General features: G+C 38.7%; 1 protein-coding gene across 1 annotated transcript; it reads left to right on the top strand.

Annotated features, from left to right (window-relative positions):
• Positions 1-39192: 39192 nt before the first annotated feature.
• Positions 39193-92748, top strand: BTC (betacellulin). Its single transcript, XM_036274737.1, has 6 exons — positions 39193-39417; positions 69028-69126; positions 79885-80002; positions 87533-87679; positions 89140-89235; positions 90948-92748. The coding sequence occupies exons 1-5, from the start codon at positions 39360-39362 to the stop codon at positions 89231-89233; spliced, it is 516 nt and encodes a 171-aa protein (XP_036130630.1). The 5' UTR covers positions 39193-39359; the 3' UTR covers positions 89234-89235; positions 90948-92748.
• The last annotated feature ends 23003 nt before the right edge of the window (positions 92749-115751 follow it).

A 115751-nucleotide genomic window follows, 5' to 3' on the forward strand; every position in this document is an offset into this window, starting at 1 on the left:
ATTGGCAATTATACATCAGATAAGGAACTAATTTCCAAAATATAGAGAGTGCTCATACAACTCAACAAAAGGAAGACAAAGAACCCAATTAAAAAATGAACAGAGGACCTAAATAGACACCTCTCTTAACAGGACATACAAATGGCTAAGAGACATATGAAGAAATGCTCAACTAATCATCAGAGAGATGCAAATTAAAACAACAATGAGGTATAACCTCACACCTGTCAGAATGGCAACCATCAACAAATTATCAAACAACAAGTGCTGGGGAGGTTGTGGAGAAAAGGGGACTCTAGTACACTGCTGGTGGGAATGCAGACTGGTACAGCCACTATGGAAAACAATACGGTGTTACCTCAAAAATTAAAAATTGAATTGCCATTTGACCCAGTGATCCCACTTCTAAGAATATACCCTAAGAAACCTGAAACACCAATCAGAAAGAATATATGTACCCTCATGTTCATAGCAGCACTATTTACAATAGCTAAGATCTGGAAACAGCCCAAGTGTCCATCAGTAGACGAGTGGATAAAAAAGCTGTGGTACATATACACAATGGAGTATAATGCAGCTTATCCTTTGAGACGACATGGAGAGACCTGGAGAGTATTATCCTAAACGAAACAAGCCAAGCAGATACCAGACAATTATCACATGATCCCACTTATTTGTGGAATATAATGAACATAACAGTCTGAGGAACAGGGCAGACCCAGAGATGTGGAAGTAGGGTACAAATTGACAACCCTCAGAAGAGGGGATGGGGGGAAGGGAAGAGATAAACTACAGAACTTATATGCATTGACACATAACTGATGGGCATGGATAACAAAGCTGGGGACAGGGTGGGGGGATGGGGAGGAGGGTGTCAATGGGGATCAAAGGACAAATATCTGTAACAAACATAAATAAATAAAAATAAATAAATAAATGGGTTCAGATGGTGAATTCTATGTTATATAAATTTATCTCAAAAAAGATGAATTATGTTATATGAAATTGTTGATAATATTAATTATAGCAATATCAATAAATGCAAAAAAAGAAAGAAAAAAAAAGAAGCAAAGACAAACTAATATAAGACACTTTTATTCTAAAAGAGAAGAAATAGAACAACACAGCAGCCAGTTTTGCCCAGGAGTTCTGAGATCCAGCTGGGTATACGTTGTCAGATTTTCCTTTATGGGCAACAGAAATGACCCCTGATTGGAATGTGATTCTGCTCCCAGGAGTGGTTCCCTTGCTTGGGGATCATTACATCTCTTGGTCCCATTCCCTATACTCTTGCATCTATCATCTAAGATGTCCTTCATTTTTCATAGAAAATCACATGTTTTCAACTAAGTAGTTTTTTCAGACTGCTTCCTTTCTACTTATAAAAATATGCAGACCCAGAAAAATTTTTATTTTAAACTTTTTTTGTCCATTGTAAACCAAATTTGCATAGTACATATAGGGTTTCAGAGAAGAAGCAACCATTAAAATGAGACTTAAAAAATAATGAGAATTTATCCAAGAAAGGATAAAGTGAGTAAGTGAAAGAAGAATAATGTAAGCAAAGGGGATATTTTCTATCTATGAACTATAGGGTCTTGGGCAAGTTCCTTGAGCTCAGATTCTGAACTTACGTCCTTCTCCGCACAATAGGGTCAGTAATCGTACATATACTATAAAGTTCTTATGAGAAAAAAATAGATTTTTTTTTCTTTTTTTGTAAAGTGCTTAATACAGAATCTAGGACTTTAGCAAGTCCTGGAAAATAATTATTATTGTCTAGTGATGGTAACAGCCTGGAGCCAGATTTACTGAATGTGGGTCCTGGATTGACCACTTAACTAGCTGTGTGATCTTGGGCAAGACAGTCACCTCCTGTCCTTTTGCTTACTCTTTGGGATGACACTAAGTACTTGAGTAGAGAGTTGTTGGGAGGAGTCCATGAGTTCCTCTGTGAAGCACTAGAACAATTCTTTGTACATAATATGACTTACAGGAATGTTAGCTTATATTGGGAATAAAGAAATCTCACAATATTATAGTTAGGTATTTATAAGTTATTCAATGGTTTTTAGAAAATTAAGACTAAAAAGTGTAAGTAGTAACAAAAACAAAAATCTCAATTTTAAAATAAGAAAAAAAAAAAGTGTGAGTAGTTACCCAAGTTCACTTAGCTAACAAATACCACAATCTGAAACTCAACACACAATTTTAGATTCTAACCTCACTGCATGAGGCCTCCCTACGCTCCAGTAAAAATCACTTTCTTGGAAACTCAAGGAACAACTCTTGGCTAATTGACATAATGATATTACCATTGCTAATAATGTCCCTTGGTCCTTTCCAATTCCGTGAAGATGAATTTCTTGAGAAGTTTCTGACCTGTGGGAAATAGGTGGGAATTCTTGTCACTCTGAATTACTTGTGTCAGAATATTTTAATGATAGCACTGAGCAATGTATGTTTATTAACAGGAAGGGAGTCTCAGATTTGAATATGAGCTGTACAAAGTACAGAGAAAAATTCACTGGTCCTTGAAGCACTCCATCATTTCATCTTTTAAGAACAAAATGAGAGCTTTCGACATACAAAATAAATTGTCAGGATACCTTTATGTAACAAGACTCTCTCATGTCAAAATGCTGATGGGAAAATAGCACCGCAGAGCTGAGCTGCACACCTCGTGCTGTCTGACTCCAAATCCCGTGTCCTGTCCACCACTCCCACCAGCACGTGCTGCCACCAGAGACCATTTGCGATTGCTCTTTTAGGAGCTTCTGGCAGAGAGATTTCCAGGAGGGGCTGGTGAAGAAGCACTAAAATGCACAGAAGCTAGGGTGAGGCGTGGCTTTAGTTCTCACCTGGAGGACCTCAGAAAGCGAACTGTGGTTCACCTGGTCATAGGCCAAAGAATTTCAGCTCTGAACAAATAGTTACTAAGGCCAAATTCTTAATAATTACCTGTATCTTTCTATTTTCTTTTGGTTTGGTTTCCATGGTAACATACTGGGTAATTTTGTGTGTATTTGTTGAAGGCAGATCATTGTTTTTGCTTAGCCTATGGGGGGCAGGGGAGAAAGTAATCTGAGAGAGTTCCCTTAGAAGAAGAAATCTTGTTTTATTTTGTGGGAACTCTTAAGCTGTGGTCTTTAAAAATAACTGAGTTAATTTCTCAAACTTTATTACAGACATTAGCTGAAACTTAAATTAAATTAAAATAATTCGAAGAAGAAGAAGAGGAATAGGAAGGAAAGGGGAGAGAGAGAAAGAACATGAGATTAGAGGGAAGGTAGTGGGGACGGGAATAGACACAACTTTGCTTTGTGGATATTCTCAGAGCGTGCCAGGGGAATTCTAACCATTTTCACTGCTTGCCTTCATACTCCCAGGGCATTCATCTCCTTGCCCTCCCCTCTCCTCCTTTCTCATCCTTCTGCACTCTGTCCCTGCTCTGTCACTGCAGGGAAGCAGAAGAGACAGGCTGGCAGACTGGCAGGGAAGCCAGCTTCCCACACCACCACCTCCCCCTGGTGTCACTTCCATGGATCTAGAAACTCCGCCTTCCCCCTCAGGTGCCTCCATCTGTCAGCTTCTCTGCCTCAGGGCTTTCTCCCCATAGGGAGGATGGCTCTATCTGTGAGCAGGACGTCCCAGGCGATTTAATGTCTCCCCCAGAGATACCCCTCAATCAGTGAAGGGCTGGTGTCTGTAGATAAAAATTGCTTTTGACAGAAGCCTTGGTGGAATAATTCTAAGGGCAACTCTACATGGTTCCTCAAATATACCCCAATGAGAATAAGCTCAGTTGTCCAAAGCCATAATTTTCTCACTAACCTACCTTTCTGGAGTCCCTCCCCTCTCCGTGTCGTTTTTCTTACTTCCTCACTTGTGTATCATGAATCTAGTTCTCAACTAAACAGTTGCTCACAAGTACTCATCACAAAGTCTGCTTTTAAGTGCATGGAACTTAAGATACTGGGCATTCTCTTCATGGCTTCAACATATCTGGAAAATAGTATTACTAATTAAGTTAATTAATATTAATAATTATTGATAATTAAAGCAAGAAGAAGTAATGTGTTTTTAGGTTTGCCACTGCCCTAGTCTTCATTCTAGGATCCAACAAGAAATCAGAACCTCCCTGGGTTTCCATTGTAGAGGAGTTTTACTGATGAATCAAAGATCAGGATGATCATTGCTCCCTGAAATCATGCCTGGACCAGAAGACAAGACCATGAGGTCACCTGCCTCAGAACTCAGTATCCAAGGCCAGCAGAACACAGAGCAAGTGGGCCAGGAATCATTACCCCAGATAACAGTAGATGCCTGCCAGAATAATCCAACGGTCCACATGAGGCCTAGGCCTCTCTCCTTATCCCCTTCACACCACCTTAGTGACAGAAACAGGAGGAGCTGGAGACTCAGTCTGGGCTTTGTATTCCAAGGGAGCCAGGGAATTTCTGGAAGGGACTCTTTACCTTACTTAGTTGGGCTAAGTTTAAATCAGATTGGGCCTTTAATTGGTGTATTTTCCCACTTACTAATATATGAGCATTCAGAAGAGAACAACTAATTAGTAGTAGACAACATTAACTTGCTATTTTTTTTCTGCACAACCAATTTGGAGTGTGAGTAGCATTTTTTCACTGAAACACACAGATTTGCATTTCTTTTCAAGGAGTTCACAGCATCTCTGAGGATGAAGACATCTACTCTGTATTCATGCCCTCAGAAATACCCTTCATTGGTGAGATTCCACCACTGTTCATATGTATATTCAACCTTTGTGTATAATTTACATATTGCAGGCACCAGTTAACTTAGATGTTCCATGAGTAGCTTGAAACTCAGTGAATGCTCAGTGGAACCTGTCTTGTCTCCCAAAAGTCAGCTCCCATCTCACCTTGCTCTTGCTGTCATGACCACAACATTTCTGTGTCCCAGTCTCTTATTCACAGAATCAAAGGTACCTCGATCTCCTCCCTTCCTCATTTACTCACAACTGTACTTAATGTCAAATACTGCTACATTTTTTTTGAAGTGCAACTATGTTTTACCCTTATCTCTCCATTCCACCCTTAACATTATTATTGCACATTAAAATACTACAAATCAAGATACAAGCTTCTCCTCATGACCTCAGCCTCTGGTCCCTTTAATTCATTGCCAGGAATCTTGACAATCTTTAAATGAGTGATTTCATTATGTATTTCTCCTGCTCAAGGCTTGTCTTTTTCTTGACCTGGACTTTTCTCAAATTCCAGGTCTACATTCACAGTTGCTTCTGGACCCTCTACAATAAATGCTCCCTAGGTTCAAACATTATTTTTTTAAACCAAAGTCATTATCTCTACTACCTCACCCAATTCTCCACCACCTGCCTATTCTTCTGTCTCCAATCCATATCTCAATTCATCACACCAAGCACTGCCTGGTCGTCAGTTTGGAGCTATCAGTCCTCTCTAACTCTTTCCTCTCTCAAATCCCCAAATTCAACAAATCATGAAATTATGCTGATTCTTTAACCAAAATGTCCTGAGTGTTTCAGTCTTTACATTTTTACCTTCCATTGCAGCTCCTATCATTTCTCCTGCCTTTCATCTCTCTCAGTTTTTCCATTTATCCTTCATGTCTGCAGAATTATCTTCTTAAATGAAATATGGCACTTGCCTGCTCAAAACATTTTTTTTTCTTTCCCATTGAGTGAAGTCCAACAATTCTTAGCATGATATCAGTTACACTGTTACCTTGTCCTACTCCCACCTGATAGCCTCATCTTCATATACATTCCCCTTGACTGCCATGCTCCACTCTTTCAACTAGGGTTGTCAGAGTTAGCAAACAAAAATACAGAATGCCTACTTAAACAGCAATATTTGGGACATATTTATACAAAAATGTTATTCTTCTGGCCAGTGTGGCTCAGTGATTGAGCATTGACAAATGCATCAAGAGGTTGCCGGTTCGATTCCCGGTCAGGACACATGCCCAGGTTGTGGGCCTGATCCCCAGTGGGGGGGCATGCAGGAGGCAGCCAATCAGTGTTCTCACTCATCAATGTTTCTATCTCTCTCCCCTTCTCACTTCCTCTCTCTAAAATCAATAAGAAAAAAAAAATTTTTTTTAATGTTAATCTTTGACTAGGTGTCTTTTTCTTGTTGGGTAATATTGTTCCATACAGCCTTCTCCAAATGTGCCCCACCCTTACAAATACATGTGATGATTGTTTTTGTCAAGTGGAATTCTTCACCCTACTTCACATTTTTGGATCTTTGAATACATACTATAGAAGTCTTACAAATAGTAAATATCTAGCTCTTCCCTCCTGGGACATGGATATTATCTACAGCCCTGTAGCGGGGTAAACTTACTTTCCCCTCTTTTTTCCTAAGATGCTCTCTATTAAGAGAGAACTCTTTGTGATGTAACTTAGGGAGATGAGGGTGAGAGGCAGAAATGCTTGCTCAGCATAATAATGCCAAGGTATTCGTTTTCAAGAAGTAGAGTGAAAATTCACTTATAAGGACACAGGTTTCTTTTGGAGAAGCATGAAGGAGAATGGATCCTTGTAGTGGCGAGGTTGGCTTCTTTAGATACATAATAAGAAAATAGCAGAAACCACCCATTTTTCTCCACCTTGCCTAGGGGCAGGATGGAAAAGAAGCCAGCAGACCACAGACAAAGCACAACCCCTTTTGTGAAAAGACATGTGCATTTGATGACTACGGTCGCTAAACTTGTAAGACACCAGAATGACCTGAGGAGACTCAGATTTGATTAGGAAAGTGGACTTGGATCCCAGGAAAGAAGGAGGAGAGAGCAAGCCTGAAGGGGAATGACTGGAGAGGGGAGGTAGAAAAGAAGAGAGTTAGGGCCTGGGAGTTCCTCTGAAGGACTGGGATGACCTTAGTGTGATCTAAGTTATTCCCTTCCTATTCTTAACTTGAATCACTGAAATCTCTTTGGATATTAAATGAGTACCCCTAGTGGTTCTCAACCTTCCTAATGCCACGACCCTTTAATACATTTCCTCATGTTGTGGTAACCCCCACCATAAAATTATCTTTATTGCTACTTCATAACTGTAATTTTGCTACTGTTATGTCTTAGGTGACCCCTGTGAAAGGGTTGTTTGACCCCTAAGGGGTCACCACCCACAGGTTGAGAACCACTGCTATAGAGTGTCTAGTAAATATTTACTTTTAGGGGAGGTAGTGTCCGGACAAGAAAGAGATGACTATCTTCTATCTAGGTCACAGGTTTACTGGCTACCTCTTTAAGATGGGTTACTGAGGCCTAGCCAGTGTGGCTCAGTGGTTGAGCATTGACCCATGCACCAAGAGGTTGCCGGTTCAATTCCTGGTTAGGGCCCATGCCCAGGTTGTGGGCCAAATCCCCAGTTGTAGGCATGCAGGTGGCAGCCAATCAATGTTCTCTCTCATGACTGTTTCTATCTCTCTCTCCCTCTCCCTTCCTCTCTCTCTAAAAATCAATAAAGAAAAAACTTTTAAGATATACTACTGTGGTTATCTTGAGCATCTTGACACAGACAATGACCCACCAAGAAAAGAGTTAGTTTGAGCTCAGCTTAAACCTTGGAATGTCTTCTCACAAACACTTGCTTATTACATCCCACTCATTCTACCAGGCCTAGATAAATGCCACCTCTTCTGAGAAGTCCTCCTTAATCCTTTCAATCTCTAGTCTATACCTGCACTATATTATTTGTACATGTAAGACACTATCTTCTCTACCAAAGAACAAAACTCTTGGTGCACAGACTAAGTCTAGTTTACTCTTTATCCTGAGTTCTTGGCACTATTTGTGTATTTTTTTCTCTTACATGAAAAAAACTCACTATCTCTTGTTCTCTCTACCTTCCCTTCACTTTGAAGACTTCTGTGTGGGTGCTCTTTGTCAACATTCAATAATATTTAATAAGTTGAATTAGAATCTGATGATAGTTTTAAAAAATAATGAGTTTGATTTCAAACATGTAACTGATGTCACATGAGGTGAAGATACTACCATGAAAAAAGATTCTGTCACTGAAGTGTAATTTTCAATGGATTAGAAAGATTTAACATTGTTATCTCCACTATAATTTTTTAAAAATACTATTTCTTAATTATTGTGAAGGTAAACATCTGCCTAGTGCATTTCTAATTGGCAACAAATTCCAGCTTGGTGGGTTTTAAGTTAATGAAGCGCCAACAAATGCAAAAGACTTGAGCAATGTGGAGTTAATTTTGGTTGTCAGAAAAATATTTTTTAAATTATGTCAATTTGGCCCTGGCTGGTTTTGCTCAATGATTAGAACATCAGCCTGCAATTCAGAGAGACCCAGGTTCGGTTCCCGCTAAGGGTAGGTACCGCGGTTGCAGTTTGTCCCCGCTCTGGTTGGGGTCGTGTGGCTGGCAGTCAGTCAATGTGTTTCTCTCACATTGATATTTCTCTCTCTCTTTTTCTCTCTCTCTCCCTCTCGCTCTATGCAAAAATATCCTCGGGTGAGGATAAAAAATTTTTTAAAAATTATGTCAATTTGTGTAAAACATCACCATTTGTAAAAGCTCCAGGAATAGACAAACTTTTTCCAGGCTGTTTACCTCATTATATCCTTCGTGGTTTGAAAAATTATTTTGATCCCACCTAGTTAAATACTCCCCAATAAGAGCATGATATTAAGCAAGTGTGCCTGTCATATTGCTTACTCAATATGTGTTTTTCTCAATGTCGTTTTCTCCTATTTTCAGATATTTACATTTAAGAAAAAGTAGCTAAGCCTGTTAAACTTGGCTGAAAGGATTGAATTTTAAAAGCAAACAAAACACTAATCAGTTGGTTGCTACACAATCCTTTTATTCCTGTTCAGTATTTTACTTTTTAAAATATTTCAAAGCTTTGTCAATTACATAGTTTTAGCAATCATTTACTTAGCCAATGGGCAGGATCCAGAACAACAAATTTCTGTTTTTTCCATTTGGAAAGTATGTAATTTCAGCGCATTTTATTTCAAAGTCTGAGATACATACCAAAGTTAAGAGGCGGATGACGATGATTTACTAGTAATATGATATGGTAGGTACTTAAGTTTCCTGAACCTTAGGTTTATCATCGAGTAAATGGGTATAATAAAGTTTACTGTGCAAACACAGTGTGAATAAAAAATACGAGAGGTTATTCTTAGTTTCTGGCCTAAGCTATTTCTAATACAACCAATGATATTGAGTCTGCAAGTAGTGAAGTCCAACTCTACCTCCAAAAATAGCTAACTTATCTCAGCATAACTTAAAAATGACTAGGACTTCAATTATTTTCAATATCCATTCTCCCTTAATTTTTTCATTTATACTTTCAAGGGGGGCAGTTGGGAAGGCAGAGAGGAAGAATATAGGGAGAGAAATGAGACAATTTTACAGGGCCTGTCACTGAGTTGGGATTCTTTACCTAAACAGTGCTTGTTCAGACAAGAGTAGGAAGACATTCTTTCCACAGGGATCATGAATCCCTAAAAGTACCGAAAACTTTCACTCTATGAGTGCAGTGACTTAACTTAGAAATGAATTCCTTGTTTCCCATAAGGCTAATTAGAAAACATTATGATCGTCATCATCACCATCATCATCACTCTTATTATTGATCTTACTAATAATAACTAACGTTAATTGCAATTTTATCTTGAGAGTTCTTATAATATTTCAGGTGCTGGTTTAACATTTTCTCTGGCATTATCTCATCTAAGTCACTAAGCTCACACTATTTACTATTTATTTTCACCTTGTTGATGAGGATAGTAGAGGAGTTAACTAACTTGCCCAGGGCTTCATAATCTGGAATTGAACCCCAGATCTGTCTGAATAAAGGTTCCCTCATCCCTATGCCATTTTATAGAATAATCAGGAGCACTGGTTTGGTTAAGAGTTCAGATACTTTGATGTGCAGTTGGAGTTAGGAAGGAGAAGGGTGGTTGTACAGTACCCAAGACTAGATTTATGTTAGGAATAAAACCAACCAACAAACAAAACACACTGTGTAACTGATTTTGTTTAGTTTTGCTAGTTCCAGTTCATTGAGTAAAGAAATTATCCTAGGTTAAAACAAAAGGAATATGCTAGAAACAAAGTTTTATTAAAATTGGTTGACACATTACAATATTTCATAAATGATTTTACAGAGCAAGTCAGATAAAGGTTCTCTCTCACTTCTTACTAAAATCCAATACATGACAAATTGTTATCCAGCTTGGATCACAAAGTTTCAAAATATTGTTTATCCTGCAAATGTCTTATAAGAATAATTGTACTTGTCAAGCAAGTAACATTTACTTCTGTGTTTGTGAAAAATTTTTGTTTCACTTCTTTTAAATAAACTGAAGAAGACAAAAAATAAAATACATCTTGAAGTACTTCTGTTGCACAGTCTTGTTGTTGTTTTTTATAACTTAAATGAGTAAGAATAATAAAACTTGAAGGAAAAAGTCTTTCAAAGTATGTTTGGTTAACATTTATTTATAATACATGTACTGACTTTAATTGTAAATTACACATACCTACATAGCCACATTCTGAAATTTTCAGTAGCAGAAATAGTCCTAACAATTTATCTCTTGAATGTAATTGCTAAAGTCGTTTTTAAAGTTATATAGTTCATTTAGCTTCCTAATATAGAATTTCAGACTGCTTCAAACACCAATGGCTGACAGGTCCTGGGGAAGAATGAGTTTACAGAAGTGCCAACTAGATATTATTATAAGATACACATTCCCAGGAACAGTAACATTAGCAAACAGGCAAGAATAGACCATTGCACATTATGTTCCAGCATCACCACTCAGCTGCCAACGCTGATCACATGGAACGGGTTCCTTTGCAGAAAAGTGTTTTGAAGCATGAAGGATTCTATGAAGAAGAACAGATGCTGAAACGCAGCACCCATATTCATCAACCAGAGCAAAAAGAAAAATATGTATAAACCAAGATTTTTACCTCAAAGAAACATAGCTAGACTTTTTTTTTTGCTCTTAACAGTTATTATTAAAATATGTAAATTATTTTGGGTCAAGGGCAATCTGCTGATCTGCCATGTACTGAGTTCTGTGAGTGCCCATCGTGAGCTCCATTCTCCAAGAGAGGGGGACAGGTTAAAAGTCTGATGACAAAGTCTTCTGAGTAACTACTTGTATAAGTTTTGTTTAAATTGTATGCTGTGAAAGATCATATATACTAGAATATAAACTGCATGAGATCACAGATTTTTTAAACCATTTTGTTCATTGATGTAGCCCCAGCACCTAAGGTATTTGGCACTTAGTAAGTACTCAATAAATATTTTTTAATGAATCCATAACAAAGTATAAGCAGAATATATTAAAATGAAGTTCTCCTTAAGGTAATAGCTTGATCACAAAGCCATGGGCACTGAAATATGTCCTGGACTTTCTTAACATAGTTTTGCGTTAACCAGGGCCCTATCCAGGTAGCAAGTTATGTGACACAGGCCAAGTCACTTTACAAAATAGACTGACAAGCGTTATTTAGTATGTACATAAGAAGTAGTACAATATGGGGACACACCTAAGAAAACCACATGGGCCTTTGGATATGTTGATTGAGCTGCCAGATTCATTAAGAAATGTGTTAGATATCTGGACTACAGTTCAATTTCATAAAGTTTAATGCAAAATTAATTAATAAAATAGGCCATTTCCCAGGCCTGCCTAACTGAAGCTTTGTCCCAAACCTGCATTATAAAAACCTCCTTTTTTTGCCATAAGAAGGTAAAATTTAAAAAAATAATAATAATCTTTCAAGTTATAGCTAGAAGGAATTCTATAGATTATCTGGCTTAATCCTCTAATTTTACAGAAAATTAAATTGAAAGTTTAAGATGTTAAGACATTTCTTCAAGGTCTCAAAGATACTCAAAGGCAGATCTGGGACCAAATTCAAAGCCTCCCAGGAGCTCTGTGTCTCTCATCCCTGAAGGTTGTGAAGAAGGAAAGGGTGAGCTGCCCTCTTCTGGTCTATACCACAAACCAGAGCACTGAGAACAGTGCAGGAGGCTGCGCTGGCTCCTCCACACAACGAGGCAGCACCTGAGCAAATTGCCTTTTTATCATACTCCCTGACAGTTGTGGCCTGATAACAAATTCAATGAGTTTCCAAAAATGGCACCTTACGTTTTGTACCAAGTCACTCTGTTTCAGAGAAAAAGCAAGGCGTTTCTTGAATCCCAAAGTTGTAGTATATAATTAAAAGTGAAAGACAAGCACAAGTCTGTGATCATCTTTTGTGAGTTAAATTTATTATTTTAAAATTTTCAAGATTTTTTTCTACCTTTAAAGTCATTGTGACATGGTATTGCTTGAGAAAATAAAAGTCTTATTTAGCCTAGAAATTCTCATAAAATATGACTAACTTTAGGACTAAATAATTGTTTTTTTAAATTAGGAGAGTTATACAAATTTGATTTTTAAATTATAATAATTGTGCTCAGTAAAATGACAACTATAATGTATCATGTGTTTTATTATCAATAAATGCTTCAGTATAAATGATGGCAAATCTGGAAAAGTGATTTATTTAAATCAAAGCAAAAAGTTATGATGGAGGGAAGGAAGAAAAAAGAGTCAGCAAGATACAGTTTCTCAGATTTACTTAAAATTAAATTAAAAACACTTACTGACAGTATGTGCAGACACTAACCACCAGAATGATCAATGTCACCATAACTGCTGTCAAACAAATCACCAAAACCTGTCCCGTGTCTCCTCTTAGGTGAAAAAAGTCAACTGGCTCACATCTTGCCCCAGCATAGCTTTAATCACAGCTATAAAAATGAAACAAGAACACAAGGTGAAGAATGAGAGCGTTTTAGGAATCTCTACTATTTCTTTTATGAAGAAAGTGATAACTGTTTTCATTCCTTGGAAGTAATAAGGACACAGTTCCTTTAAAAATAGCTGTACACCACTGTGTTGGTGAGTAGTTTCTTCTTCTCTGCTTTGCTGAAAATCTGTCATCACTTGGACAATATTAATAATGTGTATAATATAAATAAATAAGGGTGTTGACAATTTACTAAATTTTAGTTTGAAGTTTTAGATTCTGAGCTTTAAAGAAGATAATAAAATTCCCTCCACAACATTCCCAAGCACTTAAATAGCTACACGACAAGCAATTCAACCCCCCGGCGCCTCAGGATCTCTCATGTCATCATAGAGCAATATGAACATTTTCAGTGTGCCCAAGTTCTCTTTATATAATTTATTTAGTATTGTACTGTATCATACAATCAAACATGGTAATTAATGTGCATGATAGTTCGTAGACATATACATACACATAGAAGTCCCATAAATATTATTCAACAGAATTCCTCTCTCTCTCTCTAACTTCCACCCAGCTTGCAGGTGTCACCGATGAGGTAATGCTCTCATGTTGCTCTTCGAGTCACCATCTCCCCAACTACATCCCTCCAAACACAACAGGTCTTATCCTCTTTGGTTCCTTTATCTGATCCTTGAAGTCTAAGGCCACCTTTTCAGATCTGGACACCATTCCCTCTACAGTCGTCCCTCATTTATCACGGTTAATCTATTCCAGACTCTAGCAGTTGCACCTAGCATTGAAGGATTCCTGGGGTGCTCAAATACATGTGCCTACAGTTCATACGTACAGTAACTTTAATTTTAATTGTAATACAGGGGTGTATAATTGACTCAGACAACCGAGTGTGTGCTGTATCATTTTCACTATCTTGATCAACTTCTTAATGAATATATTTGAAAATAACGCAATAAAGTGAAGCCAAGAAAGTCAAAGCGCGAAGTAATGAGGGATGACTGTACTCTCTTTTCAATAGCCCCCCTTCTCCATGGCCTGATAAAATGCAGTGAACAAAAAAAAATCAATATTTTCCAGGGAGCTATCACTCCCCTCATTCTCTCAACTCTCTATCAACACAGTCTCAAGATTCACTTCAGTTCAACAGATGCCCCACGTCTGAGGTTACAGTTAAGGGTCCATTTGACCAAGCCAAGATGTGTCTGAGCAACACTCAAGAATTTCAAGGCTCAGTGATTTGGGGACTATCCATAGTATTCTCTGAAGTGTGTCATATGCTAAAAGGTATGTGAGAAGTTTGAGGACATTTAAAACCAAAATTACATATAATAATACCAATGCCTTCAAATTAAGAAATATTTTCTCAAACTCATTCAAAACACAGAGTATTGGTCATACAGATAAATATTTAAATCTCAAAAGAATAAATTCTGCTTCTTGAAAAGAATTCTGTGCAACCTCTTTTGTTTTATTTTATTTTGTTTCGCTTTGTTTTTGTTTTTAGTTTCTTTTTTAAAAAGATTAATTGCTAATTGCCAGGTTGTTCTATAGTTTATGTTTGACAAGAGCCAAGGCAGTTAATTCTCACAAAGCCTGTATTAAGGAGATCTCTTCATGCCAATATGGTAGCTTATACATTGCTACAAAAATAAACAACAACAACAAAATCTAAGCTTAGTTTTAACTCCGAGTGAAACGGTGAGGCTCAATGCAGGCACTGGTGATAGACACCCAATGCCATCTACTGCAAAAGGACCCCAGAAGGGAGGAGAGAAAACTGCTTCTCGCAAGAGAGCTAGTTATATTCATTGAAAAATTAAAAGTATAGGAAGAGAGCTTAGAAATACCTTAAAACATCAAAAAAATCTCTTGCACATAAGACTTGAGCTGAGGGAAAATCACTTTTAATTGCATATGTGGGATTAAAATTTTTAACAAGTCTTTTTATAAGGTCATAATTAAAATCTTACAAATATAGTCTCTTCCAATTAGCTTAAAAGTTTCTCTAACAAATTTACTAAATATGGAATTTTATTGATTTTTTAAGATAGAGAAGAAGAGAGAGAGAGAGAAACATCAATGTGAGAGAGAAACATGGATTGGTCACCTCCTGCATGCCCCCTCTTGGGTATCAAGCCCACAACCAGGGCCTGTGCCCTGACTGGAAATTGAACCAGGACCTCTCAGTCCATGGGATGACGCTCAAACCACTGAGCACACTGGCTGGGCTAAATATGGAATTTTTAAACAATAACTTAGCCCATAATGTACACTGCAATTACTTCTGCTCTTTTAGAATGCTTTTGTAATTATAACGTCTGGGTTCAGTGAGTTAACCATACTTTAGTTGAATTTCTCAGTTAGCAGTACTCCCTGCAAGTTATAACCCAATGAGCCATGCTAGAAGGTGAAACCTTAAACACTTATAGTAGTTCTCATGTTATTTCACCTCTCATCAAATCAGTGATAACCTACATGTTGATGGTTATTTCAATAGGAAAGAATGAAGTAAAGAATACAAGTTCCTGGTGGATGTTTATTAAATGGTAAATAAATGAGTTTTTGTTGAATAAACATTTTATCAAATGAAATTTAAAATAAATTTTAAAGATGCTCATGTCCCTTGGTGACTGCAAAATCAGACTTGGGATCGCTATTCTGATATTGACAGTTTTCTAAGATATTTATAAGTATTAATGCAATTGCTTCTTAAAACAACCTTTGAAGCAGGTCCGATTATTAACTCATTTTACAGATAGAGAAACTGAGCTATAGAGATTTTGAGTGAGTGGGGCTGAGATTCAAAGGCAGAAAGTTGGCTCCCAAGTTAATGTCCCAAACCACACGTAATACTGCTTAAATGAAGTGTGCTGCATAAATAAATAGAAACTATGTATCTGGAAATAAATCATTCACATTCCAAGAACATACAGAAGACACTACCACGGGACTGGAGTTAATTGAAACACACTCTGAACTAAAAACAGGAATCCATGAACTCCTGTGATCCCAAACAAAAGGAGACATTTCTGGTTCCCAGAATAGCATAGGCACCACAGTTTTGCTTGAATTCATGCTACCAAGTCACCTAAAAGGTCAGGTCTAGATTCAATGTCTCCCACTCATTTTATGGTATAATTTATGGAACATTTACTGTGTGCTCAGTATCATAATAAGTATTTATAATTAACTGTCAACCCTTCAGAGGAAGATATTTTAATCTCGTTTTACAGATGATAAAACTGAGGCTCAGGAAAGGTAACTAACCCATTGTTAAAACTGTTTATTATTGGTGGAAACAAAATCCCATTGATTCTGTATCATTCCACCACTAAGAAGGTGTTCTTGGTTCAGAATAAGGCCTTGGTTTTGACACTTAGCATAGCATTAGGTGGGCCATGGTAGAGGGGCTCCGTCATTTATTCATCAGTCATTCTTTGAGCACCAAGTAAATTCTAGACATGGTGCTTAGCACTGGAACACAAAAAGGAAAACGCTCTAAGCCCTGCCCTCTAGGTACTCACAGTCACAGAAGTGACATTTAAAGAAACCAACATTTATGCTCCAGGAGAAATAAGTTTTCATAGATACATGCCAGAAAAAGGACATCTAGCTCATACCTGAATGTACCTGAGAAGAGGGAATTAATGCAGGGGTCCAGGAAGAGCTGATGCTTGAGATGCATATAAAACATCAGTGAGAATGAGCTTGGCAGATTATGAGAAGAGCTTGTGTGATGTACCATGCAAAGAAATGCAGACTCTTAGAGGAACATTGACTCCATAATGGCGATGTGGTTAGAGAGTTAAACCAGGGTCAGAGGAGCTGTGGAGGCCAAGGAAATGAGTTTTCATCTCGGACGGAAGGGGACAGCTGTGTATCGAACTTAGGGAGGTAGATCAAATGAAATTTGAAGTAAAACACTATGCTTTTCATTTTAGAAGGCAGTAGCATGAAAGAGCAATTAATGCACTTACACAGGGACCAGTTAGAAAAATGTACTTGGGTTAAGGGCATTTATATTTTTAAATCTCAATATATTCTCCAGTGAACAATTAAATAATTTTTTTTAAAAATTAGCTCTGACTTTCCACACACACAGGAACATTTTTCTTAATTTTTTTTTACATTAGCAATGCTTATTCCCCTCTAAGAAATATCCATGCATATTAATTTTTTAAATTAAATTTAAATATAATTAAAACTGGAAGAAGTCCATGACTCTTAAATCTTCCACTAAGCTAGAGTTTGGAATCATTATTTTGAGATAAGTATGAAAGAAATGTACACAGAATATAAACCATCTGTGAATTTTAGGTCAAAATTATACTTTAAAAAATCACCTTGTTTCTCTATGAGATAAAGTATCAGAGCACTTAAGAAGGACATCTATTTAGAAGAAAATGAATCTTTAAATTATGCAAAAATGTTACTTGTGCCCCAGTAAAATTAAACTTGGATACTTAATCTACTAACAATTGGAAAGAGAACTTTTTCTCCAATTCTCTGCCCTACAAAACATGCTTTGCAAATCTCTTTATTAATAGGACTGATTTCTTTGTACTTAATTGACATCTGCAAAAGTAACTTTTAATTTGACAGAAACTTCTTCACATTTAAATTAATGACAAACCATATAACTAATACAAGAAGAATTTATTTCCATTCTAAATATATGGAAGATGAATTGAGCTATTTAAAGCATTTTTAACACTGGACAGAAACAGTCTTGCTTGTCTAAGGCAGGAGAGGACACAGCCTGCCTGCAAGCATCTGGATAATTCCAGGGTGCGTCAGTTTCTCCCTCAGCGGCTAAACAAGTGCTGGGGTAGGACCAGGGCACTGTGTCCTGACAGATGGCTTGATTAGCTCAGACTTCCCAGTCTTGCGGAGCCCAGGCAGCACCATCCTGCACCCCTTTGCTTGCAGTCTCAGGGTGCTCCACTTATAGGCAGGAGGGTGTCTGCAGGGCCCCCACGAAGTGGCATCTCCCATTGATGCAGTAATGTTTGTATTTCTTGGGGCATAAAGTGTAATGGTCACTCCACATTGATTGTGTGATGCTTATGGAACTTAAAAGTGAGGGGGAAAAAATCAATAAGTCATCTCACTTCAAATACACATTTGTAAGTAGAATCGTATTCCTATCTTTGCTGCCAGTTTTGCTGTAGAATATACCCCCATCTCTCCTTTTCCTTCTCTCTACATGGGAATAAAAGTCACACATTTGTGGCTTTAGGTAATGGGAATTGCGGTGGGAATATTTCATATTTTAATTGGATTTACGTCGTGTTAGAGAAAGGGTAGAGCATAAGTAAAAGAACAGAGAAGACTGTTCTTTACGTGAAGATAATCAGAGCCATGGGATAAAGGCATTAAAAAATAGCAATGTTTTAATTGCTTTTATTTTTTAAACTTAAACACATACATATCACTTTCTGAGTGCCAGATCCTGGTCTGTATACTTTGTTTACATTAACTCATTTATTGCTCATACAGCCTTGAGACGTACTCGCCATTCTAATCTCCTAAGTTGTACAGCTAGTACGTGGCAGGCCTGAGACTCACACCAGGAGGTCTTGCCCCACGGTCCACGCTCTGGACCCTCCACTCTGGCACTCTGCCAAGCCAGCTGTTCCCAGGTGGCTGTCATCTGCTCTCCGCCTGAGGCCCCCGGAAGAGGTGCTTCCCTATATGAAAGATTCTCCCTCTTATTCGACCCCTGGAAAGATTCCCATGCGCTGAAGAAGAAGGAAAATTCTGAAAGCTTCACATCTATGATTTCAATCCTGCATTGCCTGACTTTCTTGTCTTAACTTTTAGGGTTGTGATTGCCTACTTTTTCAGCTGGGCACAGTAATATGTAACAACTTCCTTATTATAGAAAGTTATAATAAATAAGTTTTGTCAAGAGGAACAGTACAGAAACACTAACTCGTGTTGATTCACAACAGACCTGGCTCACACCCAGAGAAAACAGCTAACTAGCCAGCAGTGGCCCAGGGTCAGGCTTTCAATATTCCTGGTATGACCACAGCTTGCAGGACTCAGACACCCGTGGAGCCAGAAAGACCACAGTGATCACTTTGGGAGGGCATTTCACACTAGGTTTGGTGTGGCACCTGGCACCCCAATGACATCAAACAATCATTTTATTAATAGCAATGACTACTCAACTTCTTCCTTCATATTATGTAATGAGTACATGTAATTGCTCAGGGCCACCAGAGAGAGAGGAGTCGCAAAGAACTCTGGATAATCTACACACAGCAAATGCCTACGATGCCAGGTCACAGTTTTAGGGGTGGCAGAATGTTGCTGAGGAACTGGCTGACCTGGTTTTGGTTGATGACTTAATTACCAGCCATGCTGACTGCTGTTCCATGCCAGATATTTCTGCCAGGCATGCCAATCAATGGGACTCTTATTGAAATTTCTGCCAGAAATAAGTGCAAATTGCCTCAAAGGCAAAGATCTGTTTATTTTGGCAAATAAGTTGATCAGTCAACTTGCATTCATCAAGTACTTTCTATCTCCAGAGCCCTGTAGTAGACACTGGAAAACAACAAAGAAATAAAGGATATTCTATCTCTCTCTCTCTAAATTGGTACAATAAAACAAACTCAAGATATTAATGAGCAACCAACGAGCAAAAAACATCCATAGCAACTGCATAAACAGTTGTAGTTCACTGGAAACAGTGGAAAGAACACTGGATTGGGAAGAAGAAAATTCGTATTTTATTTTCAGCTCTACCTTTCATTAGCCACATGGGTCGAAGAAAGCAAATTAAGCTGCCTGAGCCTCAGTTGCCTCATCAGCAAACTGAGGATGATAGCATTTTTGTTGTTCAGAGGCACAAAGAAAAAAATACATGTGGAATTCCTGGCACAGTACCTAGACAATAAAGCCCTCGGTAAATTACTTCTACAATCTTGGAAAGCTTGGCAACTCTAAGAGAAATCTCCTGTCAGAGATTTCACACACCTGTGCCAGGGAAAAGGTGCATATTTAATTAAGAAAAAAATTTTGAAAATGTGGATTTTCAATTTTCCTTTTTCTTCTTATTTAGGAGTTGGTGAGTAAGCAACTGAGGTGTGGAGAATGTCAAGCTCAAAAGCTCAGGGTCAGGGACATGCAAGCCTTATGCAGGGGGCAGAGTTAACGCCAGCAATGGGAGGAACATGAGGGGAGACCCAAGGATGCTATAGCAGAAGTCAGAGACCTCAACTCTCTGTAGTGTTTACACTGAAATTTAGGGAAGGAGAGAGCTGAAGAAGGTTCTTATGAATAAGTTAATGGTACATGTAAAATCTAAACTGGGAAGCATTTCATAAACATATTAGATTAGAGACTGGATCAGAGAAGCAAGATACCAGGGCAAGGAGAAACCAAGACACCCCTGAGCCATGCAGACACATGTGATGTGGGTCTGGAGCAGGGGAATGGAGGGCAACGGTAAGAACTTAAGAAGCAATAACACTTAGTGATAAATCTGCTGTGCTCCAGTAAGGTCTTTTCTACTTGACAAAACACACCTGACTTTCAACATAATCTGTATGGCTCTGAATCCCGACCTTGACTGATTCTGTAGTTGTTGTGCCCCTTTAAACAGAGCCTGCGTTCTCATAAACACCACACAGAGCATGATCCCCAAACTGCCTTAACAGCAGCTGCTGGACTCAGTGATTTGATCAGCCTTGGTTTATTCAACACGCACCTGTGCCAGGGAAATGGTTGCCAGGCCCTGTTTTGATACCTCACAGAGCTTTCTTCTTTGCTAAATAAGCATACCCTTAAATATTCACAGCATTATTTGGATTTGAAAACACTTCCATGCCATCAAGCAGAAAATGTCCAGTGATTTCTCTACGGAACTTTAAAACCTGGAAGAAAAATAAATCACACATAATGGCCCCCAAAATCAGGAAAAAGTAAAGGCTTATCAGAGTTGCACGTTTGGAAAAGCACCTAATACTCAGTTGCTTTCATCTGAAGTTCATGAAGGTCACGTTATTTGAAAGTTGAACAACTGTGACATCTAACATTTTCTGCCTATCATGAGACCTGATGACTTAGGGTGGAGGATGGCAAAAATCTGCATTCCTTTCCAAGGCCATGTCCCAAGGAGAAGGAAAACGTAATCCTATGACAAAAGTAAGATTAGTCCCATGTCTTGGGTTTCTCTGTTGAGAACTGACTGGCATGGCTTTGAAAATGTCACAGGCCTGAAAGACTACCTTGATTCTGGGGGTGGTGGAATTAATTGAACTTTTGTCCTCCCACCTTCCTCTTTTCCAACCAACATGCCCCCAAACAACGCTTTCCTCTGGGAGTGAGTCTGTCCCACAAAATTGCACTGGAAAACTACATCCACTGGGGGGCCAGGTCGCAACAGTCCCTGAACTGGATGGGCACCACAGGTGATACACTCGATCTCTTCACCAGACAGCAAACCCCTAAGGTTCTAATGCCAATTAAGTAAGAAACCTCGAGGGTTACCGCAGGTCAGTGTATGTCAAAATCTGATCCCAACAGTTAGCAAAAGGGCTCAGAAGTAAGAGCATCTTTCTTTGATCATATGGGCAGATAGACAAGAAGTGAATCTTCCTTGGGTGAGGTGGATAGTTCGATGAGAGGTGATGGATTCTCTTGAGCCAAACTCAATTGGAGGAATATAGTAGACACCCAAATCACTGTGTTTAAATATGGATTTTCCCTCAGTTTGATAGATGCTTTGATTCAGCAGCATTGCTCCCTGTTCTTTCTGTACATGATTCTTATTCTCAAACCAAAACAGGATTTGAGATGTCTTTGTGAGAAAAACTCTTCAGAGTTGAAACATTAGGTCTGTTTTTCATAAAACTTTTACTTATTTTTATCCAGTAGTGCTTAGTACAAATCTATATAATGGTTTTTTAATGATATTAATATCAGCAGCTCTTCTGAAAAAAACTCTATGGGTGACGAACAATTATTATTACAATGCCTTTTTGGAATTGTCATTACAGTGCCATAACCTCATAGTCTATCTGACCCCTAGTTAGATGCACAGTTAAATCTCTGTGTAAGGGATTAATAGGGGGTCCCTGCTGACTGTGGAGGTAGATGTCCCACATGTGTTTGCAAGGAGAGAGAGGAAGGGAAACAAATACCTAGAAATTCATCTTCCTACACAGATACCTAGGAAACACCTCATGCACAGAAGAGTTTAAGTGGCCCCAGCAGAGTGTGGAGAACAGTTTCTTCTCAGTCTATGAAGTGAGCCTAAAGCCTCAATCCTCTGTCCTTGGCTTCCAGGCATCTTCCCAGTAGGGGTTTCTTTATATGACAACATTCCTTAAACAAAAGGTGAGAAAGTTTTATATTTTTAAAACTTTCCCTTTTTTTTCTTTTTAAAAGTTTTTATTTTATTTATTTATTTATTTTTAATTCATTTTTGTCACAGACGTTTCTCCTTTGTTACCCACTTGACACCCTACTCCCCATCCCCCCCGCCCCGTCCCCGGCTTTATTGTCCGTGTCCATTGGTTATGCATACATGCATATAAGTTCTGAGGCTTATCTCTTCCCACCTCCCACCACCCCCTCTTCTGAGGGTTTTCAGTCTGTATCCTACTTTCGTGTTTCTGGGTCTACCCTATTCCTCACACTGTTATATTCAGTATATTTCATATATAAGTGAGATCATGTGGTATTTGTCTTTTTCTGCTTGGCTTGTTTCACTTAGGATAATACTTTCCAGGTCTCTCCATGTCATCTCAAATGATAAGAGATCTTTCTTTCTTACAGCTTCATAGTACTCCATTGTGTATATGTACCACCACTTTATCCATTCGTCTACTGATGGACAGTTGGGCTGTTTCCAGATCTTAGTTATTGTAAATAGAGCTGCAACGAACATGGGGGTACAGATATTCTTTCTGATTGGTGTTTCAGGCTTCTTAGGGTATATTCCTAGAAGCTGGATCACTGGGTCAAATGGCAATTCAATTTTTAATTTTTTGAGGTAACACCATATTGTTTTCCATAGTGGCTGCACAGGTCTGCATTCCCACCAGCAGTGTACTAGAGTCCCCTTTTCTCCACACCCTCGCCAACACTTGTTGTTTGATGATTTGTTGATGGTGGCCATTGTGACAGATGTGAGGTAATACCTCATTGTGGTTTTAATTTGCATCTCTCTGATGATTAGTGATGTTTCTCCTTTTCTACCCCATTGACACTATCCCTCCCCATCACCCCTACCCGGTCCTGGGCTTTGTAGTCCATGTCCATTTGTTATGCATACATGCATATAAGTTCTGTGGTTTATCTCTTCTCACCCCCCATGAACCCCTCTTCTGAGAGTTGTCTGTCTTGTACCCTATTTCCGTATTTCTAGGTCAACCCTATTCCTCAGACTGTTATATTCATTATATTACATATATAAGTGAGGTCATGTGGTATTTGTCTTTTTCTGCTTGGCTTCTTTCACTTAGGATAATACTTTCCAGGTCCCTCCATGTCATCTCAAAGGATAAGAGATCTTTCTTTCTTACATCTGCATAGTACTCCATTGTGTACATGTACCAATGCTTTTTTATCCATTAGTCTACTGATGGATACTTGGGCTGTTTCTAGATCTTAGCTATTGAAAATAGTGCTGCTATGAACATGGGGGTGCATATATTCTTTCTGATTGGTGTTTCAGGCTTCTTAGGGTATATTCCTAGAAGTGGAATCACTGGGTCAAATGGAAGTTCAATTTGTAATTTTTTGAGGTAACACCATATTGTTTTCCATAGTGGCTGCACCACTCTGCATTCCTACCAGCAGTGTACTAGAGTCCCCTTTTCTCCACACCCTCACCAACACTTGTTGTTTGATGATTTGTTGATGGCGGCCATTCTGACAGGTGTGAGGTGATACCTCATTGTGGTTTTAATTTGCATCTCTCTGATGATTAGTGATGTTGAGCATTTCTTCATATGTCTTTTGACCATTTGTATGTCCTGTTTAGAGAGGTCACTATTCAGCTCCTCTGCCCATTTTTAAATTGGGTTCTTTGTCTTCCTTTTGTTGAGTTGCAGGAGTACTCTATGTATTTTGGAAATTAATCCCTTATCTGATGAATCATTGGCAGTGATGTTCTCCCATACAGTGGGTTGCCTTTCCATTATGGTGGTTGTTTCTTTTGCTGTACAGAAGATTTTGAGTTTCATGTAGTCCCATGTGTTCATTTTTTCCTTTGTTTCTGTCACCCTAGGTGATGTATCAATGAAAATTCTGCTACGTATAATGTCTGAAATTTTGTTGCCTACATTTTCTTCTAGAATTTTTATGAATTCATGACTCACATTTAAGTCTTTTATCCATTTTGAGTTAATTCTTGTGTATGGTGTAAGTTGATGGTCTAGTTTCATTTTTTTGCATGTAGCTGTCCAATTTTTCCAACACCATTTATTAAAGAGGCTGTCTTTACTCCGCTATATGCTCTTGCCATCTTTGTCAAATATTAGTTGAGCATATTGCCTTGGGTCCATTTCTGGGTTCTCTATTCTGTTCCACTGGTCTATATGCCTGTTCTTGTGCCAGTACCAGGCTGGTTTGACTACAGTCACTTCATAGTATAACCTGATATCTGGTATTGTGATTCCACCTACTTTGTCCTTCTTTTTCTAAATTGCTGTGGCTATTCGGGGTCTTTTTTGGCTCCATATGAACTTTTGAAGTATTTGTTCTAGTTCTGTGAAATATGTAGTTGGAATTTTGATAGGGATTGCATTGAATCTATAGATTGCTTTGGGTAATATAGACATTTCAATGATGTTAATTCTTCCAATCCATGAACAACGTATGTGCTTCCACTTTGTTTATATCTTCCTCTATTTCCTTTGTCAATGTCTTGTAGTTTTCTGCAAATAGGTCCTTTATTTCTTAGGTTAAGTTTATTCCTAGGAATCTTAATTTTTTTGCTGTGATGGTAAATAGGATTGATTTTTCAGTTTCTCTTTCTGTGAGTTCATCATTGGTGTATAAGAATGCCGTCGATTTCTTAATGTTAATTTTGTATCATGCTACTTTGCCAAATTCATTTATTAAGTCCAGTAGATTTTTGATGGAATCCTTAGGGTTTTCTATGTATAATATCATGTCATCTGCAAATAATGACACTTTCAGTTCCCCCTTTCCAATTTGGATCCCTTTTATTTTTTCTTCATGTCTGATTGCTGTGGCTAAGACTTTCAGTACAATGTTAAATAAGAGTGGTGAAACTGGGCATTCCTGTCTTGTTTCTGTTCTTAAGGAAAATGTTTTTAGTTTCTGCCCATTGAGTATGATGTTGGCTGTAGGTCTTTCATATTTGGCCTTTATTACATTGATATATGATCCCTCTATTCCCACATCGCTGAGCATTTTTATCAGAAATGGATGCTGGATTTTGTCAAATGCTTTTTCAGCGTCTATTGCTATGATCATGTGATTTTTAGTCTTCATTTTGTTTATGTAGTGTTATCACATTTATTGATTTGCAAATATTGTACCAGCCTTGCATCCCTGGGATGAATTGCACTTGGTCATGGTGAATAATTTTTTTGATGTATTGCTGGATCCGATTTGCTAGTATGTTGTTCAGGATTTTGGCGTCTATGTTCATCAGGGATATTGGCCTGTAGTTTTCTTTCTTTGTAGTGTCTTTTTCTATATTGGGAATTAGAATTATGCTGGCCTCATAAAATGAGTTTGGAAGACTTCCATCTTTTTGAATTTTTTTAAATAGTTTGAGGAGAATGGGTGTTAGTTCTTTTTTGAATGTTTGGTAAAAGTCCCCCATGAAGCCATGTGGGCCTGGGCTTTTGTTTGCTGGGAGAGTCTTGATTTCATCTTCAATTTTTTTAGTTGTTATTGGTCTGTTCAAGTTTTCTATGTCTTCCCGGTCTAGTGTTGGGAGACTGTGTTTCTAAAAATTTTTCCATTTCGCTTAGATTGTCGAATTAGTTGCCATATAATTGTTCATAGTAGCTGTTAACGATCTTTTGTATTTCTGTGGTGTCAGTTGTTACTTCTCTTTCATTTCTGAGTTTGTGCATTTGGGTTCTCTCTTTGTTTCTTGGTGAGTCTAGCTAAGGGTCTATCAATCTTGTTTATCTTTTCGAACAACCAGCTCTTTGTTTCATTGATCCTTTGAATAGTCTTTTTCGTCTCTCTGTCATTTATTTCTGTTCTGATCTTTACTATTTCCCCCTTGCTCAGGGGGGAGTCTTTTTGTTTGCTCTCTAGTTCTTAAGTTTTAAAGTTAGATAGTCAATTAGAAATTTTTCTTGTTCTTGAGGTAGACCTGTGGTGCTATAAACTTTCCTCTCAGAACTGCTTTTGTTGCATCTCATAGATTTTGTGTTGTTGTGTGTTCATTTTCATTGGTTTCCAGAAAGTTTTTAATTTCGTCCTTGGTCTCCTCGGTAACCCATTCATTGTTTAATAAGATGGTATTTAGCCTCCATGTGTTCAAATGTCTTTGCATGTTTTTGTTGTAATTGATTTCTAGTTTCATGCCATTGTGATCTGAGAAGATGCTTGATATGATTTCAATCTTCTTGAACTTGTAGAGACTTAGTTTGTGTCCTATCATGTGGTCTATCTTTGAGAATGTACCATGTGCACTTGAGAAGAATATGAATTCTGTACTTTGGGGGTTTAATTCTCTGTAGATATCTATTAAATCCATTTGGTCTAGTGCTTCATTTAGAGTCTCTGTTTCCTTGCTAATTTTTTGTCTAGAGGATCTATCCAGTGCTGTCAACGGGGTGTTGAAGTCCCCTGCTATGATTGTATTGCTGTCGATTTCTCCTTTGAAGTTCTCCAGAAGATTGTTAATATGTTTTGGTGCTCCTATATTGGGTGCATATATGTTTATCAAGGTTTTATCTTCCTGTTGGATAGATCCTTTCAATATTATGTAGTGGCTTTCTTTGTCTCTAGTTATGGTATTCATTTTGAAATCTATTTTATCAGATATGAGTATTGCTACCCCAGGTCTTTTTGCTTATTGTTTGCTTGGAAATATTTTTTCCATCCCTTCACTTTCAACCTATGTGAGTCTTTGGTTGTGAGGTGGGTCTCTTGTAAACAACATCTAGATATGTCATGCTTTCTTATCCAATCAGCTACTCTGTGTCTTTTTATCAGAGCATTCAGTCCATTTACATTTAAGGTGATTATTGATATGTACTTATTTATTGCTATTTTTGTTTAGTGTGGTTATATTTTTCTTTCTATTTTTTTCTGCTAATTACAGCAGTCCTTTAAATATTTCTTGCAGTGTTGGTTTGGTGCTAATGTATTCCCTTAGCCTTTCTTGTCTGGGACGCTCTTCATTTGACCTTCTATTTTGAATGATAGCATTGCTGGATGAAGTAGTCTTGGATTCAGATCCTTGTTTTTCGTGACCTTGATTACTTCATGCCATTCCCTTCTGGCCTGTAGTGTTTCTTGTGAGAAGTCAACTGAGAGCCTTATGTGGTTTCCTTTGTAGGTACCCTGTTGCTTATCTCTTGCCACCCTTAGGATTCTCTGTTTGTCTTTAATTTTTGGCATTTTAATTACTGTGTGTCTTGGTGTGGGCCTTTTTGAGCTCTTCTTACTTGGGGCTCTCTGTGCTTCTTGAACTTGAATGCCTTCTTCCTTCACCAAATTAATGAAGTTTTCTGTCACTATTTCTTTGAATATATTCTCTATCCCTTGCTCATTTTCTTCTTTTTTGGGGACTCCAATGTTGTGAATGTTATTATGTTTCCAGTTGTCCTACAGTTCTCTTAAGCTGTCTTCCTGTTTTTTAATTGTTTTTCCCTTCTGGTTTTCTGATTTGTTGATTTTTTTTACCCTGTCTTCTAATTCGCTGATCCGGTCCTCAGCTTCCTCTACTTTGGTCTTTAAATCTTCCAATGTGTTCCTTGTTTCTAATATGTCACTCTTGATCTCTTATTGGTGGTTTTTAATTTCCAATTGGTTTATTTTCAGAATCTCTATGTCCTTACCCATGCTGTTGAGCTTCCTCAAGATCATGGCTCTGAATTCTAGCTCTGTTAACTTGTCTAACTGCTCCACATTGATAACATTTTTGGTGGAGGTCTCTTGTTCTTTCATTTGGCTTTTGTTTCTGTGTTTCACCATTTTGGCTATCACTGTGGGCTTTGGAGCCTGCCAAGTTTTCTTTGTGGGTATTGGTGTTCTGCTGTTTGTGGCTCCCTCTCCTGGGTGTAGATGAGCGATGGAGGACCCACGTTAAACACCACTGTCAAGTCTTACTTTCCTGGTTAGAGTTGCTAGCCCAGGAATGGTACTGTTATCCTCTAGCTTTTTGCCTGAAGGCTCACAGTCCAGGTTACTTGAAGAGTTTTGGGTTGTCAGTTGATTGAGAAAAACTTTCTAAGGTGCTCAGCATAAGAGGATTTCCTGAGGGTGGGGCAGATGCTGGTTGTTAGTTAGCCTCAATTTGCATTTCAATGGCGCTCAGGGTGGGGTTGAATCTCTGAGGGAGGGGCTACTGCCTCTCCCCAGAGCCCTGGGAAGGAACAATATGGCCACCATCTTGCATGGTTTTAACTCAGCAAAAGCTCTGAGCGCCCTCCAAATCCTGAGTGTCCCCACACAGTTCCAGGCCAGTCTGCCCTCCCTCTGTCGGAGCCCAAGGTGAGTGGCTGTGGCTATTTTAGCCTCTGTCCCTGCTCTGCACGGTGGAGTCGCTCGGGACTTTAACCTGAGGGCGCTGCTCACAGCTAAGGGCGCTACCGAGTTGCCAACCATGGGCTCCCAGCCCCCGTCTCACGCCTTTGCACTCCTACCAAGATCGAGTCAGTGTCCCTGGTTATATGGTCCTCACAAGCTGCTTTTCTGTTGCTTTTTCCCATTGATTTGTCTGTGTTTTAGTTGTAATTCCAGTTTGGTCCCAGGAGACGGTCTGTGTAGCTTCCCAAAACTTTTTCTTATCTTGCTAATGATCTCCTTAAGACAGGGGAATGTAAACATGATTTCCTTGAAGAAGTATGAAACTTGACATTTATTATAATTGTCTTACATTCAGTGCCATTTCCTATAGAAATGTGAAAGAGTTGGTTACTCTAAGACAAGAAGAACAGAGAGTAGATCTCACAGATGGACTTGTCATCCCTCCTGTGCGACCAGAATTTGCTTGCACAGGGGGCTGATATTACGTGGTCAGCATGTCTTTTAACCTGAGGGCTGTGCCAACCATTCTGACCTGACAGGAATGGGCTATCACTGAGAGTGTTCTTTTTTATTCCATAACTTTCAAGGGAAAAAAAAAAAAGAGAATCCAATGTTGAAGTGTGAGTATATTTGCATAATTTGTAGGTGGGAGGCAATTGAAACGAATAATGGCCAGGAGGAAAACTTGTATTTCTTTTTGTTTCTCAAGAGTACACACTATGGAATTCTTATTCCTAAAATGCCTCCTTTGCTGATTCTTTCTCAGCTCCTCCAACCTCTACTTTTTGCAATGAATTGGGGCTCAATGCTTTTTCATCTCTTCTCTCCACACTTCCTCCTTCAGTGTTTCTTGGCTTGAAACTCCTTTAAGCTTTTCCAAATTTATGCTTCCATCCCAGATCTGATTTCTTAATGCCAAATGCTCAACTAACATCTCCACTTGGATGTCGAAGTAACATTTCAACTTAACACTTCCAAATGGAATACCTAGTTTCCCTTCAAATCAGGTCTTTCCTCATGTCAGTAAATGGTATCTGCATTCTTTTTGTTATTCAGGCCAAAAATCTTGAGGTCATCTTCACATCTTTCTCCTTTACTCTATATCCAATTAATCAGAAAATCTAACTGGTTGTATTTAAAATATATGCAGAATCAGCACATCATCTCAAAGTCTCAAAGGGAGAAGCTTCCAGATGAGAACTCTGAAAATGAAAAATTCAAACAACTAAACCAGGAGGGAAAGAAAACGGTGATGGAGTGAATGGAAGCTACACAGACGATTTTCCAGGGCCAAACAAGAACTACAACTAAAATAAAGACAAATCATTGGAAAAAAGCAACAGAAAAGCAGCAGGACATGACCATATAACCAGGGACACTGGTAGCAACTGCAGAAGCACGAGAGGGTGGCAGGCAGGGAGCCCACAGACAGCGCAGTCTTAGCTGTGAGCAGTGTCCTCTGGGATATACTACCAAGCCTGCTGCACAGCACAGAGGACCAAAACAGAGCCCTGGACAGGCTACAGCCACTCACCTGGGGCTCTGGCAGAGGGAGGGCAGACTGGACTGGAGCTCTGTGGGGACACCCTGGATTTGGAGGGCGCTCAGAGTTTTAGCTGAGTTGCAGCCACAGAGGAAGGTGGCCAGCTTGCTCCTTCCCAGAGCTGTGAGGAAAAGCAGTAGACTCTCCCTCAGAGATTTAGCCCCTTCCAGGTCAGTAAAAGAAATGCAAATTGAGGCTCATTAACAGCCAGTATCTGTCCCACCCTCTGAAAACCCTCGTACACTGAACTAAGGCCTACATTCCAAGGCTCTCAGTAACTGAGACTAATAACCTCCAGGCAAAAAGCTAGAGGATAACTGAAGCTTTTCTAGGCTTGCAAATCTACCCAGGACAGTAAGACTTGACAGTGGTGTTTAATTAAGGCTCTCTCATGCTCATCTAAACCCAGTATAAGGAGCCACAAAGAGCAGAACATCAACACCCACAGGAAAAATTAGGCAGGCTCCAAAGCCCACTGAGATAGCTAAAATTGTGAAACAAATAAACAAATCTCAAATGAAAAAAACAAGAGAACTCTATCAAAGATGAGATAAATAAAATCCAGTTAAGCAAATTATCAGAGGTAGAGTTCAGAGCCATGATTTTGAGGAAGCTCAACAGCATGAGTAAGGACATCAACACCATGAATAAAGACATAAAAACATTGAAAACAAACCAAGTGGAAATGAAGAATGACATAGCAGAAATAAAGAACACATTGGAAAGACTAACAAGCAGAGTAGAGAAAGCTGAGGACCAGATCAGTGAATTAGAAGACAGGGTAGAAAATATCAACCAATCAGAAAACTAAAAGGAAAAAACAGTTAAAAAACAGAAAGACAGCTTAAGAGAACTGTGGGAAAACTGAAAAAAAAATAATATTCACATTATAGGAATCCCCAAAGAGGAAGAAAATGGGCAATGGTTAGAGAATATATTCAAAGAAATAGTGACAGAAAACTTGCCTAACTTGATGAAGAAGGAAGGTAGTCAAGTTCAAGAAACACAGAGAGCTCCAAGTAAGAAGAACCCAAACATGCCTACACCAAAACACATAATAATTAAAATGCCCAAAAATAAAAGACAGAGAAAACCCTAAAGGCAGCAAGATATAAGCAACAGTTTACCTACAAAAGAAATCCAATAGATTCTCAGCTAACTTCTCAACAGAAACACTACAGGTCAGAATGGAATGGCATGAAGTAATCAAGGTCACGAAAAACAAGGATCTGAATCCAAGACTACTCCATCCAGCAATGCTATCATTCAAAATAGAAGGTCAAATGAAGAGCGTCCAGAAAAAAAAAAAGGCTAAGGGAATACATTAGCACCAAACCAGCACCGCAGAAATATTAAAAAAGACTGATGTAATTAGTAGAAGAAATAGGAAGGAAAATATAACCACACTAAACAAAAATAGCAATAAATAAGTACATATCAATAATCACCTTAAATGTAAATGGACTGAATGCTCTGATAAAAAGACACAGAGTAGCTGATTGGATAAGAAAGCATGACATATCTAGATGTTGTTTACAAGAGACCCACCTCACAACCAAAGACTCACATAGGTTGAAAGTGAAGGGATGGAAAAAATATTTCCAAGCAAACGGAAAGCAAAAAAAAGCTGGGGTAGCAATGCTCATATCTGATAAAGTAGATTTAAAAATGAAGGCCATAACTAGAGACAAAGAAGGCCACTACATAATATTGAAAAGATCTATCCAACAGGAAGATATAACCTTGGTAAACATATATGTACCCAATATAGGAGCCCCAAAATATATTAAAAATCTTCTGGAGAACTTCAAAGGAGAAATCGACAGCAATACAATCATAGCAGGGGACTTCAACACCCCGCTGACATCAAAAATTAACAAGGAAACACAAACTCTAAATAAAGCACTACACCAAATGGATTTAATAGATAGCTACAAAGAATTATACTCTAAAACTACAGAAGTCAAATTCTTCTCATGTGCACATGGGACATTCTCAAAGATAGACCACATGTTAAAGCACAAACTAAGTATCTACAAGATCAAGAAGATTGAAATCATATCAAGCATCTTCTCAGATAACCATGGCATGAAACTAGTAATCAATTGCAACAAGAACATGCAAAGACATTAGAAAACATGGAGGCTAAACAGCATATTATTGAAAAATGAATGGGTTACCATAGATATCAAAAAAGAAATTAAAAAATTCCTAGACACCAATGAAAATGAACACACAACAACACAAAATCTATGGAATGCAGCGAAAGCAGTTCTGAGAGTGACGTTCATAGAACTACAGGCCCACCTCAAGAAACAAGGAAAGATTCTAATACACTACCTAGCTTCACAACTTAAAGAACTAGAAAGCAAACAGAAAGAAAACCCCAGAGCAAGTAGAAGAAAGGAAATAGTAAAGATCAGAGCAGGAATAAATGACAGAAACAACAACAACAACAACAACAAAAAAAAATTTAAAGGATCAATGAAACAAAGAGCTGGTTTTTTGAAAGGACAAACAAGATTGATGGATCCTTAGCTAGACTCACCGAGAACCTAAACACACAAAATTAAAAATGAAAGAGGAGAAATAATAACTTACAACACATAAATACAAAGGATTGTTAACAAATATTATGAACAATTACACGGCAACAAATTTGACAATCTAAACAAAATGGACAAATTTCTAGAGACACATAGTCTCCCAAAACTGGACCAGGAAGAGATAGTAAACTTGAATAGACCAATAACAACTAAGAAACTTGCAGATGTAATCAACACTCTCCCAGCAAACAAAAGCCCAGGCCTGGACAGCTTCACAGGGGAGTTTTACTGAATATTCAAAGAACTAATACCCATTCTCCTCAAACTATTCCAAAAAATTCAAGAAGAAGGAAATCTTCTAACTTCATTTTATAAGACCAGCATAATTATAATTCCCAATCCAGAAAAAGACACTACAAAGAAAGAAAACTATAGGCCAATATCCCTGATGAGCATAGATGCCAAAATCCTGAACAGAATACTAGTAAATTGAATCCAGCAAATCAAAAATAAATAAAAAAATTATTCCCCATTACCAAGTGGGGTTCTTCCCAGGGATGCAAGGCTGGTACAATATTCACAAATAAATAAATGTGATACACCACATAAACAAAATGAAAGATAAAAATTTTATGATCATATCAATAGATGCTGAAAAAGCATTTGACAAAATCTAGCACCCATTTCTGATAAAAATGCTCAGCAATTTGGGAATAGAGGGATCATATATCGACATAATGAAGGCCATATATGAAAGTCCTACAGCCAACATCATACTTAATGGGCAAAAATAAAAGCATTTCCCTTAAGAACAGGAACAAGACAAGGATGCCCACTTTCACCACTCTTATTTAATTGGAAGTCTTATCCACAGCAATAAGTCATGAAGAAAAAATAACAGGGATTAAAATTGGAAAGGGGGAAGTTAAACTGTCATTATTCACAGATGACATTATATAATACATAGAAAACCCTAAAGACTCCATCAAAAATCTACTAGACTTAATAAATGAATTTGGCACAGTAGCAGAATACAAAATTAACATCAAGAAATCAATGGCATTCTTATTCAACAATGATGAACTCACAGAAAGAGAAACTAAAAAACAATCCCATTTATAATCATGGCAAAAAAATTAAGATACTTAGGAATAAACTTAACCAAAGAAATGAAGAACCTATTCGTGGAAAACTACAGGTCATTGAAAAAAGAAATAGAGGAAGATATAAAAAAGTGGAAGCACATACCTTGTTCATGGATTGGAATAATCAACATCATTAAAATGTCCATACTACCCAGAGCAATCTATAGATTCAATGCATTCTCCATCAAAATACCAACGACATACTTCACAGAACTAGAACAAATACTTCAAAAGTTTTTACGAAACCAAAAAAGACCCCAAATAGCCAGAACAATCTTGAAAAAGAAGGACAAAGTAGGTAAGATCATAATACCAAACATCAGGTTATACTACAAAGCTACTGTAATCATAACAGCCTGGTACTGGCACAAGAACAGGCACATAGATCAATGGAATAGAACAGAGAACACAGAAATGGACCCAAAATATTATGCTCAATTAATGTTCGACAAAGGTGGCAAGAACATACAATGAAGTAAAGAGAGCCTCTTTAATAAATGATGTTGACAAAATTGAACAGCTACATGCAAAAAAAAATAAAATAAAACTAGACCATCAATTTACATTATACACAAGAATAAACTCAAAATAGATCAAAGACTTAAATGTGACTCATGAATCCATAGATATCCTAGAAGAAAATGTAGGCAACAAAATTTCAGACATCATACGCAACAGAATTTTCACTGATACATCACCTAAGGCAACAGAAACAAAGGAGAAAATGAACACATGGGACTATATCAAACTCAAAACCTTCTGCACAGCAAAAGATACAATCATCAAAATGGACAGGCAACCCACTCTATGGGAGAGTATCATTGCCAATGATACATCAGAAAGGGGGTTAATTTTCAATATATAGAGAGTGCTCATACAACTCAACAAAAGGAAGACAAAGAACCTAATTTAAAAATGGGCAGAAGACTTAAATAGACACCTCTCCAAACAGGACATACAAATGGTTAAGGCATATGTAAAAATGTTCAACATCACTAATCATTAGAGAGATGCAAATTAAAACAACAATGAGGTATCACCTCACACCTGTCAGAATGGCTTCCATCAACAAATCATCAAACAAGTGTTGACGAGGGTGTGGAGAAAGGGTGTGGGGAAAGGGGGACTCTAGTACACTGCTGGTGGGAATGCAGACTGGTGCAGCCACTATGGAAAACAATATAGTGTTACCTCAAAAAATTAAAAATTGAATTGCCATTTAACCCAGTGATCTCACTTCTAGGAATATACCCTAAGAAGCCTGAAACACCAATCAGAAAGAATATAGGTACCCCCATGTTCATAGGAGCACTATTTATAATAGCTAAGATCTGGAAACAGCTCCAAATGTCCATCAGTGGGCAAATGGATAAAAAAGCAGTGATACATATACCCAGTGGAGTACTATGCAGCTGTAAGAAAGAAAGAGCTCTTATCATTTGAGGAGACATGGAGGGACCTGGAAAGCATTATCCTAAGCGAAACAAACCAAGCAGAGAGGGACAGGTATCATATGATCTCACTTATTTGTGGAATATAATAAACATAACAGTCTGAAGAACAGGGTAGTCCCAGAGACATGGAAGTAGGGTACAGACTGACAATCCCCAGAAGAGGGGGTTGGGGAGAGATAAACCACAGAACTTATATGCATATACGCATTACTGATGGACATGAACAACAAACCTGGGGACAGGGCAAGGAGGGAGGGGAAGAAGAGTGTCAATGGGCAAAAGAGGATAAACATTTGTAACAAAAATTAATTAATTAATTAATTAATTAATTTAAAAAACTATAAAAATACATTAAAAATAAATAAATCCTCAAAAATAAAATAAAATATGTGCAGAATCATCCCTCCATCTCCATTACCCTCGTCTAAGCCCAACATCCTCTTTAAGCTGGAAGTAGTCTCCATGGCAACCAGCTATAATTGTCTCCCTTGTTATAATAATATAACAACTATAGTACACTGAATAATTTCTAATATACAAAGTTTTTGCCGTAGAGACACATAGCATTGTGAATCGTAAAAGCTGTGCAAAGAGTTCCCATCACATTTTATAGATGAGAAGACTGAGGCTCAGAGAAGTGAATAGTTTGTGATCCAGGCACTCTGGGACACTGCTCCAATTTGAATCAACTGAACAGATGCCAAGCTCGATTTTACATAATACTCCACCTGTGTCGTCCCACCCAGGGCATTGTCTACATTGATAGAAATCTGGAACCATGTAGGAGGTAATGAAGCCACTCTGACAGGTGTATTAGGTAGGGTTGTTTAGAGCCTTTTCATATTATCGCATTAAAATTATGCCCCTTAGGTGCTTTCCTATTTAGTCTACAACTAGAGCCAACACAAAAGCCCAGATATTTTTTTAATCAGAAGTTATCTTTTTAGAGTATGTATAAATATGATCAAAGAAAAATATCATAATGGTAAACTGAAATTAATAAATATAATATTACAGAAAAGATTATATTGAGATTTATTAAACTTGTATTAAGCTGCCACTTTAAAAGGATAGCAAGCCATGCCCAGCCAGTGTGGCTCAGAGGTTGAGCATTGACCCATGCACCAGGAGGAGGTCACCAGTTTGATTCAGTATCAGGGCATAAACCCAGGTTGTGGGACCGATCTCCATTGGGGAGCGTGCAGGAGGCAGTCAATGGATGTTCTCTCTATTGGTGTTTCTATCTCTCTCCCTCTCCTTTCCTCTCTTTCTAACATCAATAAAAAAAATTTTTTTTAATAAATGAAGAAATAAAAAGATAGCAAGCAAAACAGATTGAGGCATACATCTTTTTATAAAAAAATGAATCCCTAGAAGACTGACAGGGAAAATATAATAAAATAGGTAAGATAAAAAAATAAACAATAATAATCCCCCTTCCCCAGAAAAACTAGATTGTAAAACAAAATCCCCTGAATACAACTTTTGAGCAGTGATTTTTTTTCACTGTTTTTTTTTAAGTGACAAATTCAATAGTTTCAAATAAAATATTTGAAAGCTCTCTACATATATTGTACTACTAATTTTTAATAATTTATAATGCATGATGTTTATCATTACTATAAAACATTATATCTAAATTTATTTTATATCTATATTTATTTTCATTCACCCACCCTTATTGAATTAAATAAATGTAAATTACCAAAAGGAAATCTTCCTATACTACTAAATGCCAGTAAGTGACAATTTGGAGGACACAGGCTGATCTAGAATGACTACATTCAAAATTTTTCTTTCTATCACCACGTGTATCTGTTGGTGTTATGTCCCACAAATAACCACAAACTTATATTGTCCTGTCTGGGGCAGCGGGGGTGTGTGTGGGGGGGAAGGCGGGGTTCCTGCTGAAAACTGCTCTGTGTAGGAAGAGAAAAGATTGATACTTACAGGCCTTCCAAAAGAATTCACTTAAGCTTCATACCAGATTTGGGAGGGCTGGTTTTACAGGTCTAAAGCTGGAACAGGCAGCAAGCAATCCCTAGTTGGGGATACAAGTTCTACCTTGTGACTCCAGTGTAGCTTTGACCCATTCTTCTCCTGGCAACTGCTCAAATTACAACCTAAAGCATGGAGACACACCTCATTCCATGCATGAGGCCCCAGAGAGGTCAATTCTTTTAAAGTTTATGGTTGGATCCCAGATTTACCTTCCCCCATGAGTAAATAAATAGAAAGAAAGGGGGAGGGGAGGGAGGGAAGAAGGAAGGAAGTCCTTGACCTTGAAAAAATTGAATCTCTAGTGTCAAGAAATTTGGAAGGCATATTCTCCAGGGTGCTTATTTTATTTTTGTTAGTAAATAAAGCCCTTAGGGAAGGTTATTAATTTGTTCAGCCTATTTAGTGTATTAAATTACACTATTTCATACTCTAGTGGCCTGAAAAAGATAATTTACCATTTCAATGGCATGAATGATGAATACTTACACCAAGTTCTGACACTTTACAGTACTGAACACAGATTTAGTATTTTTTGCTTAGGTGTGCTTTATGTTTTATTAGTATCAATGGTAAAGAAAAATAAAATAGTAATGTTTTGTTGCAGGATAGCAGGACTATTGCTGGCTAGGGTGTCATTTCAGTGTGAAAGATACTTGAACATAGGGTCTTGATCCTCAGGGAAGGAGAGACTATCAGAAAGGAAGAGGAAAGGAGATGGTGCCAAAATGTCGCCTTCTTCTGCTCCTCCCTTTTAAAATCTGCGTGCACTGATGGTTGATCCCACAACCTTGGATTTCTCTAAACCTCATACTGGCCCTCTCTGTCAAGTGGGAGCTAGCACAGGATTCAGAAAATTAACAGCTGATTTTTATTCCTCTGAATATATGGGTTGCTTGGAGCACTACAATGATGTGGAAGAAAAATGCATTATACTTTGTTTAATTTAAACAATGGGGAGGAAGGGCCAGACATCCAAACCGCACTTCAATGTAAATGAACGTTTATGGGCCTTTTGGATGTTCAAGAGATACATCTTCTCTACTGAGGTGGTGCATGATTCCACTCACTGACCTTGCAAGAGGAATATAGATCAGACTGAGAACAGCTGTACCCTTTGGTTATTTTGGAGGCAAATATATTAATCACATAAGGTAACACTGGATGCTGCCTTCTGTCTTGGAAAGCTATCTGAGGATGCCTTTGTGTTCCAGAAAATGCTTGGATCCGATTCCACTTCTTCAAAAAAGAGGAGGTGTGATGAAATAGAGACAGGCAAAAAGTTTTCTCCTTGTTTTCACAGCTCCAACAGAGTAAATAAATTAAATAAATAACTAAAAATACAATGAATAAATGAGTAAATGGATAAATAAAAATATAAATGAAATTTCTAAAGCAGCTCTCCGTGAGTCCAAACTCCCAGATATCCATCCAACAACTGATATATGTAAATGGAAGGCTTGTAAATTGTCAAATGCCTGAGGTTAACCACAGTGCTTCTTGGCTCTGGTCCCTCCAAGAGACCAGCAATTGGCTGAAGTAGTAAGGGAAGTTAGAATTCCAGAGCACGTTTGGGTCTCTGATTCTCCCTCAGTGGGTTCCTGGAGTTTAGTGCAGGCTTCTCACTAGGCTGCCTGCAGGCCCTGTCCTGGGGCACATCAGACACCTTCCAGTGCATTCTCTCCCTCCTCCCTTCCTACCTGTTTACTCCCCAAGGCGGAGGGACCGGAACAGTCAGGTGCAACCCAGCAGGTGGAGTGGCTGAGCTGGTCGGAGGGCAGCCCCAATATGAACTCGAGTGTGGGTGTGGGGTAATCTGAGTGGGATCAACCTGGAGACTACCACCACGACGTCCTGCGCCTCGCTGGTGGGGTGTGTGCAGAAAGAGCAGAATAAATAGGAGGCTCCCTCCTCCCAGCGACACTCAGGGATCCGGCGGCCGCCGCCCTGGGTGTTTGCCTGCCCTGTAGTCAGGGTTCCAGCTTGAAGAGTAGTTTCATTTCCTTCTGGCTCAGGGATTAGTTTCCAGGCACCTCCTTGGACGCCCGTGGCCTGGAAAAGGGGCGCAGACGGAGGCGGGAGGCTCGTCCAGGGGCTGTCCGCCCCGCAGCGAGGGTTTGATGGACCGGACCGCCCCGGGCAGCGGCGCCAGCTCCCTGCCGCTGCTCCTGGCCCTGGGTAAGTGGCCGCGCCGGGCACTGGAGACCCAGGAGGAGAGTCTGGGGTGGAGTCGCAGGCAGGGCGAACTCTGATCCGCGCTGGCATCTGGACCCGAGGGCGCACTGGGGCTGACAGGAGCAGGTCAGAGAACTTGGACCACTGGGAGAGGGCGACGTTAAGGGTCTGGCAACAGCACCTGTTGGGGCTGTCCCTGGGGCGCGGGGCGGCCAGAGGTCGGAAGGGATCCTGGGGCCCAGCCGCTGGTGCTGCAGATGTGGGCGCAGAGCGGAGGGCTGGTGTCGCCCAGCAGAGTGCCCTCAAAGCCTTGGAGGCGCTGTTGGGTCTCTATGCACACAAGTGAGAGTTGGTGGGAGGAAACGCAGGAGTATGGGAGACTGGAGGAGAAAGACATCCCGGGAGTAGATGAAAAGAGAATTCCTTGGCTTAGCATGTGGGTTGGGAGAGTGGGCAAGGTGGAGGGCTCTTTGCCTGGTGTGTGTGCCAGAGGTAGGGGGGAGAGGACCCCTGAAGAGACTAGAGCTGGCCTAGGCTTGGGAATGAATTATTATACCTATTTCTTGCTGGGACAGTTGGGAGGAGCTGGAGGAGAAAAGACAACTTTTGAGACCTGACTCTCCTGTTGCTGATAAGGAAGCAAAGAAAAAGGAAGTAGCTGCTTCGCTAGGGCAGGGTCTGTAAAATGCACAGATGCTTTACTTGGAACACAGTCATGTGCTTCCTAGAGCTAGATGCACATTCGAAGGAAGAGTGGTCAGGGGATTTCCTCGTTGTGCGAACATCGTAGAAGGTATAGCCTACTACTCACCTAGGCTCTGTGGTATAGCCTAGTACTCCTAGGCTCCAAGTCTATACAACATGTTACTGTATAAAACAACACGAGATTAAATCAAGCACAAGAGAAAATGATACAATCAGGACAGTAGGTAAACACAAGATGTACGAGGCTGCTGCCAGTGTAACAAACCATACTGTTTTACAGGTCCTTTGTTTTTAATGAGTAGAAATAGTACACGCTAAAATAATGATAAAAAGTGCAGTACAGGTAATACATAAACTTGTAGCAGTCGCTTCTTATCATTATCAAGTGTTCTGTACTATCCGTAACTGCCTGTGCTGTACTTTTATACGGCTGGCAGCACAGTAGGCTTCTTCACAGCAGCATCACCACACCACATGTGTGAGTAATGTGTTGCACTAAGACATTATGATGACTACGAAGTCACTGGGTGATAGAAATTTTTCCGCTCCTTTATAGTCGTATGGTACCACCATTCTATGTGTGGTCTGTTGTTGGCTGAGCCTCCGTAGGTGGCATGTGACTGTATATTGTTTATTATTTTGAGGAGAAATTGCAAGAGGGAAAACTTTTCTTCACTTCGAAGATTTAATCTGGGTGGTTAGGTTGAGGACCACTGGGTGTGGTCACCTGGGTGAGGGAAGAGTGGCAGGTGGGAGGAGTAGCAGGATTCCTGGAACCTGCTGGAGGCCGTCCTCACCACCTGGGGAGACCTACCTGCTGGCAGGGAGAGCTGGAACTGCAGGTGCTGGGCGAGGTTTATGCAGCTGGAAGCCAGGTTCTCTTTGCCCTCCAGTGTGGTAAGGTAGCAGGAAAATCCTGTCACTTCAAGGCATCCCATCTACATTGTGGCCATTTTGAGGGGAGTGAAGGGAAGGAATACCGGCAGTGTTTTGTAGGCTTAGCTGGGGCTGGGCGTAGGGACACCTGGGATTGGAGCATTCATGTGGGAGGAGGAGAGTCTTCACAGCTGACGTGTCTACAGCTTCAAGCCCAGGAAGGGCTGGGGTTTCTCTTATGGAGGGAAAAGAAATGGAATCTAAATGGAAAGTTTCATTTGGCTGCATCCTTGGAGTAAGAGAGGTGGCTAAAAAGGTGCCGTGACCTTGGTTGGAAGTGGATCAGATTTAGGACCATGGTTAGAGAGAAGGAACTGATGTAACAAGTCCTGCAGGGAAGCAAGAGGTCAGGAACTAGCTGATGTGGAGCCTCAAGAAGAGTGATGGGTCTGAGAGGTAAGCCCAGAACCAGCACCGCCGCTTTGCCTCTACGGCACGAAGGTGGCCTTTTCTCCCTACACCTCGCCTGGACTGTTCAACACTCAAAGTGTTTACTGAGAATCTGTTAGTCGGCAAGATGCTAGAGAATATGGCAATGGGGGTGGGATGAGGGCTCAAGAAATTCCTAAGATGAATTTTTAAGATATGATTTCTGCCCTAAAATATGTTAACTTGAAATTAGGAATACAAGACTAACAGATTTGATACAATAAGAGAAAAATCCATGAAACCAAGGAAGGGAGAACTACCTCCTACCAAAGTCTCAACGGTGAGGGGTAGGGGAGTGGAGGATAGCTGCATGGAGGACACGAGTCGGTGCCTTGGAGCTGGGGTAGGATTGATAGTAGGGAAGAGAGGCCAACAATAGACAAGGGTTGGTGATGGAAATAAGACTGCTTTACTGGAGAGACAGTCAGCCAGCCAGAAAGTAGATTTATGAGAGACAGACAGATTATGAAGATCCAAAAAAAGCTACATTAAAATATTTGGACATGGATCAATAAACAGTTAAACACACACCATCATAGGTCTTGAATACGGTAGTGATATAATGCAAACAAAGATTTAAGGAGGTAAATTTGTCAATGGGGTGCCATGTGGGAGTCGGGGGAGAGGGTTTGTGAGCCAGAGACCTGATTATCTCATAGCTGTGATCCAAGCATGAGCTAATTCAGGCCTAAATTAGGGTGATGTGCCAACATGGTAGAATGGTATGGTAGAAATGATTATTCCAGGTTAATGGACATTCTTCCCCCTTTACTATCACATAGTGCTTTATTTTTTTTCTCAAAACCTGTCAAAAAGTGGAAATTAAAAAGCAAAAAAAGCTCTAATCTAGTGCTATTGCATATTCAGGGTTACCTACATGTACAACCGCCCTGTGGAATGTTTGACTTAGAATCTCCTAAAGCTCCACTCTTTACAAAATGCCAAAGGATGTCATTTGTTGGCATCAGTGTTTCCATGACGTGGTCCTCTTTCTCTCATGCACACTGTTCTTTAAGTCTCATCGTAATTTAAGTCACATGTTATTTTACTTACTTTTTGAAAGGCGTGTGAGCAGTGTGCTATATGATGCCCTAGTGTGTTTGTGTGTGTGTGCACGCACGCGCACGTGTGTGTGTGTGTGTGTGACAGTGAAAAGTACCTTGAGAACTGGCACTGAGCAGACGTGAGACCTAGTTCCAGCTCTGTGACTTGGAGATGCTTGCAAGTTATAAATTTCTGGGCCTTGTTCTCATTTGTAAAATGAGGGTGTTGCTTTAGATGAGACTAAGGTTCTCACCAACGTGACACTGTACTGATCTTTAACCAACATTTCCACTGGGAAATTTAAGAGAAAATTTTTTTACAATTGTGTTTAACTTCCATTTACTTATGTTTCTGTGATGATAATGTTTGCATTAAACAGAGATCATTGTTTCATACAAACTTTATCATCCCAGAAAGTATTAGGGATGCTTGATTCTTTAAGAAATATGGTAAAGGGGCAATAACTTTCTTTAAAGTGGGTTTCTTTAATCTTAAATAAATTGGATCATTCTCTGTTATTCTGTTTTTCAGTTTCTCCCTGTTACCCACTTGCTATATAACACTAATGCTAAAATTATAACCAGTGAAAAGGGGGAAAAACATTTCTTTTGAAAAAATAAGTGAGTTTTAAGGTAAAAAATATGTTCTTCTTATTAAAATCTAAAATGTTAATATTTGCAAGTTGGTTTCAAGTTCTACTTGAAAACATGAATGTATTCATGATGTAATATCTAGCTTTCAAGTTATGAAGCAGGTGGCGGCAGCAGGTAAAATTCCCATTGTACAAATGAGGTAACTAAAGCCCCAACACTGAAAGATTTTAGAATTTGTTTCTTCAGCTGTACTTTCGGCATAAAAGGCATTGGGGCTTTTTGTTGTCTGGTTTTGCAGGCCACACCTGCATTTTAACACCTGTTACAAATCAGTTTTTTTGTTTTGTTTTGGTGCGTGCCCCTAGCGGGAACTGAACCCGGGACTCTCTGGTCTGCCTGCTGACGCTTCAACCCCTGAGCCAAACCGGCCAGGGCCAAACCAGTTTTTGTCATTGCTCTATTCTCTTTTATTGTGTGGAAATTCCCAAATAATTCTGGAAGATCCCAATACTGCAGGCACACTTTGTGGTACCCATGATGATGCTTAGCCTGCCAATGTCTGTGCCAGAATTGAAGGTGCAGAGGACAGAGAGTTCTTATGTCTGTCCCAGGGGCCCAGGCCTGTGGCACTACCTCATCCCTGTGGACACTGCTCACCCCAGTACTCCAGTGCTCCCTAAATCCACAGAGAGCCTAGTGGGAAAATCTCATCTTTTCTTCTCATCCTTTAATTGTAGTCAGCTCATTCCAGGACATAGACATGAATATCACTAGGAGGTTGGGCCAGGACAGTCAGAGGACCAAGCACCAAGCTGTACCCCATGTCACCTCTGTTATCCATGAACCATGCTTGTAAGCACCTCCATTAGGATCAGTGTCTTCTCAGGAGGGTCCAGACAAGCCGGAATCTGGGCTGCATCTAGTTTAAGCTTAAGCCATGATCCTGATACACTTGAAATTGCTCTGACAGACCTTGGATCCACAAGGAATCCATAGTCCAGTTGGTCACGAGTGCGCCAAACTACAGCTTAAGAGAAAAGTTATCTGATGGAAATGGGAAATTTGTACTGCTAACGACTGATTGCTAGCTTTCCCAGCCATATTTGTATCTTGGAAAAGGAATTTTGGTAGGCTGAAAGGAATTTCTAATAGCTAGAATTCAAAGAAATAAGGAGATACATTTTTAGATAGTTAAAGAGAGATGGGGTATTTCATCTTAATTAATATCAATTACGTAACAGCCTACTTTGATTATTAGCAAGGCTAAGTTAAATAGCCTTGTTTAACTTGAGGTACTTGTATTCATTCTTTACAGTTTTGAGGGTATGTAGTATATTATTCACTTCACCTGTAGACTAGAAGCATTGATTTCAAAACAGTGGCAAAAAGTCTAACAGTGTTTGTGTTCAGCCTTATTTCAGTGTGACTGAGTTGGTTGAGTTACTAATATAAAATTTCCCTCTTTGGAAAGTCATGGGTTTATTAATTCAGTAGACTTACTTAACTTAATAACGTCATGTCAGAGGGCTTCTAACTCATGTCAGAGGACCTCTTTCTTGGAAGTGCAATACTAATGGATAATGGGTAGCTATTGTGGTATTTTTCAATAGGGGAACAATACAGAGCATGCAGTGGTTTAAATATTGTTTTGGTGTAATAATATTACATTATTACTAATGTAATAAGAGGCAAGTAAAGGAAAGTTGCTGTTAACTAGCCCAGAAAGTCTGGACCAGACAATGAAGAGAAAGAAATAAAATTGAATTAATATTTCTAAGCAAGAAGTTATAGGATATAAAGACAAATCATGTGTGGGCAAGGAGGAGGAAGGAAGAAGTAAAGCTGTTTCTGAGACTGCTAACCTGAGAGGGACAAGGGATTTATGGTACCACATGTGAATGGGAGCTGCTTGCTTTCTGTTGGATGTGAGCTGCTTTGGAGGTATTCAAATGCCCTATGAAATACGAAAGCTGACGTCAAATTAGAATGGTGGCACCCAAATCTGATTGTTCTTTCAAGGAATGTAAAAGGTAAAGGTTATCAGGCCTCTCCCCAGACCTACTGGAGTCTGGTTAATGTGTTTCTATGAATATAACTGTTTAAAGACTTTCCAAGAGAAGAAAACAATTTTTTCTTATAGAATAGTTACAAATAAAAATGTAGATACTGCCCCTTTAGGAAGTGGAGCTTAGTTCTCACCCCTTTGAATGTAAGCTGTAGTGAATTACTTGCTTCCAAAGATTAGAGCATAAAGAGGAGGAAAAATTAGTACCTTTAAAGTGCAAAATCTGGCAAACACTACCTTAACCAAGTGGTCAGGGTTAACATCACCAAGGATAGCAGGCAGATATCACATACCCTCATATGATGATGATGAGAGTAACACTTCTCTGTAGCAGTCACTCTAAAATCTCAAAACCCTGGTCCAATCATTGTAAAAACATCAGACAAACCCCAAATTGAAGGCTGTTCTACAATACACCAGACCAATACTCATTAAAATTGCCAATAAAGTAATAAAAACAAACAAACAAAAAACAAGGAAAGACTGAGAACCTATCACAGACCAGAGGGCACTAGAAATCTTGACAGAGAAAAAAGACATTAATGAAAAGTTGGTGAAATTAGAATAAAGCCTTGCGTTTAGTCGATAGCAATGTATCAGCGACTATCGATAAGTGTACCACACTAATGCAAGATGATAACATCAGAGGAAACGTGAGGATGGGTGGGAAAGCTCTGTACTTGCAACTTTCTAGAAATATAAAATTACAGGCATCCCTCACTTTTCAAAAGTTCACTTTACTTCATTTTTACAGAAGTCCTACCTTAGTACCAGTTTGTACTAGGTGAAATAAATCCGAAGAAGATTTTCTCTTTTGTGAAAAAAGCTGAGGAGCAAAACAGCAGTCAGTGTTTGTTTTGCAGCCAGTGCAGAGGCAGCGGACAGCCTGAGTGACAAGAGTGCCACCAAGCTTGCCCAGAACTACACTCAGCATCTCAGCATCACACCGCCATCGCTTTTCACTGGCTCTGTTGGCATCTGTGCCTTACCTCAATTTATTGTGTGCATCTGTTAGCAAGATGTGTTTGTCCTAAGGTAACTGCTTCTTCACTGTATGCCATGTCAGCTTACAAAAGGTTTCATAGGAATATTGTACTTTGAGATAGTGGGGGAAACTTGTCTGTCAAAAGGAAGTTTATTCTTTTTAAAAAATTAAAAAGTCTTTACAGGAGATTCTAATGAGTAGCCAATTTGAACAATCACCTAGTTAGAAAATAAGGCTGAAATATATATATAAATAATTTTGCTGATTAAAATTTCAGGGTCTAGCACAAAACAGATCCTCAATAAATATGTGTTCAAATCTGAGTTCGTAGGTATTTTGTCAGATTGAATAACATTATATAAAAAGAAGACAAAGGCAAAATCATAGAGACAGAAAGCAGAGAGGCGGTTGCCTGGGGCCAGGAGAGGAAGAATTGGGGAGTTACTGTTTAGTGGGTCTAGAGATTCAGTTTTGCAAGATGAAAAAAGCTGTGGAGATGGGTGGTGGCAATGGCTGTACAGGAGTATTGCCCCAGGCTCAGTTTTTGCCTTAAAAACTTTCCATTCTTTCTATTTTACCATCTATTAGAATAATAATTATCAGTTGGGATCCAATTGTGAAGAGAAGAGTCCTCAGCATAACTATAATTAATCACTAATATTGACAAAATTTCAAATATTTCAGAAGACTTATTTCTAACATTGCCATTCTATGATTAAAAATCATCTCTGAGAAAATTCTCTCATTATTTTTAGATAAATCACAACTATCCTGTAATAGAGGGTAAAAAGACTGACTGGAAGTATGATTTAGAGTCAAGATAAAACTACACACAAGAATAATAAGCTAATTTCTTTTTTAAATTTATTTTTATTGTTGAAAGTATTACAGATGTTCCCCCTTTCCTCCTTTTGACCCCCTCCATCCTGCTCTCATCCCCCAGTAAGTTATATCTCTTATTTGCCTTTGCAAAGCATATCAAAGGAAACATACCCCATTCTTTCTAATTTCTGTTCAACAGCATTCCCCACTATTAAATATGTATTGAATGGTTTTCTAGACTACTTAGATTCTTAATTGGGCATCTGTCTTTCAGGATGTGATGAACAGGCATTGCAAAGCTTCAAATGAAAAAATGTGGTGTGCCTGGTCGCTGTGACTCAGTGGTTGAGCATCGACCCATGCACCAGGAGGTGGCCAGTTTGATTCCTGGTCAGGGCACACGCCCAGGTTGTGGGCCAAATCCCCAGTGGGGGGCGTGCAGGAGGTGGCCAATTGATGTTGTCTCTCATAGATGTTTCTCTCTCTCCCTCTCCCTTCCTTTCTCTCTAAAATCAATAAAGGAAACAAATTTTCAAAAATGTGGTGACACCATGTTTAATGAGCCTTACTTTCATAGGTCACACAAGGAAACTAATTGAATTATTTCACTTCCTCACCATATACATCAAGGACCTTTTTCTTAATTCTTCTTTATTTCAGCTAAACAGCTTTACTTGTTGCCTCCCAAACATACAAAATCATTTCTCTGTCTTTGCCTTTGATCCTGTTTAGTTCCCAACTTCTATGAAAACTTCCCCTATGATTTCTTCACTTAACATATCTCCTCTTTTTGGAATTCCAGTAGAATTATTTTTTGTATGCCTGGCACTTAAAATATACTACCTGATTATCTATCTATCTATCTATCATCTATCTATTTACGTATCTATTTATTTATATCTGGTTTCTGCAAGTGATTTTATTAATGAAGATAATAAGATAATAATGGATTAATATTAAGTTGGGTTGGCTTATCCTAACTCAGTTTATGGACCTAAATTCTGGGTTTTGTTTTTTTCTTCAAGTTTGTTCAGCAGCTACTTCAAACTCTATGTTCTTTTTTTTTTTTTACCATTATTACAGTCTGATGACTGTTTCCTTATGGGTCAAAGGCTGTGCTGCCGCTAGAGCCAAAGGCCAACTCTCACTTTGCACTTGGATAATCCTCTCAGAACAAATTGTTCTTTTTCCTTGGTTCTTTTGCCACCTTTCTTTGAACTATTGTGGAAATTCAGTAAGCCCTTGAGCTTTTCATTTAAAGTATTACAATGTCTGACTGTCTGATCTGGTCCCATAATAAAGGAATAGAAATCAAAAAGTCAAGTTTTGACAATGATGATTTCTAAGAAACTACCTCTAGGTTATTATGGGGGCCCATTCAATTTAGTCATTGTTGTCATATATTTAATAACAATCATGGTGAAGAAAAAGAGGTTAATTTACTGACAAAGGCATTATTGTGGTGTTGACAGTTTTCAGATATATGAGTCAGTTTATATACGTCAGGTTGTTAAATTACTTCCCTCTCTGGGCTTTAAAAATATGATTGTGGAGTACTGTTATAAGTTAAGAAAAAGTGTTATCTATCATTCTTATCCTTAAACAGCAAGATATTGTCTCAACTATTTGGAATAGAATTTTATGTTGGAGGAGAAAGGAGTTCATATTTTGCTTTCCTAATTTTGAATGGACATAAACTATTTGTGAAGACCCTCTCCTTATTTCTCTGCCCTTGTCTCTGCTTCCCTTCCTGCCCTGAAAATCTAGAAGCTTGTCTCTCAGTTTTACAGAATGGGCAGTTCTCCAGGTGCTGTGATTTGAGAGACTTGGAAAAATGCCTCCTTTTCCTGGAATGTGGCTCTCCATGAGATGTCCTGACGTCCAAAATCCTCAATGTATTGAGGCATAAACATCATGTACCTCTTAAGACTCCTGCAACTACCTCCTTTGTCTCTTGCTCAGCTCCCCACCCATACCCAATCACCCCTCATTTTGGACTTGAATACAACATTGTGTCCCGGGACACGAGTTCTGGCTTCTCACTCACCAAGGGACCAAAGATTGAGGGAATTAGCAACGAGGGGGAGACATTTTGTCCAATAGGAAATGAATAAAGAAAGTAATTGGGACAGACAAATTCCTTGTTCATTCTTTTTCTGTGGACTCATTCAAGACACAGTTTCTTTTTTCAAATGCTTTGCATAGCCCCTGTATGAGCAAACACGTCGTCTGAGCAAATGTCTGTATCAGTGGCTCACTTTGGAGCTGAACCCAGCATGATGGGTACTAACATTACTTTGCCTCCTTCTTTTTACTTTATTTCTTCTTCTGTCATTCTCACAGTCCAGAACTTGTTCCTCCCAAATAAAATGATAACCCCTTAATCTGTATCTCGTCTCTGCTTTCTAAAGATTCAGGTGGGACACTTGAATCTAGTGTGTTTCTTTTGAATTAAGTCATTTTTCTCCTTTGTGGGTCTGCTTTCAAATCAAATACATTTAGAAAGGGAACTATGTTGAAGAATTATGTTCTATTTAGAGAAATGTTGTATAAGGATAAGGGAAGGAGTATAAGGATACTGGTTTAGAGGAGGGCAAAAACAACAATAAAAAAGATAGTTACAGAGAAAGATGGAGAACACCAATCTCAAACCTCATCTGTGTCACAGTTTTTGTCTCAGCCAACCACAAGCCCAATGTTAAACATCATTTCTACCCCCTGATACTTTGTCAATTCCATGTTAGATGGGATCTCTTTTTGGATTTGGAAAATGCTCTGTGTATGATATGCATACTCAAGGTTCTGTTTTTATTCTCGACAATAAAGATACAATGGGAAAATTCCCCAGAATGTTGATTTAACATTTAAAAACTTTATTAACTTTATTTTTCCAAAATCAGAGAGATGATTTATAATACACTTGATTTTTAAATAGTATCATAAGACCTGACTCTATCTGCTATATTTGTATCACTGAATCACTGAACAAACTCACTGAATCAGTAATCTCATCTGACATAAACAGTATGCTTAATCACTGGCAGAACTGCACTGAGATTACAAAGGACCACACATGCAGAAGGCATCATAGTTCTATTCATCAGTCAAAGCACATTCACTTCAAACCTCTTTTTTAAAAAAAGCTCTGCAAAGAAATAGCACATGGGAAGACCAACAGTTTTGCTTCACTAAGTACATACATATAAGCAAATGGCTCAGTATGTACTCTATATGTGTGTGTATTTATCGTGTGTAGTTTATTTCATAAAGATATTTTATACACTAAGCAAATCATACCGTGAGTGTAGAAATTTGTCAGTAGCCATTTATAAGAGTAAGAATCTGTTTCACCAGAGTAATTTAAATTATTTCTTTATTTTAGGTCTCTCATAGCTGCTATTTTGTTGAGTGACTACCTTGTGCCAAACATTACCAAGATTACTAATTCATAATTTATTTACTTTTATTTCTTTAAGCACATAGCTAAATCTTTACCATGTAAATTATATATTGTGAGCCTCAGCTTACAGGTGAGAATCCTGAAGTTCAATGTTAAATAACTTATCATAATCACAAAGCTAGTAAATCAAAGGTACATACAAATCCATCTTCATTTGTCTCTAAACCGATTCTCATACCATTAATCTATATGCTTCTCCCTCAAATAAATGAAAATGAATTTGACTATGAAATAGTCCAAATTCTGCTTATATTCATAGATTGATAAATTATCCTTTGATTTACAGTTATATTTTCTAATGGAGGACAGAGTGAGGTTCAAATCCTAAAATAAGATGGATATGATATCATTGGAAATTACTGGGTTTATTAAATACAAGTAGACATTAGGATATCTAAAAAGATGTCCCAATTCATCAGAATATAGGTAAATAGACATTTTGGGATAATGTTATATTTATTTCTAAAATATGAGGTGGGACGAAAGTAGGTTTACAGTTGTGGGTATGCAAAACACAGTGTTTATTCTTGTATTATTACTTATTAATTATTGTATTATTTTTCATATGAACAACTGTAAACCTACTTTGGCCCAGCCCTGTATAAAATGCACTTGGCTCTAAAAATGGAAAATTCAGCTCAGAGATGAGGCAAACACAACGTACAGGACTGTTTAGGTTGGTCACATTTGATCTTTTCAAATAGTTGACCCAGCTGGTGTACAACTTACCTCAGCACCAGCAGTATTTGAGACAGTGGGTCATGCTCCTTGTCATGCTGTGTCTCTTTCAATGCTTGTATTGTTCCCGATGACTTCATTCCTCATGCTGGGTGACAGGGATAATACTTTTCATACATTCCGTAATTTTTAATTTGAGAATGTCAAAGTGCATAAAAGTAAATGGAGCTTTGACTCACTAAAGGAGAAATGGGTTTCTTTTTCTTTTTGTCTTCAATTTCATGAGTGGAGTTCTTATTTAAAAACTAGCCCTGGAAATAGGGACTCAATTTTCAGTCACTTAGAAAATATGCTAATCTAACATCATTTTGTTTTAGTTTGTTTCTTTGCTTTAATACATCTGAGAAATTCTTCAGGTCCTGTAAAGCATGATATTGATATCATATCATGGGATATGATATGACAGAACAAAAGAATAAGAAAACAAAAAGATTGTAAGATATTTGATGAAAAGGGAACTCTTACACAGTAACATTTAAAAGGGCCAGGTTTAAAATATTTTTTAAGGTAAAAAAATAAAAATGAAACAAAACAGAACAATGACAGAACAAATAAACCCATCAATACACTGCAAAAAAAAAATTGACTAACTTTATTTTAATATAAGCTGAATAAACCCCCAGTATATAGTGGGACAACCAAAAGAAGAGCTGATTCTATGGGGCTGCATTATCAGAGACATGGTGTGAAGGCTAAGTGCCCCACTGTATTCTGTCTTTGCCAGACCATGTGAAATGGCACTTAATTCTGACCTTGCATATAGGGGATGGTGACAAAGCTTATGAAGGCCCTGATGTCAGGTAAAATAGTGTTGAAGGAACCAGGACATTTAGCCTGAAGAAAAGAAATTCTTTCAGGAAAACTTGATAGCTAGCTTCAAATATATGAGAACCTATCATTCAAATAGAGATATTAAACTAGTTCTAAGTGATTCTAATGAGCAGAGTAAACTTACAGAAAGACAAAGCCCAGCTCAACATCAAGATGCATTTGTGGAGCTTTAGAAATAGGTGCTTAATAAATTTTTGAATGAATGAATGTGATTGATAGAAAGGAGGAATGGTCTCGCTGAAATTGGATGCCTTAGGAAAGAGTGAAGTCTCTGTACTGAAATTTTAAAGACAAGATTGATTAATTATCCCAAGTGATGATTTTAGGGGAGTTGAAGCTGGTGGGTAAAAGATCTTAATGCCTCTAATGTTCTAACTAATTCTGAAATATATGACTCTCTTGAATAAAAATCTTGTGTTTTCCATATCTAAGTACCATATTTTCTCTAAAATACAATTAATTCATGCTTTCTCTGATAAAGATAAACATTATTATAATAATGTATGTTCCTTTAAAATTCTTTTATTATATTTATTTTATTTTATTTTCATTAACTAGATTATAGGATGGGGAGAGAACCTATGATTTTAATTTTTCTTGAGGAAAAGGTCAGGTCTTGAGTTAATTAACTCAAAATCACATAGTGAATTAAAGAATGAGTCTGGTGATCTTTCCACAATGTAATGCTATGTTCCCTAAGAAATTTTTTAAGAAGTTAAAATTTAAGACTTTGAAGATGTGCAATAGACTTAAAACAGTAGATTCAAACTGAAAGCTATATATTGGATAAAAACTACTGGAAGAGTTTGGAGAGAATTACAATGTTTGTCAACCACAAAAATTTTTCTCCCAGGGACATTTGACAATGTCTGGAGACATTTTTAGTTATGACAACTTGGGAGTAAAAGGAGGGGTGGTGATGGGATGCTACTGGTGTCTAGAGGGTAAAAGCCAGGGATACTACTATTCATCCAACAATGCACAACCTCCTTCAACAAAGAATTAGCCTGCGCAAAATATCAATAGCATGAAAACTGAGAAACCCATTGGATATTACTCATTCATTTTAAACCAGAACTTGGATTTTCTTGAACAGTGAGGTGAGATGTGCAGAATACAAAATGCATTTAAGCTCTCATTCACTCAAAGTAAAGTTATATTTGCCAGAATTGCTAACTTGGACTACAAAGGATTAAACAGTGGTCCCTCCTTATCCAAGGTTTTGTTTTCTGTGGTTTAAGTTACCTGCAATCAATGCCAGCCTGAAAATAGTAAATCAAAAATTCCAAAAATAGACCCAGCTGGTGTGGCTCAGTGGATTGAGCGTTTTCGCATGCACCAAGAGGTCACTGATCCGATTCCTGGTCAGGGTACAGGCCTGAGTTTTAGGCTCAATCCCTAATAAGGGGCATGCAGGAGGCAGTCAATCGATGTTTCTCTCTTATCAATGTTTCTATCTCTCTCTCCCTCTCTCTTCCTCTCTCTTTAAAAGTCAATACAAATATATTTTTAAAAGAATTCCCAAAATAAATAATTCATAAATTTTAAATTGCTTGTGATTCTGGGTGACATTCTGGAGAAGTGAATAGTCCCTTTGTTCAGCATGTCCACACTGTATACACTCTCCGCCCTTTAGTCACTGAGTAGCCATCTCAGTTATTAAATCAACTGTCGATATATCACAATGCTTGTGTACAAGAAACCCTCATGTTACTTAATAATGCCACATAACTTTTATTACAGTATATTGTTATAATTGTTCTATTTTATTATTAGTTGTTATTAATCTCTTACTGTGCTTAATTTATAAATTAAACTTTAGCTAATATATGGGACAAAACATTAAAAAAAAAACCAGAGGGTTCTATACTCTCCAAGGTTTTAAGCATCCACAGGGGATCCTGGGCCATTTCCTGTGGCTAAGGGAGTACTACTGTAATTAGAAAAGAGGCCCTGCCTTTCTGCTAAACTTTCCTAGGTTTTCTGCATTTATTGATCCTTTGCCTCTTTCTATACCTTTGGCTCCCTTTTGCTAATGTTCTCTCACATTTGAAACAACAACAAAAACAAAACAAAACAAAAAAACACCTTTTTTTCCCCTATTGATATTGCCTAATCTCATTGCTCCCTTTCTCAGTTCCACACCTTTGAAGCATAATCTGTAATTATTTGCATCCTCTTCTCTAGCAACATATTACTAGTGCATTTTGGTTGTAAATCCAGTGAAAGTGTTTCAGCTCTTGTCTTTAATTCTCCATCAATCTTTTTATACCATGATCAAATTCTTGTAGGAAAACTCTTTCCTTACCTCTGGGGCTTCTCCTTCGCAGGTGCTTGAGGATGTTTCTCTTCCTGCCCCTCTATCATATTGGTGTTTTAGGATTCTGCCCTTCATCATCTTTCTCTTCTCACATGGCTCTGAGAGACCCACTTCCATGGCATGAAATACCAGTTTATTTTCCATGACTCCCAAATGTAGAACCTATAGCTTTGGCTTCCCTCTAGAGTCCCAGAGCTAATATCCATTTACCATCTCCTAGATAAGCCACAGCCATTTCACATCTCAAAGTATCCAAAGTTGAAATTCTCTCTCTCTTCCTGTCTTAGTCATTTTTGCCCACTATAACAAAATACCACAGACTGGGTAAACAACAGACATTTATTTCTCACCATTCTGGAGTCTGTGGATTCTAAACAGAAGGCCCTGGCAGAGTCAGTGTCTAGAGAAGACCTGCCTTTTGATTTATAGGCAGATGTGTTCTCTCTGTGTGCTCACATGGCAGAAGAGACAAAGAATTTCCCAAGGTCTCTACTATAAGGGTAGTGATCTGGCACCCGCATGACCTAGTCACCCTCAAAGGCCCCACCTCCTAACACAATCACATTGGGATTTTGGTTTCAAATTAATCTATAGCAATTCTCAACCTGTCTGTCTGCTTGTATCTGTGACAATCTAGCCACTCACTCAAACTACAAACTCTGAAGTTATCCCAAATTCCTTTTTCCGTACTTTGTACCCTATCCTACCAGTCACCAAGTCTTATATTTTTTACTTGTGAGTATGTCTCGTGTTCATTTCTTCTTCTCCATACCGTGCCACCACCTTGGATTAGGTGTGTCTGAATCACCTGTATTGGAACTAAAGCAACATTTTCAAGCTAACAAAAAAGAAAAGGTGATTATGTTGTTTCTCACTAAAATTTTTTAATAACCTATTTTAGTTGCATAACAGAATTCAAACTAATTAACTTGGCTCTTAGGCCGTGGGTTTCCTCCATGCTCTCCAGCCTCCTCTTCCATCTCAATTCCCGCACACCTTCCAGAAAAGCTAGACATGTTGTGTTATTTTTGCCATGTTTTTTTGTTTAGAATGTCCTGGTTAATTTAAGTTTATCCTTTTCTTAGAAATTAAGTTTATTTTTTGCCTGGCCAGTGTGGCTCAGTGGTTGAACATCAACCCATGCACCAAGAGGTCATTGGTTCGATTCCTGGTCAGGGCACATGCCCAGGTTATGGGCCCAATCCCCAGCGAGGGGCATGCAGGAGGTGGCCAATTGATGTTCTCTCTCATTAATGTTTCTATCTCTCTCCCTAGCCTTTTCTCTCCCTCTAAATTTAATAAAGAAAAAAATTTTCATTAAAGAAATTAAGTTTATTTTAATAGTGTAATAAATATACATAGATCTTTAAAAATCATATAGTACTAAAAAGTTTGTAACAGCAAATAGCAGATCATTGCACAGTGTCTTCCTGCCTCTCTGCCTCCCTAGAAGTGGCCATTTTCCACTCTTTGGTGTTAGTTCTGCATTTGCCTCTGTCTTGCTAAATAATTTACTTGTGATGCTATTTCTTGATTTGTCAAGTTTAGACTTTACCTATTAGGTTTCTCTCCTCTCATAATTCCAGTATAGTTACTATAGGGGTGATCAGCAAAACATTTAAGAACTGGCACAGCATAGCCACTGATTAATCACAATGATTTTTCTCACATAGTATATGTGGGCAGATATTGGCCCTGATTTTATGACAAATTTTGTTAAATTATCGGTATTTACATTATCATTACCATGTAAAGATTGTCCACTGTTGAAACAGATAATATACTGATTATATTATCATGCTTATACAAATTTTATTTTCTAGAAGTTATTAATTGATGATAGAAAAAAATATTTATTCCTCATTAAAACCTCACTATAACTCCTCAGCTTCTCTATGACAATTTTGCTGCTGGCAGAGTTCAATCTGCACCCTGTTCCTCCTGTATCATCCCTGTTATTGTGCTTTACACTACACTCTAAAGATTTGTGTGTCTCTTCTCATTGCCAGAATGTGAGCTCCTTGAGGTTAGTGATAATATCTGTTATCTTTAAACCATCAGGGTCTTGCACCAGTGCCAAACACATAGTACTTAGTATGTGTATTGAATTATAGATGGAACAGGAATATCCTCTTTGAAGCAAACTTCAGAATTGATTAGATAATTTTGTGAGCATTTCTCTAATTTCTGAGTTGTTTCATACAGATTACAAACTGAAATTCCTTGCAGGATCTAGGCAGTTAAAATAAATGATTGTGGCAAGCCTGGTGGGGTCTGTGGCATTTAAAGATGTCACATGCTACTTAGTTGCAGCCAGTTTTACCATGAAGGAGTTTCAGATTTTCTGCTTTTTCAGTGGGAGCAGAACAATCCAGGTTTAATATGAATTGTCTGGATTCAGTTTTTAAAAACTATGCAGACCAAGAAAATGGTTGTTTAGGCTGGATTTAGTTCATGGTCACAAGCTTATGACATGAATGTAGTTGGGTGGGAATCAGAGGAAAAGTGCTTCGAACATCTCCTCTCCATGGGTCCTCTCCAAGGATGTACCTCTCCCAAGGGGTACACCTTTGCCAGCTGATGCCAGCATGTGGAGTGAGCCCTAGCAGAAGAGAGTCAGGGTACAGGCTTCAGCCTGCCAAAATGTTCAGAGGCCCAGGGCAGGATTTCAAAGGAGTCAGAACTCCTTCTATTAGGTAGAAGTGGAGAATGATGGATTAAATTATACATGATAGTGGGAAAGAAGGCAAATAGACTAAAAGTTGTTTAATCACAACTTCTGTGTTGCCAAATCACATTATTTTATTTAATTTTTACAATAACCTTGAGGAGATACTGTCATTCCAGTTTGCTGATGTTGAATCTCTATTAGATTTGAGTTTTTTAAACTCCCATCATTAGAACAGATAAACTCCAGAATTAAGGCTCCCTGATTCTACCCATGAAGAAAGCCATGTATGAGATTTTTAAAATGAATTAAATCTGTTTTATAATAAAAAACGGATTAAAACTTTTTACTAGAAATTGACATTGGGATTTTGAAAATATGTTTTCATTGATTTTTTTTTTTTTTTTTTTTTTTTAGAGAGAAAAGAAGGGAGAGAGAGAGAGAGAGAAACATCAATGTGAGAGAGAAACATTTATCGGCTGCCTCCTGCATGCCCCCTACTAGGGATTAACCAGCAACCCGAGCATGTGCTCTGACTGGGATTCACTCACTCTACTGAGACACACTTGCTGGGCTGGGATTTTTTTTTTAATTTGAAGGTTTTGTTTGTATGTTTATAGATTAATTTATTAATTCTTTCAACAATGTTGAATATCTATTGTGTTTCTATACCAAAATTACAAAGATGTGTAATATACTACTCCTGTGCTTGAGAAGACTTAAATGATTATTTCTGGTTTGCTTTGAGTGTAAAAGGAGGTGGCCAAGTGTTGGGATAAACAATATGAAAAATCTAGAAATTTGGTGACCTAACTATGCTTTTTAAATTTTTTTTCAATCACTCCTTCTTTTCTTGTTGCAACAAAGAAAATGTACTAGTAGCAAAATTAAAAAGTGCAAATAAGAAAAATTAGGTAAGTCTTCTCTTCCAGTGTGAGCAATGCTCTATCTACTCATCCATCTTTTGGACCACCTCTCTATGTGGGTGTTTTTACACTTATCACACACACATGCAGAAAACACATAGATAACACTACATTTCTGTTCTATAGCCTCCTTATCTTACTTAGGAATATATTGAAATGTTCTATTAACATTTGAAAATTATTTTTTATGTCTGAATAGTATCATACTGCATTAAAATAGTCCCATATATTTAATAAATTCTCTCTTCGTTTTTAGGTAATTCCTATATTTTTTAATAACCCATGTTATACAGAGAATTTTTGTAGCTACATTTTTTTATGTATCTTGAATTAGTTTCTTAGGAAAAATTACTAGACAAAAATTACTGAAGTTAAGTATTTATGCGTTTTTTGAGTTTTTTGCTTTTAGCGTATACAATGCTAAATTGTCCTCTAAAATTGTGTATGAATTTACTCATTACCAGTGGATTTGAGTCTCCATTTCTCTTCACTCTTTTTGATGCTAGTTACCACCTTTCAAAAAATAAAAAAATATTTTCTAATTTGATAGATGGAAAGGAACCTCTCTTTCAAAAGACTTCTTTATGAAAACTTCAGTGGCCTTTGAACTTCCTAGATACTACTGTTCTCTGTTACAGTACTATCACTTGTACTATGGTTAATTTGTTGTCCAGTTACCTGCCTTAGTAGCTTTGGATCAGTTTGAGAATAGAACATGACCCATCTAGATGCTCATGGATGCTTGTTGAACTGAACTGAATCAGAGAACACATGTAGTTAAGCCATTGGCCAGATGTATAACTGTCAACATGACCAATAAGCAAGTTATTCTGTGACTGCCAGTTACAAAATAATGAGCCATTTCATTTAGAATTGATTATATACTAGCACTGTTAAATGCTTTGCATGCGTACCTGGTTGAATCCTCACAACAATATACTGAGGAAGAGAAAATGATCTTCACTTTGCCAAAGATAAAACTGAGAGTTTATGAAACTTATCAATGCATATGGCTGCAAAGTGGCAACAACAGGTCATGAACTCAGGACCACATAACTCCCAAGCCATCTTATTTCTCCTCCCTGTCCTCCCCTCTCCTCTCCAACTTCTTTTCTTAAATCATTATTTACTTTTCAATTTCAGTGGACATACAATATATTAGTTTCAGGTGTACACCCTATTGATTAGACATTCTATAACTTATTAAGCAATCACCCCATTATATCTAGTACCCCATCTGGCACCATACATAGTTATTAGAATATAACTGACTATATTCCCTATGCTGTAATTTACATTCCCATGATTTCTGTTACTACCAATTTGTACTTTTTTAAAAATTATTTATTTTTGTTACGAATGTTTCTCCTTTCCCCCCCAATGATTCCCCCCTTTCCCTCCCTCACCGCCCTGTCCCCAGCTTTGTTGTCCATTTCCATTGTTCATGCATACATGCATGTAAGTTCTGTGGTTTATCTCTCCCCCACCACCCCCTCTTCTAGGGATTGTCAGTGTGTACCCCACTTTCATGTCTCTGGGACTACCCCATTCCTCAGACTCTTATGTTCATTATATTCCACAAATAAGTGAGATCATATGATACTTGTCTTTCTCTGTTTGGCTTGTTTTGCATAGGGTAATACTTTCCAGGTCCCGCCATGTCGTCTCAAAGGATAAGAGATCTTTCTTTCTTACAGCTGCATAGTAATCCATTGTGTATATGTACCACTGCTTTTTTTATCCATTTGTCTACTGATGGACATTTGGAGCTGTTTCCAGATCTTAGCTATTGTAAATAGTGCTGCTATAAACATGGGGATAGATATATTCTTTCTGATTGGTGTTTCAGGCTTCTTAGGGTATATTCCTAGAAGTGAGATCACTGGGTCAAATGGAAGTTCAATTTTTTGAGGTAACACCATATTGTTTTCCATAGTGGCTGCACCAGTCTGCATTCCCACCAGCAGTGTACTAGAGTCCCCTTTTCTCCACACCCTCGCCAACACTTGTTGTTTGATGATTTGTTGATGGCAGCCATTCTGACAGGTGTGAGGTGATACCTCATTGTTCTTTTAATTTGCATCTCTCTGATGATTAGTGATGTTAAGCATTTCTTCATGTCTCTTGGCCATTTGTATGTCCTGTTTGGAGAGGTGTCTATTTAGTTCCTCTGCCCATTTTTCAATTGAGTTCTATGTCTTCCTTTTGTTGAGTTGTATGAGAACTCTATATATATTGGAAATTAACCCCTTATCTGATGTATCATTGGCAATTACACTCTTCCATAGAGTGGATTGCCTGTCCATTTTGATGATTGTATCTTTTGCTGTGCAAAAGCTTTTTAGTTTGATGTAGTCCCAAGTGTTCATTTTCTTCTTTGTTTCTGTTGCCTTAGGTGATGTATCAGTGAAAATTCTGCTGTATGATGTCCGAATTTTGTTGCCCACATTTTCCTTTAGGATTTTTATGGATTCATGAATCACACTTAAGTCTTTTATCCATTTTGAGTTTATTCTTGTGTAGGGTGTAAGTTGATGGTCTAGTTACATTTTCTTTGCATGTACCTGTCCAATTTTCCCAACACCATTTATCAAAGAGGTTGTCTTTACTCCACTGTATGCTTTTGCCCCCTCTGTCAAACGTTAATTGAGCATATTGCCTTGGGTCCATTTCTGGGTTCTCTATTCTGTTGCACTGGTCTATATGCCTGTTCTTGTGCCAGTACCAGGCTGTTTTGATTACAGTGGCTTTGTAGTATAACCTGAAATCTGGTAATGTGATCCCTCCAACTTTGGTCTTCTTTTTCAAGATTGCTATGGCTATTCAGAGTCTTTTTGGTTCCATATGAACTTTTAAAGTATTTGTTCTAGTTCTCTGAAGTATATCATTGTTATTTTGATGGGGATTGCATTGAATCTATAGATTGCTTTGGGTAGTATGGCATTTTAATGATGTTAATTCTCCCAATCCATGAACAACGTATGTCCTTCCACTTTTTTATATCTTCCTCTATTTTTTTTTTTTTAATGATCTGTAGTTTTTAGCAAATAAATCCTTTACTTCTTTGGTTAAATTTATTCCTAGGTATCTTAATTTTTTTGCCGTGATGCTAAATGGGATTGTTTTTTCAGTTTCTCTTTCTGTGAGTTCATAATTAGTGTATAAGAATGCTGTCAATTTCTTAACATTAATAGTGTATCCTACTACTTTGCCAAATTCATTTAAGTCTAGTAAATTTTTGATGGAGTCTTTTCAGTTTTCTACGTATAGTATTATGTCATCTGCAAATAATGACAGCTTCGCTTCCTCCTTTTCCATTTGGATCCCTTTTATTTTTTCTTCCTGTCTGATTGCTGTGGCTAAGACTTCCAATACTATGTTAAATAAGAGTGGTGAAAGTCAGCATTCCTGTCTTGTTTCTGTTCTTAAGGGAAATGCTTTTAATTTTTGCCCATTGAGTATGATGTTGGCTGTAGGTCTTTCATATTTGGCCTTTTTTATGTCAAGATATGGTCCCTCTATTCCCACATTGCTGGGCATTTTTATCAGAAATGGGTGCTATATTTTGTCAAATACTTTTTCAGCATCTATTGATATGATCATGTGGTTTTTATCTTTCATGTTGTGTATGTGGTGTATCACATTTATTGATTTGTGAATATTTTACCAGCCTTGCATCCCTGGGATAAATCCCACTTGGTCATGGTGAATAATATTTTTGATGTATTGCTGGATTTGATTTGCTAGTATTTTGTTCAGAATTTTGGCATCTATGATCATCAGGGATATTGGTCTGTAGTTTACTTTCTTTGTAGTGTCTTTCTCTGGTTTTGGAATTAGAATTATGCTGGCCTCGTAAAATGAGTTTGGAAGACTTCCTTCTTGAGTTTTTTGAAATAGTTTGAGGAGAATGGGTATTAGTTCTTCTTTGAATGTTTGGTAAAATTGCCCCATGAAGCCGTCCGGGCCTGGGCTTTTGTTTGCTGGGAGAGTCTTGATTACATCTTTAATTTTCTTAGTTGTTATTGGTCTGTTCAAGTTTTCTATCTCTTTCCAGTCCAGTTTTGGGAGACTATGTGTTTCAAGAAATTTGTCCATTTGGCTTAGATTGTCAAATTTGTTGTCATATAATTGTTCATTATATTTGTTAACAATCTTTTGTATTTCTGTGGTGTCAGTTATTTCTCCTCCTTCATTTCTGATTTTGTGTATTTGGGTTCTCTCTCGTTGTTTCTTAGTGAGTCTAACTCAGGGTCCATCAATCTTGTTTATCTTTTCAAAGAACCAACTCTTTGTTTCATTGATCCTTTGCATTGTTCTTTTGGTCTCCATGTCATTTATTTCTTCTCTGATCTTTACTATTTCTTTCCTTCTACTTCCTCTGGGGTTTTCTTTTTGTTTGCTTTCTAGTTCTCTAAGTTATGAGGTTAGATAGTCTGTTAGAAATTTTTCTTGTTCTTGAGGTAGGCCTGTAGTGCTATAAACTTCCCTCTGAGAACTGCTTTTGCTGCATCCCTTAGATTTTGTGTTGTATGTTCATTTTCATTGGTTTCCAGAAAGTTTTTAATTTCTTCCTTGATCCCTATGGTAACTCACTCATTGTTCAATAACATGCTATTCAGTCTCCATGTGTTCAAGTGTCCTTGCATGTTCTTGTTGCAATAGGTTTCTAGTTGCATGCCATGGTTATCTGAGAAGATGCTTGATATGATTTCAATCTTCTTGAACTTGTAGAGACTTAGTTTGTGTCCTATCATGTGGTCTATATTTGAGAATGTCCCAAGTGCTCTTAAGAAGATTGTGAATTCTGCAGTTTTGGGGTGTAATTTTCTGTAAATATCTATGAAATCCATTTGATCTAGTGCTTCATTTAGAGTCTGTGTTTCCTTGTTATTTTTTGTCTAGATGATGTATCCAGAGATGTCAGTGGGGTACTGAAGTCCCCTGCTATGATTGTATTGCTGTTGATTTCTCCTTTGAAGTCTTCGAAAAGATTTTTAATATATATTGGTGCTCCTTTATTGAGTGCATATATGTTTACCAAGGTTATATCTTCCTGTTGGATAGATCCTTTCAATATTATGTAGTGGCCTTCTTTGTCTCTAGTTATGGTCTTCATTTTGAAATCTACTTTATCAGATAAGAGTATTGCTACCCCAGCTTTTTTTTCCTTTCCATTTGCTTGGAAGATTTTTTTCAATCCCTTCACTTTTAACCTATGTGAGTCTTTTGTTGTGAGGTGGGTTTCTTGTAAGCAACATATATGTGAGTCATGCTTTCTTGTCCAGTCAGCTACTCCGTGTCTTTTTATTGGAGCATTCAAACCATTCACATTTAAGGTGATAATTGATATGTACTTATTTATTGCCATTTTTGTTTAGTGTGGTTATGTTTTTCTTCCTATTTCTTCCAGTAATTACAGCAGTCCTTTTAGCATATCTTGCAGTGCTGGTTTAGCATATATTCTCTTAGCCTTTTTTTTTTGTCTGAGAAACTCTTTATTTGACCTTCTAATTTGAATGAGAGCCTTGCTGGATAGAATTGTCTTGGATTCAGATCCTTGTTTTTCATGACCTTGATTACTTCATGCCATTCCCTTCTGACCTGTAGTGTTTCTGTTGAGAAGTCAGCTGAGAGCCTTATAAGATTTTCTTTGTAGGTAACCTGTTGCTTATCTCTTGCTGCCTTTAGGATTCTCTCTTTGTCTTTAATTTTTGGCATTTCAGTGACTATATGTCTTGGTGTGGGTCTGTTTGGGTTCTTCTTACTTGGGGCTCTCTGTGCTTCTTGAACTTAATTACTTATTCCTTCATCAAGTTAGGAAAGTTTTCTGTCACTATTTCTTCAAATATATTCTCTAACACTTGCCCATTTTCTCCTTCTTTGGGGAATCGTATGATGTGAATGTTATTACATTTCCAGTTGTCCCACAGTTCTCTTAAACTGTCTTTTTGTTTTTTAATTGTTTTTTCCTTTTGGTGTTCTGATTGGTTTATTTTTTTCTACCCTGTCTTCTAATTCACTGATCCCGTTCTCTGCTTTCTCTACTCTGCTGGTTAGTCCTTCCAACATGCTCTTAATATCTGCTATGTCATTCTTCATTTCCACTTGGTTGGTTTTCAATGTTTCTATATCTTTACTCATGGTGCTGATGTCCTTACTCATGCTGTTGAGATTCCTCAAGATCATGGCTCTGAACTCTACCTCTGATAATTTTCTCGCTGCATTTCATTGATCTCATCTTTGATAGAGTTCTCTTGTTCTTTCATTTAGAATTTGTTTCTTTGTTTCACCCTTTTGGCTATCTCAGTGGGTTTTGGAGCCTGTCTAATTTTCCCTGTGGGTGTTGGTGTTCTGCTGTTTGTAGCTCCCTCTACTGGGTTTAGATGAGCCTGGGTGGGCCCATGTTAAACACCACTGTCAAGTCTTACTTTCCTGGGTATATTTGCAAGCCCAGGAAAGGTTCTGTTGTCCTCCAGCTTTTTCCTGGTGGATAGTAGTCTCAGTTACTCAGTGCCTTAGAATGTAGCCCTGGTGTTCTGCATAAGAGGATTTCCAGAGGGTGGGATAAATGCTGGTTGTTAATGAGCCTCAATTTTTATTTCTTTGCCTCACCTGAGAAAGGCTGAATCTATGAGTGGGAAGCTGCTACTTTTCCCCACAGCTCAGGGAAGGAGCACACTGGCCACTGTCCTTTGTGGTCACAACTCAGCAAAATCTCTGAGTGCCCTCCAAATCCCAGGTGTCCCCACAGAGTTTCAGCCCAGACTGCCCTCCCTCTGCCGTAGCTCCCAGGTGAGTGGCTGTGGCTATTTTAGCGCTCTGTCCAGGCTCTCTGCACTGTGGAGCAGTCTTGGTCTTTATCCTTCAAGGGTGCTGCTCACAGCTAAATCTGCTACTGTCATGGTCCTGTCCTGCTGCTTTTCTGTTGCTTTTTTCCAAGGATTTGTCTTTATTTTAGTTATACTTCCTGTTTGGTCCTGGGAGATTGGCTGTGTAGCTTTATTCACTCCACCTCCATTTTACATCCTCTAAGCCTGTCTTGTGCACAGCTGGATCACACAGGCCTTTCTGGTGCCCCTGCACCCTGCAGGTCCCACGGGTAACTGGATTGCACAGTCCCTGCTGTGTCACACAAGCCTCTCTGGTGCTTCAGCACCCAGCAGGTCCCAAGGGTAACTAGATTGCACAGTCCCTGCTGGGTTGCACAGTCCTCTCTGGTGCTTTAGCACCCAGCAGGTCCTGCGGGTAATTGGATGGCACAGTCCCTGCTGGGTGGCACGGGCCTCTCTGGTGCTTCATCACCCCGCAGGTCTTGCGAGTAATTCCCAATATGTACTTCTTAATCCCTTCGCCTTTTTCAACCAACCAACCTATTACCCCTCTCATCCGGCAACTATCAAAATGTTTTCTATATCTATGACTTTTTTTCTGGTTTTTTTGTTCATTTATTTTGTTTTTTTATATTCAATTATTGATAGATATGTATTTGTTGTCATTTTATTGTTCTTTTTTTATGTTTTTCTTCTTTTCCTTAAAGATGACCCTTTAACATTTCATGCAATACTGGTTTGGTGGTAAAGAACTCTTTTAGCTTTTTCTTGTCTGGGAAGCTCTCTATATGTCCCAAACGATAGTTTTGCTGGGTAGTGTAATCTTGGTTGTAGTTCCTTGTTTTTTATCAGTTTAAATATTTTTGTCAATCCCTCTGGCCTGCAAAGTTTCTGTTAAGAAATCAGCTGACAGTTGTATGGGAGCTCCCTTGTAAGTAATTAACTGATTTCCTCTTGCTGTTTCTAAGATTCTTTGTCTTTAACCTTTTGCATTTTAATTATGATGTGTCCTGGTGTGGGCCTCTTAGGGTTCATCTTGTTTGGGACTCTGTGCTTCCTGCACTTGTATGTCTGTTTTTTACACTGGGATAGGGAAGTTTTCTATCATTATTTTATTAAATAAGTTTTCAATTTATTGCTGTATCTTCTCCTTCTTGCACCCCTAAGGTGTGAATGTTGGTACACTTGAAGTTGTCCCAGATGTTCAATACACTATCCTCATTTTTTTTGGATTCTTTTTTCTTTTTGCTGTTCTGCTTGGGTGTTTTATGCTTTCTTATATTCCAAATCACTGTTTTGGTTCTTGGCTTCATCTACTCTACTGTTGATTCCCTGTAAATTATTCTTCATTTCAGTTAGTGTATCCCTGATTTCTGACTGGTTTATTTTGTTTTTTGTTTGTTTGTTTGTTTTTTATGGTTTTTATGCCTTTTTATGTTTTTAAAGTTCTCTACTCTTCCCATAAGTTTACTGAGCATCCTTATAACCAATCTTTAAAACTCTGCATCTAGTAGATTGCTTGTTTCCATTTTGTTTAGTTCTTTTTCTGGAGTTTTGTTCTGTTCTTTCATTTGAGATATGTTCTTTTGTCTCCTCATTTTGGCAGGCTCCCTGTGTTTCTTTCTATGCATTAGGTACAGCTGCTATGCCTCCTGGACTTAGTAGAGTGGCCTAATGTAGTAGGTGTCCTGTAGAGTCCAGTGGCACAGCCTCCCTGTTTACCTGAGCTGAGCACACCAGGTGCGTCTCTCCATGTGGACTGTGTATATTCTCCTGTTGTATATTCTCCTGATTGCTGTTGGCACATCAATGAGAGGGATGTAACCCCCAGGGTGATTGGCTGGAAGGACCAGCTATGACCAGCATGGATAATCAACTATGCAGGGGCCTACCACATGGAATAGGACTTACTTCATCAGGGGTATGGTGCACATTGAGTCTGCCCCTTGAGTGTGTTCCTTGTGGAGGTGGTTGGGTGTTGCTTCAATGTGGTCTGAAGCTGTTCACTGGGTGTTCTGGCTCTGGGACCTTTCAGAAAGTGTAAGCCAAGGTCAGCCACAGCCTGTGTTCTGCCTGGGGCCACCGCCATGAGCTACAAAGCAATCAATGATGGCTGCGGTTTATGCTGGGCTTGGAGGTGCCCTGGGGAGGCCAAGCTGTGAACCAAGGCTGGCTGCCACTAGTGCCAGCCCTGTGGCCACTCGGCAAGAAGTATGGGGAATGCAGAGGCCAGATATGCTTGTTTGAAGGATTTTAAGAAAGTCTGATACATGAGCCAGGACAGGCTATTCATATGGAAGAGCTTGGGTGGGCCAATAGGTTTGTGGGGTGGGGTCTCAGAATCACCAGGGTAGGTGAACAGTAATAGTCAGATTAATGGAGACTCGGACATGGCTCCTGCCTCCTGGCTTTGTGGGGGAAGGACTCAGAAAGAAACAATGGTCTCTGCCAGCATTTCTGTCTGGAAAAAAGCTGTTCCTCCAACTCGCACCCTGGTGCCAGACTTTTCAGTTCTTCCCATATGTCCCTGATACCTTTTGAGCTGCTGCCATAGCACTAAAATACAGAAGTAGTATGTCCAAGTAAATTTGGGTGCAGGCCCTTTAAGAGGAACTACCTGGGATGCCAGGTGCCCTCAGTCTCTCTCAGCCACAATCCCACTGTTTTTTATGGCCATGAGTTATGGGGACTTCTCTTCCTGGCACTGGAACCCTGGGTTGGGGAGCCTGGTGTGAGGCTGAGACCCCTCACTAATCAGGGGAACCTCCACAGCTGAGATATCTCCCAGTTTTTATTTGCCACATGTGAGTATGTGACTAGCTCATTTTACATCTCTTCCCCTCCTACTACTCTTGATGTGGCCTCTTCTTTATATCTTTAGTTGTGGGACTTCCGTTCAGCTACATTTCAGGTGGTTCTGAATGATGGTTTCTCTGTAGTTTAGTTGTATTTTCGATGTGGTTGTGGGAGGATGTGAGCACTGTATTTTCCTACGCAGCCATCCATCTTGAACAGAAGCCCTCCAACTTCTTATTACAGACATTTTCAAATATATATAAAAGTAGAGAGAACAGCATAGTGAATCTTGATATACCTGCCACCCAGCTTCAACAATGATCAATTTGTGGCTAATCTTGTTCCATTTATAATGTTACCTCATTACCTTGCACCCCCTTTTCTTATTGGATTGTTTTAAAACAAATTTCAGATATATTACTTACATTAATAAATATTTAAATACAAATCTCTATGAGATATGAACTCTGTTATGTTAACGTAAGCCACAATATCAATGTCACACTTTAAACTATAATAATTCCTGCCCTGGCCAGTTTGGCTCAGCAGTTAGAGCATCAGACCTCAGACCAGAGAGACCTGGGTTCAGTTCCCACTAAGGGCATGTACTTCGGTTGTAGTTTGTCCTCAATCCTGGTTGGGGTCATGTGGGTGGCAGCCAGTCGATGTGTCTCTCTCACATTGATGTTTCTCTCTCTCTCCTCCCCCCTCTCTCCCTCCCGCTCTATCTGAAGATAAATCAGGTAAGGATAAAGAAAAAATAAATAAAATAAACGATAACAATTTCTTAATATATCTAATGCCCAGTTAGTGTCAAATTTTCCTGATTAACTCATAAGTAACTTTTTTACAGTTAGTTTTATAATCAGGCCCATGCAAAAACTACACATTGTTTTCTAAGCTCTTTCAACTACACACAGTGTTTCTCTCTACCCCTTACCTTTTCATGAGGCTTTTCTTTCTCAGAGACAGAGATAAGTAAGGGAGGTATCTGAAGTTTTAAAATAATTCCTATGAATTGACTATCTAGGTTGCATCTTTTCAGAAGGAAGGACTCTCAATAGTTAATACCTGAGAAACATGGGGACTGTGTGGAATGCAGAAAGTATGTTGCCATATGGGTTCATTATTCTTTCTCCCTGGATATTTAGTAATGTATTCATGTCATGGCTAAAAACTCTATTTTCTATTTGTATAACAATGTTCCATCTCAAGTTAGGGTCAAGTTTCCTCACTTAAGGTGTATAGTTATGCTGTCTTGAAAATTCTGTCTTCTGCATTGAGCTTTAAAAAGTGAGATATGCTGGCCCGTGTACACATCACCCACTGTGGCAGAATGAATTGGAAATGAAAGCCACAGGCTTGTTATTTTTATAAATGGGTCATGATTTTGATAGAGTATTTCACATTGAGGAAATATTCAAGTTTTCATGTTTGTTTTGGTTCTGTTTTGAACTTGAAGGTCTGGTGATCCTCCACTGTGTTGTGGCAGATGTGAATTCAACCAGAAGTCCTGCAAATGATGGCCATCTCTGTGGAGATGCCAGAGAAGACTGTACAGGTAATGCTTAACAAGAGGTGCATTTGTATTTTATCAGCTTCATCTTTAGTCTTGGAAAGTAGTTTCCCAGAGTTTAATTTTTTATAATGTAGTAACCATAAAAATAGGTAGTTTTTTTAGCCCATACTAATTTCCAAGTACTGTGCTAAATACTTTACATACAGTAATTCAATTACTCCTTCAAAGGCCTTATGAGATGGATAATATTAAGTAACTTGCCAAAGTTTACACAGCTGGTTAAGAGCAAATCTGGAATTCACACTCAGGTCTTTCTGATTTGAGTGCTTCTATTCTTTTTTTTTTTTTTTTAATACTCACCCAAGGATGTTTATTGAATTTTAGAGAGAGAGGAGGGTGAGAGAGAGAGAAAGAAAATGAGAGAGAGAAGAAATTAGAGAGAGAGACATCAATCAGTTTCCTCCCCCAAGTACCCTGACAGAGGGTGAACCCAACAACCTAGGTCTGTGCCCTGACCGGAAATCAAACTGACAACCTTTTAATGCATGGGACAATGCTCCAACCAACTGAGTGACCTGGCAGGGCTAGTGCTTTTATTCTTAATCATAACACTACTTTAGTGTCCACAGATGTGTGCTCCAGACTCTAACACTGTTTTAGACTACATTCATAGAAAGTTAGCATATTCCATTCAAATTATTAGTTTTTCTGTTCCACAATGTAAAAGATGGGAAGAAAGCAATAATTTTTACATATTTTACCTTTGAGATGCTTGAGTAACTATTCTCAAAATTATTAGTCTAAGGTAGGGGTCAAGCCTGTAAAAGATCAGATAATTCTTAGGCTTTGTGGGCTATGAGTCTCTGTTGCAACTGCTTAACTCTGCTCTTTTACTGTGAAAGCATAGACACTATGCAAATGAGTGACTTTGGATGAGAGAAACAGGCTGTGTGTCAGATTTGGTCCTTGGGCCGTAGCTTGCTGACCCTTGGTCTAAGGTTCTGTCTGTCCTTTATAGATTGTATGGTTTGTTCTACACAAGTTGTTTTTAATTTAAAACAAAACATGGGCCAATTCCAAATGTAGGGTGGAGTGGAAAAGAGCCTCCTGTATTCCCTGGAAACTTTTTCAAGCTAGGAGTGTGGGACTTGGTGGTAGGTGCTCCTTTCCTAACACCCTCAGGAAGTTGTAACTGAGCCAAGAACATGCTGAGCAGGTTATCCTGATGTGAGTAATCAATTCCAGCCCTATCTTCTTCTTTCTTCCCTCACACTAGCGGACGGTTTGAAGAGTGCCCACAGACTGTAGAATCCACTGGTATCTTAGGTCATGCTTGTGTGGGTCTTGTCACCCACATATGGAGAAGAACAAGGCCAGCTTTTATGTGTTTGTGTGCCTTTCTTCATTCAGGTTTCAAATGGTAAATGATGGCATTTTCACATTTGTTTTGGGAAATTATTCCATAATTTGATGATTGATAGTGTTAAGTAATCTGCCTCATCATATTCTAAATGTGTTTTCTAATATTTATATTTTAGTAAGAACATCTATCTTTTAACCAATTTTTAAATGTACAATACAGTATTTTTAACTATATGCATACTATTGCAGAGCAGATCTCTAGAAATTATTTTATCTTGTATAGCGGAAATTTTATACCCATTCAGCAAAAATTTCTTATTTCCCCTCCCCCCAAGCTCCTGGCAACCACCATCCTGCCCTCTGCTTCTGTGAATTTGGTTATTTAGATACCATATAGAAGTGGAATTGTTATTGGTGGACGTGAAGTGTCCTCTTCCCCACAGGATGCTGGGAGTTGGGTCCTTACTATATCTGGAGAAAAAGAATTTTCTGAAACTCGCATAGGAAGATTGTGATTTTTATTTGTGTGGAATTATGTCTTTGAGTTCCCAAAGTCCCATTTCCTTTAATCCAGTCCTGGGAGATGTACAGCTGGGGATTCTGTAGAGCTAGAAGCAAAGCCATGCTAGAATTGGGTCTGGTACAACATCAGGTTGTTGCAGTCCGTTAGTCCATTCTGTGGGGCCCACAAAGCTGTAAGCTATGTAGATGAATGCAAGAGAGCCAAGAGAACACACTCCATGCAACAAGAGCCCCAAGAGTCTAAAAGAACATAAGAGAGTGAACTCTTTTGTTTAGGGGATTAAATATCCCAAATCTCCCAGTGCTTTCAGTGGCCGTGCCTGCTCTGGCCAATGATCTGTTCCCAGGCAAGTACCTTCCCTATTTCACCCAGATATTACTGGGTATGTATCTGCTCTCCCCTCTCCAGTTTCTTCCCCCAGCAATCTTCAGAGAATAGACCAGTGGCTTCTTGGAGAGTGTTAAACTGCAGCTTCCTGGCAAAGCTGCACAAATGGCAGGCTTATACTATTTGACCTTCATTTTGCTCCTTTCCAGCTATTCAACAACTAGATTCATTACAAAGGTATCAGAATCTTGTAATATTTGCCCTTCTGTGACTGGTTTATTTCACTTAGCATAATATTCTCTAGGTTTACCCATGTTTTGCATATTGAAGGATTTCCTTTTAAAAAAAAATACTGAATAATATCCCATTGTATGTATATAACACATTTTCTCTATCCGTTCATCTGTTGATGTATATTTAGGTTATTTTTACATCTTGGCCATTGGGAATAATGCTGCAATAAATATGAAAAGTACAGATATCACTTTGATATACTGATTTTAATTATCTTGGGTTAATATCCGGAAGTGGGATTACTGGATCATATGTTTGATGTATTTTTAATTTTTTGAGGAAACTACAGGTTGCCTTTTCAGTCTGTTAGTTTTTTCTTTACTGTGGAGAAGATTTTTAGTTTATTTAAGGTCACACTAGTAAGCAAAGTAGCCTGTGTAAGGATCAAAATTTTTAATTTCCTACCTTTCTAAGTTCTTCCATCTGGGCTAATAATCAAACCTTTGAGACACATTTAACAGGAGAAAATAACCAAGTGTAATATGTATCTTCATGTGCAAGCCCATAGGAATATGAGACTCTATGGCAGTTGAGGCTTATATGCCATTCTGGAGCTAAGGAAAAGAAAAATGTTGAGGTTTGGGACTTCTGAGGGCAGAAAGGCAATTTACATAGTTATGGCGAAGCAAAGGTTTAGTAAATAAAAGTTTGCTGGGCCATCTTTCACAATGGGACAAAGAGAGGCCTTGTCTATCACACACTAACTCATACTGAACTATGGTTATCTGCGATGATATATATCTCCTTTCCTGGAACATGTTCTCTATCTAAATTCCTTTAGGCAATAAAGGGGAAAGGTCAAAATTTATTTCTGAGTCTTTCTTTCCTTAATTACCAGCTTATAATCAAAATCCCAAAAGCCATATTTTGGGGGTGGCAAAACTTTTATCCACCTCAAGTAACAAATTCAGAGAGACTGGCTCTAGAATGTGTTGTTTATCACCATTCTAACTGCTAAAAGTATGTGGGAAGATCAGAATGCTAAATATATTAATGAGGGAAAATTTGAAAATATTTGCTTGAAAGTCAAGTCCAAATAAGGACCAAAGGTTTTTGAGAAAAGAATTAATGTGGAACGGGAACAGATTGTCTCTATCGAGTGACCATGTGACCATGGGCAAATCACTTAAGCTTTCAAAGACTCAGTTTCTAACCTGTAGAATGAAGAAATGAATCAGATGAACTTTAGGAGTTGTTTCTGTTTTTAAAAGATTTTATGATTTTATCTTCAAAAAGCCCCAGAGTTTAAGCATTCCACTTTTAGTTTGTCACTTTCTATTTTGAGTGAGGAATTTATGCATTCCACCAATACTTAGAGCACCTATTATGCAGCAGGCTGTGTTCCACATACCAAAAATGCAGCAATAAACAAAACAGGCAAAGATGACATCAGAGAGATTATGGGGAAAGAGAGGTAATGGGTAGTGTAATGTAGAGCCTTGACGAGGAGGTTAAAGCCTTTAATTATGACTCTGAGCAAGATTTAATAGCACCCATCTAGTTTCCGTATGTGCAGACTAAACAGTTAAAGGGGCAAAAGCAGGGAGACTACTTAGAGGTATTGCCATGGAGACTACTTCCAGCCTAGATATGATGTTGGGCTTATACCAGGGTAGTGGAGATGAGATGAAGGAACAATTCTGCATATTTTGAATACAATCAATTGAATTTTCTGATGAATGAGACATAGAGTAAAAGAGAAATCAAGTCAAGATGACCCCAAGATTTTTGGCTTGAATAACAAAAGGAATGTAGATACCTACTGAGATGAACAAAGACCTAATGTGAGGGGGGAAACCAGGTGTTCCATTTTGGAAGTGTTAAGTTGAAATGCCCATTAGACATCCAACTGGAGATAGTTTGACAGTTCGCACTGAGGAAGGAGATCTAGGATGGAAACATAAATTTGGGAATTTTTACCATAAAGGTGTTTTAGCCAAGAAACACTGAGGAAGGAAGTGGAGAGAGGAGAGGAGATAAGAAAGCATTGAGCCCCAATGCATTGCAAAGTCTAGAGTTTTGGGGGAACTGTAAAAGAACCAGCAAAGGAGAGTGAACAAGGGAGTCATCATAGGCATAAGAATTCCATTGTCTGCACTCCTGAAAAACAAAAAGAAATAGTTTTTCTCCTGTCCATTGTCCTTTGTATGTCTCCCCAGACCCAGCTATGAATAATGTTTATATATATATATATATGTTTTTAAATTGGTTTTTAGGGAGAGAGAGATAGAAACATCGATGTGAGAGAGAAACATCAATCTGCTGCCTCTGCACGACCCCTACTGGAGATTGAGCCTGAAACCTGGGCATGTGCCCTGACTGGGAATAAATCCTGGACCTCTCAGTCCATGGGACTATGCTCAGTCCACTCAGTAACACTGGCTTGGGCCAGCTATGAATAATTTTAAATAAATGCAAATACGCTCTCATTTCTACACTGAAAGTTATAGAATGAAAAAAGGACAGCTCTCAGTGAGAGCCCACTTCTGTCAGGTCAGAATGGTTGGCACAGCCCTCAGGTTAAAAGATATGCTGACTGTGTATAATCAGCCCCTGTACAAGCAATTCTGGTGGCAAGGGAGGGATGACAAGTCTATCTGTGAAGTCTACTCTCTATTCTTCTTGTCCTGGAGTAAGCAACCCTTTCACATTTCTATCGGAAATGGCATTGGATGTAAGCCAAATGGGATTCCTGACTTATAATAAATATCAGGTTTCATACTTCTTCAAGAAAATTGTGTTTACATTCCCATCTTAGGGAGATCATTAGCAAGATAAGAAAGTAAAGTAACTTAAAAAATATAAAAGTATTTTTTCCATTTATTTTTATATTACAGAATTACAGATGTCCCTCCTTTTTCCCCCATTGATACCCTCACCCCATTTTTCATACCCCTCAACACTGGCCTGCACTGCACTGTGTCCACTTATTATGCATATATGCATGTAAGTTCTTTGGTTTATCTCTTCCCGCTCTGTCACTGCCCTTCCCTCTGAGGTTTGTCAGTCTGTTTCCTACTTCATGTCTCTGGATCTATTTTGTTCATCAGTTTATTTTGTTCATTATATTCCACAAATAAGTGAGATGTGATGCTTGTCATTTTGACTGGCTTATTTTGCTTAGAATAATATTCTCCAGGTCCATCCATGCTGTCACAAAGGGTGACGATCCTTCCTTTTTACAGCTGCATGGTATTCCATTGTGTAAATACACCAGAGCTTTTTTATCCACTCATCTACTGATGGGCATTTGGGCTGTTTCCAGATCTTAGCTGTTGTAAATAGTGCTGCTGTCAACATAGGGGTACATATATTCTTTCAAACTGGTGTTTCAGGCTTCTTCGGAAATGGCAGTAGCATTTTTAAATTTTTGAGGAAACACCATATTGATTTCCATAGTTGCTGTGCCAGTCTGCATTTCTATCAACAGTGTACTAGAGTCCCCTTTTCTCCACATCCTCGCCAGTATTTGTTTTTTTTGATGATTTGTTGGCAGCCATTCTGGCAGTTGTGAGGTGATACCTCATAGTCATTTTAAGACACCACTGCACTCGGACCAGCCCTCATAGTCATTTTAATTTGCATCTCTCTGATGATTAGTGATGTTGAGCATTTCTTCGTATGTCTCTTGGCCATTTGTATGTCCTGTTTGGTGGGGGAAAAAAAACATTAAGGAAAGTTGTCATATAAAGAAACCCCTACTGGGAAGATGCCTGGAAGCCAAGGACAGAGGATTGAGGCCTTAGGCTCACTTCACAGACTGAGAAGAAACTGTTCTCCACACTCTGCTGGGCCACGTAAACCCTTCTATGCACGAGGTGTTTCCTTTTTTAGGTCAGGAATCTGTGTAGGAAGATGGATTTCTAGTTATTTGTTTCCCTTCCTCTTTGTCCTTGAGAACACTTGTGGGACATCTACCTCCACAGTCAGCAGGGACCCCCTATTAATCCCTTACACAGAGATTTAACTGTGCATCTAACTAGGGGTCAGATAGACTATGAGGTTATGGCACTGTAATGACAATTCCAAAAAAGGCATTGTAATAATAAATGTATATCATCCTTAGGGTTTTGTTGTTGTTTTTTTTCAGAAGAGCTGCTGTTATTAATATTGTTACAAAATCATTACATAGATTTGTACTAAGTACTACTGGAATAGGTAAATGAAGGTTTTATTAAAAATAGACCTAATGTATCAACTCTGAAGAGTTTTTCTCACAAAGACATCTCAAAGCCTGTTTTGGTTTGAGAATAAGAATCATGTACAGAGCCCTGGCCGGTTTGGCTCAGCGGTTAGAGCGTCGACCAGCGGTCCTGAGAGACCCGGGTTCGGTTCCCACTAAGGGCGCGTACTTCGGTTGCAGTTTGTCCCCAGCCCTGGTTGGTCATGCAGTGGCAGCCACTCGATGTGTCCCTTTCACATCGATGTTTCTCTCTCTCTATCTCTTCCTCTCTCTCCCTCCCACTCTATCTGTACAAAAAATGGAAAAATGTCCTTGGGTGAGGATTAAAAAATAAAAATAAAAATAATCATGTACAGAAAGAACAGGGAGCAATGCTGCTGAATCAAAGCATCTATCAAACTGAGGGAAAATCCATATTTAAACACAGTGATTTGGGTGTCTACTGTATTCCTCCAATTGAGTTTGGCTCAAGAGAATCCATCGCCTCTCATCGAACTATCCACTTCACCCTAGGAAGATTCACTTCTTGTCTATCTGCCCATATGATCAAAGAAAGATGCTCTTACTTCTGAGCCCTTTTGCTAACTGTTGGGATCAGATTTTGACATACACTGACCTGTGGTAACCCTCGAGGTTTCTTACTTAATTGGCATTAGAACCTTAGGGATTTGCTGTCTGGTGAAGAGATCGAGTGTATCACCTGTGGTGCCCATCCAGTTCAGAGACTGTTGCGACCTGGCCCACCAGTGGATGTAGTTTTCCAGTGCAATTTTGTGGGACAGACTCACTCCCAGAGGAAAGCGTTGTTTGGGGGCATGTTGGTTGGAAAAGAGGAAGGTGGGAGGACAAAAGTTCAATTAATTCCACCACCCCCAGAATCAAGGTAGTCTTTCAGGCCTGTGACATTTTCAAAGCCATGCCAGTCAATTCTCAACAGAGAAACCCAAGACATGGGACTAATCTTACTTTTGTCATAGGATTACGTTTTCCTTCTCCTTGGGACATGGCCTTGGAAAGGAATGCAGATTTTTGCCATCCTCCACCCTAAGTCATCAGGTCTCATGATAGGCAGAAAATGTTAGATATCAGAGTTGTTCAACTTTCAAATAACATGACCTTCATGAACTTCAGATGAAAGCAACTGAGTATTAGGTGCTTTTCCAAACGTGCAACTCTGATAAGCCTTTATTTTTCCCTGATTGGGGGGGGGAGGGGGGGGCAGTATGTGTGATTTATTTTTTTCTAGGTTTTAAAGTTCTGTAGAGAAATCACTGGACATTTTCTGCTTGATGGCATGGAAGTGTTTTCAAATCCAAATAATGCTGTGAATATTTAAGAGTATGCTTATTTGGCAAAGAAGAGAGCTCTGCGAGGTATCAAAACAGGGCCTGGCAACCATTTCCCTGGCACAGGTGCGTGTTGAATAAACCAAGGCTGATCAAATCACTGAGTCCAGCAGCTGCTGTTAAGGCAGTTTGGGGATCATGCTCTGTGTGGTGTTTATGAGAACGCAGGCTCTGTTTAAAGGGGCACAACAACTACAGAATCAGTCAAGGTCGGGACTCAGAGCCATAGAGATTATGTTGAAAGTCAGGTGTGTTTTGTCAAGTAGAAAAGACCTTACTGGAGCACAGCAGAGCACACTAAGTGTTATTGCTTCTTAAATTCTTACCATTGCCCTCCATTCTCCTGCTCCAGACCCACATCACATGTGTCTGCATGGCTCAGGGGTGCCTTGGTTTCTCCTTGCCCTGGTATCTTGCTTCTCTGTTCCAGTCTCTAATCTAATATGTTTATGAAATGCTTCCCAGTTTAGATTTTACATGTCCCATTAACTTATTCATAAGAACCTTCTTCAGCTCTCTCCTTCCTTAAATTTCAGTGTAAACACTACAGAGAGTTGAGGTCTCTGACTTCTGCTATAGCATCCTTGGGTCTCCCCTCATGTTCCTCCCATTGCTGGCATTAACTCTGCCCCCTGCATAAGGCTTGCATGTTCCTGACCCTGAGCTTTTGAGTTTGACATTCTCCATACCTCAGTTGCTTACTCACCTCCTCCTAAATTAAAAACAATAACAAAAAAACGACATATCGTAGAAGTTTTCCCTTAATTAAATAAGCACATTTGTACTTATACAAAATTTTTCTTAGAATTGCCAGGATTTCCAAGATTCTAGCATCAACTCATTTACTGAGGACTTATTGCTCGGGCACTCTGCTGAAAATTCCACATGTATTTTCTTTCTTTTTTTTTCCCCTCTCAACAGCCCTTTTAGGTAGATCCTCAGTTTGCAGATGGGGAAACTGAGGCTCAGGCAGCCTAATTCACTTTGCCAGACACATGTGACTAATGAAAGGCAGAGCTAAAAATAAAACACTAATTTCTTTCCTCCCATTTCAGTGTTCATTCCATTGTTTCCAGTGGACAACAACTGTTTTTACAGTTACTATGGTTGCTTTTACTGGTTGGTTGGTAATTACTATCTTGAATTTGTTCTATCTTGAATTACTATCTTGAATTTGTTGTACGAGAGAGAGAGAGGATATCCTTTATTTCTTTGATATTTTCCAATACTTGCTATGGGGCTCTGATGAATGAAAACTGACCGGTCAATTTATTTGCCACAATTCACTCACCTTCACCTTTGAGGCAATTTGCACTTATTTCTGGCAGAAATTTCAATAAGAGTTTCATTGATTGGCATGCATGGCAAAAATATCTGGCATGGACCAGCAGTCAGCATGGCTGATAAGTAACCAACAAAAACCAGGCCAGCCAGTTCCTCAGCAACATTCTGCCACCTCTAAAACTGGCATCACAGGTATTTGCTGTGTATAGATCACCAAGAGCTCTGCAACTCTTCTGGTGGCCCTGAGCAATTACATGTACTCATTACATAATATGAAGGAAGAAGTTGAGTAGTCATTGCTATTAATAAAATGATTGTTTGATGTCATTGGGGTGCCAGGTGCCACACCAAACCTAGGGTGAAATGCCCTCCCGAACTGATCACTGTGGTCTTTCTGGCTCCACGGGTGTCTGAGTCCTGCAAGCTGTGGCCATACCAGGAACATGGAAAGTCTGACACTGGGCTGGTGCAGGCTGGTTAGCTGATTTCTATGTGTGTTGTGAACCAACACAGGGTACAGCTGGTTAGTATTTCGGTACTGTTCTTCTTGACAATCTTTATGTTTTGAAACTTTCTACAATGTGGAAATGGTTACATATTACTGTCCCCAGTTGAAAAATCAGCGATCAAGACTCCAAAAAGTAAGACAACATAGTCAGTGCAGGGTTGAAATCTTAGATGTGAAGCTTCCAGTATTTTCCTCTGACTTCAGAACAAGAGAAACCCTCTAGGGGTTGAAAGAGAGGGGGAATCTTTCATTCAGGGAAGCATGACTTCTGGGAGCCTCGGGCAGAGAGCAGATGACAGCTACCTGGGAATGGCTGGCTTGACAGAGTGGAGAGTCAAGAGCGTGGACTGTGGGGCAAGACCTCCTGGGTGTGAGTCCTAGGCCTGCCACATACCAGCTGTGTGATTCTGGAAGGTAACTGAGCCTCTCATTAATCAATGGGAGATTTGCTCATTAATAAGTGGGAGGTTACTATGGTGCTCACCTTACATGAGTGTTCTGAGAATTAAATGAGTTAATATAAACAGAGTATACAGACCAACATCTGGCACTCAGTAAGTGCTATGTAAATGTTTAAATTATAACAATTTTAAAAAGAGAACAAGAGGAAAGGAAGAATGTACTTCTCTCTTCAATGCCATCAGCCCCGTGGCTCTAATCATCTTCATGGAAAGAATAACCTCTCTTATCACAACTATGCTCTACCCTTTAAATGACACCAATGTTTCTGAGAAGTAAATTGGTCATAAATCTAACTAAAATATGAAATGTTCCCGCCACAGTCCCCATTACCCAATCTCTAGAGCTATTTTGGAGCCACAAAAGTGTGACTTTTATCCCAGTATAGAGAGAAGGAGAAATGAGGGATGAGAGTGTATTCTACAGAAACTTGACAGTAAAGATAAGAATATATTACTACTTAGAAATGTTTTTAAGGTGAGTTGATTTATTGAACTTTTTTCTTATTTTTTAGCTGCCACCACACAATCAAAGTGGAATGACTACTTCTCTCCATGCCCCAAGAAATACGAGCATTACTGCATCAATGGGAAATGCCGCTTCGTGGGGGCCCTGCAGAAACCCTCCTGCCTGTAAGTGGAGCACCCTGAGCCTGAAAGCAAAGGGGTGCAGGGTGGTGCTGGCCTGGGCTCCGCAGGACTGGGAAGTCTGAGCTAATCAAGCCATCTGTCAGGACACAGTGCCTTGGTCCTACCCCAGCACTTGTTTAGCGGCTCCTCCCACAGTGGCTGAGGGAGAAACTGACACACCCTGGAGTATCCAGATGCTTGCAGGCAGGCTGTGTCCTCTCCTGCCTTAGACAAGCAAGACTTTTTTGTCCAGTGTTAACAATGGTTTTTTTTTTCCTCTTTTAGTATTGAGTTTTATTATTATTTTAATATAGTGTGCATTCAATAATATTTTCTATTAGTTTCAGGTGTACTGCACCGTGGTTGGACAATCATATACTTTACAGAGTGTTCCCTCAATATCAAGGACCCACCTGGCACCTTACATAGTTATTACAATATTGCTGACTATATTTCTTATGCTGTACATTACATCCCTGGGACTGTTTTGTGACTACCAATCTGTACTTCTCAATCCCTTCACCTTTTTCAACCAGCCCCCAAACCCTTCCCCTCTGGCAACTATCAGTCTGTTCTCTGTGTCTATAAGTCTGTTTCTGTTTTGTTTGTTCATTTATACTGTACTTTAGGTTCCATAAACAAGTAAAATCATATGGTATTTGTCTTTCTCTGACTGACTTATGTCACATAGCATAATGCTCTCTAGGTCTCTCTATGGTATTGCAAATGGTCAGATTTGTTCTTTTTTATGGCCACGTAATATTTCATTGTGTATATGTACCAAAGCTTTTTTACCCACTCGTCTATTGATGGGCACTTGGCTTGCTTGTGTGGCCCTATAGTGTAATGGTTATCTCTATTGACTTTGAATTCAGTGATCCAAGTTCAGCTCTCCATAGGATTTGCTCCCATTTTGGTGACATCCTCCAGTGCGCTTCATGTAATTTCTTACCCTTAACCCATTTTGTTTCCATGGTGTAGTAGTTATCACATTAGCCTCACACAAGGATGCTTTTATTTACTTTTTAAATTTATCTGTATTGTTGAAAGTATTACAGATGTCCCCCCTTATTTTCCCATTGACCCTCTCTACCACACTCCCACCCGCGCCCCTCCCACCTTCACCACACTATTGTCTATGTCCATGAGTTATGCATATATGCATATACGTTCTTTGGTTAATCTCTTCCCGTCCCAGCCTCCCCCTTCCCTCTGAGATCTGTCAGTCTGTTCCATACTTCCATGTCTCTGGATCTATTTTGTTCGTCAGTTTATTTTTTTTCATTAGATTCCACATACAGTGATACCTCGGTTCTCGAACGCCTTGGTTTTCGACCAAATCGGTATTCGACCAGGAGATTCGAGAAACTTTTGTGTCGGAATCCGAACAAATATTTGGAACTCGAACTTCCGAGATGAGCCGAGTTGAGCCGAATGGCGTTCATTCGGCCCAGCGCGCCTTGCTTGCGTCATCAGTGTGAGTGCAGAGAGAGAGTCACGCTTTGTGGAGTCCGCTTTCCTATTGGGTTTCATTGCTTCGGTTCTCGAACAATTCGGTTCTCGACCGTCCTCTTGGAACGAATTATGTTCGAGAACCGAGGTATCACTATATATGTGAGATCATGTGATATTTGTCTTTCTCTGACTGGCTTATCTTGCTTAGCATAATACTGTCCAGGTTCCTCCATGCTGTCGCAATGGTAAGAGATCTTTATTTTTTATACCTCCATAGTATTCCATTGTGTAAATGAACCACAGCTTTTTTATCAGTAAGTGCATCTACTGATGGGTACTTGGGCTGTTTCCAGATCTTAGCAATTGTAAATAGAGCTGTTATGAACATAGGAGTACATATATTCTTTCTGATTGGTGTTTCAGGATTCTTAGGATATATTCCTAACATGGTATCACTGGGTCAAAGACTGTTCCATTTTTAATTTTTTCAGGTAACACTATATTGTTTTTCATAGTAGCTGCACCAGTCTGCATTCCCACCAGCAGTACACTAGAGTCCCCTTTTCTCCACACCCTCGCCACCACTTGTTGTTTGATGACTTGTTGATGGCAGCCATTCTGGCAGGCGTGAGGTGATACCTCATTGTTGTTTTAATGTGTATCTCTCTGATGATTAGTGACTTTGAACACTTTTTCATATGTCTCTTGGCCATCTGTATGTTCTCTTTGGAGAAGTGTCTATATAGATTCATTGCCCATTTTTAATTGGATTGTTTATCTTTCTTTTCTAAACTTGTGCAAGTTCTTTACATACTTTGGAAATTAACCTCATATCAGATGTATCAAAATCTCCCATGTGTATTGAATGAAAACATTTTTTTTTTTGCATTTGTTGTTTGTAATTCATTTAAATATGAAAAAAATGTCTGCAAAATTAAAAGTTACTTTTGCAAGTGTCAATTAAGTCCAAGGAAACCAGTCTTATAAAGATTTCCAAAGCTTGTTTAGTAAGGCAGGGAACTGGGAGAAAAGTTTTCAGCTGTTGGTGCATTAAGAGCCCAAGTTTAATTTTACTCAGGCACAAGTAATATTTTTTCATAATTTAAATATTCATTTTCTTCTAAAGAGATGTCCTTCTAAAGTGGTAAGAGCTTATCTTATAGAGAAGCAAGGTGATTTTTAAGTGTAATTTTGACCTAAAATTCATAGAATATTTATATTCTGTGCATTTCCCCCAACATATATTTGTTTTTTATTTCTAAAATAAGTATCCCAGAACAGCAATTCTGATCCCTAATATAGTGGAATATTTGAGTCATGGACGTCTTCAAAATTTACTTGTATTTAAATTGAATTTTAAAACTAAATATATAACGATAATACTTAGAGGAGAATAAGAATTCTCTAATGTAAGGAAATAAGAAAAATGTGCTTGTTTGTGTGTGTTCCGAAAGAGAGAGCTGATTTCTAAAGTTTTTTCATTTAATTGCTCACTGATTTGGGAGAATATATTGAGTTCTTAAAATATTAATGCCTATTAATATGCTATACTTTTCTAACTGATCACTATGTTCTGTACATTTATTGCTCTTATGAAATGAAAACCACAGTGGGTGATCGACCTCTCTAAGATCAATCAACAGGAAGCATGCCCCCTTCCATCTGAGATGAAAACTCATTTCCTTGGCCTCCAAAGCTCCTCTGATCCTGGTGTGACTCTCTAACCACTTCACCATTATGGGGTCAATGTTCCTCTAAGAGTCTGCATTTCTTTGCATGGTACATCACACAAGCTCTTCTCATAATCTGCCAAGCTTATTCTCACTGATGTTTTACATGCATCTCAAACATCAGCTCTTCCTGGACCCCTGCATTAACTTCCTCTTCTCAGACACATTCAGATGTGAGCTAGATGTCCTTTCTCTGGGGTCTAGTCCCACTTTTATGAAAACTCTTTTCTTCTAGAGCAAAAATGTTTTCTTGGAATGTCACTTCTGTGACTGTGAACACCTAGAGGGCAGGGCTCATGGAGTATTCCTTTTGTGTTACAGTGCCAGGCCCATGCCTAGAATTTACTAGGTGCTCAAGGAATGACTGATGAATAAATGACTGAGACCCTCTATCATGGTCCATCTAATGTTATGCTAAGTGTCAAAACCAAGGCCTTAATCTGAACCAGGAACACCTTCTTAGTGGTGGAATGATACAGAATCAATGGGAGGTGGAAAAGCCTAGGAGCTAGGACGCAGGATTTGGAGTCAGATATACTAAGTTAAGATTTTGTTTCCACCAATAATAAAGTTGTTTTTTTTTTAATTGATTTTTTTTAGAGAGAGAGAAAGAAACATCAATGTGAGAAACATCATTGGCTGCCTCCTGCATGCCCCCTACTGGGGATCAAGCCTGCAACCCAGGCATGTGCCCTGACCTGGAATTGAAGCAGGACCTCTCAGTCCAAGGGATGATATTCAATCCATTGAGCCATACTGGCTGGGCTAATAATAAACAGTGATAACAATGGGTCGGCTACCTTTTCTGGGCCTCAGTTTTGTCATCTATAAAAGGAGATAATATCTTCTTCTGAAGTATTAAAAGCTAAGCAAAATAAACATTAATCAAAAATATTTATCATGGTACCGAGCACAGAGTAAATGTTCCATAAATTGTACCATGAGATGAGTGGAAGACATTAAACCTAGACCTGACCTTTTAGGTGACTTGGTAGCACAGATTCAAGTAAAACTGTCCTTCTGTGGTGCCTATGCTATTCTGGGAAACAGAAATATCTCTTTTTCCTTGGAATCAGAGGAGTTTGTGGATTCTGGTTTTTACATAAATACTAGAGTGTGTTTCAAATAATTCCAATCCTCTGTTAGTGTCTACTGTATTTTCTTGGAATGGGAATGATTTGTATCCAGATACATAATTATTTATGCAGCACACTTCATTAAAGCAGTATTACATACAGTTGGTGTGTGAACGTGGGAGGCAACTTCCTGCATTTGAGTCCCAGCCCATTCACTCAATTTTTCTATAGCTGCGTTTCTCTATCTGCAAAATTGGCTAATAATAGCAACTACCACAAAGGTGGTTTTAAGAATTAATCGAGCCCTGGCCGGTTTGGCTTAGACGTTAGAGCATCAGCCTGCAATCCAGAGAGACCCGGTTCTGTTCCCACTAAGGGCACGTACGTTGGTTGCAGTTTGTCCCCGGTCCTGGCTGGGTTGTGTGGGTGGCAGCCACTGGATGTGTCCATTTCATGTCGATGTTTCTCTCTCTCTCTTCCTCTCTCTCCCTCCTACTGTATCTGAACAAAAAATGGAAAAATGTCCTCAGGTGAGGATAAAAAAAAAAAATCAATTGAGTAAATATTTTTAAATTTCCTAGAACTGTGTCTGTTGATTATTCCAAAAAAGTGATCCCAAACCTGATTTTGCGGAGTCCTCAAGGGTTATGGGCGCCTTTAAAAATTATTTTAAATTTTATTTGATAAGAGGCTTATTAAATCTCATTTGTTTAGTTATTCAGCATTTAATAAACATCTACTAGGATCTTGTACCCTTTGCCTCATTTTCACCTATTAAAACGAACTTCAGCATGTAGGTTAGCACTGGTTTGGTGAGAAGTGAAATAACATGAGAGCCACTATAACATGTTAACGTTTCAGCTTCTAGCGTGGCTCACTGGGTTATAAGTTGCAGGGAGTATTGCTAACTGAGAAATTCAACTAAAGTGTGATTACACTAGGAAACCTGGATTTTATAATTAGAAAAGCATTCTAAAAGAGTATCGAGTAATTGCTGTGTATTTTATGGGCAAAGTTATCATTTAAAAATGTCACATTAAGTAAATTTGTTAGAGAAACATTTAAGCTAATTGGAAGAGACTATATTTGTAAGACTTTAATTATGACCTTTTAAAAAAAAGATTCTTTTAAAAACCTTCATCCTATATATGTAATTAAAAGTGGTCTTTTTTTCCCCCCTGTTCCAGGCCCATGTGCAAAAGATTTTTGATATTTCAAGATATTTCTAAGCTTTCTTTCCATTATTTTAACCTCCTAATGACTATAACTGGCTCTCTTGCAGGAAGCAGTTTTCTCTCATAGGTCCTGGGGTCCTTTGCAGTAGATGGCTTTGGGTGTCTTTCTCCTGTGCCTGCACTGAGCTTCACTTTTCAATTCAGAGTTGTGACTGAGCTTTTTTTTTTTAATCTTCACCCAAGGATATGCTTAGAGAGAAAGGGAGAGAAATATCAAATCGATGGTTGCCTTCTGCACATATCCCAACCAGGGATCGAACCCACAACCCAGGCACGTGCCCTGACCAGGAATCTAACTGGCAACCATTCATGCACAGGAAGACAGTCAACCAACTGAGCCACTCCAGCCAAGCTTGTGTTTTATTTAATGTTTGTAGCATTGTATCAACTGCAGTATTGGCATTAAGGGATCTCCTTACTTGTGAAATACAGGCTTTGGGGGAATTAACTCCCTTGGCTCTTGTCAAATACAAACTATAGAAGAGCCTGACAATTTATCTTTTCTTACAAAACAAAAACCAAATCAAACAAAACAAAAAGAGATTGTACAGAAGTATTTTCAAGAAGCATAATTTTCTATATTTTAGATTTATATAATTATGACCATCTCTTTGAGCCTGTGGAGAAAAAAGGAAAATATTTGTAACTAATGTTACAACATATAATTTCAGTTTCAAATTATCTCAAACTTCTTATATACCTTTTAAGCATATGATGCACTTCAGAGAATACTATGGATAGCCCCCAAATCACCTTGAGTTTCTTTCTTTTTTTTTTTTTTTTTTATCCTCACCCGAGGACATTTTTCCATCTTTTGCACAGATAGAGTGGGAGGGAGAGAGAGGAAGAGAGAGAGAGAGAGAGAGAGAAACATCGACGTGAAAGGGACACATTGAGTGGCTGCCACCCGCACGACCAACCAGGGCCGGGGACAAACTGCAACCGAGGTAGGTGCCCTTAGCGGGAACCGAACCGGGGTCTCTCCAGACCGCAGGCTGATGCTCTAACCGCTGAGCCAAACCGGCCAGGGCACCTTGAGTTTCTTGAGTGTTGCTCAGACAAGTCTTGGCTTGGTCAAATAGACCCTTACCTGGATCTCAGACATGGGGCATTGCTGAATTGAGGTGAATCCCGAGACTGTGTTGATAGAGAATTGAGAGAACGAGGGGAGTGATAGCTCCTATGGAAAATCTTGATTTTTTGTTCACTGCACTTTATCAGGCCATGGAGAAGGGGGGCATTTAGAAGAGAGTAGAGGAATGGTGTCCGGATCTGAAAAGGTGGCCTTAGACTTCGAGGATCAGATAAAGGAACCAGAAACCAAGAACTAGAGAGGATAAGACCTATTGTGTTTGGAGGGATGTAGTTGGGGAGGTGGGGACTAGGAGAGCAACATGAGAGCATTACCTAATCTGTGACACCTGTGAGCAGTAGAACTAAAACTGATGGGTGGAAGTTACAGAGAGAGAGGGGGAGAGAGAGAGAGAGATAAATGACGTTGAATGACATTTATAAAGCTTTCTATATATAGGAATTTTCACACACATTACTATGTTGGATCATATAAAACAGCTTGTAATTTTTAAATACATTATTTTAAAAGAACTTGGGCACACTGAAACTGTTCATATTGCTCTATGATGACATGGGAAATCCTGGGGCGGGGGGGGGAGGGTGAATTGCTTGTCAAGTAGGTATTTGAGTGCTTGGGAATGTCGTGGAGGGAATTTTATCATCTTCTCCTTTAAAACTCAGAATCTAAAATTTCAAGCTAAAGTTTAGTAAATTGTCAACACCCTTATTTATTTATATTATACACATTGTTAATATTGTTCAAGTGATGACAGATTTTCAGCAAAGCAAAGAAAGAGAAATTCCTCACCAACACGGGTGTACAGCTAATTAACATTTTTAAAGAAATTGTGTTCTTTATTAATTCCAAGGAATAAAAAAAGTGTCACTTTCTTCATAAAATAGTAGAAATTCCTAAAACTCTCTCATTGTTCCCCTTGTTGTGTTCTTGTTTCATTTTTATAGCTGTGACGAAGGCTATGCTGGGGCAAGATGTGAGCGAGTTGACTTTTTTTACCTAAGAGGAGACACGGGACAGATTTTGGTGATTTGTTTGACAGCAGTTATGGTGACATTGATCATTCTGGTGGTTAGTGTCTGCACATGCTGTCAGTAAGTATTTTTAATTTAATTTTAAGTAAATCTGAGAAATTGTATCTTCCTGACTCTTTTTCTTATCTTCTCTCCTTCCTAGCTTTTCTCTTTTCTTTTTTGCTTTGACTTAAAGACATCACTTTTCTAGGTTTGCAATCAATTATATTGAAGTGTTTATAACAAAACACATGATACATGATATTTGTCATTTTACTGAGCACAATATAATTTAAAAGCAAATTTGTATAGCTCCTAATTTAAAGAAAACATCTATTTAGTCCTAAAGTTAGATATATTTTATGTGTTTGTTAGTAGGCTAAATCAGACTTATATTTTCTCAAGCTGCACCTTGACACACTACCTTTGAAACATAGAAATAAACAAACAAAACTTTTTTTTTCCTTAGCCACATTAAAATAATAAATTTAAGTAACAAAAGATAACCACACTCTTGTTCTTCTCTTCTACTTTTCATTATATACCACAATTTTGGGACTCAAGAAACACCTTGCTTTTGTCTGAGACAGAGTGGCTTGGTATGAACCTTAAGGTAGTTCCTTTTGGAACCCCATCACATTACTTATCAGACTAGAACTCCCAGGTAGTATGCTAACCGGCCTCCAGTGCTGCCTTCCTGTGTGGAGGAGAGCACATCCTGCACTGTTCCCAGTACTCTGGTCTGTGGTCTAGACCAGAAGAGGGCATCCTACCATTTCTTTCTCCACAACCTTCAGAGATGAAGAACACAGAGCTCCTGGGAGGCTTTGAGTTTTGTCCCAACTCTGCCATTGAGTGTCTTTGAGACCTTGAAGAATAGTCTTAACATCTTAAAACTTTAATTTTATTTCCTGCAAAATGAAAGTTTTAAACCAGATAATCTATAAGATTCCTTCCAGCTATAAAATTGAAAGTTATTTTTTTATTTTACTTATTTTATAGTAAAAAGGAGTTTTTATAATGCCAGATTTGGGACAGAGTATCTGTTGGATAGAGCCAGGAAATGGCCTATTTTATTACATTAATTTTGGGTTATACTTTAAGAACATGGGACCACAGTCCAGCTTTCTAATGTATTTGGCAGCTTAATTAACATACACAGAAGTGCTCTTAGTTTTCCTGTGTCTGTTTCTGATGTGCACTATATCTTGTTTACACACTAAATAATGCTGAATCAGTCAATTTTGTAAAACGACTCGTCTGAAAAATGTTCTTGTGCTAACCAAGCTCCGTCAACACTCAGGTGCCATATTCTTTCTATCTAGATATAGCTATACTCTATCCCACTGTTTCTCATTGTAGCTATTAGTGGAGCCTAGGGAAAGGGGTGATTTAAAATAAAACCTCAAATATTTAAGTAAAAAGAAACCTATGCATTCTTAACAGTCTAGAAATAAAATCATAGGCTGCTCTCTTGATGATTAATTTTGTCTTCACATGAACTAACAGGCCCATGCTAATTTCTAACACCATTTTCCAAGTCCTCTTCGAAGGAAAAAGAAAGAAGATATGACAAATGTTGGTAAAGATATAACTCCTGTAAATGAAGATATTCAAGAGACTAGTATTGTTTGATGGTGAGTGTGATAAACCTGGTAGATGGGAAACTACTCAGGTGACATTTACCTGGGGAAATGAGGTTTACTTGCATCTCGTAAATCATTGATTGGAGTTTGACCATGTTTAAAAATGTCTAAAAATAAATAGACTTTTTTCATAGACTGAAGTCAAATAAAAAAATGTTCTCATATCTTTTTTTGGCATGTTATCACAGAGATGTATGCATGTAGGGGAGAAGACATTTACATACTTTTTATTTTTATTTTATTTTATTTTTTAAATTTTAATCCTCACCTGTGGATATGTTTTTATTGACTTTAGAGAGAGAGGGAAACTTGATATGAGAGAAATAGCGATCATTTGCCTCCCTTACGCACCATGGGAATCGAACCTGCAACCTGGGTGTGTGCCCTGACCATGGGGATCAAACCCATGACCTTTTGGTGTCCTGGATGATGCTCCAACCATCTGAGTCACACTGGCCAGTATTATATTTTTGTCTAATGTACCCAGATCAATTGCTTTTCTAATTTTGCATGGTTGTGTAGTTATTTTATATTTTTTCTTCCTCACTTTTGGGCACAAAGAGAGGTATTTTAATTGACACATCTAACCTTGGAAGGAGATAACAATAGTCATGTTTTACCATTAGCTTCATTTATTGCGCATTTACCATACGCCAAACACTCTTCTATGCTCTTCAAATGTTGTATCATTCAGAATCCCAGCAGGAATCACAAATCCTCTGGGATGATCCAATAAAGAGGTTTGGAAGAAAGGACTAGGGTGGGGGTAGGGGGAGGGTTGAGAAAACTCACAGGAACATGGAAGCTCTGGAAGTCTAACAATGGCAGGAGGCTGTACCCCTCCCTTGCTCACAAGGGCTGGGGCTGTGTTCCCTTGGCATTGATAGGTGGGCTGCTGGAAGGCCCACCAGGCAGGAGCTGTTGGTATGGAAGGAAATAGCTTTTGCTGGAACCTAAACAAGGAGGGAGGCAGGAAATGAAAAAAACACCCCAAACTTTCTCTCCTTCAGATCTTCAGTAGGTGCCTTCTACTAGCCAAACCCAAGAAGAACAAGGAAGGCAAGGGAGCCCTTGTGATGCATTCTGTGGAATGAGCCCACTGGAGGGCACTGCAGGGCAGAGAAGGGCTCTAAGGAGCAAACAACACAGCCCTCACCTCTGCCAGGTTCAGTTTGGTAGTAACCACGTCAAGCACAGCTAACCTGGTTTGAAAGGAAGTGTTTGGCACACATGAACTGGAAATCCAGAAGGAAATCCAGAAGGAAGTGTCTGCACACTTGGTTAAATCAGAGGCTCCCATGCAGGGAAACATGATTCTCTCTTTCTGCTCACTGTCTGAAGAGGCAGCGGCTTCATTATTGGCTAGTTCCCCTTAGGGCAGTAGCAAGCGGGCAGCGTGCTTCCACATTCCCCTTCCGCAAAGAAGAGGTGGCGACTTCCATTGCTCTCCCAGCACTACAAAGAATCTCCTTTCCCAGAAACTCCCAGAAAAGTAATGGGGTATACTAAATGCTTCTCAAGAAGTTATAATGCTTTCTTAACTTATTGCCAGGATAACACTAGTGAATTGAAAACAAAAATACTGGTTCTCTCTCTCTCTCTCTATATATATATATATATATATGTGTGTGTGTGTGTATATATTTAGAATACATAATATATTTCTTTTAAATGGCTTGCTCTTTTTTTTCTTTTTCCTACAGTCTGTGAAGGTACCTCCAGGCTGGAGGCAAGTTGCAAAACGCCTTGCTCAATTGAAAATGGACAGAATGTGTCTCAGGAAAACAGCTAACAAAAAGAATCTTAATAATGTATTTACCTTTGTTTGTAACAGTTTGTTGTTTTCTATTGTTTTTATAATAATAATAAATTTTATTATTGTTTAGTAATTGGGAGAAAAGCACCCAGTTGAGAAGGGAAATATTAATAAACTTCCACTTCAGTTTGTCACCAAGAATACTAGTTAAAGAAAACAGAAAAGTAGGAAGGGCTTTAGATCTTAGAAATTGCATTAATAATACATCTACCATTTATCCAACACTTACCATGTGCTGACAGTTTGAAATATATTATGTCCTTTAGTCCTTGCAAGAACCTCTGAGATATCTATCATGATCCTTATTTCCCATATATGGAAACAGACCTAAAGAAGTTAAAAAATCTAACCCAGATTTTCAGAGTTCGGAATTGGTAGCACTGAAACTGGAACCAAGATTTACCCAATTCAACATATGTGCTCTGAACCATTATTTTTGTTCATCAGAGTTGGTGCAACCTAACTCACTAAGATAAGCCAACACTTCTTACTGAACTGTGTTTTGCTATGACTCTGAGATACTGGGGCCATTTTCCTGATTATATGTTGCTGTTCCCACCATGTTTACTGTGGCATTGACTTTTATTATGTTCCTTTGCTCCTTTATAAATGCTCAGAGACATGAATAAATTCTTACGTTAGTAAAGCAAACAGATTTACCCCCTAGACAGGGCAATGAATATAGATATGGGAAGGGATGCCTGACAGTCTTTAAGCCCCAGGTAAGTGTTTATGCTCAGTAAAGTATCAACAGTAGCACTGGAAGATGCAGTTGACCCCAAGATAATGGTCAGTGACAGCATAGCAGAGACTGGTTATGACTACATCCTCATTTTTGTCCTAATAAGTGGTACATGTGAATGCTCTCAGGTGAACATTGTTGCAATGAAACATGTCTATACATCTATTACTTGAGACCATCTTCCCAAATGCTCCTTTAACTCCCTGGTCTATTTAATAAGAAAAAGCAAAATCTGCATTTAGCCAGTATTCCATCAAATATGGAACTTTCTACATTGACAGGCTAGATCTTTTCCAAAGACAGAGGGAGGATGTCCCCCAATTGCTGCACTTTGGCTGCTGTACCTGTCAGCCAAGTAGCTTCTTTTCCAGAATCTTTGTAAATTTTACCTTACAGTGTAGACTCCATACACAAAGTGAAGTGGAGAATTCAGACAAATGGTAATGTTTTATCACCTTCTATCACATCATGATATGAGAGACTGAGGCTGTGCTTCTATGTAACACAGATCTAGCTCCAACATCAATGAGAGCTAAGTCAAACAACTGATAACTTTCTGAATCTATTTCTTCTCTTGATTTAATAGACCTTCTTACAAGTGGTTCATGTTGTACATTTTTCATTTTCAAGTCTTCTTCTGTACGCATTGCATGCCCTTTCTCTTTCTCAGTCTTCTTTGACACTAAGAACACTTGAAACAAATACTTGTTTGAGCATTTAAAAACCAAAACCAAGGTGTAAATGTTTCTTCTTTCCTGACCTGATGTTGTTTGACCAATGGGCTTTCTCAAGACAATTCAGACTGGGGAATTTTGTTTGGATCCTAGTATGTTAATGGTGTCTTTCAAAAATTGGTAGATCTGATGTCAAGAAAGAACTCTGAGGATTTTTATGTCTTTTCAAAATGTGTTCATAATTGTTTTGCATATATTAAATGACTTGAATATATAAACTGTCAATATCACCAAATAATAAAATAAATTTATTTTTAAAACAAAGCAAACACATGTATACTTGGGGATTTTCTGCTACCATGTATTATTAAGAGAAATAAAATTGAATATTAGTGCTTTGAAAAACTATTTTATAGGAACTACCATTAATAACTTTGAAGTAGTCCATTCTGATGAGATATTTTCCATTGAAGCTAAAAAGTCTGAAAGTGTGGTAGACATACCTACGGCATTGTCTGCTCAGCACCCTGGCCATATTTTTTACCCCAGTTCCAGCTGCCATTGGCGGTGGAAGGTGAGCACCTACTATGGGCAGTCCTGTTTTTCCCCATGTGGATCCGAGCAGCAAAGGAAGCTGGCCAGAAAGAACAGAGATGAGACTCAAGTTTTCTAACAGGCTGAGTCCCTAGTACCTGTGTTCTCAAAGTTTAGCCTCATTCTGTTCCTGCCTGTGGTCTCTGTGAGATATCTTATTTTTATAATAAATTCCCCACTTGACTTGCTATTTGGGTTTCTGGACCAAAGATCCAAATTCTAGTATATCATGAGATTGTGGAAACAGTTTCTTAACGCAGAAATAATATCCTCTGTTGAACAGAATATCCAGTTATGGTTTTCACATAGTGCCTTCAAATGTATTAGAGGAACATTTCTAGCCACAATATTCTACTTTCATAAACAGCCATTCAAGATGATGATTGCAGAACATAGAGAGGGAGCAGGGAGCTCAGCAAGCATTGAATGGGCACCTACTAATTCTAGACACACTATACTTCCCACGGTGACAAAGCTAAGGAGAAATAAGACATGGTCCCTTAGGAACCTTACAGTTTAGTGGAAAAACAGCTACTCACTTTTCATCTCAGTTCAACTTGGTGCTCTAAAGGGGGCTGAAGGTATTATAGGATCAGAGAGGAGAATGATTAAACCAGCTTGGAAGGAATCAGAGAAAGCTCCTGAAGGAAATTATATCTAAACTGGACTGTCTGTGGGAAATAAAGCTCTCTGCCTCAAATCCTGGGTAAGGGCAGACATTTCTTGGATTCCTGTCAAATTCTACAGAATTTCTCTTAAATCCTATCAGTGGAGGGACCAGTAGATGTTGTTACAAGGGAATAAAACAAGAGAAAGAATCAAGGTTTCATACTTTGTTCCAGAATACCCCGGGCATGACAGGAGGAAACACAGGAAGGTGAGCTGGGCGGTGAGCTGCTCCTGGGCCCAGTGACGGTACATTAATACGTGTTGGGCTGAGATGGGGGAGAGCTTTTTATTTCTTTCCTGAAGTAAATTATTTGGCCCTTTCACATTTTCCACTTCATATCATTGCTCATGATGCAAGGAAGCCACATAGAAAGTGGAGTAAAATGTTCTGGGTCAGATCATTTGCTACTTGGATAAGGCCCTAGTTTGCGCAAAATTCCATGAAGGATGTTCAGGACATATTCTCTTGTCCATCGCTTTCAGACCAGGCTACTGCCTTCACGGGACCTTTATTTCAGCATATTATGTTTATACTTTGTTATGAATTTATTTAAAAATATTTCATTAGTACCTATTAAGTGCCAACTACCTTTGGTGCCACGGTTATATCAATGAACAAAATGCTTAAAAAATCTTTACCTCCTGGTACTCATATTCTAGTGGATATAATCTTTCATAGAATGGAATTTTAAAAAGGCTTATCTCATGTTACCCAGCAGACTTTGTCATCAGACTTTTAACCTGTACCCCGGTCTTGGAGAATGGAGCTAAAGATGGACACTCCCGAAAGAATTCAGTATATGGCAGATCAGCAGATTGTCCTTGACCCCAAATAATTTACATATTTTAATAATGACGATTAAGAGAAAAAAGTCTAACTCTACTTCTTTGGGGTAAAAATCTTGATTTATACTTTTTGTTTTGGGGGATTCTTTTTGCTCTGGTTGAGGAGTATGGATGCTGCATTTCAGCATCTGTTCTTCAAAGAATCCTTCATGCTTCAAAGCACTTTTCTGCAAAGGAACCCGTTCCATGTGATCAGCGTTGGCAGCTGAGCGGTGATGCTGGAACATAATGTGCAATGGTCTATTCTTGCCTGTTTGTTAATGTTACTGTTCCTGGGAATGTGTATCTTATAGGAATATCTAGTTGGCACTTCTGTAAACTCATTTTTCCCCAGGACCTGTCAGCCATTGGTGTTTGAAGCAGTCTGAAATTCTACATTAGGAAGCTAAATAAACTATATAACTTCAAAAACAACTTTAGAAATTATAGTTAAGAGATAAATTGTTAGGACTGTTTCTGCTATTGAAAATTTCAGAATGTGGCTATGTAGGTATGTGTAATTTACAATTAAAGTCAGTACTTGTATTATAAATAAATGTTAACCAAATGTGTTTTTAAAAACTCTTCTTTATGCATTATTATACTTACTGAAGCTTAAGTTACAAAAAATAAAAATAAAAATGCATGACAGAGATGCTTCAATAGTTTTCCTTAGTTCTTCTTCAATTTATTTGAAAGAAGTCAAACAGCCTTGGCCAATTTGGCTCAGTGGTTAGAGCGTCAGCCCATGGACCAGAGTCCTGGGTTTGATTCCAGTCAAGGGCACATACCTCAGTTGCAGTTTGTCCCCAGCCCTGGCTGGGGTCGTGCGGGAAGCAACCAGTCAATGTGTCTCTCTCACATCAATGTTTCTTTCTCTCTCCTTCTCTTTCTTTCTCTCTCTCCCCCTCCCTTCCACTCTATCTGAAGATAAATAGAAAAATATTCTCGGGTGAGGATTCAAAAAAAGAAGAAGAAAGAAGTCAAACAACATTCTTCACAAATGCAGCACTCCTTAAGGTTGTTTTTTTGTGACACATGTAGTTATTCCTATAGGATGTGTGCAGAATATTACATATTTTGAAACTCTGTGATCCAAACTAGACAACAATTTGTCATATGCTCATTTTTAGCAAAGAGAGAAAACCTTTATCCAACTTGCTCTGTAAAACTATGTTGAAATACTGCTATGTGTCAACTACTTTTAATTAACCTATTTCAAGAATATTTTTAACAACCTAGGAACATTGGTTTACTCAATGAATCAGAACCAGCAAGTCTAAAAAAAAAAATCTCTTACCCCAGTGTATTTTGTTTCTTGGTTGGTTTTAATCCTAACATTGGTCTAGTCTGGGGTACTGTACCACTACCCCCTCTGCTTCCTACTCCAACTGCACATCAAAGTATCTGAACTCTTAACCAAACCAGGGCTCCTGATCATTCCTTAAATGGTATAAGGATGGAAGGAACTTGCTGCTGAACTATTATAATACCAAGTCTTTGATCACAGAACCTTTATTCAGACAGATCTGTTCTGTCACTTACTGTGAGGCCCTGGGCAAATTACTTAACCCCTCTACTGTTCTCATCAACAAGGTGAAAATAAATACTAAATAGTAAGGGCTGAGTGGATTCGATAAGAAAATGCCAGAAAAAAATGTTTAGCCAGCACCTGAAATACTTTAAGTACTCTCTAGATGAGGTTTCAATTAATGTTAGTTATTACTGATATGATCAATAATAAGAGTGATGAAGATGATAATAGTGATATTCTCTAGTAAGTCTTATTAAAAACAAGAGATTCTATTCTGAGCTAAGTCACTGCACTGACACAGTGAAAGTTCTCTGTTTTTAAGGATTTGTGATCCCTGTGGAAAGAATGGCTCCCTGCTCTTGTCCAAACAAGCCAAGGTTAGGTGAATTCCAACTAGCAGTGAGCCCTAAAAAATTTCTTTATCTCTCTCCCTATATTTTTCCTCTCTGCCTTCCCAACTGCCCCCTTGAAAATACCCAGTGAGAAAACTAAGGAAGAATTATTATGTTGCTATTGAAAATAAATAAAGGCCTAGTTATTTTTAAGTTATGCTGAGATAAGTTAGCTATTTTTGGAGGTGGAGTTGAACTTTACTACTTACAGATTCAATATCATTGGTTGTATTAGAAATAGTTTAGGCCCTAGGAATAACTTCTCGTATTTGTTATTCACAATGTGCATACACAGTAATAATTATTATACCCATTTATTGGATGATAAACCTAAGGCTCAGGAAGTTTAAGTACCTGCCACATCATATTACTAGTAAGTCATTGTCATCTACTTCTTAAGTTTGGTATCTCAGACTTTGAAATAAAAGTGCACTGAACTTATATACTTTCCAAATGGAAAGAAACTGAAATGAATTGTTCTGGACTCTGCCAGTTGGCTAAATAAATGATTACTAAAACTGTGATTGATGAAGCTTTGAAACAATTGTAAAAAACTGAACCGGAATAAAATAAGAAAATTGTGTAATAACCACCTAGTTACTGTTTTTTTGTTGTTGTTGTGTTGTTGTTTGATTGCTTTTATTTATTTATTTTTAAAATATGTTTTCATTGATTTTTTTAAAGAGAGAGAGAAAGGGAGAGGGAGAGAGAGATACAACAATGTGGGAGAGAAATCAGTTGCCTCAGTTATGCACCTCGACCAGGGACCAAAACAACACCCTGGGCATGTGCCCTCATTAGGAATTGAACCAATGACCTTTTGGTGCACAGGGTAACACTCAATCAACTGAGCCACACCAGCCAGGATTAGTTGATTAATTTTAAAATTCAAACTTTCAGCCAAATTTAACAGACTTAGCTATTTTTTTAAGTTAAAATATCCAAAAATGGGAAAAAAGGGCATCGAGTAAAACACATACTGAGTGAGCGATATGGCAGGCACACCAGCTTAATGTCATGCTCTTATTGAGTAGTATTTAACTTGGTAGGATCAAAATAAGTTTTCAAACCACAGGATATGAAAAGGAAACAATTTCACTTTTCCTAAAGCTTTTACAAATAGCAAAGTTTTATACAAAGTGATGTCATTTAAAAAACATTTTTTCTGATAACCAACATTAACTACACATTGCTTGAGTCTCTTAACTTCAATGGAACTTCATTAAATTAAATCTCACCAATCTAGAATTTGTCACCATTCAGGAATGGACTAGATAGATGTTTACCTTCAAAATAACTATGAAATTGTATTTTTAAAAATCATAGTGGAGATAGCAATGTTAAAATCCTTTCTGATCCATTAAAAATTGCACGACAGAAGCAGCATCTTTTTTTTCATGGTATAATCATCACCTCATGTGACATCAGGTACATGCTTGAAATCAAACTCATCATTCTTGTAAACTACCTTCAGATTCTAATTCAACTGATTAAATATTTTCAAAAGCTGACAATGAGCACATACACAAAAGTGTTCAAACTACAAGGAGGAAGAGAGAAAAACAGGAGACAATGAATTTTTTTCAAGTAAGAGAAAAGACATATACACAATAGCCATAATAAAAAGCTTCATAAATTCATTCATTCCTCCAATGCATATTCAGCATTTACTATATGCATAGCATAGTGCCAATAATTCAGATTAAAAGAATGAACTAGACTTAGTCTGTGACCCCCAAAATTTTATTCTTTAGTAGAGAAGATGAGCATTTACCTGTACAAAGAATACCTTGCCAGTATGGACTAGGGATTAAATGGATTAGAGAGGACTTCTCAAAAGAGGTGGTGTTTATCTCGGCCTGGAAGAATGAGTCAGATATGATAGGCAAGTATATGAGAGAATACATTCCAAGGTCCAAGCTGATACCAAACTAACCCTTTCCCTGATGGGTCACTATCTGCTTGGAGATGGTCCTAGTAACCTCAGTAGCTCATCAGCATGTCACCAGGAGATAGGGGATAGTCATCTCTTCCTGGTTCATACTCCCCTACTTTTCTTAAAAGTAAATTTTGACTAGACACCTCTATAGTGTATCCATTCATCTCTGGGAAAAATTGGGTATTGTTTCTAAACCATTTAAGTTAAGAACAGGTAGGGAGAAATTTGGACCCAATCCAGCGTCATCTCAAGCCTTCAGTGGGACTCCCAAGCCCTAACTATTTTTCTCTCTACTTCTTCCCTCACACCATTTTCCCTTCAGGTACCCTATCTCTTCCTGTTCCCTGAAATCCAGTATCTCTTTTCTTTAAATCTCATTCTCCTTGTGTAGAGGATTCAGCAAGCAATTGGGAATGTAAACCTGGAGTTCGAGAAAAGTCCAGGTCGAGAAAAGAGCCTTGAGCAAGGGGAAGACATAATGAAGTTACACCTTCAAAAAGAATTGGCATGATTACTGGCAATGGACTAAAGGACCCAGAGGCTGAGGTCATGAGGAGATGCTTGTATCTTGATTTGCAGTATTTTAATGTGCAGTAAGAATGTTAATGGGGGAATGGAGAGATAAGGGTAAAACAAAGATCCACTTCAAAAGAAAATATAGCAGGATTTGACATTAAGTACAGTTGAGAATAAATGAGGAAGGGAGGAGACAGAGGTACCTTTGATTCTGTGAGCAAGAAAGACTGAGACACAGAAATGTTGTGGTCATGACAGCAAGAGCAAGGTGAGATGGGAGCTGACTTTAGGGAGACAAGCCAGGTTCCACTGTGCATCATGGAGTTTCAGGCTGTCATGGAATATCTAAGTTAAGCTGTTTTGCTAGTAGTTACAATAGATACATTACACACACTGGTTGAAAACACAGATTTTGCAAAGAAATAGAACCACAAGTGAATTGTATTTCTGATGGTATAAATATAGAACAGAAATCTTCACCCTCAGAGATGCTGTGAAGTCCTTGAGAAGAAATGCAAATTTGTGTGTTTCAATAAAAATTTAAAAAATGCTACTCATACTCCAAATTGTGCAGAAAAAAATATAATAAATTAATGTGTTCCACTACTACTTAGTTTTTCTCTCCTGAATATTTATATGCTAAGAAGTATGAAAACAAACTAATTAAATGTCCCGTCAAGAGTCCCTTCCAAAAATCCCCTGGCTCCCTTAGAATACAAAGCTAGGCTCTCTGAGAGTTTCCAGCTCCCCTGTTTCCCTCACTCAGGGGGTATGCAGGGGATGAGAAAGGGAACTCTGGCCTCATGTGGACCCTTGGATTGTTCTGGCAGGCATCCACTATGATCAAAGGACATGGCTCCTGGCCCACCTGCATGTGTTCTGCTGGCCTTGGATGCTGAATTCTGAGCAGGTGACCTCATCGTCCTATCTTCTGGCCCAGGCATGATACCAGGGAGCAGTGACCATCCTGTTCTTGCTCACTTGACTTCTCCTATCTTATTGGCTTCTGTCCTCTCAGCCTCCATCTGGCCTCTGACTTTGGTGTTACCTCACTCCACTGTGTCAGGCCACAGGCAGGACATGTAGTTCTTACTCAGTATCCGTACTACAAAGAAACAGATGAATGCAAGAAATCTACCTCCTGGTTCAAGGTAGCTGACTGCTATGGCCAAGGAAAACTAGGGCAGGGTGGTATATGCGGTGAAGCCAAAGAGAAAATTAAATTTGAATTAACACCCTCCCCTTCCATACCATGTGCACATTGCTGAGTGGAGGGTCTTTAGATGTGTCAAACTCTGAAAGTGATCTGTTATGCCCTTAAGTGTTAAGAACTCCCACAGAGAAAAAGGTAGACACATTTAGGTGCTGCCTTGTAAGAAGAAACCTAATAAGAAAAAGGGGCTAGCCAAGGACAGAAATAAAGGAAGGAGATGGGAAGGGAACAAAGAAAGTGAATTGTAAGAAACACTACAGGAAAAGAGGAAAGAAATGAACAGAGAGGGTGACCTGTGGATGAAACCAAGAAAAAGTCAGAGGTTTCAGTGAGTCCGAAGCAGTGATCTATTCTCTAGAGAATATAGAAAGTTACAGTTTCCCATCCACTGCAGATGGGTCCCTTAAAGTAAAGCTTGTAGAGTCAGCTCTTCATACTTGACTTAATATGTATGCACAAGAGTTTAATTATTATCCCGGTTTAACTTAAACAGAGAACCAGGAGAAGGAGCAGGATACAGGCATGACCGGTGATGGTGGCCCAATGGGAGAGGGTGGTGAAAATGATTTAAGATTAAGAAGATATTCTGTAAATGCAAAGATGTCTTGCAAATACTTAGCTGAGAGCCCTCGGTAGGGATGTGAGAAAAGCCAAGGTGACTGATATGTGAGTTTCCCACAAGCCTGTTGTTTTAGAAATCTCTTGATTTAACTGGTTAACTGCAATCTCTCTGCTTAATTATCTTATGCCAAATGATATGATGTGTGGTGGTCTTCATGGAGACTAAAAAAGAAGAAACTGGGTAGCCAGAGTTTGACCATGTTTATCCAGCACTGGCCACTGTCAGCTCTGGTCTCTCCAGGGCACTCTGGAGAACATGTGCCTGTCTGTGCTGAATTAGCTGCTGTCATCTTAGCATGACCACCCCCTTTTCTACTTTCCCATCTGCATTTTAGGGCACACACCTGGAACCCTACTTTTTTTTCTACTTGTAACTGTAGATGAGAATCTGCACACAGTTTGGAAGGTAGAAGGAAACAGAAGCTGTTATTCCTTCACGGTAGTTGTAAGCTGATGTCTGGACAGATGACAGATAAGGTTTGCAGTGGTTTCCAGGTGCGTTCCTGAGAATCTCATCTTTCTGGTTGCACTTGTCCTGACCTTTGATTCCTTAGCTCTTCAAAAGGTTGCACAGCTTCTAATTCTCTGCAGTAAAATTATTCTACATGGAAACCCAAGGGGGTTCTATTTCCCTGATGGAGCCCCAAATGAGGCCTTTGGGTAGTGGCAACCCTCAAAAAACTCACTTGTGTTTGCTTTAATTATTAGTGTTAATAATATTAATATTATTTCTTAAATACATTCATGCCAAGAAGGAAATACCTTAGTTAGGTTCCATGCACTTAAAACCAGAATTTGACATGAGGACTGGAGAGCAACCGTTTAGATGGGAACTAGGTCCATGATACACAAGTGAGGACGTAGGAAAATGACACAGAGAGGGGGGGGGGACTCCAGAAAGGTAGGTTAGTGAGAGAATTATGGCTCTGGACAACTGAGCTTATTCCCACTGGGGTGCATTTGAGGAACCATGTAGAGTTCCCCTTAGAAGTGTCCCACCAAGGCTTGCGTCAAATGGAGTTTTTATCCACAGACACCAGCCTCTCACTGGTTGAGGGGTTTCTCTGGGGGAGACATTAAATCGCCTGGGACGTCCTGCTCACAGATAGAGCCATCCTCCCTATGGGGAGAAAGCCCTGAGGCAGAGAAGCTGACAGATGGAGGCACCTGAGGGGGAAGGCGGAGTTTCTAGATCCATGGAAGTGACACCAGGGGGAGGTGGTGGTGTGGGAAGCTGGCTTCCCTGCCAGTCTGCCAGCCTGTCTCTTCTGCTTCCCTGCAGTGACAGAGTGCAGAAGGATGAGAAAGGAGGAGAGGGGAGGGCAAGGAGATGAATGCCCTGGGAGTATGAAGGCAAGCAGTGAAAATGGTTAGAATTTCTCTGGCACGCTCTGAGAATATCCACACAGCAAAGTTGTGTATATTCACGTCCCCACTCCACCCTCCCTCTCATCTCTCCCTGTTTCACTGTCTTCCTCCTCCTCCTCCTCCTCTTCTTCTTATAATTGATATTAATTTTAATTTACTTTTCAACTAATGCCCACCACAAAGTGAAAAAAATTAACCCAGTTACTTTTAAAGACTTTAGCCTAAGAATTCCCACAAAATAAAACAAGATTTCTTCTTCTAAATGACCTCTCTCAGACTGCTTTCTCCTCAGCTAGGCTGAGCAAAAGCAATCACCTACCTCCAGCAAATACACACAAAATTACCCAGTAGGTTGCCATGGAAACCAAACCAAAAGAGAATAGGAAGATAAGGGTAAATATTAAGGAGTCGTTTCGCCTTAGTGACTACTTTTTCAGATCTGAAATTCTTTGGCCTATGACCAGGTGAACCACAGTTCGCTTTCTGAGGTCCTCCAGGTGAGAACTAAAGCCACGCCTCACCCTAGCTTCTGTGCATTTTAGTGCTTCTTCACCAGCCCCTCCTGGAAATCTCTCTGCCAGAAGCTCCTAAAAGAGCAATCGCAAATGGCCTCTGGTGGCAGCACGTGCGGGTGGGAGTGGTGGACAGGACAAGGGATTTGGAGTCAGACAGCTCAGCTCTGCGGTGCTATTTTCCCACCAGCATTTTGACATGGGAGAGTCTTGTTACATAAGGGTATCCTGACAATTTAGTTCGTATGTCAAAAAACTCTCGTTTTCTTCTTAAAAGATGAAAAGATGAAGAGTGCTTCAAGGACCAGTGAATTTTTCTCTGTACTTTGTACAGCTCATATTCAAATCTGAGATTCCCTTCCTGTTAAACATACATTGCTCAGTGATATCATTAAAATATTCTGCACAAGTAATTCAGAGTGACAAGAATTCCCACCTATTTCCCACAGCTCAGAAACTTCTCAAGAAATTCATCTTCACAGAATTGGAAAGGACCAAGGGACATTATTAGCAATGGTAATATCATTATGTCAATTAGCCAAGAGTTGTTCCTTGAGTTTCCAAGAAAGTGATTTTTACTGGAGCGTAGGGAGGCCTCATGCAGTGAGGTTAGAATCAGAAATTATGTGTTTGTATTTTAGATTGTAAAATTTGTTGGTTAAGTGAACCTGGATAGCTTCTATAGCTACTTACACTTTTTTGAGTCTCAATTTACTTAAAGCCCATAGAATAACTTATAAATGCCTATTTGAACTGTTGCGAGGTTTTCTTATTCTTAATACAAGCTAACATTCATGTACCACATATTATGTGCAAAAATTCATTAAGTCTACTGTGGTAGACTGAAATAAATAGCCACAATATCTAGTAGTTCCTCTCATTAAGAGGTGGGATCTATTTCTCCACTCCTTGAGCATGAGCTTACTTGTGTAAGAATTCATAAGCTCAGTAAAAATCTGTTCTCTTTGCAACAGGACATTAAAAACTGTCTGTATCACCAAAGCTTTGACTGGAATGCCATGTTTGAGACAGACATGCATAGTCTTAGATGTGACCAAGCAGCTTCAAGGAACAAAGATTGACTTACAAAAGCCTCCACGGGAAAATTAGCCTGATACCTTGCTTAGAGGGTTCCCAGCAGCCTTACCAGGAAGACCTGTGCACTTAGCTTTCTGTGCTTTTAATATCCAATTAATTAAAGGAGACAAAGGAATTAAAACACCACAACTTCTAAATAGGAGATTACTTATACTGGAAAATACATCTTCATAAAAACTCTTTGCCACCAAGAAAAGAGGACCATATCAGGTACCCTTAACCAATCTCTGTGCAGCAACAGGGTAGCTGAAAAAAATTTTTTTTTAATTAGTAGGACATGAAACAGGTGATATCTGTTATGGACAGCTATCCCAAGATGCCAGACCAAGTTTATATAATCTACACCTTCACATTTTCTTATTTTAGTTCCTTCCCATTTCATAAAAAAAATGAGAGGCCAAGTATTCACTATAATATTTATTTATTTTTTTTACATCTAATTTGTCTGGAAAGATAACTCAGTATTGGATATCATCATCTTTAAACCCACTTCAAAGGTCAAAATGTGTTACTGGTTACACAGAGAGTCAAGGATATTCAATGCCTGGTGGTATCAACCCCAGTAAAGGTGCCAGATCTGAAAGAATGCTTTTTCTTTGGGCAGGCGTTATCATGAATGAATACATAATTAGAAAATTATAAAAAAACAAAAACTTAGGATAAATTGCTGAATCTACCACCAAAGAAATAGCCAACAAAGAAAAATCTTCAGATTCCTTTGTGTGAATTGTATTAGACAATAGAATTACTGTAGTATATATATGAACAGAAAAACAAGGTATATGCATGATAATTGCATATTTCTATGTATAAATAAACACTTCTGATGAAGTATAAATTTATCTAGACGGCATGAGAAAAGAAGTTACTTGTCTTGGCTCCAACAAGTCTCTACAAAGAACCATAATTTAATGTATTTAGTTACCTTTTTAGTTGGTTGCCACCAGGGATAGGTTTATTATTTTAAAAAATATTATAGTTGGTTTAATAATTCTACTTAGCTTTTTTTTATTGTTATAACCTCCCAATTATGTAAATCCATGAACCAAACTCTGGCTAACATTATACTTGTTCAACAGGTTGAACTAGCTACCCACACCTTTCCAGGAGGAGCTGCTCTTTAAAAAAAAAAAAAAAGGTAAAGATCGTCACTGGTGGTGGACTGATAGCACTCTGTTTTTCTTTCTGTCTTGTTGCTCATAATTGCCCTAAGATATCTCATCACCTGATGTAACCTTAGGCTTCCCTCCTCTGAGGGACATGACCTTCAAGGAGCAGGCTTCCTAGCAACATGCAACACTTCCCTGAACATAAAAAGGCCGTTTAAGCATAATTCAAAACCATGCAGACGTTCACCAGTGATACTTTCTACAAAAGATCTTGATGAAAAGGGACAAATGATAAGAGAAGTATTCGGAGATGTCCTGAATTAAATTCCAGCAGGCCGGAGAGAAGGAGGAAGAAAGAGACAAGAGGAGTTCACCGGTTAGAAGCTGTGGGCCAAGACAGCAAAAGAACGCTCGCGTTCTGAGTGTGTACTGAAACTTTGAATGGATGTCCAGGCAGCTATTTAAGTCATTATCCAGAAAGAATAACTGACTTCCAGAGGCCACTGCATGCTGCTTACACGTGAGCTTGTTGAGTTGTTGCCCACAACCAATTCAGAAGCAGAAAGTACGTCTTTGTGGGCCATTTCCCAATCCCAGAACTCTCTTCACTTCACCGCCTTCCACCCTCCTTATCCATCCCCAATGTAAATTCTTTCACAACCAGTTACATTTTTCTTCCTTAAACACACTGTATGGAAGAGACCCCGGGATTCCAGGACAGCAGACATGTTTGTCTTCTCCATCTGACCCTCCTCCTGGTGGTTCACACTACATGCCCCAGGACCTGGTCCTCTTTCTGGCTAGTATATGGCTCAGCGAAACTTTTCTTAGGACAATTTTTGTTCTGGAAAGTTTTTATTTTTATTTTTTATTAATTAATTAATTTATTTTTGATACAGATGTTTCTCCTTTTCCCCCACTGATTCCCCCTCCCTCTCCCTCCCTGCCCTGTCCCCAGCTTTGTTGTCCATGTCCATTGTTCATGCATACATGCATATAAGTTCTGTGGTTTATCTCTCCCCCACCACCCCCTCTTCTGGGGATTGTCAGTCTGTACCCCACTTCCACTCTCGGGGACTACCCCATTTCTCAGACTGTTATGTTCATTATACTCCACAAATAAGTGAGATTATATGACACTTGTCTTTCTCTGTTTGGCTTGTTTCACTTAGGATGATACTTTCCAGGTCGCTCCATGTCGTCTCAAAGGATAAGAGATCTTTCTTTCTTAGAGCTGCATAGTACTCCATTGTGTATATGTACCACTGCTTTTTTATCCATTCGTCGACTGATGGACATTTGGGCTGTTTCCAGATCTTGGCTATTGTAAATAGTGCTGCTACAAACTTGGGGGTACATATTTTCTTCCTGATTAGTGTTTAAGGCTTCTTAGGGTATATTCCTAGAAGTGGGATCACTGGGTCAAATGGAAATTCAATTTTTCATTTTTCGAGGTAACACCATATTGTTTTCCATAGTGGCTGCACCAGTCTGCATTCCCACCAGCCGTGTACTAGAGTCCCCTTTTCTCCACACCCTCGCCAACACTTTTTTGATGCTTTGTTGATGGCGGCTATTCTGACAGGTGTAAGGTGATACCTCATTGTTGTTTTAATTTGCATCTCTCTGATGATTACTGATGTTGAGCATTTCTTCATATGTCTCTTAGCCATTTGTATGTCCTGTTTGGAGAGGTGTCTATTTAGTTCCTTGGCCCATTTTTTAATTGGGTTCTTTGTCTTCCTTTTGTGGAGTTGTAAGAGCACTCTATATATATTGGAAATTAACCCCTTATCTGACATATCATTGGCAATTATGCTCTCCCATACAGTGGGTAGCCTTTCCATTTTGATGATTATATCTTTCGCTGTGCAGAAGATTTTGAGTTTGATGTAGTCCCATGTGTTCATTTTCTCCTTTGTTTCTATTGCCTTAGGTGATGTATCAGTGAAAATTCTACTGCATAAGATGTCTGAAATTTTGTTGCCTACAGTTTCTTCTAGGATTTTTATGAATTCATTCACATTTAAGTATTTTATCCATTTTGAGTTTATTCTTGTGTAGGGTGTAAGTTGATGGTCTAGTTTCATTTTTCTACATGTAGCTGTCCAATTTTTCCAACACCATTTATTAAAGAGGCTGTCCTTACTCCACTGTATGCTCTTGCCACCTTTGTCAAATATCAATTGAGCATATTGCCTTGGGTCCATTTCTGGGTTCTCTATTCTGTTCCACTGGTCTATATGCCTGTTCTTGTGCCAGTACCAGGCTGTTTTGATTACAGTGGCTTTGTAGTATAACCTGAAATCTGGTAATGTTCTTCTTTTTCTTCTTTTGTTCTTCTTTTTCAAGATTGCTGTGGCTATTCGAGGTCTTTTTTGGTTCCATATGAACTTTTGAAGTACTTGTTCTAATTCTGTGAAGTATTCCATTGGTATTTTGATGGGGATTGCATTGAATCTATAGATTGCTTTGAGTAATATGGACATTTTAATGATGTTAATTCTTCCAATCCATGAACAGGGTATGTGCTTCCACTTTTATATATCTTCCTCTATTTCTTTTTGCAATGACCTGTAGTTTTCTGCAAATAGGTCCTTTATTTCTTTGGTTAAGTTCCTAAGTATCTTAATTTTTTTGCCACAATGATAAACGGGATTGTTTTCTTAGTTTCTCTTTTTGTGAGTTCATCATTGGTGTATAAGAATGCCATCGATTTATTGGCGTTTTGTATCCTGCTACTTTGCCAAATTCATTTATTAAGTCTAGTAAATTTTTGATGGAGTCTTTGCAGTTTTCTACGTATAGTATCATGTCATCTGCAAATAATGACAGTTTCACTTCCTCCTTTCCAATTTGGATCCCTTTTATTTTTTCTTTCTAACTGATTGCTGTGGCTAAGACTTCCAGTAGTATGTTAAATAAGAGTGGTGAAAGTGGGCATCCTTGTCTTATTCCTGTTCTTAAGGGAAATGCTTTTAGTTTTTGCTCCCTGAGTATGATGTTGGCTGTAGGTCTTTCATATATGGCCTTTATTATGTCGAGATATGATCCCTCTATTCCCAAATTGCTGAGCATTTTTATCAGAAATAGGTGCTGGATTTTGTCAAAAGCTTTTTCAGTGTCTATTGATATGATCATATGATTTTTATCTTTCATTTTGTTTATGTGGTGTATTACATTTATTTATTTGCAAATATTGTACTAGCCTTGCATCCCTGAGATGAATCCCACTTGGTCATGGTGAATAATTTTTTTGATGTATTGCTGGATCTGATTTGCTAGTATTTTGTTCAGGATTTTGGCATCTATGTTCATCAGGGATATTGCCCTGTAGTTTTCTTTCTTTGTAGTGTCTTTTTCTGGTTTTGGAATTAGAATTATGCTGGCCCCATAAAACGAGTTTGTAAATCTTCCTTCTTCTTGAATTTTTTGAAATAGTTTGAGGGGAATGGGTATTAGTTCTTCTTTGAATGTTAGGAAAAATTGCCTCATGAAGCTGTCCGGGCCTGGGCTTTTGTTTGCTGGGAGAGTCTTGATTACATCTTCAATTTCCTTAGTTGTTTTTGGTCTGTTCAAGTTTTCTGTCTCTTCCTGGTCAGTTTTGGGAGACTATGTGTTTTTAGAAATTTGTCCATTTCACTTAGATTGTCAAATTTGTTGCCATATAATTGTTCATAGTAGTTGGTAACAATCTTTTGTATTTCTGTGGTGTCAGTTGTTACTTCTCCTCTTTCATTTCTGATTTTGTGTATTGGGTTCTCCCTCTTTGTTTCTTGATGAGTCTAGCTAAGGGTCCATCAATCTTGTTTATCTTTTGAAAAACCAGCTCTTTGTTTCATTGATCGTTTGAACTTTTTTTTTTGGATGCCATGTCGTTTGTTTCTGCTCTGATCTTTACTATTTCCTTCCTTCTCCTTGCTCTGGGGTTTTCTTTTTGTTTGCTCTCTAGTTCTTTAAGTTGTGAGGTTAGATAGTCTATTAGAGATTTTTTTTATTTTTTGAGGTAGGCCTGTAGTGCTATGAACTTCCGTCTCAGAACTGCTTTCGCGGCATCTCATAGATTTTGTGTTGTTGTGTCTTCATTTTCATTGGTTTCCAGGAAGTTTTTTATTTCTTCCTTGATCTCCTAGGTAACCCATTCATTGTTTAATAACATGCTATTTAGCTTCCATGTGTTCAAATGTCTTTGCATGTTCTTGTTGCAGTTGATTTCAAGTTTCATGCCATTGTGATCTGAGAAGATGCTTGATATGATTTCAGTCTTCTTGAACTTGTAGAGACTTAGTTTGTGTCCTAACATGTGGTCTATCATTGAGAATGTCCCATGTGCACTTGAGAAGAATATGAATTCTGTAGTTTTGGGGTGTAATTCTCTGTAGATATCTATTAAATCCATTTGGTCTAGTGCTTTATTTAGAGTTTCCTTACTAATTTTTTGTCTAGAGAATCTATCCAGTGATGTCTGCAGGGTGTTGAAGTCCCCTGCTATGATTGTATTACTGTCAATTTCTCCTTTGAAGTCTCCAGAAGATTTTAAATATATTTTGGTGCTCCTGTATTGGGTACATATACGTTGATCAAGGTTATATCTTCCTGATGGATAGATCCTTTCAATATTATGTAGTGGCCTTCTTTGTTTCTAGTTATGGCCTTCATTTTGAAATCTATTTTATCAAATATGAATATTGCTACCATAGCTTTGTTTTCCTTTTCGTTTGCTTGGAAGATTTTTTTTCATCCCTTCACTTTCAACCTATGTGAGTCTTTTGTTGTGAGGTGGGTCTCTTCTAAACAACATATGAATGAGTCATGCTTTCTTATCCAATCAGCTACTCTGTGTCTTTTTATCAGAGCATTCAAACCATTTACATTTAAGGTGATTATTGATATGTACTTTTTTATTGCCATTTTTGTTTAGTGTGGTTATATTTTTCTTCCCATTTCTCCTGCTAATTACAACAGTCCTTTTCACATTTCTTGCAGTGCTGGTTTAGAATGTATTCCCATAGCCTTTTTTTTGTCTGAGAAGCTCTTTATTTGACCTTCTATTTTGAATGATAGCTTTGCTTGGTAGAGTAGTCTTGGATTCAGATCCCTGTTTTTCATGACCTTGATTACCTCATGCCATTCCCTTCTGGCCTATAGTATTTCTGTTGGGAAATCAGCTGAGAGCCTTTTGTGGTTTCCTTTGTAGGTAACCTGTTTCTTCTCTCTTGCTGATTTTAGGATTCTCTCTTTGTCTTGAATTTTTGGCATTTTAATTACTATGTGTCTTGGTGTGGGCCTGTTTGGGTTCTTCTTATTTGGGGCTCTCTGTGCTTCTTGAACTTGAATTCTTTCTTCCTTCACCAAATTATGGAAGTTTTCTGTCATTATTTCTTCAAATATATTCTAACTCTTGCTCATTTTCTTTTTCTTTGGGGACTCCTATGATGCGAATGTTATTACGTTTCCAGTTGTCCCACAGTTCTCTTAAGCTGTTTTCCCATTTTTTAATTATTCTTTCCTTTTGCTTTTCTAATTGGTTGATTTTTTTCTACCCTATCTTCTAATTCACTGATCTGGTCCTCAGCTTCCTCTACTGTGCTATTTAGACTTTCCAATGTGTTTTTCATTTCTGATAAATCATTCTTCATTTCTTCTTGGTGGTTTTTATTTCCAACTCGTTGATTTTCAACATTTCTATGTCTTTACTCATGGTGCTCATGTCCTTACACATGCTGTTGAGCTTCCTCAAGATCATGACTGAATTCTAGTTCTGTTAACTTGCTTAACTGCACCTTATTTATCTCATCTTCGGTAAAGGTCTCTCATTCTTTCATTTGGCTTTTGTTTTGGTGTTTCACCATTTTGGCTATCACAGTGGGCTTTGGAGCCTGCCAAATTTTCCCTGTGGGTGTTGGTGTTCTGCTGTTTGTGGTTCCCTCTCCTGGGTTTGGATGAGGCAGGGAGAACCCACTTTAAACACCTCTGTCAAGTCTTAACTTTTCTGTTTAGAGTTGCCTGCTCAGGGAATGCAGTTATCCTCTAGCTTTTTTGCATGGAGGCTGTTAGTAATGGTCACCTGTAGAACCTTGGTTTCTGAGTTGACTGAAAAACTCCCTCAGGTGCTCAGTGTAAGAGGATTTCCGGAATGTTGGGCAGATGCTGGTTTTTAATGGGCCTCAATCAGCATTTCAATGGCTACTGGGTGGGGTTGAATCCCCGAGGGAGGGGCCACCACCTTTCCCCAGGGCCCTGGGAAGTAGTAAGATAACCACAGTCCTGCATGGCTGCACTCAGCAAAAGCTCTGAGCAGCCTCCAAATCTCGAGTGTCCCCACACATTTCCAGTCCAGTCTTCCCTCCCTCTGCTGAAGCCCAAGGTGAGTGGTTGCTGCCAAGTTAGCCTCTGTCCGGGCTCTGCGCTGTGGAGCCGCCTGGGACTTTAACACAAGGGTGCTGCTCCCAGCTAAGGGTGGCTGAGGCTGTGGCAGCTTTCAGCTGAGGGTGTAGCACCCAGCCGAGGTCCCAGGACCCAGCCGAGGTCCCAGGACTCAGCCGAGGCCTCAGGTTCCAGCCGAGGCCGCAGCAGGTCCCAGCTGGGGCCGCACGTCCCAGCCGAGGGCGCAGGTCCCAGGCGAGGGCACAGGTCCCAGGCGAGGGCGCAGGTCCCAGCCGAGGTCGCAGGTCCCAGCCGAGGGCACAGGTCCCAGCCGAAGCTGCTGGTCTCAGCAGAGGCTGCAGCAGGTCCAAGCCAGGGCTGCAGCAGGTCCCAGCTGGCGCCGAAGGTCCCAGCCGAAGCCGCTGCAGGTTCCAGCCCAGGCCGCTGGGGACCGTGGGCTCCCGGCCCCCTCTCGCATCTCTGCAAGCCTACCAGGATTGAGTCAGTGTCCCTGGTTATGTGGTCCTCCAAGTGGCCTTTCGGTTGCCCCTTCCTGATGGTTTGTCTTTATTTTCGTTGTAATTCCAGTTTGGTCCTGGGAGATGGTCTGTGTAGCTTCCATTCACTCCGCCGCCATTTTTTCTCCTATGTTCTGGAAGGTTTTTGTCTAACAGATGGATATGTATGATAAGAATCTATGTCTAAATAATCTAAAATATTTCTTTCAGCTAGAATAATAGTAAAATTCTAAGTAATGAGGAAACATTGGTCATCGTTTCTTTTTTAATTAAATCTTTCTTAATTGTCATAAAATAATGGTGCATCAGTCTTATAGTTGGTTTAATAATTCTACTTAGATGTAATAAGTAGAATAAGTTAGATAAAATGCAGCATTTTAGACTCAAAATGATAAACTCCTCAACACCCTCTAGTCTGGGGCCAGCAGTGTTTCAGCAGAGTGGCCTGGTGCCTCAGCTGTGTTACTTTAGGGCCCCCAACATAAGCACTCCAATGCCTTTCAATAGTTTGCTAAAATTCTCATTCATTGAAATTTTTTCTTCTTCAATAAAGTTCCTAGAGATGCTTATATAAAACTCAAAAATTGTTATCTGAAAGAGCTACTGTATTAAGATATTACTACCTTTACCTTCTTAATATAGATGAACTAATTTTAGTATAAAAGTTTGACAGTCACATGGTGAGATGTAACAAGCAATTCCTGATTGCTATGTAAAGCATTCTTAAAGACTGCTGGCTGAGATGTCAGGCTCAAAAGTAGGTCAGCTTGCAATAGCAAAGGAATAGAAGGGAGAAGGATCCCAGCAAAAGGACAAGGGAGAGACAGCCGAGCCAATGTTTGCTTACCCTCTGTTTTATTTATGCTACACTTTGGCCTGCAGGTTAAATGTTCTTCCTTTTCTGCATGGTAGCAGAAAAATTTATAGAATTCCATTGAAAATGCAAACCTAGGTGACTCAATACTGGACTGAGGACCTGGCGTAGAGCTAAATCTGGAGAGAGTAGTCCTTCTTCCTCCACCTCATAGTCGTACAGGTAAATTTAACAGAAATGAGCACTGTAATGGTGTTAATATCTGCTTCTAATTTTATAAAGCACCCTGTATGAAAATAATATGCAAAGAATCTATTTTTATGTTTTCTTACTTAATTTTTATTACAAGCCTATAAAGTTTATCTTCTCCCCTATATATTTTTTTCTCTATTGATTTTAGAGAGGGAGAAAGGGAGAGAGAGAGAGAGAGAGAGAAAGAAACATGGATGAGAAAGAACATTAATTGGCCACCTCTTGCATGCCCCCCGCTGGGGATTTTGTCCATAACCTGGGCATGTGTCCTGATCAGGAATCTAACTGGTGACCTCTTGGTGCATGGGTCAACGCTCAACCACTGAGCCACACAGGCCGGGCCCTCTCCCTTATCCTTTTTTTAAAAATCCACACCTAAGGATATTTTTACATTTATCTTCAGACAGAGTGGGAGGGAGAGAGAGATAGAGAAATAAACATCGATGTGAGAGAGATACATCAATTGGTTGCCACCCACACGACCCCAATCGGGGCCAGTATGAACCACAACCAAGGTACGTGCCCTTAGCTGGAATCGAACCCAGGACTTTTTGTTCCACAGGCTGGTGCTCTAACCACTGAGCAACACGGGCCAGGCTCTCTCCCATATCTTAAAGATGAAGAAACCATCCTGGCTGGTTTGACTCAGCGGTTAAAGGGTCGGCCCACGGACCAGAGAGGCCCAGGTTAGGTTTCAGCTAAAGGCACAAACCTCAGTTGCACTGTGTTCCCGGCCCCGGTTGGGGTCGTGTAGATGGCAACCACTCCATGTGTCTTTCTCACATCAATGTTTCTCTCTCTCTCTTCTTCCCTCTCTCCCTCCAACTCTATCTCAAGATTGAAAAAGCAAAAATGTCCTCAGGTGAAGATAAAAAAAATAATAATAAAATAAAATAAAAAAAGATGAAGAAACTAAGGCTAAAATAAGTTAAATCTTTTGCTTAAGGACATATAAATATAATGTGTATGACTATTAGTAATAGTATAACTAGGTCTCACTTTCAGAGTCTATGACTCTAGAACTCTAGACTTTCATGGCATAAGATCAGGTCTCCTTTTTGGGTTGTCAAGCTGTGGGGGTAAAATAAAATTGTAGGAGACATAATACAGGTAAATACATACATGCATTCTGGGGAGTGCAACCATATTTCTTGACAGTGGAGTCCTCCAGGCCCTTGATATACCTCCTTCTTCCTGTGAGCCTGCATGTGAGAGGTCTACATTGGAGAGATGACATCCTACCACAGCAACTACAGTAAAAAAGTATTTAACCTCCATAGAAATCTTACACCAACTTTATGTAATGTAGCAAAAGAGGTAGGACTCTGTATGGCTGGATGAATCTGTGTTTGAGATGTTCTAAATCCAGGTAACTAAATTCAGAGGACCTTACAGGAATAATCATAGTGACTAATTCTCCCTCCATTAAGAAGCCAAATTTCTGGAAGAACAAAACTGTAAGAAAAATCTACAGAGATTGTTATGCCTTCCAGCTTCTAATTTGTTCTCAAAAACAAGAATTGTGCTTTAAAATGTCAAATGTAGGAACAATAGAAAGAATACTAAATATCAGCAAAGTCCTGGTCAACTGAATTGCCACATTAATTAGCTTACCATTTGATTACTTTATTAGTAATTTTCCCTGGAGAACTTATAATGAGCCGGGCATAGTGACACTGAAAGATGATATGACCACCTCCTTGGTGCCTTTCCTCTAGGTCACATCCCAATCCTGTCCTTTGAATTTTATGAAACAGATTTCAAGAGGAGATAAGGAGACCAAGCCCAGGATCAAGAGAGCCATTTTCCCTAGTTATAGGACAAAATTGACTTAGCCAGCCTACCTCCTTTACCTTGTACTGTGTCCTAGTCCTCCTGCAATGCCTCAAAGCCTTGAACCAAACAAGTATACAGAACCATGAAGAAAGCAGCACCACCATCCCTTGCTCTTCCATCTAAATGCTTTACCTCTTAGCACAGTGGCCCAATTGTGAATCTTTGAGGATGCCATTACATCCTTGTCTAATGTTGAGCGTCCCTTAGAGATTAATGTAAGTGACCAGCACTTGATCCATGAGAATTATAATTCCATAAGAAAAAACAATTTGAAAGAGTTTTAGACAATACTGTCTTATACATGCTAATGTTTTAAGTAAGAAAAATAAGTGAAAAAAGCTAAAGTAAGGAGGATACTATACTGCAGTCTTAAAATTTGGATCTTAAGGAAGGATATAATCTGCGTTCAAATCTTAGTACTATCCCTTATCAGATATGTGACTTTGGGCTAATAACTTGATTTTTCCAAACCCAAATTTTTATATCTCTAAATTGAATATTATATAGCAGAATCTACTTTAAAGGTTCTTACAAGGTTTAACTGGGAGATTTTAAATAAGGCATGTAGCATGATGGTTAATACACAATAAGTACTCAATATTAACTAGTATGATGATACTCTTGTCTGTATATTCCCATTTATCAAATAGATATTGAATGCTTACATTGTACCAAGCATTATATTAGGAAGTGCTGGGATTAACCAAATGAACACATCAGAAATGAGGGTGTTTAGTTTGTAGCATCTTTCATCCTACTGTGGATGCATTTATTCTGGACAAGGTGAATGGTCCTTTCCACTCCAGCTATTCCATAGGTCTGCTTCACAGATAGGGGAGGAATTTTTTTTAGTTAAGGCTACATGAGTGCTTCCTTCCTCTGCTAGAATAATAATAATAATGAACACTTACTGGGGATTATTGTGAACCAGGCACCACTCTAAGCATTTTATCTTCAATAATGTTTTTAATGCTCAGCAAATATATTGTGAATTTATTATATTATTAACTGCATTTCACAGATGAGAAAATTTAAACACAAAAGTTAAATAAGTTACCCCAAGTCATGCAGCTGATATGTGGCAGAGCTGTGCTATTTT

This window comes from Molossus molossus, unplaced genomic scaffold, assembly GCF_014108415.1.
Source record: "Molossus molossus isolate mMolMol1 unplaced genomic scaffold, mMolMol1.p scaffold_m16_p_1, whole genome shotgun sequence".
NCBI classification, from domain to species: Eukaryota; Metazoa; Chordata; class Mammalia; order Chiroptera; family Molossidae; genus Molossus; species Molossus molossus.

What these genes read in the sequence shown, in the direction of transcription:
- BTC (XM_036274737.1), top strand. Translation starts at nt 39,360, where the DNA reads ATGGACCGGACCGCCCCGGGCAGCGGCGCCAGCTCCCTGCCGCTGCTC. An exon ending in GCCGCTGCTCCTGGCCCTGG is followed by an intron (nt 39,418 to 69,027) that starts GTAAGTGGCCGC and finishes TTGAACTTGAAG; the next exon opens with GTCTGGTGATCCTCCACTGT. An exon ending in AGTGTCTGCACATGCTGTCA is followed by an intron (nt 87,680 to 89,139) that starts GTAAGTATTTTT and finishes CCATTTTCCAAG; the next exon opens with TCCTCTTCGAAGGAAAAAGA.